The sequence below is a fragment of the Triturus cristatus genome, chromosome 8, assembly GCF_964204655.1.
Source record: "Triturus cristatus chromosome 8, aTriCri1.1, whole genome shotgun sequence".
Taxonomy (NCBI): Eukaryota; Metazoa; Chordata; class Amphibia; order Caudata; family Salamandridae; genus Triturus; species Triturus cristatus.
The window spans coordinates 1,669,936,943-1,670,081,121 of NC_140591.1; positions in this window are offsets into that span (position 1 = coordinate 1,669,936,943).

Here is a 144,179-nt window from a genome sequence, read left to right on the forward strand (position 1 = left end):
TCGCATTTCACCTTTTGAAGCTCTGAGGGGTAGAAGGGCTATCTCCAAACTAAGCCCTACTTGGTTGCCAGTCTGTTTAGATAATTGTATTTCTGTTGAGACTAAACGTGCCAGGATTTCTAGTTATCAACAGAAATATAAATCGAGTTTTGACTCAAGAATGTGTGTGAGACAGAAGAAATGGCAACTTGGGGATAAAGTTTTGGTCAAGAATCCCAATTATACCTTGAAAGGCAGATCTGCTTTCTTGGGTCCTTTCACCATAGTTGCCATAAAAAAAATGTAGTGAGAGTTAATTTGGGTTCTACCTGGAGTATGTCCAGACTTGTAAAGTTTACGGAGAAATCACTGGGTTCTTCGTCTTGTTTTAATTCCAAACCTCAAGTGCCTGAGGCTAATGTCAATACTAGGAGTCACAGGAATAGGCACATTCCTGCCAAGCTCAATGATTTTGTTCTACATTAATGTGTGATTTTAGTGGTAATTTGTATGGTGGTTAACATTCTAATTATTGCTGTGGGTGGGATTTTCTTTTCCTTCTTTTTCTCTCATTCATTTTTGGGTGGGATTATTATTGTCCTTACTGTTGTTTGGGCATGTTGTATTTTTATGTTTTGGTTTTTAGTTCTTTTGTGGGAAGGGGATGTGTTGTGATCTTGTGGTCTGCTCCTGACCGTTCACATTCAGAATGTGATGCGGTCATCTTTAGAATGTACGGGCGGTCGAGATTGTCTTCGTGGGCTGGGAGAGAGGCTGAAAACGTTGGTGCTGTCTTCGTCTTGCTTACTTCAATAAATGCTTGAGAAACCTTCTGGCTTTGGAGTATCTTGGATCTAACAAATAGTCATTGATATCCACTCTAATTTCCTCCTTAAAGGCCTCATCTAGTAGTGCTTCTGGCGGTAGCCATCACGTAAACATTCGTGGGACGTAGTTGGGAAGCGTTAATCGCAAAAGGCACGGCGCCTGGTCCGACAGGGACCTAGGGAGATGTGTGACCTCACTGGTCCATGTAGCCACATCTCCGGACACCAACCAGAAGTCTAATCGTGACCATGCTTTATGGTACTCAGATATGCACGTCCCCTCTGTAATGTGTGGGTGATGTTGTCACCAGACGTCTACAAGGTCGCCGTCTAAAAGAATGGCATTCAATACAGAGCTAGCTGAGGGATGAAATGTTCGAGATGTCCCTTTCGGATTCAACTCATCATTCAGGATGGCATTGAAGTCCCCACCCCAGATTACGGTCTCACAGTTTGACGCCCTCACTCTGGCCCATATATCTTGAAAGAAACTATGAGAGTCAACATTAGGGCCGTACACTGCCACCGACACAACAGGAATCACACCGAGAGTACCCATTAGTATGACGAATCTACCCCCTGAATATGTCTGCAAGTCACTTTCTTTCCAGTCAAGACCCCATCGGACCAACACACCCACTCCCTAGAGTAGTTTGAGTAAATAGAAGAGTAAACGGAGCTCCAGCTGCTGTGTTTCAGCCTGGGAGAGGGCGCAACACTTGAATGTGTTTCTTGTAACATACAAATATCTACGTGATGTCTTATCAAATATGAGTGGATAAGCCTGGATTGTCTTCCGTCATTAAGCCCACGGATGTTCCATGTTAAAAAATTAGGACTAGTCATATGTCAGCTAATGCAATATTGTGAAACATGACAGTAGGAGCAGAGCACAGTACCATGATCGGTGGCACCCAGTAAAGGCAGGCGAATCGGTATAGCAAGAATCTGGCGATAAACAGAACATCAAACCCCCCAACCCTCCTCCCACTCCAACCCCCCAATCAGGTTGTAGAATACCCATCCCAAACGTAATAGAGAAAAAAGAAACAGTCGTGAGCTCTCCCATGGGGCGTAGTACCACCAGCGTACTACCCTGCCTGCACAGGGTTGCCAACAAAACTGCGGAGAGCTGTGCCTGTCTCACTAAAATTTTAAATATCCCAGCACATCATACCCAGCAATTCCAAAACACATTAAGCCAGTGCAGTTCAAAAAACTGTTGGAGGCATTGGGTCCCAGCCCAACTCAGCCCCCCATGCGGTCCGCTAAATCTGGCCATTGAAAAATACTGAAGGAAGACAACCATATGTAACAGAGAACCCATCTCAGTCTATAGCAGCTCCAGCAAGGAGTGAAGCAGGGCTGGAGTCCCATCAGTCTTTGTCACTTAGCCGAGCTTCAACAGAGTCTGCAGAGTTGGAACTATGTTTGGACTTCTTCCCACCGATATGTTTAGCAAATTTGAGGGCGGATTTAGCATCCGTGAAGAAATTAGCAGATCCCTCGTGAGTAACTTTGAGCTTGGTGGAATACACCTGCGAGTAGGTAATCTGGGCCTCCAACAGGATTTGTTTAACAGGGAGAAACTCCCGCCTCGCTGACTGCATAGAAGGTGTGAAATCTGGATAAAATGAGATGTTGTTACCTTTGTGTGTGATAGTCCCTTTCTCTCTTGCCAGGCGCAGGATAAGGTCCCGGTCTTGATAGTTCAAAATTCTAGCCAGGATTGGTCTGAATGTAGCGCCGACCGGAGGTTTGGGTCCAAAAGGACGATGCGCTCGCTCCACTGTGAAAAACTGCGGAGAGATTTGGGTCAAATAGCTCCCGAAGTAAGTCTGCTACATAGGTCTACATCTTGGCGATGGCTGTTGTCTCCGGTATGCCAGTAATGCGCAGGTTATTGCAGCCTGACCTGGCTTCCAGGTCTTCATTCTTGGCCCAAATTATTCCCAGCAATCTATCCATATGCAGTAGCTGTTCCTTGGTTTCAACTTGGAACTCATGGAAGTCTGAGGCCCGATTCTCCAGCACATCAAGCCGGGCCTTGTGTGAGCTCATCTGCGTCTTGACAGCATCCAGTTGGGAGGTCATTGTATCCAACTTGGCGTCTATATTGCGAAGGCTAGACCTCATGTCGAGCATCAGAGTGCGCAGATCTTCCACTCTCTCCGCGCTGACATCTTGCTCCGACTCCATGAGTCTCATGGTCCTCCTCTGGTTCAAGGTCAGCTTCGGTTGTTTCGCATCTTGTTTGCCCATGATTCTCTCAGGTGCTCCCACGAGGCTCTGCGTTAGATATTGAGCAGTTAATCTGCGTGAAGGGGGACAACAGCGACACTGATGTGCCAATTGTTGGAACTAGGGGTCTCTAGTTGGCAGAGGTAGGTACCTTTGACAAATAGGGACCCTTGCGTTTAGTCAGTGTAAGGGGATACACTCCTAAAATAAGCCCTGCTCACCCCCTTGGTAGCTTGGCACGAGCAGACAGGCTTATCACAGAGGCAGTGTGTAAAGCATTTGTGAACACATACAGTAAAACAGTGACAACACTACAGATGGACACCACACAAGTTTTATATAAAAAATAAGTATTCTTTATATAGATTTAACACAAGACCATAAACAACAAAAATCCACAATGCTGTACTTATAATGGTAGAATTAGCTTAGTTCAATTTTGAGTTCAATGTACCTTTGGATGCGTAACACTATACAACTAAAGTGTTGCAGGTAAGGTGATGCGTCGGCGCCTTACACGCAGGAACGGTGATGCGTCAGTTTCTTACTGAGCTTCCGTGGCAATGCGGCCTGCAACGCCGTGACGCGATGAAGATTCGGTGCAATGAAACAAAGATGGCGTCTTCTTCTTGATGTGACACCATGCGTGCACGCCCGATGGCCGTGTGGCAACTCAACGATTCTTCTGAGCCGTGACAGGCCCTGCGACACGCTTCTCCGGTGATGCGAGACAATTCGGCGAGGCGATGCGACAACTGCTGCGGCGACACCCTTGTTCAGTGATGCGACAACAGCAGCTGCAGCAGCGACACTCTTCAACAGTGATGCAAGACGCTTCTGCGGTGCGATGCGACAGCTATAGCGGCGACACCCTTGTTCAGTGATGCGACAACAGCACTGGCGACACGCTTCTCCGGTGATGCGAGACGCTTCTGCGATGCGATGCGACAGCTACAGCGGCGACACCCTTCTTCAGTGATGCGACGACAGTGGCTGTGGCGGCAACACGCTTCTTCTTCGTGAGTCGTGCTTCCAGCTCCTTGCGACTCGCAGTCCCTCAGAAAGCCTCACACAACTGCAGGCACTTCCAAAGAACTCTTGGGGAGCTGGTGATTGAAGTCTGTTTCCCCTGAGACTTCAGCAGGAGACAAGCTCTTTCTCAAGCCCTTGGAGATCCTTCACAAGTTGATGAAAGTACACACAAAGTTCCTGTCTCCTCTCTTTGGCAGTTAAGCAACCACTGCAGGCCAATCCCTCAAGCTTAGGGATAGTCTCTGCTCAGTCTCTCTGGATCCTCTCCTCAGCAAGGGTTTCTTCTTGTTTCCCAAAAGTGATCTAAAGTTCTCGGGTCGGGTCCCCCTTTTCATACACAGTTTCTCTTTGTTCTCTGAAGGCAGAGAGGCCTTTGCCTAGTCCAAACCAGTTCTGGTCAGTCCTGGAGCACTTTGTTTACATGACTCCTTCTTTTCTTTCACCGTGCAGGGCAGAGACATCAGACGAACCACAGGAGGTGGGGCCAGCACAGCCCTATTCAGGTCCCAGGTGCAACTCCTCCCACCCATCTGCATGCAGATCTCTCTATTTAGCCCTGTGCTGACTAACCCTGTCTCCGGGAATCCCCTAGCCCCTGTCACTTAAATACACAATCTAGCAGAGGCAGGCTTGGATGGTTAGACAAGAAAATACCTACTTTCTAAAGTGGTATTTTAAAACACAGAATGTTAAAACCAACTTCACTAAAAGATGCATTTTATCATTCTGAGTTAAGGCATACTAAACTCGAATTTCTACCTAGTTCTCTGAGTTATTTAGGATTATAAGATGTACTAATCAAACTGCCCATTCTGGCCTACGGGGAACAGATAGCCTTGCAATAGTGAAAAACGAAAATGGCTGTAATTCACTATCAGGACATGCCACACACACCAGGGTATGTCCTACCTTATACTTACAATGCACCCTGCCCTTGGGGCTACCATAGGGGTGTCTGATCTGAAGAAAAGGGAAGGTTTAGGGACTGGCAAGTGGGTGCACTTGCACAGTAAGCATGCCAGTACCAGACTGCACATAGGCTCTGCAATGGCAGACCTGAGACACACTTTACAGGCTGCTTCTGTGGTTGGCACAACCAGTTCTGCAAGCCCACCAGCAGCATTTGGTTTACAAGCCCTGGGCAAACTCAGTGACTGTAATAGGGTCTGACAAGTAAACCAAATCAGCCAATCATGGAGTCACTAATCCATACATCAATTTACAATAGGGAGAGCATATGTACTTTAGCACTGATCAGCAGTGGTAAAGTGCCCAGAGTTATAAAACCAACAAAAACAGGTCAGAGAAAATACAGGAGGAAGGCAAAAAGTTCAGGGATAGCCCTGCATAAAGGGCCAAATCCAACACCAATGCTTCGTCTAATTTACACCGTAGTCATGAAAGGGTCCCACATGCAACCTATGTGCCCAGTTCTATTTTGGAAGCGAGCCGCTGTCCAGCTACCAGGTCCTGCCCAGCTCAGGGCAGCTGCCTCCAATCCAGCGCTTTGCGTTCTTCTACTTCACCTGGTAGGGACCCAAGATAGCGAGAGCTTCTACAAGCCGGGCATCCCCCCAGGCCCAGGCGATCAAAGCCAGTCCCCCTGTTGAAGTTAGTACCACGCCTCGCTCTCCTGCACGGCTCCACTACTGCATGCTGCTGCTTTATAGAATACTCACAATGCAGTCTCAGTGTTACGGTTTCTTTGTTGTCTGCCAGTATGCGTCACCGCAAGAGCTCAAAATGGCGTCAGGCTTTTATTGCAGGTCGTTTAGAGGCTACCTCCACCAAACCTCAACATCGCTCTCTGTCCCAATGCACAGGTTTGTGGTTTTGAGCTGCCCGCAATCAAATGCCCTTCATTAGACCCTCAATATTCGTGCTCTACTGCATGTACACATACGGGAGCACCAGAACAGCGCCTGCAGAGGTGTACACCGAGCCAATCCCAAACTCAAGGGCCGCTCACTTCTTGTCGTCTGATTGCCCAGGCCCTCCGTTTACCAGGGGCTCGCCTGCGTGTCTTTAAGATGGTGCCCAGGCTACACACCCAGAATCGACCTGGTCCGTCGGGGCCACCCCCGCCCAGGAAGCTGCCGGCAGGGATGGTAACACTTGGCCTGAGGTCGGTCCCCTGATCTGTCGATGTCGCCGCCGTGAGTCTGCCTGGATTCTTCCTGCCGTGGCTGCCGCAGTGCACCGGATAATGTGCGCACGTTCTGCTCTACATTCTTCGGCACACATCAACTCAGCTCCTCCTCCCCTCCGAGGCCCCAGCACCACACAGCAGTTTCTTACTGAGGTAACTAGGCTGTCCGGCCAATCACTTCATGGCTTGCGACCCGAACCACGGGTGGCCCCCGGGCTTGATTTTCACACCTTTCCGCTCTGCTCTCCAAGGGCGTAGGTAAGCCCCGCCTCACTCTTCCTCGCCGGAGTCACCCACTCCCTGCTGGGTCGAGTCCGAGTTCAGCGAACAGAGCGACTGGATCCTTGATTACCAGGCAACGTCTGGGGATGGTATTAGCACAGCAGTACCTCGCCAATCGCACGGATAAGTGTAGGATTTTGTCTCGGCCGGTGGAGCTCGCTTAGCCAGCGGACATTATGCAGCTCAGCAGGCCACGCCCCCGGCTGCTCGAACTTTGATGGGCAGCTGAGGGCCCAACAGCAGAAACAAGGGGGTGAATCCTCACCAGAGTAATATGTGGCATGTTCCCAACTTAGAGTGTTACAGACAGGAATTTCACAAACAATATAGGTGGTGGCCCATGTGCCACACACAAGATGAGTCAATGTTAGTGCAAGTGTGGTAATAGGTGAATGCTGCTGTGCTGTGCGATTGTATTTCTGACCTGAAAGACAGCAGAGTCCGGCCCACATCCAAATTTCTCCTTTCGAGCAGACACCTGGCTGAGTAAAGTGAGAAATCATCTCATGTGTGGGTCCCATATGTAAATTTATCATGCAATGCAGTAGCAGAGGGTCTCCCTATTCCAGCATCCTGGAAGGGCTCAGGAATAGTTCACATTCATAAAAATGGTAGCAGGGACAACCCCGCAAATTACAGGCCAATAAACCTGATAGATATTTTGCAAAAAGTCTATGCTAAGCAAATTTTGGCTAGGTTAAATGACTGGATAGGAGAGAATGATACACTTTTATCTTGCCAGGCTGGCTTCAGAAGGAAAAAAAGTACAATTGATCAAGTTTTTAGACTTGTACCCCTAGCCTGGAAGGATACAAAGTTAAAATGTGAACATTTATATGTTGATTGTATCCAAGAGACCTTTTATGGAAAACCTTACATGATCAGGGAGTGCTAGAGAAGATCTTACTTCAAACTATAAGGCTACATGAGGGCATCTTTGCCAAGGTACACTGCGGCACAGGAGGGGAGCTCACAGAAGAAATACCAGTTAGGAGGGATGTGCGCCAGGGATGCGTACTGGCGCCAACTTTGTTTTTATTATATGTGAATGATCTGGTTCACTACCTTCAAAAATACCGGCATGACTCACCTAAGCTTAGAGAGACCCATATCTGTGCATTAACATTTGCGGATTATACAATTCTTCGGTTCCAAACACCAAGGGGCCTACAAACTTTACTTGATAGCCTTAACAATTACTGCAAACACAAAGGTCTAGAGATAAATCCCACTAAGACCAAATACATGACTATGAGACCGCATAAAAGCTTTAAAAATAAAATAACTTTGTATGGGGTGACCTTGGAGCGTGTTTTCTAACTTTGTATACTTGGGGTCACCCTTGATTCAAAACTCTGATGGAAGCCAAAAATAAGAACATCTAGGGCTATTCCAATGCAAAACTACATCCCCATTGCAAAGAAACAATTTCTGACTATCTCAAAGTCTATCATCCCTGCCCTGGAAGTTCATAAATTTAGAGCTCAAACTGCCGCCCCCTATGGCTCAGAGTTATGGGGCGGTGAAATCCTCCATCCATTAAACACTGGGGAAAATAAAATCATGAGAATGATTATGTCTCCCCCAACATACCCCAGTGATCCCACTAACATTACATTTGCATAAAAAGACTGGAACATCTAGCTGCATGGAGAACTTTGTCATATTGGGTCAGAATTTGGATAACTCCAGAGTTAGAAACCTATAGACAGACTAGAGCTACTTGAATTGGGCGTCCATGTCACCTTCCCCTGGTTGGCCCACATTTGAAAATGGCTCCTTCATTTAGGTTTGAGCAGATTTTGGTCAAACCCTAGTATGTTGATGCCTGAATCGAAGTGCGAGATTAAACATATCTATTGGAACTTTATTTCGCACAAAGTCACTTTAAGTAGTACTTCAGGGAGGCTTACTACACAATTTTTATAGTTATAAATCATCCCAAGCTTTGAGCCATTTTTGGATGAAATTGAACCTCAACTAGCAAAGACATTATACCTGAAATTTAGATATGAAATACTTCAGATAAATGCCTTTACAGCCAAGTGGGCCATGACCCAAGCTAAGGATGGGGATTCTAGGTGCAATTTTTGCCATTTGAGTGTAAAGGAAGAAATCGCTCATGTTCTGTATTTTTTGCCCTGCCTATGTCCTGCCCAGAAGAAAATGGATAAAGCCACTGGGCAGAAGTCTGAACATCAGATATTACAAAGAGATATTGAGAATTGTAAAAACAGACAGCTCACAACTCGCATTTAGTGTTAGCAGATTTATATTGGCATCCAGCTATATGAGGAAAAAGAGAGGGCTAAGAATTTAGATCTCGATTTTTAGACTTAGATCTAATTTTTTTATCTATATTATAGATTATAAATTGTTTGATCTAATGTAGTCTGAGTATAGTCATTTTAGTAAGAAAGTATTTTATTGATTTCCAAAGAATGATTTTATCTTAATTGTAACAATAAAGAAGTCCCGCTCTGTGTCAGTTGTGCATGCACCTGCACATTATATATACCATCTGAGTACATCCTTATGCTTTCTGATAATTGTGAGTACTATGATAAATTGGAAATCATAAGTTGGTAGAATTACATTACATTTTACTCCTCAGTGGGGATAGCGCCTAACCTATGTATCTGTTGAGGTTTTATGAATGTTTTTAAAAGATTTTATGACATGCTTTGATGACTCTTTGAATCGAATAAAGATATTTTGATTTTTATTTGATCTCATGTTCTCAGTTAATCTAGGTGTAAAATGTACAACACAGGCAAGTGATCTTGCTTGTTTGAGGAGTTATGTTCCCTCAGTGCTATCTCTCATGTAATGGTGGGCCTATTGCATGTGACATCACATAGAGTTCACAGTGCATGCAGTTACTGCCCTACAGTTCCCATTGGTAAGTACTGGTTACACAGTGAAATGAGGGTGCAAACATCCCTGGTGCCATCAGCATTAATGCCTACATGTAGGCCAGTGTATTTGCCATTTGATGGTTCATTAACAATCATGTTTCAATATACACATTCACTGACTGTTGCCATGCATGAGGGAGTGAGATAAAAACTGTGGGGATCATATGTGAGTGTCTACACTGATCCTTACAAGGCAATGTGAGTTTGCAATACCAAGTGCTGTAAAGTGCCTGCCCATTACGACTCTAGTGATCCCACTTCTTTATGTCATAGGTATTCAGGGACACCCAAAACCTTCAAAGGTATATTGGCTTGTGGAGATACAATCTATCACTGATGTCAACACCTGAACCAAGCAGGATTGAGGATGTTCATATGGCTAAATAGAGTATTGTGCTGTGTGAATTCTGAGTATCTATCTCCATAATTTTTGAACCACAATGTTTTCATCAGTTAAATGTGATACAAAGCTAAACATCATCTGAGTCATTATCCAGTGGCCACCCCTGAGTGGTGGTGGATCCAACAGAATTAGTTCCACCTTCATCCTTGTCCGCCACCCGCAGTTCCATGACAACCCTCCCTGTTGTCCCACTGTGAATTGGCTGTTCTCGCTCAAATAAGAGTAGAGGGATCTCCTTTGCCCCAAACACCTCAGCTCCTTCCTCTGTTAGCCCCGGTGCCCTGATTGAGGAGGCTATCGATCTCCTGAGGAATATCTATGTGGTTCAGACTGCAGTCCTGAGTGCCATCCAGGGGCAAAGCAACCACCTGAGCCAGATGGTTTCCTACCTGGAAGGCATTCACACTGCCTTTTCTGGCCTACAGAGAACTTTTCAGGCTCTGGCCTTCTACCCCACCTCCTGCACCTGCCTCTTCCCCATCCACATTTCCCATTCCCTTTCCTGTCCCAAGCACACACACCTAAGCATGCACACACTTCATTAGACGCAAGCACTATACACAAACACAAAGCTTCAAAAAAACTCAAACATACATGCACACATGCACACAACAGACACTCCCTTCACTCACCACCATTATACCTCAGGCCTCACAGCAACACATACAGAGCTCTCCGCAGACACTCTCATAACTGCAAACAACAGAGCATTACTCACTGACCCCATCACAGATACAACCATACCCACAGACACCTCACACACATCCACAGAGCCCTCCATTACACCCAGCACATCCACATCACTTCCAACAAAAAAAAGACAAACACTTACAGTCACCCACACAACAGACACCAATACAACACATATTGCAGAAAGCAGGCCTACCTCCCTCTTCCTCCCAACGTGAACACTATCCAGAACACCCTACCGGTTTTCCCCTTGAGGATGTCATGTTTGCCCTTGCCCTTACCCCTGTTACACCTCCCCCCACAAAGTTCCAAAAACCTCTCCGATATGATACCCAAATGCATTTCATACGATACCCAAATGCATCTCTTCCACTTCCCACTCTACCTATGAAAAACGGCCTGCCACTGCCCTAAACCCAGCCCAGAAGATAAAAAGGCAACAAATAAACCTCCAAAAATTAAACCCGTCCTTTCCACCTCCCACTCCACCACCGAAAAACATCTCCCCCTGCACCCTAACACCACCCTAATACCAACCCAAAGACCCCAAACGTCCCAGGGACAAACCCACCCCTCCCTAACCCTTCTCAAGTACCATCTTCAAGGTGCCTGTTGTACCCAATGGATGCCCCTTTATGAGGATGTTCCCTGGTAGTGTCAGTGAAGGCAAGGATGGTGGCACAGAATTGTGCTGTGGCACATAAGAACTTAATGGACTGGCCATTGGGCTTTGTTACACTTCATGGGTTGTTCCAGTTGTAATAAAATATCTCTAATTTTTGAAGACATTGGTACTGCCATTACTATTCTACCTATTTGTTGTATCGTTAGTGATTTGTGACTAAAGTTGTGTTTTTTTATCTCTGATTGCTGAAGTGGTTAGTATGATGTGTCCTACACAGGGCAATGGGTAATGTTGGATGGATGTATATGTGGGATGAACTCAGAAAGGTGAAGACATTGTATTGGGTGTTATATGCAATGGTGCGTATTTCAGCTTGTCCTGGCTAATGCCCACATCATTTAGGATGCAGTTGATGTATGCCGGATATGTGTTAGGTGTATTCAAGTTAGATATTTGTTTATCCACTGGGTGTCAACTTGGCATATGATTGTGGAGTTCAGCATGTGCATACGTTCATTATTCAATCCATACCATGCGGCTAATTCATCTAGATGTGTGCCACATGTTGTTCGTGCTGTGTTTGCTTCCATAAGTTTCACTTACCCATTGCCTACACATGCATGCCACTTGGTAATGCTATTGTTTGGCCCTGATACTTCAGTACACATTGAGTTTTTCAGAAATGTAAAAAATTTACTGTGCACCTTTCAGTGGTTTTATAATACATTACATACAAAAGAACTTCAAGTAGGAGGTAAAAAGAAATCCTGAAATGAAAAACAATATGGAAAGTATTACTAAGCTATACCAAAGATTCAACACAACACAGTAGAGAAGAGAAATGTGACGGAACCCATTTCAAGGCCTAGCAGGCACAAATTCTGAGAACTACACAACTGAGGAGGATAATAGCATTGCCCATAGTATAAGCATTGCAGAGTACATTTATTAAAAAAATGTGTTTAAAAAAATCCAACTGATATTCGGTATACAAAATTCAATACCTTTACATTTGTAAGTCAGAAAACTTTGATTTGTGGAATAAATACCAAGGATAGGACAGCATACAACATTAAACACAAACACACTTAAACACTATGGGGCCGATTACGATATTTCAAAACAGGACAGCATCTTACAAGAAGGCTGTCGGTTTTGAAACCGGCTGGACATTTCAGCTGGCGTCGCAACCGGCACTTTTCCCTTATTTCCTTGTTTCCGGTTTCAGACAGGCTTTCTATGCTGGGCTTTCTGACATGGAAAGCCTGTAGAAAAGTGCGTTTTGGGGCCCCTAGCAGGGACCCCTTCTTCCTGGGGCCTCTGGTCAGGGGCACAAGGGGTACATATGGTACCCCCCTGTTTATCCCTGCACCGCGTGACAGGCATCTCAAGGTACCTGGCAGACAGTGCAGGGATGAACACAAACTCCCTTTTCTGTATGGGAACTTTGCTGCCGTGGTTTCTGACCGCAGCAACAGCTCCCATACAGAAAAGGGAGCTTGCAGCCGCACCATGCGCGGTCACATCAAAATGAAGCTGTCAGAACTGCCGACTGGAGGTCAGTCGGACCCGTATCCGCTGGCCGCCCGACACAGTAATAAGACCCATTGCATGAAATAGGGATAGGTAAACTACATACCACTTCAACATATGTGGGAATTTAAGAGAAAAGAGAAAAAGAGAAAAATTACATTGCAATAATATTTTCACAAAACAAAAACAAGTCATGATGGCAGTTGAAGTGATTTCAATTAAACATGCACACAACAGTGGCAACATTGTAAGTTAAACATACCTAATGTAAATATGCAGAAAGAACAAAATACTGTCATTTAGAATATAAAACACATATATGAAAAATGTTAATTTGTGTAAAAGCACTATTACATCATGTGAACTGTAATGGATAATGACACCTGCAATCTTAATAACAACAAAACACATTTAAATAAACAAACAAGGCAAAACATATTACACTAATATATATAGGTTTATATGTTATATGGCTAAGATGCACAACACTTAGCAACAGCTAAATTATATTGCAAAAGGAGACTTAGATTTAGAGACACATTCAAAAGTATAACTTACCGTCTCCACTCCTCCAGGGATTCCTGTTAAGCCTTCTGGATGTAGGATATGTAAGACCTTCTCCTCCTAGGGAAAAAGTTGTAAGGGGAGGCTACAAGAAGCAGCAGCATTTCCCCGGGCCTCCAGATGATGCTTGGAGACCACAGGAAGGCACTTTCCCCGCAGGTCATTCCTCCTCTTCTTAATTTCCTCCTGTGTGCACAAGTTGTTTGCTACAGCTTTCACTCTGGCCCACATTTGCCTTTTCTGTGTTATGGTTTTGGACATGGTCTCCAAACCATTGTGGTTCTACCATAATAATTTCATCTATCATCCCTAACAATTCTCTCTCTGTAAAAAGGAGATTTCTCCTCCCTACCATTATAAGGTAATTAGATTAAATGAATTTGTGACCAACAAGTAAAATAAAATAAAATTTAAAATACATAGGAAACATAGGGGACAAAATATAAACTCAGAATACTTGGAAAAAAAGTCTGCACTGGCAAAGGATTATGGTCTGAAATGGAGTGCTTTGTAGGGTGATACGCAGGTGCAAACAATTAAGTAAAACACATCAGATGTGTAATGCTAGCATCCATCCCACAGCCACAGAAATAGTCCTATGTTGGCCACATCCTGTGGCGGAATCACTCCATCGGCAACACTACGCAATAACACGGCCATCACAACTGTGAAATCTAAATAGGCTTGGTGCAATCCCACCACCCTGACGCCACTGAGTTATGTTTGCCAGCAGAGAAGTCCACCGCATTGACAGCAGCAAATCGTTTACTCGACGGGAAACACTCTGGCAGCCAGCACCGATCTAAAGACTGTGGGTGGGATTCCGCTGGCTTGGTGGAGTACTCGTAAACTCCACCACAGAGGGATAAGAGTAGTTCTCCCAAGATCTAAATTAGGCCCTTATTATGGAGTCAAAAACTTTGAATTCTTATTGGTTGTTTGTGTACATTTGTTACCATTTCAATTCTGGTGTAATTTATTGTCTTTAGAAGTGAGAGTGTGCCCAGATAAAGCATATTCTGCTCTGGGGTTTGTCACTACACATGTAATGCTTATGACTTCAAAATATTGATACCAATAAATATGAGGACTGCATGCACTATATTTATATTACATCACAAACTGTGTTATTAATAGTGTAATTCATAATGGTAATGGTAATGGTAAGGTAAAATGATGTGTCTAGTGAGATCAATAATTTCACTTCTGAAATCCTCTCTAATAAAGAAGGTGAGGTCCTGAGCACTCCATTTGGTGTTTAAGTTATGGTTTGGTTAACAGTGAAATTCAGGGAGGTTTGGGTTTTATTTTATAACCATAATTGTACTTTAACTGTTTTTTAAACATATGCTAATTTGCTACATACCACATGCACTACAAGAGAATTGAAATTGACCATTACATTATGTTACTCCCTGCCTGTGTAATGACAACCATGTTGGACAGGCCACATAAAGGGCTTGCTCCCTCCCCGCATGACAGGGCCCGAGCCCCGGCCCTCCAGGTGTTACCCACAGAAGCAACCCGCACCCCGTCTCATACGGGACTCCTGCCCCCGGACATCTCGGTATCATGGGGCCGATCCACTACCGGCTCCCTCGCCCGGCCCGGCCGCCATCTTGGACACTGCACCACGAGGCCGCGTGGCCTCAGCTCGACCCTAACCCTGGGCCTGGCCAGGCCCCGACATCCCGGCACCACCATCCACCCGGGAGGTGAACGGACCACTTGGCAGGTCAATGGGAGAAAGAAGTGTCGATGGCTCTCCCCCGCCAGGTGCCGATCGCCCCCCAGCTCCCCACGGGCGCTGGCTCCACCCCCCTGCTGGGTGTCTGGACTCCCTCATCCCGGACCTCCCGACCTCCAAGTGCGAGGGTCCGGACATCAAAGGGCGCCAGACCTATAACTGGGGCAGCTCCAAAGCAGGAGGGCAGTTGTATCCTGGAGTCGAGAGACACCGTGAAGAACTCATCCTTGACGGACTACTGGCGCTGCCGTAGCCCTGCCTTGCGAACTATCGTCCTGCCTGCTGGCGCTGCCGCAACCTTCTGCATCCTTCATCCTCGTCGGGACCTGCTGGCGCCGCCGCGGACCGTCGCTACCTACGATCATCTCGGGACCTGCCGGCGCTGCCTGTCCATCTAGAACGCCGAGCTCGAGGATTGTGAGCTATCCATCATACCATCGCACCTACCAGATTGGTAACAAGACTGTCCCGCTACCCCCTTTCCCAACCAAGAGACTAGAATTGAGGGGACCCCTGGGTCCTGACCTCCTTGTACCATTCTATCGTACCTAAAGATTGCTTATAAAGAACGTTAAACCTTATCTTCGTGTGGTGTACATCTGTGGGGGGGAAGTTACTCGTCTGTACGATCGCTGGAGACGGCTCTCCCCGGAGACCTCTCCCCTTGTCCTCGGCCGACCCTCCCGGTCCGTCTAACATTGGTGGCCAGCGGCGCGATCCGAATCAACGCGTAATCGTACAGAGAGTAGCTCACCCCACGACGAAACCACAATGACAACCAAAGAGAGCGGATCCACCGAGAAATTCCAGATGGAGAAATTGGAAGAGTACAGCCATCGTGAGTTGAAACAATTCTGCATTGAACTAGGCATTGCTACCACCGGTCTGAGTACCAAAGACGATTTCAAGCACGCCATTGAGTCGTGGGCAGAAACCGGGGCCGCCAGACCCCCGGACCAAAACATTGCAGCATCAGAGAGGAACACCACGGCTCCCGAGGAGTGAAGAACGGGTCTCTCGCAGGAAGAGATCCAAGAGAGAGAAAAAAGCAGACTACATGAGTTAGAAATGGCACGGCTCAAAATGGACGGTGAACTAAAATTAGCCGAACAAAAACTGAACCTAGAACATCTGCGGCTCCGAGAAGAACGGGAAGAAAAACAGAGGCAGAGAGAGCTCGAAGAAAAGAGATTAGCGTACGAACACGAGCGCAAACTGGCAGAAATAGACCTACGGAAGCAGAACAAAGAACTGGGGGTGCCCGAGCAACCGCGCACCCCAGGAGCGACAGAAAAGAAAGTCCACATCCCCAAGGATGTCGTTCGAGAGTATTTCCGAGATGACGACATACAACAGTGGTTCAAGGCCTACGAGATCGCCATGACCTCCCACCGGATCGATCGAAGTGACTGGGGAGCCGGTCTATGGGGGAGGTTCGTCAATGAAGGCCGCGATGCCCTGTTACAGCTCCCAGACCATCTGATGACATCCTATGACCACATGAAGGCTGCCCTCCTCACCCGATATGGGCTCACACCCGAAATGTACCGCCAGAGGTTCCGAGACTGCACCCGGATCCCGGGTACAACTTGGGTGGAATATGTAAACTATTTCAGCCGAGCCTTCGAGGGTTGGATCAAGGGAAGCCACGTAACGACCTACGAGCAACTTTTTAATCTCATGGTGTGGGAGCACCTCTCTAACAACTGCTTCGTCGAGCTCCGGCAGCACCTCCTCGACAGTAAATTGACTGACCCACGGCAGCTCGCCGCCGAAGCTGACCGGTGGGAAAGCACCCGAGTAGGCCGGAGGGGGCCGCAAGAACAGAACCGGAACAACCAAGGTCAGCACCGTCTCCGAGGAGGAGGAGGAGGCCAGGGACGAGGAAGAGACACAGTCCCGGCCGCTCCCGCTGCCAGCACCCCGCCCCCGGCCAGCCGGGGCAACCCCCCGATGCGCCCGGGGTTCCGAGCCAATGTCACGTGTCACCGATGCCAGCGAGTCGGCCACTACGCCAATGACCCGAACTGTCCACAGAACCAAACTCCGAGACCCCGCCAGGTAGCTGCCGCCGCCCTGGGGGGAGAACAAATCTCCGAAGAACAGGAAGAATGCGAACAAGAACAACAAGAGTGGGAACCGGCCGCCATGATTCTAGCGTGCCTAGGGGGAAGAGACATGGTCCCGCGGGCTCCCCTACCCGCCAACACCAGAAAATATAGTCAGTGGGTGAACATTAATGGACGCAGGGCCGAAGCACTACGTGACACGGGGGCCAGTGTGACGGCCGTCCGCTGTCACCTGGTGACCCCAGAACAGATCCTGCCGAACATTCTCTGCCCCGTCCGTTCAGCCGACAATTCGGAGAGTCTATGTCGGATGGCCTGCGTCCCCTTCGAATGGGGAGGAGTCTCCGGCATGTTGAAGGTGACGGTCCGAGATGATGCCCCCGTGGACTGTCTCCTGGGGAATGATCTTGAGAGTTCCCCGTGGGCCGCCGTAGAAAGAAGAGAGCACCTGGGGATGTTGGGCCTCCCGGACTGGGCGTGCGTAACCACCTGGTCCATGGCCGCCCGTGCCATCCCCCGACCAGAAGAACCAGAATGGCCAGCACCTCCTCCCCCGATCGCTCCAGTAGAGGACACCGACCATACCGACCCCCCAGAGCAAACCCCCGAAGGGCTCGCTCAGCCCCAGGACCTTCCCGACCTGGCTCAGTGGCGTCAAGAAGGGGGGCCCACCCACGAACAGTTCCGTCAAGAGCAGAAGACCTGTCCCTCCCTCGAGGGACTCCGCCAGCAAGCCCTCGCCCAGAGCGCAGGGGACACCACCGGAGCCCATTGGATCTATTGGGACAACGACCTGTTGTACAGTGAACAGAGAATCGCGGAGTTAGGGGCCAGTCGAGTGCTGGTGGTGCCCCTCCGTTTTAGAGACTTCTTGTTAAATTTGGCCCACGATGTCCCTCTGGCTGGACACCTGGGCCAGGAAAAAACCTACAGTCGCCTGGTGACCCACTTTTTCTGGCCAAAGATGAGAAATGACGTCCTCAACCACTGCCGGTCCTGCCCCACGTGCCAGGCCAGCGGGAAGAGCGGCCGCAAACTTAAAGCACCTCTGCAACCCTTCCCAGTTGTCACCACCCCGTTCGAGAGGGTGGGAATAGACATTGTGGGGCCCCTGGACCCCCGTTCAGCACAAGGACATCGGTTCATCCTGGTACTGGTGGACCACGCCACCCGCTACCCCGAGGCTGTTCCCCTGCGAACTGTAACAGCCCCGGTGGTCGGCCAGGCCTTAATGGGGATCTTCTCCCGGGTGGGCTTCCCCCGAGAAGTCGTCAGCGACAGAGGCACAAACTTTATTTCAAAATATATGAAGTCCCTCTGGCAACAGTGCGGGGTCACCTACCGATTCACGACCCCCTATCACCCTCAAGGAAACGGACTAGTCGAGCGGTTCAACCGCACGCTCAAGGGAATGATTGGGGGGTTGGAAGAGCCCCTCCGTCGCCAGTGGGATGTGCTACTTCCGTGCCTCCTCTTCGCATATCGAGAAGTCCCCCAGAAGTCCCTCGGCTTCAGCCCTTTCGAACTCTTGTACGGACACCCTGTGCGAGGGCCCCTCAGCCTAGTCAAAGAAGGTTGGGAGATGGCCCCCCTAAAGACCCCTCCAGACGTCTTCAAGTACCTCCTGACCCTACGCAATCAGACCAGGCGATTCAGAGAAATGGCGAAAGCAAACCTTGAGGCCAGTCAGGAGGACATGAAAAAATGGTACGATCAAAATGCCTCCTCCATCGAATTCGAACCTGGCCAACAAGTGTGGGTGATGTCCCCCACCGAACCATGTGCCTTGCACGACAAGTGGACGGGGCCCTTCAAAGTGGTCGAGCGCAAGAGCCCCGTCACCTATCTCATCGATATGGAATCTCCACGGAACCCCCTCCGGGTCCTCCACGCCAACAGACTCAAACCCCACTTTGTGCGCTCGGAGCTCAGCCTCCTGATGGCTACAGACAGTGGAGCGGAAGAAGACTCCGAGCCTCTCCCTGATCTCCTAAAGACTCGTGAGAAAGATGGTTCCGTGGACGGGGTCCGACTCTCAGATGCCCTCACCCCGGAACAGCGCCAAGGCTGCCGGGACCTCCTGCTGCAGTTTGCGACCCTGTTTTCCCTCACCCCAGGGGTCACCCCCTGGTGCTTGCACGACGTGGACACTGGGGACAGTCCCCCTATCAGACATCGGGCGTACCGCGTACCAGATCGGGTACGGGCCTGCATCCAAGAGGAGGTGTCAAAGATGCTCACGCTCGGGGTCATCGAGCCCTCGGACAGCCCCTGGGCCAGCCCGGGCGTGCTGGTCCCCAAAGCTGCTGCCCCCGGCACCACTCCTGAGCGTCGACTATCGGGGCTTGAATGCTGTCACCAGAACCGACGCTCATCCCATCCCCCGAGCGGATGAACTGATCGACCGCATGGGGGCTGCCCGCTACCTCAGCATCTTCGACCTGACAGCAGGCTACTGGCAGATCGGTCTCACACCCCGGGCTCAAGAACGATCCGCCTTTTCCACCCCCGATGGCCACTACCACTTCAAAGTCATGCCATTCGGCATGGAGAATGCCCCAGCTACTTTTCAGCGACTGGTGAACCAGGTCTTGGCGGGACTCGAGGAGTTCAGCGCCGCCTACCTGGACGATATCGCTGTGTACAGCCGCCACTGGTCCGACCACCTCCACCACATCCGAGAGGTCCTGCAGGCCCTCCAACGGGCCGGCCTCACAATCAAGGCCAGCAAGTGCCAAATTGGTCAAGGGTCCGTGACCTATCTCGGACACCAGGTGGGAAGCGGTCTGGTGGCCCCTCTACAACTCAAGATCGCTGCCATCCAGTCCTGGCAGCCTCCAGTCACGCAGACCGAGGTCCGAGCCTTCTTGGGGCTCACCGGCTACTACCGGCGGTTCGTGAGGGACTATGGCAGCATTGTGGGGCCCCTCACGGTACTCACATCCAAAAACCACCCGAAGAAGGTCAACTGGACCTCAGACTGTCAAGCGGCCTTCGAGAAGCTGAAGACCGCCATGTGCACTGCCCCTGTGCTCCAGGCCCCCGACTACAGTCGGGAATTCATCGTACAAACAGATGCCTCCGACCATGGCATCGGGGCGGTCCTCTCCCAGTTGAACTCCGAGGGACTTGACCAACCAGTGGCCTTCATCAGCAGACGCCTCCTGGCCCGAGAACAGCGCTGGAGCACCATCGAGAGGGAGGCCTTCGCAGTGGTGTGGGCCCTCAAAAAGCTCCGGCCCTATCTCTTCGGTACCCACTTCCGGGTGCAAACAGATCATCGGCCCCTGCAGTGGCTAATGCAGATGCGGGGGGAAAACCCCAAACTATTGCGTTGGTCCATCTCCCTGCAGGGGATGGACTTCACTGTGGAACATCGACCTGGCCAAGACCACGCCAACGCGGATGGCCTGTCACGCTTTTTCCGCCTCGACGAGGAGAGTCCCCACGAGGATGGGTGACTCTCCCCGCCTTCAGCTGGGGGGGACGCATGTTGGACAGGCCACATAAAGGGCTTGCTCCCTCCCCGCATGACAGGGCCCGAGCCCCGGCCCTCCAGGTGTTACCAACAGAAGCAACCCGCACCCCGTCTCATACGGGACTCCTGCCCCCGGACATCTCGGTATCATGGGGCCGATCCACTACCGGCTCCCTCGCCCGGCCGCCATCTTGGACACTGCACCACGAGGCCGCGTGGCCTCAGCTCGACCCTAACCCTGGGCCTGGCCAGGCCCCGACATCCCGGCACCACCATCCACCCGGGAGGTGAACGGACCACTTGGCAGGTCAATGGGAGAAAGAAGTGTCGATGGCTCTCCCCCGCCAGGTGCGATCGCCCCCCAGCTCCCCCGGGCGCTGGCTCCACCCCCCTGCTGGGTGTCTGGACTCCCTCATCCCGGACCTCCCGACCTCCAAGTGCGAGGGTCCGGACATCAAAGGGCGCCAGACCTATAACTGGGGCAGCTCCAGAGCAGGAGGGCAGTTGTATCCTGGAGTCGAGAGACACCGTGAAGAACTCATCCTTGACGGACTACTGGCGCTGCCGTAGCCCTGCCTTGCGAACTATCGTCCTGCCTGCTGGCGCTGCCGCAACCTTCTGCATCCTTCATCCTCGTCGGGACCTGCTGGCGCCGCCGCGGACCGTCGCTACCTACTATCATCTCGGGACCTGCCGGCGCTGCCGCGGCCCGTCCATCTAGAACGCCGAGCTCGAGGATTGTGAGCTATCCATCATACCATCGCACCTACCAGATTGGTAACAAGACTGTCCCGCTACCCCCTTTCCCAACCAAGAGGCTAGAATCGAGGGGACCCCTGGGTCCTGACCTCCTTGTACCATTCTATCGTACCTAAAGATTGCTTATAAAGAACGTTAAACCTTATCTTCGTGTGGTGTACATCTGTGGGGGGGAAGTTACTCGTCTGTACGATCGCTGGAGACGGCTCTCCCCGGAGACCTCTCCCCTTGTCCTCGGCCGACCCTCCCGGTCCGTCTAACAAACCACATATCTTTACTCATTAGGTATTAATACTGATGAAAATGAAGTGATATTTTTTCAGTGCGGTAATATTTTCAGAAAATGGAAATACAATCAGTAGACCCTATGCTCAGGACTATTTTACATATATGATTGCTCAAAGAACCAGTTCTTAAGCTCAAAAAGCCACACTATGTGCCTATTTTTTGTGCCAAATCAGTTGTAATCTTTAGGTTATCCAGGCATGCATGCTCAGGAATGAGATAATTAGTTATTACTCAGTTACCTGCCAGGGTTGAACGTTGCTGACATTGGCACAGGTTCTATTACTGAACGGTCCTTGTCCTGGCTTACAAAGCATCAAAGATGTCACAGCATGCGCCAAAGCATAAACTGCAAGGTAGGTGTGATAACTGGAACTCAGATCATTCAACTCAAACTCATTTAGAGGTATTTTGTCAAGTGTCTGCCTCTCAAAGCAGGATGTCACTGTTCCACCTTGTGCCACAGGGGTCAATGTCTCATTTCCATTGGATGCCAGCCATCTACAGTTAAATGCTTTCTCCCAGAAGAGTTCAATGAATCTATTATTGGGATCATGCATGGGATTGAGTCGAGTAAGGAAGTCCTCAAATCCTGGCAACTTGGTTATCCGGAGGACTAACCCTAATGATCCATTGAATAACCTCCAGGCCTGCCTGGAGAAGAGCCCAAGAGTCATTGTGAAGGATGTGGAGAAGATAAAGGTCTTATTGGTGACGTTCTCTGCAGAGAGGGCCTCCAAAAGATCCTTCACATGGACAACAGAACTGTAGACAATGATCACTTTCACAGTATGTCTCTGGATAACATTGGCGACAGTGAGTATCTTTGTTCTAGAATATGCCATATGAGTTCTTTCCATAAACGCCACGCATCCCTTGTTTTTTTCAATTGCCTCTTTCAGGTCTTGCCCACCTTGCAATCCCATTTCATCATCGGAGATGATCATCCCAATCCATGTCCAGCTGAAGTACCCCAATAATCGTGCCAGCACAGTGATCTGCACAGTGTTGCTTGGTACTGTGCGCAGGAAGGAAGGGAACTGAGACTTGTCACTTAACATGGGAAGCTCAGAGCCATAGCTGATCTGAACAGAAAGAAAAGGGAAGAAAAGATGATATAATTTCACACTGCAAGTATTCCAACTTTATTTTAAATGTCCATCAGACCTTCCTAATCACTTTGTGAAGATCTTTGGAACACCTATTACCCCTTCAGTTCTTTACATTGATTAGTGTAGCAAAAAATAGATGACATGCATACTTTATTTAGAATTACAACACTATGCACAGGGGCATCTTAAGGATCTTGGGACCCTAGGTCAAATGTGTTTTGGGGGCCCCTGTTCAGAGCAGGTCTAAATATATGATCCAATTTCAGCTCTTTCATGTCCTCTTTGGCCAGGTAACTGACAGTGCACAGACAGAGACGCACCAAGTTCTAAATGTGTTTTCACATAATATTCAGATAGTGATGTGTACTTTTAATATTGTAACACAGACGAAGTTCACTAATATTAATGCAATAATCTCTGTGACACTCTCCCATTTGTCAGATGTGAGGTCATACTGTGATCTAAAGGAAACCTTTTTTATGGATGTTGCATGAAACATAAACAGCATTTCTCTGCAAAATGTCTGTAGTAGACTCTCACACATCACCCACATTTAAAGCAACTTGTATATGAATTATTCAAGGTTATTAGGGCAAGACTCCTTGCAGAACAGAGCTGTCTCTCTGTGTGGAGGGGCTGAAAGTCTGGGGCCATGGGCCATGGGCCAGATCCCACCTTGGCCATGCCTTAAAAGTTCTCTGACTATGAACACCCACATGAGGGAAATAAGGGGAAGTAAGAAAGCATGTTACTTTTTTGGGGAGACCAGGGGCTTTCCTTGCCCCACTGGCAGCTTGAGACTTTGAGGCCTGATGTGTTGCTGAAACGACTGGACTGAGGGTGTCATATTCGCTGTGGCTCGAGTACCGGGTCAGCGGAGGTAGAGGCAGCACTAGGTGACATCTGGGGGAGCCTGCGGGAGACAGTGTCTCGGTGTGGCATTTAGGAAAGCCCGAAAAGCCTGAAAAGGTTGAAAGGGGCCAGCCAACTCCACGGAAGTCCAATGTGAGGTACTGGGGCGAGGGGCTCAGTGTGGAGTGTGGGGGAAAGCTGTCTGTCGAAGGTAAGAGGTGTGAGAGGCTGATGGCATTAACTTTCGTAGATGATGGCGAGGTGATTACTAACATTCGTGACATTGGCGACATTGGTATACCGGTGAGCAATTCCTCGCCTAGGGTGGAAGAGGGGGAGACCCCCATAGATTTACGTAAGGAAGTTGAAGGCATTTCTGAAGGGAACAGCTCTAGAAAAGGAGGTAGTGCTGGTAAACGCCTAGGCAAGAAAGAGCCAAAGTCACAAGGAGTTAGAGAAGCGCAAGGTAAAAATAGATACCTCTTACGCTCAGTTCCTGATTCTAATGGAGGCGATTGAGGGGGGGCACTAAAGGTAGAAGTGAGGTTCAGCTCTAGGCCCCACTTCCAGTCTCTCCGAGGAAGAAAAGGGGGAAATCTGGGGGTAAGTTAAGATGTTGTGGCCCTAAAGTGGCGATTGCGACACCGCAGGGTGGGAGGAATAAGAATATCCCTCCCTCAGATACAATAAGCTTAGAAAACAGGTTCTCAGTTTTAACTGAAGGAGACGCTTTGGAACCCATGGATGGAGCCGGTATAGGGCCCAGCACTGGAGTCAGCACTGGAGTTAGTTTTGGAGGAGTAGCCGGAGGACTAAGAGGGAATAAAGAGGCCGAGATAGAGGCTGAGATAGAGGCAGAGTCAGAGATGGAGGTAGATGGTGGATCAAGTATCGACTTATCCCCCTCCCTTCCCTCCTATCAGGCCTCCCATCAGGCCTCCCCCTTCAATTCTATTCCGCAAAGAGGTAGTCAAGGAAGTGGAGGGGGAAACGAGAATTCAGAGAGCTCAGAGAACCCAGAGGGCACATTAAAGTTGGTGATTCATCATGTTTGAGGTTCAGACACGCTGCCAAGTATGATTATAAATAACCCATCAGGCGCTGGAGAGGTTATTGGAGCCACAGGAGGGGTCGATAATCAGATATCAAATATGCTTCTGAGTTTAAGAAATGATATTTTGATTAAGTTTGAGATATCTGAAGGCAACCAAAGGGAAATCCAGGATAAATGCGAGATTTTAGAAGGGAAATTTGATGAAATAGCTAAAAGAACTGGGAACTTGGAACAGGAAGTGAAAGGTCTGTCAGAAGCTATGACGACAATACGAAGGAATTAGAGATGTTAAAAAAGCAGAATAGGTCATTAGAAGACGAAATTCGAACGATTGGAGATGCGTACGAGGCGTAATAATTTGAGAATTATCAAAGTTCCAGAGGGCGCCGAAAAGGGAGATATTAAAGCCTTCGTATGTAACTTACTAAGGAATGGTATTCTGAAAGACAGGCCGGATATTGATTTGGAAAAAGAAATCCAGAGGGTTCACAGGGATCCTTTTAAACTAAACCCTGCCAGGAAAGCGCCAAGAAAAATTCTAGTATGCTTTCATACATATGCAGTAAAGGAATCAGTTTTAGGAAGGGGTTACTAAAGTTTGAAGACTTTAGTTATCAAATTAGGTCTGATTTAGGTACAAGAACGGCGCAAAGGCAGTGGGAGCTGGGCTCGCGAATAAGTGAGCTTAGGAGCAAGGGAGCCCAGGCACAGATGAAATTTCCTGCAATGTTAAAGGTAATGTGGCGTAACAAGATGCACAATTTCCACAATCCAAAAGAGGTTGACATTTTCTTGGCTCAGATGGAGGTGTGAATTTCTTTTTTTTTTTTTTTTTTTTATTTTTTTATTATTGAAACTGAAGGTGTCATACAGCATTCATGTTAATACAGAAAGTATCGCATTGAAAGAACCAAAGCATCTCAAATACAATAAACCAAAATCTTTGTACAATAACAAAAACAAAAGCAAATTAAAAGTAACCAGAGTGAAAAGAGAGTCAAAAAAAGTTTTCCCAAATTTTGTCGAATTTTCTCCCCCCGCCAATCCTTGCTGCATAGTTACGCTCACTAATCTTAACTCTGTGCATTTTACGCAACCATTCATAAAAGGATGGAGTCTGAGTTGATCGCCAATTCTGAAGGAGCAATGATCTTGCCACTGCCATACAAATAAACAGAAGTTTAGCATATGAGACAGAGATATTTAGATTCTGATCCAGACCGTGCAGCATCAAATTGGAATTTAAAGATATCTGGATATGAAAAATAGAGGATAAAAAAGCTAGAATATCTCTCCAGAAATCTTTAATCATGCAACATTCAACTATAACGTGTGTCCAGTTAGCGGGGGCAAAACTTTGACAACGAAAGCAAATCGGAGCAGAATTACTAGACATTTTGGCAATTACCGCCGGGGTATAGTAGAGGAGCCATTTCCCAAAAAATATCATTCTACGCCAATTGGCTCCCCGTAAAATGGAAAAATTATATTTATTAATAGTCCGCCACGTCGTTGAAGATAGAACCTGCTTTTCGTGTTCCCACCATTTTTTAACTGCTTTCGATTCTAAATCGTCTTGTTTGATCTGAGCAAGATGACGTTTCCACTCACCAGGTTTCCTTATTAAAGTACTATTAAACAAGAGATCGTTGTTAAAAGGGGAAATCTGAGTAAAGGAGGTGGGAGCAAACGGCTGTAAAAGTTTATAGATTAAATGATAAGACCCGGCTAACAGAAAGTTGCCTGAAAGTAGTAAGCGCATCTCGGGCGGAGTTAACCACCTAGAATGATGTAAAAAGTCGCCTATTGTGCTAAAGCCGGCTTTAGACCAATAGCGCATTAACTGCGGGCTTACCCCCTGCCCTTTTGAGGAGAGTAAATTAATCAACGAGGAGGAGGTATTGAAAAGAGAGAGAGAGTATCGACTAATCAAAGCCTTACGCTTCATAAAAAACCAAGCAATTATTTTATACCTAACCAATTTTGGAGATTTGGGTATTTGAAGAGGGGAGGATATTTGACTCTCTGAAAAGATTAAATCGAAAAAAAAACTAACATAATCATTTGGAATCGAAGTAGGGACCTTGAAACGAGTTAAGTACTGAGCAAAATAGGCGTAATAATACTCTCTAATGTTTGGAAGTGCAAGACCGCCATTATCTAAACCCTCATAGAGGGTAGTCAACGCAATCCGGGGCTTTTTATGTGACCAGAGAAAGCTTGAGAATAAGGATTCTATTTTAGAAAAAAAAGACCCTGGGAGAGAACACGGAATTGTTGAAAACAGAAAATTAAACAGTGGTAAAATGGACATTTTAATCAGGGCGACTCTACCTAGTAATGATAAAGGTAATTTATTCCAGCGAGTTAACATCGAACGAACCCTTTGGAGAAGAGGGACAAAATTCAAACCGAAAAGATCTGTAACTGAAGAAGAAAAAATCACCCCCAAATATCTTTTAGGTTTATTATTTAAGCAACCGCGTAGATCCGGATATAGTTCTGGAACGTGATTGCCACAAATCAATATTTCGGTCTTTTTCTTATTAATCCTGTAACCCCCAAAAGATTCATATTGCTCAAAAATCTGAAATGCCTGAGCTTGAGACTGCAAATCGGATTTAATGAGCAACATGATGTCGTCAGCATAAAGTTTTATCTTAGACATAAATGGAATTGGGGGTGAGATCTCTGCAGACTTTCGAATAGCTATTGCGAGGGGTTCGATAAAAAAGGCAAAAAGAATCGGTGATAAGGGACACCCCTGACGAGTTCCACGATTAACTGCAACAGATCCAACCGAATGTGAATTAATAATAATATTGGCTTCAGCACCAGAATAAAGATTACGAATGAAGTTAATAATGATACCTGGAATATGGAAGTGCTGCAAAATAATAAAAAGTGTCTCCCAAACCACCAAATCGAAAGCTTTTTCGGCATCGAATAACAAAATAAGTGCAGGGATTCTCTGTGTCTCCAGGTAATCCAAAGCTTCTGCCAGATAGTGAGTGTTAGTCATAAGCTGTCTACCAGTAATAAAACCGTTTTGGTCTGTATGGATCAAATCCGACGAGATGCGGTTGAATCGAATAGCCAATAGTTTAGTGACGATCTTGTAGTCCGAATTTAGAAGAGTAATGGGGCGATATGAATTAGGATCAGTAGCATCTTTCCCCTTCTTCAAGAAACTGACCACAGTGCCCTCGCGAAAAGAGTCAGGGATTGAGGCGCCAGACAACATAGAGTTGAACAAAAGTAAGAACAAATTAGAGAAAGAAGGAAGAAAAACCTTAAAAAACTCTGCAGGCAGTCCATCCGGACCGGCAGCTTTCCCTGATGGAAGATTTTTCACCACCCCCTCTATCTCTTCCAAAGAAAATCCACTCATATTCCCTCTTCCAAACTAGATAGGTTCTCTATGCTTAAATCCTGGGCTTCGTTTCGGTGCTTTGCATCATGTGATGTATCTCAGCGTGGGGTGGCAATATTCTTGAATAAGAACCTATGTGCAGATATTATTCAATCACAACAGGGTGGTGCAGGACGTTGGTGCTGGGTCTTATGCAGAGTCAAAACCAGGCAGAGACCTTTTATCTTTGTATGCTGTTACGGACCTTTAACAGACGATGCTAGTTTGTATGAAGACTTGTTTCAGTCTCTATTGATGGTCTCAGGTGATATCGTGATTGGTGGTGACTTTAATTTGTTAATGGATCCGCATTTGGATACATCATCCCAATTATCCAAACAACTCAAACCGAAAGTCTTTCAAACCATCTCACATTATATTAAACTATTCGATCTCTCTGATCACTGGCGGGCTGATAATCCTTCTAAAAGAGATTATACTTGCTGGTCGGGCAGATTTAAATCTTCATCCCGCATTGATTTTTTTATAGCTTCACGTAACCTTAAACTCGGCTTTTGTAATACGGTGTTTAATGTATTCTCAGATCACGCTATGCTTATTCGGGAGTTCGTTTTTGGGGATATTAGAAGATCCCCTAAAAGATGGGTCTTCAATAGAGCTTATCTCAATGATGATAAATGGGTCTCTGAATTAAAAAACAAGATTCAAGACTTTATAACTCTTAATATGGGCACTGCCCGTATAAGTATAATTTGGGATGCCTTAAAGGCTTTTATTCGCGGATTCATTATAGCGAAAGATGCGGCTATGTTAAAGGTATCCAGGGCTCAAATCAAACTATTGGAATCTCGCATACAGACACTTAGCGTCCAAAGGCAACAAAATCCCTCACGATTGGTTAAAGAACAATTAATTGACGCTAAACATAAATATACTACTTTTTTATATGAGCAGGGCGAGGCATTCTTTCGTACCCATTATCAAAAAATATATGAAGAAAGTAATTTTACTGGGAGATTCTTGGCTTGGCAGGCCAAGGAACAAGCAGCATCTAATTTAATTCGGGAGTTAAAATGTCCGGTCTCACATCAATCAACAACAGACCCAGATAAAATAGGTTCGATAATGCATTGTCATTATCAAAATATATATTCACACCAGCTAAAAATCAACCAGTCTAAATTAAACTCCTTCTTACGGCAGGCTGAGATTCCTTCTCTCTCCCACCCCGAAGATTTAACCATGGCGGAGGTGTGAATTTCTGAGTATTTGTATATAGCATTACTGTATATAGTGCACCATGACATAGGGAAAGGTTTTTAGTACGTACCAGTTGACTATCCATGTAATTTTTTTTATGTGTTTTATTTTTTTATTTCTTTTTTTTTGGAATTCCTCCTTCCCGGGAAATAGGGGTCACGAATGGGCGGGTTATAGCACCCAGGGAGTAAAATGGGGGTTTCCTCTGGGGGGATGGGGGACACAGGGGGTGGGGAGCATAAGGGTAAAAAAGGAAAAAAAATGTTGTCCTCAGAACATTGCAGCTGAAGAGGAAGGAGTATGATAAGGTGAAGGGGGGAGAAAGTCAGGAGGTTCTTAGGTACATAAAATGGATAATGCCAAAAAAATAAGTTTCACAACCTGGAATGTTAATGGTCTTCGGGGGGGTAGAAAGACGCGTAGGGTGGTGGAATTCTTAAAAAAAAGTGAAGCACAAATTATTCTCCTACAAGAGACACATTTAGAGAAGCAGGAATGTAGAATTTGCTTCTCTAAGTTGAGTTGGGTTCAGGAGGTGATGTGTTCAGATCAAAGGGGGAGCACGAGAGGAGTGGCTACTATTATTATTAGAAACAACTCAGGAATTAGGGTGGTAAAATATGAAAGCGATGATACAGGAAGATGGATAGTAGCCACTATGTTGGTACAGAATAAGCCTCTCATATGTGCAGCGTATTATGGACCTAATGAGGATAATCAAGGGACCCTAGTGAAGCTTGAAGCGAGTCTATTAGAAACAGAAGCTCCCATAATCCTAGGAGGGGATTTTAATTTGGTCCTAAACAAAGATTTAGATAGAACATCAAGAGTAAAATATGTTGTCCCCCAAAAGATTTCGCTTAATTAAAAAACATGATAAAAGGGTTTAACCTGGTAGATATTTGGCGCTGTAAGAATGGAGAGATAAGAGAATTTACGTATTACAGCAAAAAATAGAGACATCATTCCCGCATTGATTACTTTCTCGCAGACCAGGCTCTCTTCGCAGATATAGAAACAGTATTGCATTCCCCCGCAATTTTATCTGATCATGCGCAGTGATAATGTCTCTAAATATTCATCAAAGCAAGGGGCAAAGGAGATGGACGTTAGATAGAATGGTTCTATTAGATGATGATGCTATAAGAGATCTCAAAGAGAAAACAGAAGAATATTTCCGGTTGAATATAGGTTCTACAAGTGAGCAAGTGGTCTGGGATGCTTTTAAAGCGTATTTGAAAGGAATTCTTAGGTCTATAATTGGGGGGAAAAGAAAGATGGCAAAACAGGATGAAGAAAGTAGAACCAGGGAGATTAAGATGAAAGAGAAAGCTTTGCAGAGAGCCTCCCTAGAAGGTACTGATAATATCCCTACCTTGGAAAAGGAGTTAGAGGATCTACAGGCTAAATTCCAGGCCCAGTTGGATCAAAAATTATTTGAGAAATGGAAAGTAAGCAAACTATGACACTTTGCCTATCGTGAAAAATGTAATTCTTCGTTGGCCTGGAAAAGTAAGGTAGACAGAGCAAGAAACTTAATAAAGAGTTTAAAAAGTAGGGAATCAGGTGAGGAGCTCTATGCGAATGTAGATATACTGAGGGAAGCTAGAGGGTTTATGAGTGATTTGTCCCAAGAAATGGTATTCCCAGACCCACAGAGTATTAATGATTAGTTAATGCAGGAAAATATTCCACAGCTAGTTGAAAACCAGAAAAGAACTCTTGGAAAGGAGATAACAGAGGAGGAGGTGAGGAAACAATGTAGAAAAATGGCCAGGGGGAAAGCTGCGGGCTAGATGGTCTACCAATGGAGATTTACATACCCCTCTTAGACATAGTAGTACCTATGTTTGTGTCATTATGTAATAGACTATTTATCTTGGGTGAAAACATCCCCAGCTCATGGTCTGAAGCCACGATTACTTTAATACTCAAACCCAATAAGGAGCCACAGAAGATCGATTCCTATAGACCGATATCTCTTTTAAACGTTGACTATAAGATTTATTCGGGTATTTTAGCAGTGCGTATGGCAAAGGTGATAAAAGAGGTGGTGCATTCTGATCAAAGGGGCTTTATCCCAGGTAGGCAATTAAATGAGCTAACATTCCAGATGATAGAAGCTATTGATTGTGCTGAAATGCAAAAAATATCCTTGACAGTAGTAGCAGTAGATGCTGTTAAAGCATTTGATCAAGTTAATTGGGGATATATGTGGGCAGTTCTTAAAGGGTTTAATATCTCAGTGAATTTGGTGCGGGCAGTGAAAAATCTATACCAGAGCCAAGGTATTGACCAATGGTGAACTTTCAAATTGGTTCAGCATAACAAGAGGTACAAGGCAGGGATGCCCATTGTCTCCACTTTTGTTTGATTTATACATAGAGCCCCGAGCTATTTCGATTAGAGCAGACACTATGATTTCCCCGTTTTCGTTCAATGGGTTTAATGTGAAATTAGGACTTTATGCTGATGATTTGATTTTATACACGACCAACCCAAAAGATGCAATACCTAATTTGATGAGGAAAGCTGAGGATTTTGGTTTAATTTCGGGATATAAAGTCAACATAGACAAAACCGAGATTATGTAGTGGAACCAGGATGCAGATATTCAGGGTGTAAAAACAAGAATGAGATATCTGGGGCTAATTATCACACAGAAACTGGAAGATATTTCAAGCGAGAATTGGAAGAAAGTAAGTCAGGAGGTATCTTCTACACTGTTGAGATGGGCAAATCTTCCGGTAAACATCTATGCAGGGTAAACCTTATAAAAATGGTCATACTTCCCAAAATTACGTTTCTTTTTAATTCAATCCCTTTGTCTTTTAAAAAAGAGGAGATAGCCAAACTACAGGGGAAAATCTGTAGTTTTATTTGGGCATCTAAGGGTTCAAGGATAGAGTGGAAGAAACTGCGGAGGAAACTGGGAGTAGGAGGGTTGGCATTGCCAGACCTGCTTGTTTACTGTTATGCTTTTCATTAAAAAAAAAATCGTATTCTAGCAAATAAGCCAGACAGGTCCTCCTTGGGGGTACTGTTCACAGCAATGCTTGGAGAGGTGGGTCCAGATAAACAACACTTTTTATTTAAGTATGGTGACCCAAAGTTTTTTTAAAAGGTCAGATTAAAGATATTGAGTACGGCTTTAAGAACCTGGTTGTATGTTCGGAAACATTTGAAAATTACTTACTATTCAATGAGGGCACCAATTTGGGAATCACCGGGGACCCCTGTATGTTTGAAAGATCAATTGAGTCAACCGCTAAAAGATGCAGGTATTTATTATTGGGCAGACCTCATGAAAGAGGGGAATCTAGTGAGTTGAGAGATGCTTAGTAGTCTGACCAAGGGAAAGCTCACAAGGTTCAAATACTATCAATTGGGTTCCTGGTGGGCAGCACAGGATTGGGCACAGGAGGAGGAAGATCCTAAGTCAGACCAGATTTCTAGAACAGAGCATTGGGAGAAGGAAATCTCCTACTGGTATTGGGCCGTTATAGATGCAGAAGATACAACTGAGGCTGATGTAAGGAAACTATGAAGTGAGGAGCTTAATGAGGAGGAAGTTGAAATCAGATGGGCAAAATCATTTGAAATGCTACAAGCAGTTGTGAAACCAGCTTCATTTAAGCGCAACCATTTATTTACTGCTCACAGAGTTTATTGGTCTCCGATGAAGTTAGCAAAGGATACAGGTAACAAATACCACTACCCAAGATGTAAGATAGAAGAAGCTGATGACAGACATATGTTTCTGGAATGCCCCAAAATTACGAACTTTTGGCTGGAGGTTTGCAAATTTCTGGGAGAGCTCGGAGGTAAACAAATTAAGGTAAGCCCTTGTTTGGTGTTCTTTGGGCTTTCGCCAGAGGAAGAGGTGGGCCAAGGTGCTGTTTCTAAACTTATTTTTTATGTGATGTTACTTGCAAGACGTGACATTTGTAAGAAGTGGAAGTCTGAGGACCCGCCATCCTTTGCTGAACCTTTAAAAAGCATTGTTATGATGAGTGAATCGGACATGGCCTGTGATATAGGGAGTAGAGATAAGGTCTGGACTTTATTGATGGATTGGAAAGAAAAAACAAGCGGGTCCAATGATAAAGCCAACGTGCCGGAGGCTCTGAAGTTCCCAGTGTTTACTCCCAAGGGCGGTACAGAGAAAGGGGACGGGTATCAGAAATAGCATTCTACATAAAGTAGTACTCCTTCCTCTCTCTGATGGTCATCACAATCAGTATAGAGAGATTGGAAGAGTCTTAACATGAGAACTGGCAATATGAGGACACAAACAAACAGTATCTTATGGTTGGGAAATCCACTTAGGCACTCCTTTTAAACTCTCTCTCAGATTATGAATTCCCGGAAGTAATAACTATGGGCACAATAATCAATAGTGCTTAATCAATATGTGTGAAGACCGAACATGTTGACCTACAACATCTATATCTCACACGGCGTGTACTTATTATTATTCCAAAAGCAACGCCATAAGACAAAGAGATGTTAAAGATATAAGGCCAAAACCAGCCTCTCAAATAACCCCATTCTTTCAATCATAATGTTATCGACATCGGTATTTCGTCATCTTCCTTTATTAATGAGACAGAAGCCAACAAATTATCCGTTATGGTATTCGTTCAAAAACAATCATCAGCAAAAGCTCCTTAGTAAATTATCGATCCATTTCCCAACATCTACAAAAAACAATTGCGGGAAATGTGGACATTGTTACTCTGCTTTTGACATACTGCTGTTAACATTTCGCAATGGGCCGCTCCGCACGTAGAGACCGAGCCTCTGGGAGTCCGTAAATATGCCAGAATGCCATTCAAATCTATCCCAAATAGGGATTTGGGGTCATCTTTGCCTTGAACAGTTTAATTTAATTCAAATACACAGTCCCCGTTACACTAGACGTTTAAAAGAAAGAAGCGTCAGGGACTCCTTGATGTGTTATTTGAGTTGCCCCGACATAAAGATTCATGTTAGTACAGGGAAAACACAAACAACAAAGTAGAAGTATCTCTCAACCCCTCTCCCATAGCCCATCCCAACTTTGAAACATAACCTTTGCCACCCCGTATTGTGACACTCACCTGTACTGTGTGCCAGACTGGTCCCGACGTGTAAAGAGACGGTGCAACCATTCGCTTGATCGACACTATCTATAAAACAAGCATTTGCAATGCAATAGGTCTCGCAGTTACGAGAGTTACAGCTATTGGCATTGTAAATAACAATGCCTTGTATTTATGTTTTTAAAACAAAAATAAAAGGCATTATTATTTGCAATGTCAATACAATAGCTCAAACAAGCCTAAATGCGAGACATATTGCATTGCAAATGCTTGTTGTTCAAAAGCCGTCCCTCCAGAGTCTGCATGGTAGTGGTATAGCCAGCAACCATTAATTCGATGTGCTGGTGATCGAAGTACATGCCCCAAAGAATGTGTCAGTGTGTGTCTGTTTAAGATTAGGGCTTGCCTTTTACGTGACATGGTGAGACCAGTGCTACTTCGGGTGTACAGTGGAGTGCATGCAGTCATGAAATCTTAGCTGGACCTGCAGAAATGTAAGAGTGGCACCTTCCTCCATATATACAGGGTGGTGTAGATGTCACTGGATCTCAGAGAGGCCAGTCATTGTGAGTTGTGCAGGCATGTGTTGCAGCGAGTGCAGTGCTGTCATCCTATGGCTATGAGAACAGGTCCTCGCGTGTGGTGTGCACGGCAGCCAGGCGGCACAGAACAGTGGTAAAAAACATCTATTGGAAACGTGCTGCTTTAAAAAATGAAAGTCAAAGGAGACACGCTGTGTTACGTTATTATATCTCCTTTGAAAGCACCATGGGGGAATACTTGTGAAATCACGTACGGCTCATGTTAGAGGGCAAAAGTATAATGTGCTCATATCGGGATTAGCAACATGCCTTGAACAGCAAACAAGACTAATTGCGTGCCGCATTTCAGCTGCATAAATAAACGTGACAGGGCTCGCATATTGACAACGCCCTAAATAAGCAATTTGGGTCATATTGATACTACTAACAGTCTCCAGTTCTGCAGGCCGGGACTACATGTCCCATAGTGCCTTAGTGGTGTTGTGAAAATATTGGAGGAGAACGCCTGCGCAGCCACTGACGTTCGTGCTTTTACTGATAAACACGGGTACTGCGCTTGAAACCAAGGGTGGGCTGGGTAGAGGAGGGGAGAGCAGCGAAGCAGAAGCGCACGAGGGCAGGGGGGGACAGGGAGTGCGGAAAGCATGGAGTACAGTGAGACCTCACAGAGGCAGCATACATTGCCAAAATCATATTTTTTGTAAAGCGGTTTATTGGTGTCAGAAGTTAACTTTAAAGTAGTCGCTCAATTACAGATCTGCAAGTGGCCCCAAGACAAGCAGTGTTAAGAAAAAAAACAAGACAAGCAGGATGTGGGATAAGGGACGGGGTGGCAAATGGCGTGTACATTTCACGGGCTCTTTGATGTTCGCAGTGGCCGCACGGCTCACTGAGAACATCAAAGCACCCGCAAAATGTACACGCAGGCTGCCAAATGGTGTGCACGTTGAAACCAAGGGTGGCTGGGTAGAGGAGGGGAGAGCAGCGAAGCAGAAGCGCGCGAGGGCAGGGGGGGACAGGGAGTGCGGAAAGCATGGAGTACAGTGAGACCTCACAGAGGCAGCATACATTGCCAAAATCATATTTTTTGTAAAGGGTTTTTTTGGTATTAGAAGTTAACTTTAAAGTAGTCGCTCAATTACAGTTCTGCAAGTGGCCCCAAGACAAGCAGTGTTAAGAAAAAAAACAAGACAAGCAGGAAGTGGGATAAGGGAGGGGGTGGCAAATGGCGTGTACATTTCGCGGGCGCTTTGATGTTCGCAGTGGCCGCGCGGCTCACTGAGAACATCAAAGCGCCCGCGAAATGTACACGCAGGCTGCCAAATGGTGCGCGCGCCCGGCGCACATGCACTGTGTGAAAGTGATCGCGACCACATCAAAGCGGCCATGCGGCCCGCGAAAGTGAAAGCAAACGGTGTGCAGGCTGCCAAATGGTGCGCGCGCCCGGCGCACAGGCCTGAAAGCACTCGTTTGCACTTCCAGATGCCCCATTTACAAAAGCTCTCGTGAGAGCAGCGCTAAAGCGCTGTCTCAGGCGAGACCTAAAAAGACGCATTGGACGTGCTTCGAAAAAACGGAGCAACGTAATTTGTGACGTCATATACGTAGAGTCACAGTACACGGCCATATTTGTAGTTCCAATCAAAACCCATCTCGCTGCGAAGAGTGGTAATTGTTGCTCTTTCTCTTAGCTGATTAAAGATTCGGTCTATTTAAAACATTTAGCATTGGGTGGTCTAATGTAGTTGAGCCGCCCTTGTTCAACCATTCATCACCATAATAATTGTCTCATCGACCAGCGGGCTATAACCCAACACGGTTTAATGTAATAAGTGGCAAAATTCAATAAGGGAACCCCCACTATAAATGTATATTTAAAAAAAATCAAATTCAATAAATCAAACAAAAAATCTAATTGGTGGCACACAATTAAGAAACAAATCTAAAGACATATACAAAAACAAACTGTTGTATTCTCTCACTTTCTATCCTTCCTGCCCTGTTGGTACATCACTTTCTCCCCTCTGTATTAGAACGTTCCTGGAGTTTGCTTTAGAACGTTGCCTGAGGACATGTCATACGGAGAGTGGATGACTGTTAATTAAGACACTTCTTCTTACCTGCTGCCTCAAGTGTCTTCATTACAACACTGGCATTCTTAGTGCACAGCTTGGCCCCGACTTCTTTGTGTGCCACCGTCGACTTCAAGGTGTCTACAACTTCCAGTGGTACGAAAAGTCAAGTCTCGAGAAATTGTGGCCAACAGCCTTCAGGTCGCAGGAATTTCTGCCAGTCCATTGCCGAAGCAGAAGTTTCTCTGGGAGCCTGTGCTGTCATGCAGCGTGAGCAGTGGACATCGGTGAGCAGCGACCATTCGCCCGATGGGTGCATGATGAGTACGTACCCCATCTGCTGCTGCGTCGACTTGGTACCTGTGACGTGGGAGGATTTCCTCAACACCAAATGGTAGTGCTGTTGACAAGGCTTTGTCGCGATCCAGGTGAACAGGCTTCTTTGTGGTGAGGTTGTCACCCTGAGAGAGCCAAACCCCATCTCTGGTGTTAGTTGGCTGCGTGTGGTGGAGGGGGAGTGTGGCACTCGCCGTAGATCTTTACGATCATGTGAGGTGCCAGAAAATCTGTCAGCGGAGCACTTCCTCATCCGGACTAGCTGGTATGTCCCTGAACCTGCGCATGAAGAGGAGCTGCCTTCTCCTCATTTCTTTCCTCTAAGCTTGAGGAGCCGCAAGTGTACCCTGTCAGCAGAGAACTTCACAGTTGTTTCTGGAACTGTCTTGGAGCCCACAAGCCAGGCACTGTGTTTCTTTATCCTCCTTGGGGGCCATCCTGCTTCGCCTGGTCGGAGAACGCTTTGCTGCCTACCCAGTCAAGGAATTGCGCATCAGTTTCCCTGGAGGCATATTGTGTGCACATGACACATGCGGTGACACACAGTTTGGCTATTTCTTCTACACAGCGGAAGCCTTCCCAAGTTGTATACTAAATTAGACACTGTGCTTGCACACGCTCTGCGCAGCGACACGCACACCTATAAGAAAATTCAGCATTTGCACCCTGTAGATGATACGGACTCCAGGAGAAGTCCTCCGTGATTAAGGTTGTATTGTACTCTGTCCCATTGTTAAACACCACCATGGCAGTACCACCAATGAGCCAACCTCCTACATTCCTCAATGAGATTGGAGAACCCGAAATTCACTGGAAAATTATTTGAGCCCTATTTGATTTCCATGGGGGGAGAGCGATTTTCTGCTGTTCGCAAACAACACAAGCAATTGCATAAATTAGGTACCCAAGGCAGGAAGATTTATGAGACGTTACCGGAACCTGAGGTAGAAGTAGAGGATGATGAGAAAGACGTCTGAGCTGGTTGTTGCTGGGGAGACGGTGGGGGGTTAAGCTGAGTAACCAAGCACTAATCCCCCAGTAACCCCTTCAGTAATTCCTCCAGTAGCTCTAGGGGTGGCAGTTCCAAAGCAGTCACAAGTTCTTACCCAGTCTAAGGCAATCACTGGCTCACCTGATGGGGATTGTTTTTTTTCCCTCAATGATGACACAGACTCCTTTCTCTCAAGTGAGGGAAATCTATCCAGTGACTCAGACTCTGTGGAGAGCTCATCGGTGCAGAGGGCGCTCGCTGCCCATAGGACTACTCACCAGAAGAACAGGCCCAAATCGAAATCTAAATCGACAATTAGTCCTTCAAATACAGATGCTGCCAGGAAACTTTTATGGGATTACTCAGCTATATCCGAGCTATATCAGGAAGATGGTGGAGCAAACGCACAGGCGGTACAGAATAATCCGAGCAGCCCACCTCAGACTCCCTCAATGGACCTCCTCTACACTACTTTGAAACAGATGCAGGAAGAAGCAAGGTCAGCGAGCCGGAGAGCAAAGCAGGCAACAAAGAAAATACAGGGCTCTCTTAGAAAGATGCATACATTTTTCGAGGATATGGTAGATAGGGTTACCCATTTGGAGGAAAAAATGGGAAGATTAGAGGATGATATTAGTAAGTGGCGGTCATTCAAGGAGACACAAGAGAAGGCGGTGGAGGATGTCCAATGGAAGCTTGAGGATTTCGAGAACTGCCAGAGGTGGAACAATATTAGGCTGCTGGGGGTGGCTGAAGGGGTTGAAGGCCAAGACGTCATGTCCTTTGTCATCACCTTGCTGAAAGGAGCTTTCACCAAGATGGATTCCTGGAACTGGGAGAATGAGGTGCAGAGAGCTCACCGGTTCCCTCTGACCCAAAGGAAAGCGCAAGGCGCATCTCAATCTGAAAGACCTAGGGCGATCCTCGTTTACTTTGGTAATTACCTTCTCAGGCAGGAAATCATGGACAAGGCAAAGCCTGATGCCAGACGGGCATTTGACGTCCAGACTTTTGCCAGGTTACTGTGGAAAGGAGGTGGAGGCTAAGGCAGCTGATTGCTCCATTTCAGGGACTTGGCTGTGAGGCCTATTTATTGTACCCAGCGCGGCTTAAGGTTATAGCCAAGGGGCAAGTTAGAATGTTTTTTTCCGAAGTTAAGGCCCAACTGTATTTAGCAGAACTGAAGGAGCAGAAGGGGAGACAAGGGTGGGGACTTTTCGGCAATAAGGCTCAGTCAGGAGTTTGCTACTTGAGATTTAGGGGGGCACAAAGGGGCACAAAGGGTGGATACAACGGGAAGAGGGGGGGTTGCGACTTGCTGCGGTCTCAAGCTGTCACACATAGGCCATTATTGACCTATTTGCCTGTAAGGGGGAGGGAGGGCTCTGGGGGGGAGAGATCTGAGGGGTGGGGGGCTCAGGGGACATTTGGGGGTTCACATGGTATAGCACAGCACGGCATCTGAGATTGGTGAGTAGACACACGAGGTGTGGCAAGACGATCAAAAATAATGTAGCAGGGAATCCAGAATGGAGGAAGAGGAATATGTGTATTGATTTGGTGGACAACTTGTTGGGACAGGTATTTGATGTGTTTTAATGAGTATACAGATTGCCTCAGTTTATGTGTGTGGGTTGAACGATCATCTTAAAAGGCAACGAGTCTCAGCCACTTTAAGATCAATGCGACTGGATTTTGTATGCCTGCAGGAGACGCATGTAGAGGGGACAAGGGGGTATCTATTGGAGCAGCTTGGGTTTCATTTGATTACACATTTGAAACAGGGGGCCAAGACTAGAGGTGTTGCTATACTTTCTAGAAGAAATGATGTTATAGTCAAAAGAAAACTGGAAGATCAATGGGGCAGATGGGTCTTGGTGGAATGTATAATAAACGACAAAACGGTTACTCTAGGGTCGGTGTATGGATCCATTGAAGATGATCCGGATATATTGGAGTTTTTAGATTTAGAGTTAGCTTCATGGCCCGTACCGGTTATCCTCTGCGGAGATTTCAATGTGAATGGGGTAGGGGGGTTGGGTACGGAAACAGGACATCTTTATGTGGGTCGTAAGAAAAGAACGTGTCGGGCAATTGTTAGTCTCGCTCGGAATAATTCCTTAACAGATGTATGGGCATGTTTGAAGCCCCATGATCCTGGTAGCACCTACTACTCCGCCCCACATAAGGTTTGTGTCAGGCTTGATTACTTTTTAATATCTAATTGCCTTCTGTTGAGAAGTCAGATCGAGAAATTGCCTCGGATTATTTCTGACCACAACCCGATAGTTTTAACATTAAAAGTTACGAGGGCAGCTAGGTGTGAGCGGATAAGGACCTTTGAGAGAGGATTACTTAAAGACGAAAGCTATCTCAAACACATGAAGGATTGGATAGTAGGCTATTGGGATATTAATAGAGGTAGTACTTCTTCAGGGGTTACTTGGGATGCTTTTAAGGTGGGTATCCGCGGGGAGACGCTGAGTTTTAGCTTATATAAACAAAAGCAGGATGAGTCAAGAGCGAAGAAGCTGTCTAAAGCAGTCACTGATGCAGAGGAGGAATTGAACTCAGCAACCCTCTCAGGGGCACCTCTGGAACAGGCGCTCCTTAAGGTTACATGGGCAAAGGCTGAAGCAGTGGAGAGCATAGCTAGTAAAGCGGCTGCTACTTATTTGACAAGAAAGGAGCATTGTCATGAATTAAGTGAGCGTGTTGGGCACACTCTGGCGGTGCGCACAAGACAGAAAGTGGCCTTAGGAGAAGTTAAGGGGATCTCGGATAGAAAGGGTGGAATAGTTATCAACCCTAATGGGATCCGAGAGGTTTTTAGGCAATTCTACGCTAGGTTGTATGGTGAGGATCAACCAAAGGATCTATCGGCTATCCAAGGGTACCTTAGGGTTATCTCTTCTTCTCTGCTTTCTGAAGGAGATAGGGAGGCTCTCAATGCACCCTTGGCTCCTGGAGAGATTTTTACAGCGCTGAACAGTCTCCCATCGGATAAAGCTGTGGGCCCCGATCAGATCCCCATCAAATTTTATAAAGCTTTCCAGGAGGTAATCAGTTTAAATCTGATAGATACAGTATTACAGGCACAAGTAGGAAATTCTGTTCCAAGTTCTTGGACAGGTGCCAATATAGTGGTTATTTAAAAAAAGGCAAATCACCTATAGAACCAGGGTCTTATAGACCAAAAACTCTCTCATGAACTCTGATGCAAAAAATTTCTCTAAGGCAATGGCCCTTAGGCTTTGTAAGGTTATAGGTGAATTAGTCAGCTCCACTCAGCATGGTTTTATCCCGGGGAGAGGTACCACACAGCACGTACGCAAAGTTATCACCCTTCTCGATGCCACGGAAGTCTCAGGAGATCCCATAGGGGTCATATTGTTGGATGCAGAAAAGGCATTTGATCGGGTCTCCTGGGACTACCTTTGGATGGCCTTGAGGCGGTGTGGTATCGGTGAGGGATTTAATAATGCAGTTTAGGCTCTTTAAAAAGCTCCTCAAGCCCAACTTAGAGTCAATGGAGGTCACACAGCGCCCCTGCAAATTAAGCGTGGCACTCGTCAAGGGTGCCCTTGTTCGCCGCTATTCTTTGCTGTATATATTGACCCATTAATTCGTAAACTGGAAGCAAATGACAGGATCCCCCCTATAATGGCTCATGGTCAAGATTTTAAAATGTTGGCATATGCAGATGACATTACTATAGTGACCCCATTACCCACTAGCGCTATAGCTGTTGTGGAATTAGAAGCCCTGGCATTTGGTCAGGTTTCCGCATATGCGCTAAATGGGCCTAAGATCCAGATAATTAAGAACAAGGGGGCAGTGTGTAATGATACACAAGTTGTTGACTCTGCTGTATACTTAGGGATTAGTATTTCGGCAGATTTGCATAAAACTGTTGATAGAAACATTGAGACTATAATATATCTAAAGCCAAAAAAGACCTTGATAGAATGCACAATCTCCACCTCTCTTTAGTAGGGCGGTGCAATATAATAAAAATGATTCTTTTGCCCAAGTTTCTTTATCTTTTTAGGGCAATACCACTGGTATTTGAGGCTAAATGGTTTTCGGCGCTGGAGCACTTAATTAATAGATTTATTTGGGCACATGGAAAAACCAGGAGGGCTCTTCGTTTTAGGTCTCTATCTAGGGCCAGGGGAGGTTGGGCTGTCCCAGATTTTAAGATGTACTATTGAGCGGCAGCCCTTCAGTGTATGTGTGGTCTGTTAGGGGGTGATGCATCTGATCCTCAGGTCAAACTAGGATCTATTGATTATATTCTATACTGATTGGTGGGGAGGCAAAGAACTGCTTCCGTAAATACACTGATCCTAGTTACTTTTAAAGAACCATGTTTACGACCTTGTTGGCTGCGTACAAAGTCTGGGCGTCATTCCGGAAAAAAAGTGGGCTTGGTAGGTTCAAAGCCTATACTCGGTTAGTTAGGAACCCAACCCTCCAGGTGGAAATATTCGCAGCCTCAGTAATGGTAGAATGGGGACAACGGGGAGTCCGGAAACTGGGTGATCTGATGGGTCCTAATGGAATCTTCCAGTTCTCTGATATGCAGGGTGCTTACGGTATTGACAGAAATAATTTTTTTAAGTGCTTACAAGTTCGGAGCTTCTTAGTGAACAAACAGGGTGGCCCTGCTGTGTTTGGTAAAAATAAGATATTGGATGGTATTGAGGGTGGTATAGACTGTACTATAGGAAGGTTCTTTTCTGAGCTCTCTGAAATGAAAGAGGATGATCTGGGAAAATATGGGAATAAGTGGGCAGATAAGCTTGGGGTAGATCAAGACTGTTTCCTTGACTCACTAGAGTTAGGACAGACTATCTTGTGTTCAGCAGGGCTACAGGCCCAGCAATATAAAACGATATACTCCTTGTATTATACACCCGCAAGGATAGCACAGTGGGGAGGAACCGCAGGCACTAGATCTCCGTGATGTGATAGTCTAGATGCAGAAATAGTTCACATTTTTGCATCTTGTCCTCAGTTGCAGCCTCTGTTGAGAGCTATAGAATTTTTTCTTGACAGAATTCTAAGAATTAAGATCTCTCTTACACCATCTTGGATGTTACTAGGGGTAAATGGTGATGATGAGCAATGTCTTTCGCAATATTTCCTATTTATGGCCATGTCGGTCTTGCGTATTTGTTTTACAACAGCATGGATAGATAAAGTACCTCCAACTTTTCAACAATGGCTTGCTAGGTTGCTCTCTGTGTATAATCTCGAGAAGGGGATTTATGCAAGGAAGGGCAAAAGGGGGAGAATACTCGGGAAACGTATTTGGGAACCTATCTTAAGCTGAAAGGAGAATTCGTAAAGTTTTAAGTTATACCTTTTTCTTTTTTGAGAATTAACTCCCATGATTAGTGGGGATGTTAACTTTATAGTTGGGAAGAAATAATATTTATTTCTTAGTTTATTTTCTTTTTTTGTCTCTAGCTCTCCCCTATTTTGCTTTTTATGATGGTTGTAATTTTTGTGATATCCGTTTTTCTGTGTAACTATGTATATTTCAGATGTTTGTTTGTTTTATGCATAATTATTTTGGTATGTTGCTGTGCTAAAAAAGATGAAAATCCAATAAAAATATTACAAAAAAAAAAAGAAAAGGAGTGCCTGCGTGGATTTCCCGACCATAAGATACTTCTAAAGGTCTGCTAGGTTGACTACAAAGCGAGGAAAATTAAGAATAGATTCTCTTTTTATCGTGGCATCTCTCTGTTTCCTCCCCATCCTTACTTCCTTTCTTTTTCGTTGTCAGGTCTTTATTTATACGGATTAGTAGAGACTGCCTAGTACTGTCAATAAAACTTGATCGCAACTAAATAGGTCACGTTGGTGGACTCTGCAATACATGTTTACTACCTTAAGGTATACATATTTGATGATTTTATACTTCTGTCTATTACTTTTTCTCTTTTCTTTTCCCTTATATATATTTTTTTCTTTGCACTTGCATGTTGCAGGATGTATAAATCCATCCTGGAGATAGGATATGATGATGGCTTCCTTCACATACTTATTGTGTGTAAGCACTCTTTTCGTGTGACAACAAAAACTCACAAAGCGTTCTTTTCCCTGCTCTTCCTTTTTTGATTTCACATTTATCTCGGGTGAAGGTTCTCTTCGGTTGTTTGATATCTTTCTATCAACACTGTTTGGAAGAATACTTTTGGTGCCTCACGGATTAGGTGATAGTGAGATGTCAATGTTGAAATTGTTAGAGATTTCCCTCTTTGAATCATCATGCTTCGATTGATAAATCAGACAATCAGATGTATTTGTTTTAGCAGCTGCCTTGATAAAGTCGTTCTTACGACGAAACACGTGTCGACTATGGATGTTCTACAACATCGTGTCAACTTGTTTAAACAAATATATGCTGTTTACTTTCTTGTCATTTGGAATGCATAATGCTATGATGTACCTGGGAAATTAAAATACAACACTGACCGGTGTTGGTCAGATAGTACTTATATTGGTGATGTGCTCTGTTGCTTGATTTTTTAGATTGTATGTGCATAGAGGGTTTTCTTTCCTTTGTCTAACATTGAGCACACCATGAGACAACATAGTTAATACATGTGCAATACGTCAACAGAAGTGCTGACTGTTCCCTTAGTTACCACTGCCATCATATTGATATTACAATATAATGTTGTATTACGCATTGTGTTCCGTAGCCTTCGACCACGTGAAAAACAATAGGGAGTGTCTTGTCCGGGTTGGTTATGTATAAAAGGATGGTGTCTGCATAGAGCGAGGTCCGCTCAGCTCCCAGCCGACCTTCAATGTCTTGGAACCCTGTCAAATCTGAATGTGCTTTAACCTAGCACGCCAACGGCTCCAGGACAAGCGCAACAAGTATAGGGGATAATGGGCAGCCTTGCCTAGTCCCCCACTGAATGGGCGGTTCAGCTGATTTGACTCCATTAACTCACACTCGTGCACTGGGGTTCGTGTAGAGAAGATCAATCAATGTTCGAAAGTTGTGCCCAAAACCCGATTTTACCAGGACCCACTTTAGGAAAGGCCAGTGTACTGTGTTGAATACCTTTTCGGCATCAAGTGATAGGAGCATGTGGGGAGCATCCCTCCATTTAATCGTGTCCAGCCAGTTTGCTACCCTACGGAGGTTGAGATGCGTGGCACGCTTAGGCATGAAGCCTGACTAGTCTTTATGCACTAGGAACGTAATGACCGTCAATCGCTGTGCAGCCAATATAGAGGCCAATATCTTAGGGCCCGATTCACAGAATGAATTTAAGACTAAATCCTAAACGTACTACTTTGTGGTATTCACAGAATGCACTAACTACTTTTGGTATTCACAGACTGCACTTACTACTTTTAGTATTCAAAGAATGGATTTACGACTACTAACTTTACGTCCGCACTCGGGCCGGAAATTCCGGCCCGGAGGCGGGGCTTCCAGGCCGGAGGCGGAGCTTCCGGCCCGGAGGTGGGGATTCCAGCCGGTGGCAGAGATTTAGCAATGGCCGAAATCTCCACCTCCGGCCCGGAAGCTCCGCCTCCGGCCCGGAATTTCCGGCCCGAGTGCAGACGTAAAGTTAGTAGTCGTAAATCCATTCTGTGAATACCAAAAGTAGTAAGTGCATTCTGTGAATACCACAAAGTAGTAAGTTTAGGATTTAGTCTTAAGTTCATTCTGTGAATCGGGCCCTTAGTCTCCACATTAAGGAGCGAGATTGGGCGATACAAGCCGCACTTTTCTGGAGGCTTACCCGGCTTCGGTATGATCACAACTGTGTCCTGACGGAGATCCGGGAGAAGCGTTCCCTCCTCTCTTGCCGCCAAGAACATGTTTAATAGACGTGGGGCTATGATATTAATAATTTGTTTATAGAACTCCCCTGGGTGTCCGTTCGGCCCCGGTGTTTCCCCTGACTTCTGTTTGGCAATTGCAACCTGCACTTCTTCTACAGTAATCTCCTCATCTAAGGCCGCCGTGTCGTCACTGTGCAAAATGGGCAAATCTATTGCTGCAGGATATTCATCTATGTCCTCCTCTGGTAAAGCCGGGCGTGCCGCGTATAGATTGGTGTAGTAATTAGCAAATGCTGCCACAATTGTGGGTGCTGTCCTATGCCATATTCCCTCCTCTTCTATTTGGTTTACCCAATTTGCTTCTCTTTCTTTTTGGCTTAACCAGGCGAGCAGCTTCCCCACCCTGTCTCCTGACTCGTATAATCTGTGGTGGGTGGTCAGAATTTGGGTACAAACCTTCCCTTCTACCAAGGCACGGAATTCTATCCACATAATCTCCAGTTGTCTAAGCGTCCTAGCTTCATTGTCCGGGCATATATTCTGTTCCAGTTCCAAAAATTTACTCTCGAGACTCTGAATATGGCTCGTTTCCTCTATATGCTTTTTGGGGATTACGTCCTGTACCTTCCCCCTAAGGACTGATTTGTATGCCTCCCAGAGGGTAACTTCTGAGGACACAGAGCCTTCGTTGTCTTGAGTTTAGTCTCAATGTCAATGGTATCAGCTACTGTTTTTTCGCAGAGGTCCCAAGGGTTCAGCCTCGAGTCTGATTTGGGTCTAAGTTCCCCCTATACCTTTAACTGTAGTGGTGAGTGAACAGAGATACCCCTTGCTAAATAATCTGTGTCCTCTATAACAGGGATTTCCCCCAATTGGGGCGAGTAGGTAGTGGATCCAGGAGAAGGGCTTATGAGCCCCTGAGAAGTAGGAGTAGGTGCAGTCAAATGGGTGGTGTTGGCGCCACAGATCAGTCAGTCTGAGGGATTTTATAAAGTCTGACAGTGGGGTAGGTGCCTGAGTGTTCACAGCAGCATGAGATCTCTCCAGGCATGGATTCATCACATCGTTAAAGTCACCCTATATTCTGTGAATTGAGGAATTTGAATCTAAAATCATCTTAGCCACTGCTTGCAGCGTCTGGGATTGCATTCGCAGTGGGACATACACGCTAAGCAGGGTAAATTCTCTCTGGCCCCATATCCCCCTAACCACTGCATATGTGTCCCCAGGGCCACCCAGGTATGGGCTACTTGGAAGGGTTGGGTTTTCCTGATGAGAACAGCCACCCCTCGGGCACCCGGGGAAAACCCAGCATGTACCAGTGTGACATGTGTTCCTCTCCCAATAAACGCACAACGGGTAACTCGGAGATGGGTCTCTTGTAAGAGGACTATATCCGGCTTAATCCGTTTGATATGTCTATTCACCAAACCCCTCTTAATCTTACTACCCAATCCGTTGACGTTCCACATCAACACGGTATAGGGCGGGTCATGCATTACGTCCGTGACTGATCTGGGTTGTGCAGAGAGTGGCACCCACCTTGCCAGTACCCACCTAATAACTTCCAGCTCTGTAAATCAAGGCAACCTGCTGTTAATAAAGAAAACGAAAAAACTTGAAATCGAGAACCCCCAAATTCCCCTCCCTTCCCCGCCCTGTGCCCCTCACCCCACATCCTCAAGTGCCCTATGCTGGACCCTTCAACCACCCACCCTTTCCCACCCCCTACCCCCTAACAATAACCAAAGTCGCAAAGGATATGAGTTTAGTTCAGGAAGGTGGTTCACCCAGTCTCTTCCTTGACACAAACAAGTCTAGGAGGGGTGGCCTCGTTGTCAATGCTGTACCTCCGGCAGATTCCTCCGTTGCACCCTTGGTTTACTTTTCTTCGACACTTTTGTCTTGCTGTGATTGATGCTCTGCTGCCACTTCTGGGCCTGTCATCGCGGACCCCTCTGCATTATGAATAGCCTTAAGCAGGGGGTGGTCAGCGTGAGTGCTGTCCCCATGGGTTGAGTCTCCATTGGCAGACCGGGCTCCCCTCGGCTCTTCCCCCAGTGTTCCCCCTCTCCGTCTATAAGAGGTCCAATGCTGTACTGTCCCTGAGTGCTTCAGGTTTCTTGCAGTGAAGCGCCGCCTCGGATTCCTTCTCTGTTGTCTGGGTTCCCATCTCGGTTGTAGAGGTCCCGGCTGCGATGAGGTGCCACTAATCTCCGGTCTAGGCTTCGGGCGTTCTTCAATCCACGACCAGACATTCTCAGGTGTCTGAAATAACTGGTTTGAGCCCTGGAAGATCACCTTAAAGTTGGCTGGGAAGAGAAGCATGTATTGGATTTTCAGGGCCCAGAGCTTGACTTTCACTGCGTCGAAGGACTTCTGCATCTTCAGCACCTCCCTAGAGTAGTCGGGGAAGATCATAACTCTAGTATTGGCCAATTTGAGGTCTCCCTGTTTCTGTGCTTCCCTCAAGATGACATCCCGGTCCTGATAATTTAGGAATCAGGCAATTAGGGGACGCGGTGGGGCACCAGGCGGGGGTCTCATAGCCTGCATCCTGTGCGCTCGTTCAATGAGAAAGCAAGTGGAGAATCTAGCCCTTGGGACTTCTCTCAGCCATGTCGCCAGAAAGGCTGCGGGATTAGCATTCTCCTGCCTTGCAGAATACCAATGAAATGGAGGTTATTTCTCCGAGCCCTGTTCTCCGCATCTTCGACCCTCCACATGAGCTCCCGCACGGTAGACTGCAGCTCCTTAATGTCGCCTCTGGAGGTGTGTGTCGCGTCCTCCACCTCCGATATGCTGGCCTCCATTTGAGTGACGCAGTCTGCAATATTGAGTACGTCCTGCCGTAGAAGGGTCACCTCCGTTCTGATCTCCACCATTTTGCCTTCAATGGCTTCTCTCAAGGCATGGATCTCTTGAAGGAGCGCTGCATTGTCTGGCACACATGCATTATCCCCATCTGGTTCAGTGTGCGCAGGAAGCACCTTAGTGTCGGGCGTCTTGGACTCCTTATCTTCAGCCATCATCGGAAATGGAGGGTTCCGTCACCACCGTCCATGCCGTCCAAGGGCCAAAGCACCACGAGGGAGAGATCACCAGTTCGTGTCCCCTAGGCCATCGCAGCGAGCCCCTCGCGAGAGATAGGCGTGCCGCATCCCCCTTGTGAAGAGAGTATATGAGAGGCCACCGGCTGACGTCTTCTTCCCAGATCACAACCTGGAAGGGATACCCAGCGGGCTAGTCCATGTTCAGGGGGGGGACCTTCCCAGCTCATATCATATATCCGTGGCACCAGAGATCGCACTCCCATGTGTGGCAATGTCTTATGCGTCGGTGCCTTAGTCCTCAGTGATGCTCCCACAAAGCCCCTCTTACAGTATCCTTCAAGGGTCTCTACTCGTGACAGAATGGGGAGCGCTAAGGGCTCCACTCCGTCTGCCCGGCACGCTGGGGCCCCACCGCAGTCCTTTAAAGTAAGTAAGTATCCTTCAGGCAGGTGCAGCTAAGCCTGGCTCCGTCACCCTGGGAGACCACACTCAACCAGCGGTGTCTTCACATAAGATTCAGCACATCTCTGGAGGCTGTCAACCCCTGCTCCAGTTCCCTCAACAGTAAGGTCAGGTAATTGGGGAGACCATGCAGGAGACCACTCAGCCGGCTCCACACGCCTCCCGTGACATTCCCTCCTTGTCTCACATCCCAGGTTCCCTCCGCTGCAGCACGCTTTCTCTGGGCAGTCTCTCCTGCGGCAGCCCGGCAGTCAGCTGCGCGGGCTCCACTCGTTTTTCCTTTCCTGTTGTTTTCCAGGCAGCAGGGCACGCCGTGATGTGGGTCTCCTCTCTGTGCCCAGCCCTACGGGGCCGTGACCGGCCTGGTGCCAAAGGGAAGATAACGCAAGGTCCCTTAGTGAGGAACCCTGCCTGGACAGTCTTGCCTCCTCTCTACGCCCTGTGCAGCAGCCACACAAGCACCAGCGGGAGACCGCATGGAGGCACGAAGTGTCCAGAAGGGTCCCGCGATGACCCATGCACCCACAGGATCCTGAAGTCCTCCCTGTCTCTGCTGCAGAGCGATTGAGAGGGAGAAAGGGAACCTCTCCCCGCTACGTCCCCAGCCGTACCTGTAGCACATCCCAGGGAGGGAGGGCGGCTGCTCCGGCTGCTTAGGTCCAGAGTTTTCATCCGTGGTCCGCCACTCGTCTGCCGATCGGCAATCAATGCCCGGTCCGTCCACAAGGCATGAACGTCCGCAGTCGTGCCCCAACGCGCCGACGGCTCCTCGGTCTCCCTCGGCAGTACTTCACCGCCATCAGGTCAGGGCAGCCATCTTGGCAGCCAGAACCCGTCTTCGTGGTTATCGTGTATCCGCGGACCTCCCCTCAGGGCCACACCAAGGGCTTCCCCCACGTAGTTGGGGGCTAAGTGACACTCAGCCGGCAGATCCGATTCATGTGCGTGGCGGGAAGACATGATTCAGGACAGGATCATTGTTGGGTGGCCGGAGCTCCATCAGATGCGACTATTCAGCCATGATACTGGTCATGCCCCCCTTTTCTGATATTTTTAAACATATATATATATTCACTGAAAAAACCATAGGTTTCAGACATGTTATAGTTAGGAATTAGCATTTAAAAAACCTTAGAAATTCAGTGAAAAAACCATAGGTTTCAGGGCTCTTATAGTTAGCTGGACATTTCACTCATACAAAACCATTGAAATTCCTCCGTTATAGTTAGTTCTGCTAACTATAATTTGCGCGCCCGCAATCCACTGCTGATGATGTCACATATTACATCATTCATGACATGGTCAGTGACTTCACGGAAGACATCACTGATGACATCTCAAATGACATCACTGATGACATCATCCAGTGAATGTGGTTTGGTTTGTTATTTAAATATGTATTATATATATAGCAATCTGCATTGAAGAATGAGTAGATATATAAATATCTGGATGGAGGATTTAGTAGCAGTGTGATTGACTGTTTACTTGACTAATTTATAGTGTCTCACTAAAAATATATGAGATATTGACTAAACTGTGTGAATATCTGTATCACTTTGTCGGTTGTTTTGTAAACTGCTGCACCAGTTGGTTACTAGCTACCTGAAAGTCTATATTAGTTATTGATTAGTTAACTGAGTATTTGTATGGGAGAGTGAATGTGTGTGTGGTTCTTTGGGGGGGTGTATGACTGCCCAAAGATGTGTGAATAGTTGATTCAGTAGGTATATGAGGTTAAGACTACATGTTATAACAGTTGTTTGGGTGAGTGAATATCTTTATGGGTGTGGTGATGAGCAAATATATCTCTAAATGGTACATGTCCAACAAACTAGAAAAATAAAAGGCAGTGTATGTGACAGTTGTTGTATATAAATAAGTATACATAAGACTCAGTGATTGTATGAGTGACTGTATGGATAACTGTATACTTGTAATAGTGATTTTATAACACACTAAGTATGAGTTACTATCTATATGAATAAATGAAGTGGTGTTTGTATAAGTGTGTAGCTGAGTAAATGTAAGTATGATCCATTGTTTGCATAAGTGAGTAGGATGACTGCATAAGTGAATAGGATGTGTGCTGGTGTGTAATGTCGATATAGGTGTATAAGTATATTTGATAGTGTTCTATTGATCATTGACAGCATGTATGAGTGAATCTATAGGTAAGTGATTAGATGTGTGTGTAGATCTAGGAATCACTGAGTGGGTTTTTAGAAATTTGTATTGGTGTGTCAATGGATTCAAATATGGTACTCTGTATTTTACAGTGAGTGATGAAAGGTTATACTACTGTCTGATGAGGTGTATCTGATTGTCACGTGGATGATGTCATCAGTGATGTCATTTGAGATATCATCAGTGATGTCATCAGTGATGTCACTGACCATGTCATGAATGATGTAATATGTGACATCATCAGCAGTGGATTGCGGGCGCGCGAGTTATAGTTAGCAGAACTAACTATAACGGAGGAATTTCAATGGTTTTGTATGAGTGAAATGTCCAGATAACTATAACAGCCCTGAAACCTATGGTTTTTTCAGTGAATTTCTAAGGTTTTTTAAATACTAATTCCTAACTTTAACATGTCTGAAACCTATGGTTTTTTCAGTGAATTTCGAAGGTTTTTTAAATGATTATTTTTAAATTTAATAATAGTTATATGTAATCTTTTGAGACTGATTTTCAATAGTTTTTTAACTGTTTATTTTTACATATTTTATTTTTTAAATTACAGTATATCTTTTTAATATAAATGGAAATAAAAATGTTTTTAAAAGTATTGAAACTGAAATATTGTTTTTTTGTTGTTGAACATATAAGTGTAGAACTATACGTGTGTTGGTTAGTTAGGGGACTGTATGCATAGTGGATAGGGGTTTGAAGCAGTCCACGTGCTAAGGCCTGGCTCAGTGCATGAGCACTTCAGTACTGACTGAATGATTAGAGTACTGCAAGGAGAGTACCTGGGTGAATTTATAAGTCGTTGGGTTTTGGCGCAGTGAATGGATTAGTACATGGTGCTGAATGGGTCACTAGAGGAGTGCAAGGGGAGTGACAGGGTGTTTGCTGGAAGTGTATGAATACTGACTGGGGAATTGAAGGTGTGACAGACAAATGTGTAGGTGGTTAGAGGACTGCATGCATAGTGGATAGGGGTTTGAGGCAGTCCATGTGCTAAGGCCTGGCTCACTGCATGAATACTTATACAGTGGTGAAGGGAGGGGATGGGGCCTGAGGTGACATGTGAAAACACGTCCTGTGGTGCATTTTAAGTTGGGGAAATAATTCCCCTTCAATCCTGAGAGCCCCAGGGGGCCAACTTGCCCACCAGGTGCTTCCAGTAAACGCCACTACTCTGTGTTTCAGAGAGGTGGCCCAAGCCGTTCCTCTTTTTACACCTCTCTGCAACGTAGCTCTCTGGCGCTTACTGGAGGTACCTAGTGGGCTAGTTTGCTAGTTGGACCCACGGGACACTCAGGATTCAAGGGGACTTAATCTCCCAAATTAAAACAGCCACAGGGCGCGTTTACACAGTGGTGAAGGGAGGGGATGGGGCTCGAGGTGAAGTGTGAAAACAAACCCTGTGGTGTGTTTTAAGTTGGGGAAATAATTCCCCTTCAATCCTGAGGGCCCCTGGGGGCCAACTAGCCCACCAGGTGCTTCCAATAAGCGCCACTGCACTGTGTTTCAGACAGGTGGCCCAGGTTGTGCCCCTTTTTACACCTCTCTGCAATGCAGCTCTGTGGCGCTTACTGGAGGTACCTAGTGGGCTACTTGGACCCTAGGGACACTCAGGATTCAAGGGGACTTAATCTCCCAAATTAAAATTGACACAGGGCGCGTTTACACAGTGGTGAAGGGATGGGATGGTGTAGGAAAGTGGCTCTATATATAATGGACCAAAGTAAGGTACATTGTGTATAGAGTCCCCAGTCCCCAGAGGCTTGGCAGAGATTAAAGTTAGATATAACCTTACTCTCTAAAGTGGTAGCTTGGTCGAGCAGTAAGGCAGTATCAGAGGACAGTGTAAAGCATTTGTTCTACACACTCAGTCAGCAAATGGTCTCACACACTCAAAAACTGAACTCTAGGCCAATTGTTTTGTATCAAAAGGTATTGGTGTTTTATTTTAGAACCACCAAGGTATCAAAATATACTTTCTCAGGATAAGTTACTTTAGTTAAATACTTTTCAAATAGGCAATAGACTGTTTGAATGCAATAGTTACAGTTTGTTGCAATAGACAACACAATTTCAAACACAATGCAACATTGAGCTCAATGGAAATTTCTGGTTAAATGCAATTAGTTACTTTGTAGATTACTTTTCTTACCACAGGACTGGATCCTAGATTCAGTCCCGGGACATGAACTGTAAACAGTTAAGTAAAAGTGTTTTGGTTACAGTAGGGATTTTTAAGGAATATTATTGTATTTTAAAAGTTGGCACTTGGAAACTTTTTCAGTTGGAATTACCAATGATATCCTATGGAAGGAAATTCAATTTGCAGGTAAAGTATGTTCACGTTACTTTTTTAATCCAGTGCTGGACTGCTAGGTTCAGCACTGGGACCTCTATCTAAAAAAGGCAAGTAGTTACGTTTTTAATCGTTGGCACGATTGTTAGAGAATATTTGTAAGTTTCAAAAATCGACACAGAAACTTTTTCAGCAAAAAGCAGGCAATGATATCTTATGGAAGGAAATTCAAGTTACTGGTAAGTACGGTTAGAATTACTTTTCAGGATCAGTACTGGGCTCAAAGATGCAGCACTGAGGTCTCTCCTGATAACAGGGGAGTAAATTGGAATTCGTAGTTTGGCTGATTTTTCTTTGGTCCAGTATATATAGAGCCACTTTCCTACACCATCCCCTCCCTTCACCATTGTGTAAACGCGCCCTGTGTCCGTTTTAATTTGAGAGATTAAGTCCCCTTGAATCCTGTGTGTCCCTAGGGTCCAAGTAGCCCACTAGGTACCTCCAGTAAGCGCCACAGAGCTGTGTTGCAGAGAGGTGTAAAAAGGGGCATGGCCTGGGCCACCTGTCTGAAACACAGCGCAATGGCGCTTACTGGAAGAACCTGGTGGGCTAGTTAGCCCCCAGGGGCCGTCAGGATTGAAGGGGAATTATTTCCCCAACTTAAAACGCGCCACAGGGTGTGTTTTCACACTTCACCTCGGGCCCCATCCCCTCCCTTCACCACTGTGTAAACGCGCCCTGTGGACATTTTAATTTGGGAGATTAAGTCTCCTTGAATCCTGAGTGTCGCTTGGGTCCAACTAGCAAACTAGGTACCTCCAGTAAGCGCCACAGAGCTGCGTTGCAGAGAGGTGTAAAAAGGGGCATGGCCTGGGCCACCTCTCTGAAACACAGCGCAGTGGCGATTACTGGAAGCACCTGGTGGGCTAGTTGGCCCCCTGGGGCTCTCAGAATTGAAGGGGAATTATTTCCCCAATTTAAAACACGCCATAGGGCGTGTTTGCACACGTCACCTCTGGCCCCGTCCCCTCCCTTCCCCACTGTGTAAACACGCCCTGTGTCCGTTTTAAGTTGGGAGATTAAGTCCCCTTGAATCCTGAAGGTCCCTAGGTTCAAAGTAGCCCACACGGTACCTCCAGTAAGCGCCGTTGCAGAGAGGTGTAAAAAGGGGTACGGCCTGGACCACCTCTCTGCAACGCAGCACAATGGCGCTATTGGAAGCACCTGGTGGGCTAGTTGGCCCCCAGGGGCTCTCAGGATTGAATGGGAATTATTTCCCCAACTTAAAACACGCCACAGGGCGTGATTGCACACGCCACCTCAGGCCCCGTCCCCTCCCTTCGCCCCTGTATAAACGTGCCCTGTGTCCGTTTTAAGTTGGGAGATTAAGTCCCCTTGAATCCTGAGGGTCCCTAGGGTCAAACTAGCCCACTAGGTACCTCCAGTAAGCGCTGCAGGGCTGTGTTGCAGAGAGGTGTAAAAAGGGGCGTGGCCTCTGAACACCTCTCTGCAACACAGCTCCCTGGCGCACACTGGAGGTACCTGGTATGCTAGTTGGCTCACAGGGACCCTCAAGATTGAAGAGGAATTAATTCCTCAACTTAAAACACACCATAGGGCGCATTTGCACAATGGTGAAGGAAGGGGGCGGGCCTAAGGTGACATGTCTGCAAACACGCCCTGTGGCGCGTTTTAAATTGGAGAATTAATTCCTCCTCAATCCCGAGGACAACTAGCCCACCAGGTACCTCCAGTATGCGCCAGAGAGCTGCGTTGCAGAGAGGTGTTCAGAGGCCACGCCCCTTTTTACAACACTCTGCAGCGCAGCTCCGTGGCACTTACCCGAGGTACCTGGTGGGCTAGTTGGCCTCCAGGGACCCTCAGGATTGAAGAGGAATTAATTCCTGAACTTACAATGCGCCACCGGGCGTGTTTGCACACATATCACCTCAGGCCCCGCCCCCTCCCTTCACCACTGTGCAAACGCGCCCGTGGCACATTTTAAGTTGGGGAATTACCTCCCCTTGAATCCTGAGGGTCCCTGGGGTGCAACTAGCCCACCAGCTACCTCCATTAAGCGCCACAGAGCTGCGTTGCAGAGAGGTGTAAAAAGGGGCGTGGCCTCAGAACACCTCTCTGCAACGCAGCCCCCTGACGCATACTGGAGGTTCCTGGTGGGCTAGTTGGTCCCCAGGGACCCCCAGTATTCAAGGGGAATTCGTACCCCCTCTGCAAATGCATCAGGGGGCGCGTTTGCAGAGTGCTGCAAGAAAGGGGCGTGGCCTCCGGTGCTATGCCGGTCTTTTTCTTTTTTTTTTTTTGAAGGGGGGGCTGTGTGGCCCCCCTTCTCTTCCTAATATTTTGTCCCTGGGGACCCCATCCCCCAGGGCCTGACACCTTTTTTTAAATCTTATTTTTGAAGGGGGTGGCGTGGCCCCCCTCCCGAGTCCATAATTGGCCCCGGGACCCCATCCCCGGGGGCTTGGCCTTTTTTTTTTTTCTTTTAATGTTAGGATGGGGGCTGCTTTGCCCCCCTCCTTAGGCCATTTATGGCCCCGGAGACCCCATCCCCCGGGCCCAGCCTTTGTTTATTTTTTTTAATTTTAATTTTAATTTTTTTAAATTTGAGGAGGGGGCTGTGTGGCCCCCCTCTTGGGCCACAAATAGCCCCGGGGACCCCATATTCCTGGGCTGGCCCTCTCCGTTGGGGGGTCCCCAATCCCCCCAAGGTCCAGCCGGCTCCCCACCTCCTGCGGGAGCCGGCATTGCTTTTCCACATGGGGAGCTGCGAAGATGCAGCTGCCCATGTGGAAAAGCAATCGTCTTTGGTATTTGGAAGAGAGAGCAGGTTTCCTGCTATCTCTTCCAAATACCAAAGCAGTTTGCTATGGCAGGGTGGGAGCCGCGAGGCTCCCACCCTGCCATAGCAAACAGCGGTGTCCTGGGGGTGGGCACCCCGGGACACTGCAGGTGCTGGCCCTGGGGGGTGGCGGTCCCCAGGGCCATGACAAGGCTCCAGGAGGGGCGCCGTGTGGCCACGCTCCCCACAATTTACAAAGCCCCGGGGACACGGACCCCCCAATTTGAATATTTAGAGCCCCGGGGAGGTGATGGTCCCTGGGGCGTGTGGGGGGGCTTGAGCCGCCCACACAGGTTTTCTATTTTTTTTTTAAAAGCCCCGGGGGTGGCGTTCCCCAGGGCTGGGGGGGCTGAGAACCCCCATCATAATTTTATAAAGCCTGGGGGTGGCGGTCCCCGGGGCTTGGAGGCCCCTCTGGGTCCTCATTAAATTATGCTAATTGCCCCGGGAGCTAATTAACAACGAAGCGCGGGAGCCCGCGCTTTGTTTTTAAAAAAAAAGAATTTGGCTGAAATTCGCGCTGGGTGCGCGAATCTCGCCGATTATTTTTTTATTTTTTTTTTACAAATGCTTTTTTGGGCCCTGAGCAGGCCTAGGGGGTCAGGGTGTTTCTACCCTGCCCCGTTTTTGTGTTTTGCGCATTTGTTTTAATGTTTTCTTGTGCCTCCGTTCTACCGAGGTACAAGATGGCTGCCAGCACTGGTTTGGAGTGTTGACAGCCAATTAACATACAGCTCATGCTCGGCAGGGTGCGGATAGGATGCGCAGATCCACCGTGGCCATAGATATATATGAGATTTTGATTTTCTCAGGAACTACTGAACGGATTTACACCATTTAACCAAAAGGAATGACTCTGTACTAAGGTCTACCTTTCTGTCAAATTTGGTGTAATTCCATTCCGCAGTTCAGGCTGTAGCTGCGATTAAAGGTTCCTATGGGAAATTGCAAGGTGGAAAACACGTTTGGGACCCCCTTTTTTCTCGGCCTGCGCTTGACGGATCGCCCCGAGACTTTAAATGATAGGAGCGGACTGGAGCGCCCCAACAGTTTTTAAAATTTCGCGAACATTTGTCAACCGGCGCCAAAGTTATTCCAAATAGAATGTTGCGAATATCATATGGATAATAGGTCCGAACTATAACTACCTACTGGCGTCTGCAAGTAGGTAATGGATTTGCTGGTTGATAGTGAGCAGGTTTGCAGGGTCTATATTGTACATGATGGACCTTTCAACTTCCCACCACATGGGAGTGTAATTTTCAGGTGTAGAGAACCAATGTGTTCCTGTTTGGCTAACAAGGCTGCCTGATCATTTCTGAGATTGGTGAGGTTAACTTTTTACCTTGCCAGATAAAGTTTGTGATCAGTTTATCTGACTTCAGTTGTAAGTCTTCAGAAACAGTAGGAGGAGCATACTAATTAAGTAAGTAATTATCGGGGAAGTCATCATATTTATGGCGTCAGTGCGGCTCCACCAAGTGATACATTTTGGTGTCCAACTTTCTAATAATTCCTTGCTTGTTAAAAGGATTATTTAATCATTGTAATTTAAATCAGATCAGAACCAAATTTGATGCCCAAGTACTTAATATATTCAAGTTGCCAAGCTAGGCCTGAGTCACCTAAGATGTCCTTTGTACTGGTGAGTTCAGAGGTTTAACTTCTGATTTGTCTCTATTTAGTTTACAACGCAAGACCTTGGACTACTGCTGAATTGTTTTCATGAGGGCTTGTTTGAATGATTTGGGGTTGTCTGTGACAAGTAAGATATTGTCTGTATGGCAGATAATGTCACTACTTTCCAGTAAAAGTGAAAGTAAATACAGTTGCTCTTTATATCTAGGAGGAGAGGCTTGAGTGCCAGCAGGAAGAGGGAGGGTGAAAGTGGGCATCCCCTCCTAGTTCCTTTTTCTAGATTTAGCGGTTGAGACAGGAAGACACTAGTGGACATACAGGCCCTTGGGTTAAAATGTAAGGCCATGAGCATTCGTATACACCCATTGTCAAGACTAAAGCTTCTGCGGGATGCCTCAAGAAAGGTCAGCGAAACCCTGTCAAATGCTTTCTGAGCATTAAAAGCTATCGCTACGGAACCCTATCTGGAGGTGTTTGCCCTTACTAGGACATAGCATAAGAGACTGGTGTTATCACTGGACGTTCGTATTTAAGGAATCCTACTTGTGTATTACTAATCAAATGCGACAAAAAGGCATTTAGGCGTTAGTCAAGTATTTTTGCATATAGCTTACAGTCCAGATTTATTAGTGAAATGGGTCTGAAGTTTTTTATGAGAAACATATCTTTTCCATCTTTTTTGAATCACAACGATGTTGGTTCCCGCTGTGATCCTGCTGATAATAGCAGAGAAAGCAATGAGAGAAAACACATCCAACATTGTAGCTTGGAGGGACTGGGCAAATGTTTTATCAAATTTGGCAGTGAAGCCATCAGGGCTAGGTGCTTTATTTTCTTTTTCTATATTAATTGCATCAGTAATTTCAAGTGAGAAAATTGGTTAGGTTAAGAATGTTTTATTATATTCTAATAATTGGAGGACTTGTAACTTGTTTAAATATTCAATACATTGAGCAGGAATTATCTTTTTACTGTCAGAATATAGCTCTTTGTAAAATTGTCTAAAAGCGTCCAGAATTTTCTGAGGGCTGGTGTGGTATACACTTCTACTGTCTTTTGTTGCGTTTATCTTTTTTCAATTCTCTTAATGCTTGAGGTACAAGGCCAACATTTTGCCCATTTTATTAGCTTCACAAAGTTTGAGGCCTTTAAACTGTTTAATCCACACACCAGCGTACATTTTTATTGTACTCATATTTCTTGGTTGTGAGTGAGGAAATAGTCTCTTCTAGAAGCTTCGGTAATAAAGTGTTGTTTGTTTTATTAATTTTCAGCTTCATGTCAATTAAGGTACATCTTAATGTTGTTTAAGAGCGCCCCAAAATGTCTGTATATTTCTGTCATGTGAAGTATTATCTATAATAAAATTTGAAATAAGTCCCTTCATTTTCTATCTGTTGTCCTGGTTAGCCAAAACATCATTATTATAATACCATATCTTAGTGGGGGCCTTAGGGTTGGTGCTAACAAGGTGTGTGTTAATAAAAGTGTGATCGGAGAGTAATCTCAGTGATATATTTGTTTGGACTTCTGTAGGAGTAGTGTGGTGGGGAATAAAACGTGTAATCTCTGCAATCTCCATGTATACTTAAGGCTATATTTGGTGTAGATTTTTTCCAGGGTTTTGAAGGCCTTGGGTGGATGATAGTTACGGGTGGATTGACAAGCGAGGATCCTGCCAAGTGGCAGGTTGAAATCCCCCCTACAATAGTAAGGCCATTGGATGGTAAACGACCAACATTATCAGGTATTTTTGTCCCGGAATGAAATGTCATTATTATTAGAGCCATATATATATTCACTATGTACATAAGTGAAACCCCCATCAGAAGAGCAAGATTCAAGGTTAATGTTAGATCATTTAGAGATCAGAGTAATAACCCCTTTTTTTGTGTCTTCAGAAATCTAAATATTCTTAAGCATATTGGCTTCTTCGTCAGTGATTGTGTCTCTAGTAGGAGAATGGTGTCTCCTGAGGATGTAAAGAGGTAGTCCTTAATTGTGGGTGTTTTATTGGGTGGTTTAGACCTTTTACATTAGGAGAGACAATGTTAAGATTGTCCAGAAGTGTTGGATCAGTCATGTCTGTGGTATGAATGACGACGACGCGGGGCAACATATAAAGTAATTTTGCACATTTTGGTCAAAATATATTTACCTCCTCTAGCTGATTGACGGATGTGCATATAACACCTAGTCGAAAATACATGGGCTATGAAGTGTAATGCACTACATAGGTGACTGACATGGTGAGATTGAGATAGTGAGTCTAGCGAAGTTATTATTACGACTGTCCACAAAAAATGGAAAAAAGTGTCATAAAACTGAAGGACAGAGAAACATTGGGTGGAGAAAACACATGAGCATCAAACATGGAAAAAGAAGAAGATAATAAAAAACCCACTCCTCTGTGCCCTAGTCCCACTCCTCGACCCTTTGACCCACTTCCCTACCCCCTTGTCACACCCCCATTTTCAAAGAAATTGGCAGTGAAGAAGCAGCAAAGAGCATCCATCCCCCAGCATGGACCATATAACATACATATAGGAACTAGGGGTGGGCGGAATTTGCGGAATTAACCTTCGCAAATTATCGCGAGAATGTTTAAAATTATCGCAAACAAGCAGAAATATCGCAAAGATGCGGAAGTTTTTTTCCGGCATGTTCGCGAGATTTTCTGCATGGTTGCGGGTCGCCAACTTACCCATGTGGTTGCTTGCGGGCGCGGCCATCTTGTTTTGAGTTGTTCTCGCGGTGCATGATCGCGAGAAGAAAGACGTGATCGCGCGACGCATGACGTCACTGCGGGCGCGAACTGTCGCGAGACAGCGCAAATGGCTAAAAACAATACAACATCTCATGGAGAACGCGACCGGATCAAGAAAACTTGTCGGCGAACGCAGGGATTCAGGTAAGGCGATCGCGCGCGCGCGAGAATGTATCATTTTACAGCGCGAGCAAGAAACAAATTATCGCCAAGCTGCGGAAACCGGAATTTTTGACATTTTCGCGCTCTCCGCGGAACGCAAAAATGTCAAATTATCGCAATTTCCGCGAACGGAACGAAATTTTTGCCCAGGCCTAATAGGAACCCGAACATCGCAAATCAGATACAACTTGATGAAAAGGACCATGTATTCACAAAAATGAGTATAAAGTATAGTCCATAGGAACGTGACATTTGTGGAAACAGGTTATACATGGTAGGGGAATTAAGCATCAACAGTTAACAGTGACAAAGTATGGAGAAAAACGCTCTGAATCAAAAGGATATTGAACATGGTCATAACAGTACAAGTAGACTGCATCCCAATAATGGGAGGGGGAAACATATGAGAGTCACACAGAGTAGAATTTGCAATCGCATCTAGGCGAAAGAATTATGAAGTGTAAAAGGCAATGTTTTGTGCCTAGATAAATAAAGCATGAATATAAAATCTACCCCTGATTTGAAAACCCTCACAAAGCAAGAATTCAGCTAAAAATTACCTGCATTACCCATAAAGCCCCTCTCTTTGAAACCCCAAGATACCTCGCTCAGAAGCTCAAACCTTCTGGCAGCGGCAGATCCTCCAGAATCTCTAACATCTTACCACTGAAACCTCAGGGATTCCTCAAAAAGAAATCTTACATCTGAGCTTCCTCTGGGATCGCTCCGAGAATTTGGAACGCCTTGCCCTCTGAAATCACACTAAATCCCTCAACTGCATCTTGCAAGATAGAAGTTAAAGTACTACTTATGAACACATTTCTGTCTTACATCCTAGGATCTCCACAACTTCGTAACTTTCCTGGTAGGTCGATTATCCCCATGCCTACTGCTCTCCTGCTGTGTTACTGTTTTTGATTTTTAGGTCCTGACATTGTGTCGTACCCTCCCTTATTTAGTTGCTGCCTCATCCTGATTTTTTTTTTTTACTTTGATATCATTAATGCTATTTGTCTCTTTGGACAGCTCTCTAATACACCCAAGGGTCAGTCCACGCTATATAAAACTTTCAAAATAAAATAAATACAACTAAAATATATACTCATCCAGACCATGTACATCATACTGATTACAGAGAATGGTTGAGGACAGAAAGACATCAAAGTCATCCATACAGTCTGTCACATAAATCCCTTCCTGGTCTCCACTTCTGTTTTGGATTAGTCTTGCGAAATGTCAATCTTGCATCCGTGTCAGTTGGTATAGTTGTTCTCACCCATTTATGCCAATACTGCTTTAGTGTATTGAAAACCTAGTGGCCTATAGACTATTGGTCTTGTTCTGTTCCTACAGGAGGGTTTGAAGGATAGGACCCTGTGAGACTTCTCCAATTCAAATTCTTCAAAGAATTGCAGGAAAGTGACCCATGAGAGCCAGATTTTGGGGAAAGAGATGTAGGACCTTGATGAATCTCTCAGGCCCTCTGGAATACTAACATTCTTAGCTTCCCTCTCTATTGAAGTCTTCTAGCACAACAATATCTTTTTTCATTGATGCCGTAGTGGTCTGGAGAGTTTGTAGGTATTTGGATGCACAGTTGTTTGTGCCTTCCACTGCACTGATCCTCTGTGTTGCACCCACTATCCTATTGTTTATAATGTTGATGTCTATCCTTATCATTGTCATTTCTAATTGTATAGAGTCTGTATTTTGTTTGGTGGATTTTACCAGATCATGTACTTCCGCTAGTTTTTTTTTTTAGAATCATGTCCATTGTACTATTAATATTCAATTTATTCCTCATAGGCGAGTTCAGAGAGGGAGGGTCTGTCTGCCTTTGAGTATTTGAAGAGTGGCTTGGATTCTGTTTCTGCTATATTGGATAGCTTGGTGGATAGTTTTTCACTAGGAATGTTGAAAATGGGTGTGATGTGGATTGTATCGGAATTGGTTGTGAGAACTTGATCATGACAAAATGTGTCCTCAATCTTATTTGTTTTCAAGAACTGTCTCATGATCCATCTGGGAATGGATTGTTGAGACCAATGTTCCGTAGGTCCCTAGTTGCCAGTATCGTAGTTGCAGTTTGCGTTGTCAATGCCTGGTAGATATTACCAGGGACTTCAGATATCACTGGTATGGTGACAGACCACAGCATTTAGTTTCCGCAGCTCAATGATAACTAGGTCTCACAGATTTCACAGCTGGTCCAGGAGGTAAAATAAGAGACAGCAGTAGTGACAGAGCAGTAGATACTATAAGATACACGGGGAGGCAAACCAAATGAAAGTCATGAAGTATTGCAAGACTTCCAGTCAAGTACACACCATTTGCAGTTTCATAATGCAGAGTTTCATTAGATGAAAGTGTATGAGTAGATCTTAGCAAACCTTAAGCACCAAAATGCAGCACTCAGCAAAAACAATTGTACTTCAGGGGAGTAAAACAGAGATAACAAGCAGTTTTGGAGAGAACTTTGATGCAGATAAGCCTCCTTGTGAGTTTGATATGCACATTTCACATATAAAGGAGGTGCCTCCCAGCTGCCATTTTAGGGTCAGGCAAACGCGTCAGAAACTTGATCCTAGGCACCAAATAAGGTTATAGAAGCATATGGAGCACTGGGCGAGCGGCCAACATCATGCCATTGGGTTGAAGTCATTTGACGAAGAGGGAGGCAGCCATTAGTTAAGCAGCAGACGAGATGTGTGCTGCTTGTCTTCAGGAGAAGACACCACCATTTTGTGATTGCGGGACACAGCTGAGTGAAAAGTCCAAAATAATGCTCTCTCAGGGGTCTTACCATCTTCTAGAACCTCATGAAGAAAGCAGTGCCCCTTCCAATGTCCGTAGATATTGTTGCTTTGGCGAGAGCAAGATTTTGGATGGCCAGAATCAACACATTACATTCTGCGCTCCAGAGAAAAATGGAGTCAGGCACCCATACACTCCCTCTTCTAACCCACACCCCAGAAGCTGTTGATTTTAATAATAACTTTAATTATTTCATGTGAAATCTTTTTTGGGTTTGAATAGATATTTCTGTTTTGTTATTCGGGTTGACAAGCTTTGTTCTGATCACTGAGGATAAGAAATTAAATATGTTCTGATTAAGGCACTTATACACACCAAAAGGAGTAGGGAGTGAAGATCGTGGTGTAGTGATCCAGTGGTGGCACGTGCTGTGTGTCGTAATACTATCCTCACACACACAGATGTGTGACATGCTTCATCATAGGGCTGCTTACAATACACCACGGCGTAGCCAATGCCTGGGGTGGAGCAATAGGGTAGGGGAAGACAAAAATAAAACAAAAGAAAGAAAACAATGCTTTCAATGGTGACTGGGAATGCCGGGAGTGAAAGTGCAATGTGATGTGAGTTTAAAACTAGCTCGGAGGTTTCTCTATACCTATACTTTATTCCTAGACCCTCAGGCCAGGATTAAAAACATGATGGATGGTGGTGATAGGGAGACATAATGTGCTCCTTACACCCCAGCTTACTGCCACGTAGTCAACATGTTTCGGCCGTGTGTATATGCCCATTACTCAGGGTCACGCTAGCCTTCTTCAGGACTCTACCGGTCCCAGTGTATTATGTAGTGCTCTAACCTCTGTTTGAGGTTGGTGGGTGTCTGAAACGAACCTTGAACGAACCTGACATCACTGATGACATCTCAAATGACATCACTGATGACATCTCAAATGACATCACTGATGACATCACTGCTGACATCATACACACAATAATCTGATGCATCTCCTCACACACTAATATAAACTTTGATACACCCACTCTAAAATACAGACTGCCATTCTTGAAACCACAGACACAACAATACCAGTTACTACATACCCACTTACTGATTCCTAGGTCTATACACACATCTACTCATTCACCCATACAACCACTCATACATGCAGTCACTCATCAATACAGCACTATCCTGTGCACCCATATACCTACACAGACACTCACACACCGCCACTCACCCATATAGTTACTCACACACCTAGTCAGTCAAGCAAAGAATCAATGACACTCCCATTTACTTACATCCATAATTATTCATACACCCCCTCACTTATTCATACAGATACTAACACATACTTACTCTCTTATAAAATCACTGCCACAAGCACACACTCATCCCTACAGCCACTCTCACAATCACTCACCCTCACATATAGTCATTTATATAGTCCAAACTTCACATATACTGCCTTTCACATTGTCGGAACAAAATGCCTAACGTGTGCCTTCACGGGAGCAGAAGGGTCGAAGTTATCTGTCAGACGATTTTTTTCCCCACTCTCCAACTCCAATGCGTACTAGCTGCCTATCTGCATGCAGTGGGGAGGGGGAAAGGGGAATGGGAAGAAAGAGAGTCTGCTACAGCGGTGTCTACTCTGGAGCTCTTCTTTTGGTCTCCTTACACCTGTAAAAGCAAACACAAATTACTCAAAAACATTACCTTCTATCAATATCTGGATATTTCTCTAAGAAGTAGTACACTATTCGTAAAATACCTGAACACACTGTTAGCATGCTTTTCTCTTAGTAACAGTAATTGTTTTTAATGTCTATTTTGTACTAGGTCTACTCCAGACCACTAACTGTCTTCCTTTTTATTCTTATCTAGACGGAGATTTGTTCCACTGTGCCAGTTAGAGATGGTAAGTAGAAATATATCTATGTATATATTTTTAATTGCTTGTAGGAATTTAGTAGAATGCTGCTCTCATAGTGTTGTTGGCTGGAGAGGCTAGAATATTTCCGTCTTCTGCACAATAGTCACTCAGCCTAGGTAGATAGAAGCACTGCGCATCATTCTAAATTAGCCTCAGTCCGGGTTCACAAAGTAATAGTCTGTTGTAAATCTGGAATTATGTACAAGGAGTAGTAATTTGCAGAACTTCACAACAATAGTATTCCAAATTGAATGCTCTACAGTCTTTTAGAAAAGCTCTCTTCAAACAAGAAAAAAGGCTTCACTTGATTTATGAAAATTATACTGGCATAACTGCTGAATCAAAAAATACTTTCAGCCTGTGAAATTTCAAGGATAAAGAACAGCTGTGAGAACCCCAGACACGAGGCTCTCTCACTGTTCAGGAAATACCTGGGATCGCCTGTGGCGGCCGTACTTGAACCTCGACAAACATCAAAGGCAAGGCACGCTTGAAAGCTCAGATAAATGCGGGCGGAAAGCCTCGCATTTACTGCAGACGAGATTAGGAGCGGAGACCTGGGGAAACGCTGCTCTACTCCCGCTATGACAGTTGAAGTGCGAAGCGCCACAGGTGCATGAGCACGATAACCGTCAATCAGAAGAGAATGGAGCAAACACTGAAACGCTAACCTCAATGTTGAAGACCGACATTTTGTATTAGAGCAAAACTCAGATTCAGCAGTCTTTGGCCAAAGAATGACATTTTCTGGCTAACAGCTAACTCCAACCTAGTCTGAAAATAGGCAAAGACCGTCGTGGTCTTGAAGAGAATTGCCCAAACCTGACATACATATATAGTTACTGACATGTACCAATGAGACATATATACACTCACCAACATACCCATACTCACAATCACCCACCCATACAGCCCTTCACAGACGCACTCTTGGTCTTGAACCCATACACCCAGTGAATCACCCACTCACACATCTATGCATAAAGTCACATACCCCCCACCCATCCACACAGACACTCATGCACTCATACAGATACTCAGGCAATAAATCCATAACCCATATAAACACTCATGTAGCTACTCACCAACCCATGAAGCCGCTTACATACCAACTGACCGACTGATACAGACATTCACACACTTTAGTCACTAACCCATGCATTCAGTAAGACACGTTTAATCACTCACGTATACAGTCAATCACGCACCTACTAAATCATCCATACAGACACTCATACACCCACTCGTTCTTCAATACACCTTGGCATATATATATATATAAAAAACATATTTATACTTTTTAGATACACTCAGTCATTGGATGATGTCATCAGTGATGTCATTTGAGATGTCTTCAGTCATGTCATCAGTGATGTCATTGACCATGTCATGAATGATGTAATATGTGACGTCATCAGCAGTGCATTGCGGGGGCGCGAGTTAGCTTAACTAACTATAATGGCTGAATTTCACTGGTTTTGTATGAGGGAATTGTCCAGCTAACTATAACATCCCTGAAACCTGTGGCTTTCTCAGTGAATTTCAATGGTTTTTAATTGCTAATTTCTAACTATAACATCCCTGAGACCTGTTTTTTTTTGGTGAATTTCAAAGGTTTTTTAAATGCTGATTTCTTATTATGCCTACAGAGGTAGGACATGTGCAGAAAGAGGAAGAAAGGCGCAGAAAGAAGCAAGAGATATGCAGAAAGAACCAACAGAGGTGCAGAAAGAGGCCTTGTTGCAAAGTCATCCTGTGCCCCAAAATTGTTGCTGACTAGTACTGGTGGTAACTGACTCTGACTTACCAGTCCCGGAGCTAGTGTTATGCTAAAAGACACTTATAATACAGTGAAAACACCTACATACACTAGGTTACATTATGGGTTGGGGTACCCCTGTGATTGACATGATCTCCCCTGTAAGTCCCTACTATATAATAAGGCAGGGGGATTAAAACAACCTCTAAGTCAGAGGTGCAGAAAAAATAAAGAGCAGTGCAGAAAGTACCAACAGAGGTACAGAAAGAGGCAAGAGGTGTACAGAAAGAGGCAAGAAAGGTACAGAAAGAAGCAAAAGAGGTGCAGAAAGAGGCAAGAAGACTTCATAAAAAGGCAAGAGAGCTGCAGGAAGAGGCAGGAGAGGTGCACAAAGAGGCAAAAGTGAATTAGCCCTGAAGGTGAATGGGAAGGGTGGAACTACTCACCAGCAACGTCAGCCCGGCAGCACAGTAGTGGATCTACTGAAGGGTTCTAAGAAGGGCATCGTGGTCAGTGAACTTAGAGGCACCCCCGCGGGGTCTTCAGTGGTAGAAAAACGGGCGAAGGAAAAGGAGGAAGTGATGTGAGGAATGCGGACAACTGGAGTGAGAAGGCCAACAGTAAAGGTACTCTGAAACTGGCATTTCCAGAGGGGGCAATTGAACTTGAAGAGGGGGATGGTATGGGTAAAGGGGATACGCTGATGGGTACATCGATAGACAGCACCCCTCCCTGCTAGTTTGCCATCAGCTAGGCCCGCAAACCGATATTCCCCAACAGCAAGAACATGACAAGCCAGGCATAATAACAACTGTGGACCCAGAAGAGGTGGAAAGAAAAAGCTTAAAGGAAAGAATGCAAATCCCTTGCAATATAGTGTTGGGCTGATTGATGGGTCAGATATGGATCTAGCGGTAAGCCGTGGTGATGCCATGGGAGGGAAAAAGGGGAATGACGCTGAAGCGGCGGATTGGTTTTACTCACAATCAGATGCTACATGCTCAGCGGATGACTCTATATCACTCTCTGGATCTAGTGGAAGCTGGACTAGCGAGATAGATTCAGTTGCAAATAAGCGTAAAGCATGCAGAAGGTCTAGTCGGGCAGAAAAGGTGGCAAAGAAAAAAGCTGCAGTACAAGAAGAGCTGAACTGGGATTTTTCCCAACCCCACAATTGGGTGGCCCTATAGCAGGCAAGGCAGGTGCAGAGGTCCAAGAGAATGCAACATCAACTCTGGAAGTCATACTGCAAGCAATCTGTGAAGAGGCAAGGCAAGACAGCAGATGCTCCCAGTCGGCCCTCCGGAAGATGCAAAGCTCTGTTCGCAAAGTGGTTAAAGTCTGTAACTCTATTAGTGAGCGATTAACTGAGCTGGAGACACGTACTAGAGTCCTTGAGGAGGATGTATCGGCTGTACAGACACAATCAGAGGCACATGAAGCTAGATTATCAGACATGCAGTGGAAGCTAGAAGAGCAAGAAAATCACTAGCGGCGCAATCATTTGCGCTTTTTTGACATTCCAGATGGGCACAAAGGTTCTGATACATGCCTCTATATGATAGATCTACTCAGTAAAGCATTTCCAGATCTGGAGGGTTGAAATTGGCAGCAGGAATTCCAGCGCACCCACAGAATCACCTTCAACCTAGAAAAAACAACATTACCACACACTAAACCCAGGGCTATCCTGGTATTTTTCAGGAAGTTCCTACTGCGGCAAAACATCTGGGAGAAAGCCAAACCAGAAGCTAAACGGAGGTTAGATGATGTTGCCTTCTTTGCAAGGCCAGATTTTTGCCACATCACTGTGGAAAGACGCTGGAGGCTGCGACAGATGATTTCCTCTTTCCAGGCTATGGGGGCGCAAGCCTATTTAATGAACCCTGCAAAACAAAAAATTATTATAGCAGGCCGCACATACTATTATAACTCTGAGATCAAATCGAAGGAAGCCTTGGCGGAGTTAAGGGGTTAGGTTTGTAAGGGCCTGTAACTGGAAAAGAAGGGGGGTACTCGGAGTATATCCTGGAAATGTATGGGAAATAAATTCGCTGGGCTGGAATAGAGGGTAACATGGGGTAGGGAGGTGCTTGGAGGAGGCCAGCAATGAAATACTAATGGGTTACGAATGGAGATGGGGCATGTAGTATGGGGAACAATAAGATGTAGGGTCAGTACATGTAAGAGGACCATTAAATCCTATTTTTTCCATCTTTTTCTTGGTGTTAAATTAATGTGGCATCTACTTAGCCATCATATCTGTATTTCTTCTTTTCTCTTTCTTTTTTTCATCGTTTAGGACAGTATTGGGGGTGCTGCTGATCATGTTGCTGCACTGCTTCATCGTACACACAGACCTAGGTCGGGAAGCTTCCACAGTGGAGAGTGAGCATGGGGCACGGGGACAGGGGGGTAAGGATGGGGTAGAGGGGGGCAGGGAGGGTTGGAGGGGGAAGTAAGGGGGGTCAGAAAAGCAGAAAAGGAACGGCAGGTATAAAATCTACAAACAATGTAAACATGAATGAGGAGGGCGCCAAACAGATAATGGTAAAAAGGACAAGTATAATTTAATATGAGTAGTATTAAAATTTGTACAATTAATGTGGGTAGACTAAACAATAAGAATAAACGTGGAAGAGCTTATGAGATACTTAGAACCATCAACCCAGATGTAATGTGTTTCCAGGAAACGCATCTTCCATGTAATAGTAAAGATGTTTTGGTGATCAGCGGCTACAATTTGGTGATTTGCTCCACTCAAACTTTCTTGATTAGAGGAGTAGCAATCTATACTAAACAATTTATGGGAAAATGGGAAAGGCCAAGAGGGTTGCAGCTGATAATTGGGAAAGCTGGACAATAGCAAGGTTGGCTATGGGGGTAACAGTGGTCAATATATATGAGGCAAACCAGGACGATCCAGAAATTTGGGAAAAGCTTGAAGTGGAACTCGCATCCTGGCCGGAGCCAGTGATAGTGTGTGGTAACTTAAATATACACTTAGAAACAACTAAATATCAGATCCATAAATATGTAGGAAGGAAGCCAAGGGTATACAGAGCATTGACTAACTTTCAAACTAGTCATGGGCTAATTGACATATAGAAAGAGAACAATTCTGAGGATCCTGGATATACATACTAATCGCACCCACACAGGAAGTATGTGCGCCTAGACTATTTTTTAGCTTCATGTAAAATAATAGATAGGGTTCAAATTAAGAAGCTCCCGCAATTATTCTCGGACCACAATCCGCTTATGTTAGAGCTAATAGGATTTAGCAAGGGAAGGTACTCGAGTGCTTGGTCCTTTGATAAAAAATGATTTGCTAGTGAAGACTTTTGTACTCACATCAAGCGTTGGTCCATTGAGTTTTTTGATTTGAATAGGTATAGCTCCTTGCGCAGGGTGGTAAATAACTCTTTCAAGGCTGGGTTGAGGGAGAAGAAATTAGCTACGTGGGACAAGCACGCAAGCAAAGAAAGACTGAGATTGACATATTAATGGGGAAACTAGCTGGGTTGGAGGCAGAACATGTGATAATGATTAGTAAGGGGAAGCAGGAATAGCAAATTAGGGAACATATGCTGAAATTAGCAGTACCAAAAGCAGAATTTAATAGCTTTTTTCAGGAAAGGTTGGCCCAGACATATCAAATTCATCGGGGGGAAATGTATGCAAGGCAGAAAAGTGTTAGAAATAACATAAACATACAGGAAATCATGAACAATCGGGCAAATTGTGAACGGGCCGGATACAATTACGGATGTTTTTGAAGAATTTTACAGGAAGCTATATCAGGCAGATACGCAAGGAATAAGCTTGGTAGATCAGGAGGATAGGTGGCCAACTTTAGCATGAATAGACAAAGCCACAGCGCAAGTCCTGGAAAGAGAAGTTACTTTGGAAGAGGTTCAGGAGGTTATTAGTGCTTTGTCCGCGGGGAAAGCAGCAGGCCCAGATAAGTATATAAAATACTGGTACATAAAAATTGCTCCAATTTTGCATGATCTGTTTCGGGGGGTCCAGTATAGTGGGATACCCCCTGTATCATGGCAGGGAACGGATGTGGTGATCTTTCCCAAGAAGGGGAAACTGGCAGAACTGCTGGCTTCATATCGGCCAACATCTCTTCTGAACTTGACGCTAAACTGTATTAAAAAATTATGGCCAAGAATCTTCAAGTGGTTATATTGACTTTGGCATCCCCTTGGCAGCACGGCTTTGTCCCGGGCAGGGGGACCACAGACCACATTAGAAGGGTTATTGCAGTTCTAGATATAGCAGAAGCAGAATCTAGTGCGGTTGCCGTGGTCCTCCTGGACGCTGAGAAAGCATTTGACCGGGTATCATGGCAATATCTATGGGACACTTTGGCAGAAAGGGGACTAGGTCCACGGATGGTTCGGGCTATACAAGCAATGTACTATCAACCCTATGCCCAGCTACAAATAATGGGTAATACCTCAAGGAGAATTGAGATAGCCAGAGGGACACAACAAGGCTGCCCGTGCTCTCCAATATTATTTGCCCTATATATGGATCCATTTATAATGCAAATTGTACAAAACCAAACAATTAAACCTGTAACTACCATGGGCTTTAAAACCAAGATTTTAGGATATGCTGATGACGTCACAATAATAACAAGTGAGCCAGCGAGTGCAGTTTGGGAGATAGATAGGATGGCAGAGGGATTTGGTAGGAGGGCATGTTACCTCTTGAATAAGGGAAAAACTAAAATTATTTACTCATCACAGTGTCAACTACAAGATCCCCAAAGAAATGAAGAGGCCACATATTTAGGAGTAAATATTACAAATCATGTAGACACTCTATGGGCGGTTAATATAGATCCGGTGATAGCTAAAATATATATGGAACTCAAGGGATTGGATAAATTGTACCTCACAATTGTTGGTAGAATTAATGTAATAAAAATGATAATGTTTCCAAAAGTATTATACCTTCTCCGAGTGATACCGCTAGATTTGGCAGAAGATAAGATAAAAAAAGTTAATGCCATGTTCTGCAGTTTTATATGGGGGTATCAAAAAACACGGCGAGAACTGAAATTTCCTGACTCTACCAAGAGAACGGGGAGGATGGGGGCACCAAATATGTTATTTTATTACTGGGCTATTGCCTTACAACAGATGGGAGGTCTAATGTTACCCGGGCAAAGTAGAGGTACTTCCACAGGATTACCCACACTATATCAATTGTCTCTAGGAAATGAAGCAGATGGGCTCTTTCTGAGGCAGATTGAACCAAGCTATTTCAAAAAAATATGGTGCAAGTGTATCTAAGGCTCTTGGAAGGTCTGGAGGAAGGTCAGTAAGATCTTGAAGATTCCCAGACAAAACAGATACTGCCCTTTGCGGTGATCAACAATTTTGCCGGAAGTCATATATGATTGTATGGCTAGGAGCTGGGAGAATGCGGGTATAATTAGTGTGGCAGATCTGCTTCAGAATAATGAATTTACGTCATTTGCAGAACTGGTACAGAAGTCCGGTGCTAAGAACAACACGCAGTATAAATACCTACAAGTGCAAAGGTGCCTAAAACAATTCCTCCAGGATCCTAATAATTTGGAGAAGATCCCATTGATTGAAATTTTTAAACTACATGATAGCAGAATTAGGGAATATTATCAGGACTTAATAAAGACTCTCCCAGATGATATGGAAAAAAAAGAAACTATGTGGGTAGAGAAACTGGGGGACAGGGATGTTGATTTGGATATGGCAATCGAACTAGGAGCAAAAATCTTCCTCCCCGCCAATTTAATTAATTAAAAGCCCAACAAAACAAAACCTTGTTTAATCTATGTTATACGCTGGTAATCTTCATGGATGGGGGAAGAGGGGAGATGATAAATGTCCAAGATTCCAGATAGGCCGTACTGACATAGTGCATCTGTTTTACTCCTGTGCCAAGCTGTTATTTTTTAGGGAAAGCATAGAGGAATTTTGGGTACAAACACTTAATAAGCAAATAATGATTACTCCAGCATTAATGGTATTAGGATATAATAGCCACACGAATCTGGATACCTCACAGAGGGATTTTGTGTTTATGACAATAGCTGTAGCCCCGCTGCTGATAGCGACAGCTTGGAAAGATTTAGAGCCACCCACTTACCAACTATGGCTGCATAGAATGTTGAGTATTAGTGTGCAGGAAATATCACTGTATAAATGTAAAGGGCGAAGAGCAAAGAAGAAGGGTATGAAATTATGGGAACCTTTATTACTATGGCAGAATAGTAAAAGTGTATAAAGTAAGCATGTAAGGTGTATAAATGTCTATATTTAGAGCTTTATGTACAGTGTGGACTGTGGGGGAACTCACAATACAATGTAGTAATGTACTATATGTGCTCTTTACCTGACCGTTTCAATAAAAAAGAGGCAAAAGGGATACAGAAAGAGACAAGAGGGGTCCAGAAAGAAGCAAGGGAAGTGCAGAGAGAAATAACAGAGGTGCAAAGGAGGCAAGAGGGTACAGAAAGAGGCAAGAGAAGTGCAGAAAGAAGCAACAGAGGTACAGAAAGATGCAAGAGAGGTGCAGAAACAGGCAGGAAAGGTTCGAAAAGAGTAAGCGAGGTGGATAAACAGGGAAGAGGGGTGCAGAAAGAGATAAGAGAGGTGCATGAAGGAGCTACAGAGGTGTAGAAAGAAGCAAGAGAAGTGCAGAAAGAGTCAAGTGTGGTTCAGAAAGAAGTAAGAGCAGTGCAGAAAGAACCAAAAGAGGTGCAAGAAGAGGCCAAAAGGGTTGCATAAAGAGGAAGGAGAGGTGCACAAAGAGGTAAGAAAGGTACAGAAGAGGCAGAAAGAAAGAAGGGAAGTGCAGAAAATGGTAAAACAATTGCTGAAAGAAGCAACAGAGGTATAGAAAGAAGCAAGAGAAGTACAGAAAGAGGCAAGTAAGGTGCAGAAAGAAGCAAGAGTGGTACAGAAAGAACCATCAGAGGAGAAAAAAGAGGCAAGAAGGTTGCAGAAAAAGTAGGAGAGGTGCACAAACAGGCAAGACAAGTACAGAAAGAGGCTGGAGGGGTGCAGAAAGATGGAATAGAAGTGCAGAAAGAAGCAACAGAGGTGCTGAAAGAGGCGTGAAGAGTGCAGAAAGAGCAAGAGAAGTACATAAAGAAGCAACAGAGGTGCTGAAAAGAGGCGCTAAGGGTGCAGAAAGAGCAAGAGAAGTGCACAAAGAAGCAATAGAGGTACTGTAAGAGGCAACAGAGGTGCAGAAACAGGCAGGAAAGGTACAGAAATAGGGAACAGGGGTGCAGAAAGACACAAGACTGGTGCAGAAAGTGGAAAAGTGGTTCATAAAGAGGCAAGAGATATGCAGAAAGAGGGAAGAGGGTGCAGAAAGAGTCAAGAGGGGTGCATAAAGAAGCAAGTGAGGTGCAAAAAGAGGCAACTGAGGTGTAGAAAGATGCATGAGAAGTACAGAAACAAGCAAGAGAAGTGCAAAAAGAGGCAAGGGAATTGCTGAAAGAAGCTACAGAGGTGTAAACAGAGGCAAAAGCAATGCAGAGGCAAGATGGGTGCCGAAAGAGGTAGGAGAGGTACAGAAAGAAGGTAGAAAAGTACAGAAAGAGGCAGGAGAATTGTAGAAAGAGGCTAGTGAGGTACAGAAAGAGGCAAGAGAGGTGCAGAAAATGGCAAGAGAACAGCAGAAATAGGGAAGAGGGATGCAAAAAAAGGGGAAAAGGATGCAGAAAGTAGCAAGAGAGGTGCAGAAAAAAGCAGGAAAAGTGCAGAAAGGAGCCAAGAGAACTATTGAAAGAGGCAAGAGAGTTGCAGAAACAGGGCAAAGGGGTGTAGAAATAATGGAACAGGTGTGCAGACAGAGGCAAGAGAGTTGCAGAAAGAGGGAAGGGGAACAGAACGAGGCAAAGGGATGCAGACATTTGCAAAAGAGGTACAGAAAGAAGCAAGAGCAGTGCAGAAAGAACCAACAGAGGTGCAAAACGAGGCAAGAGAGGTGTAGAAATAAGTAGGAGAGGTGTACTAAGAGGCAAAACAAGTACAGGAAGAGGCAGAAGGTGTGCAGAAAGAAGGAAGAGAAGTGCAGACAGAAGCAATAGAGGTGCTGAAAGAGGTGTGAAGGGTGCCGAAAGAGCAGGAGAAATATAGAAATGAGCAACACAGGTACAGATAGAGGCAAGAGAGGTACAGAAACAGGTAGGAAAGGTACAGAAAGAGGGAACAAGGGTGCACAAATAGGCAAGAAAGGTGCAGAAAGAGGGAACATGGGTGCATAAAGAGATAAGAAGGATACAAAAATTGAATAAAGGTGCAGAAAGAAGCAAGAGAAGTGCAGAAAGAAGCAGAAGAAGTGTAGAAAGAAGCAAGAGAGGTAGAGAAAAAGGGAAGAGTGTTCAGAAATAGGCATGAGGGATGCAGAAATTTGCAAAAGAGGTCTAGAAAGAAGCAGGTGCAGTGCAGAAAGAACTAACAGAGGTGCAACGATAGGCAAAAGGGTTGCAGAAAGAGGTAGGAGAGGTGCAGAAAGAGGCAAGAAAGGTACAGAAAGAGGCAGGAGGGGTACAGAAAGAAGGAAGAAAAGTACAGAAAGAGGCAAGACAATTGCTGAAAGAAGCAACACAGGTGCAAAAAGAGGCAAGAGGGGTGCAGAAATAAGTAGCAGAGGTGCACAAAGAGGCAAGACAAGTACAGAAAGAGGCAGGAGGGGTACAGAAAGAAGGAAGAGAAGAGCCGAAAGAAGCAAAACAGGTGCTGAAAGAGACGTGAAGGGTGCAGAAAGAGCAAGAGAATTACTGAAAGAAGCAACAGAGGTACAGAATAAGGCAAGAGAGGTGCAGAAACAGATAGGAAAGGTACAGAAAGAGGGAACAAGGGGGCAAAAAGAGGCAATAGAAGTATAGAAGGAAGCAAGTGAGGTGCAGAAGGAGGCAAGAGAACTGCAGAAAGAGACAAGAGAGTTGCAGAAAATAGCAGGAGAACAGCAAAAAGAGGGAAGAGGGATGCAAAAAAGAAGGGTGCAGAATGAAGTAAGAGAGGTGCAGAAAGAAGCAAGGGAAGTACCGAAAGAAGCAAGAGAGGTACAGAAAAATGGAAGACGAGTGTAGAAAGAGACAAAAGGGGTGCAGAAAAAAGCAACAGAGGTGCAGAAGGAGGCAAGAGGACTGCAGAAAGAGGCAAGAGAGTTGCAGAAACAGGAAAGAGTGTGCCGAAAGAGGGAACAGTTATGCAGCCAGAAGCAAGATATGTGCAGAAAGAGGGAAGAGGGGTACAGAAAGAGGGAAAAGTAATGTAGACATTTGCAAAAGAGGAGCAGAAAGAAGCAAGACCAGTGCATAAAGAACCAACAGAGGTGAATAAAGAGGCAATAGAAGTGCAGAAAGAGGCAAGTGAGGTGCATAAGGAGGCAAGAGAGCTGCAGAAAGAGGCAAAAGGGATACAGAAAGAGGGAACAGGTGTGCAGTCAGAGGCAAGAGAGGTGCAGAAAGAGGGAAGAGTGGTATATAAAGAGGCAAGAGGGATGCAGAAATTAGCAAAAGATTTGCAGAAAGAAGCAAGAGCAGTGCAGAAAGAACCAACAGAGATACAAAAAGAGGCAAGAGGGGTGTAGAAATAGGTAGGGGAGGTGCACAAAGAGGGAAGGAAGGTACAGAAAGAGGCAGGAGGGGTGCAGAAAGAAGGCAGAGAAGTACAGAAATAAGCAAGAGAATGGCTGAAAGAAGCAACAGAGGTATAAAAAGAAGCAAGAGAAGTGCAGACAGAGGCAAGTAAGGTGCAGAAAGAAACAAGAGCAGTGCAAAAAGTAGCAACAGAGGTACAAAAAGAGGCAGGAGGGGTGCAGAAAAAATGAGGAGAGGTGCACACAGAGGCAGGGGTGCAGTAAGAAGGAAGAGAAGTGCAGAAAGAGGCAACACAGGTGCAAAAAGAGGCAAGAGGGGTGCAGAAATAAGTAGCAGAGGTGCACAAAGAGGCAAGACAAGTACAAAAAGAGGCAGGAGGGGTACAGAAAGAAGGAAGAGAAGAGCTGAAAGAAGCAAAACAGGTCCTGAAAGAGACATGAAGGGTGCAGAAAGAGCAAGAGAATTACAGAAAGAAGCAACAGAGGTACAGAATGAGGCAAGAGAGGTTCAGAAACAGGTAGGAAAGGTGCAGAAAGAGAGAACAAGGGGGCAAAAAGAGGCAAGAGAAGTGCAGAGAGAGGGAAGAGAGGTGCAGAAAGAGGCAAGAGGGATGTATAAAGCAGCAAGTGAGGTACAGAAAAAGGCAACAGAGGTATAGAAAGACACTAGAGAAGTGCAGAAACAAGCAAGAGAAGTGCAGAAAGAGGGAAGAGGGATGCAGAAAGAAGGAAGAGAAGAGCAGAAAGAAGTAACACAGGTGCTGAAAGAGACAGGAAGGGTGCACAAAGAGCAAGAGAAGTACAGAAAGAAGCAACAGAGGTACAGAATGAGGCAAGAGAGGTGTGGAAACAGGTAGGAAAGGTACAGAAAGAGGGAACAAGTGGGGAAAAGATGCAATAGAAGTGCAAAGAGGCAAGAGGGGTGCAGAAAAAATTAGGAGAGGTGCACACAGAGTCAAGTCCCACTCCACATACTTCCTATACACTGAATACTACATTCTTTCTATTCACATAATTTCACTGCACAACATACCACATAATTACACTACACACAACGTACTTTCACTCTACACCAAAAAACAGTAGTGAAAAATTTTACATATACAAAGCCAATAGCTCCTACTTTCGCAAATGCAAAACCTATAACATTGCAAATGCTTCTTTAACTAGTAGTCACTTTTGCAGAGTGCTGGAGAAAGGGTGCTGGGCCTCCGACCAGCGCTCAGGAATTCCTCCAAGTAGAACTTGCAGGGGGTACCAGGAGGGCTTCTTGGCCCCCAAAGTCCCTCAGGAGTAAAGTGGACTTCATCACCCATACTGTAGTCTGCCAGGAGGTGCGTTTGCAGAGTGATGGAGAAAGGGGCTGGGGCCTCTGAAGATGTCTTAGCAATCCCACTGTGTGAGACTTACTGGACGTAACAAGAGGGACATCCTTGGGGGCCAACTATCCCTCCTATTACCTCCAGTAAGTCCAACACAGTAGGATTGCTAAGTTCTCATAGCAGGGGACGCCCCCTTGTCCACCAATCTGCAAACACGCTCCCTGGCATGTTCTTGGATGAGGATTGAAGTCACCTTAGCTGCTCGGGGTCCTGTGGGGCCAACTAGCCTACCTCTTACCTCCAGTAAGCCCCACACACTGGGATTCCTGAGAGGTGGACATAGGCTATGCCTTCTTTCCCCACCACTCTGCAAACGCACCTCCTGGTGCACTCTTGGTTGATCTTTTTTTCCAGTTTTTTATTTAATTTTTTAATTTTGGAGGGGGGCGCATGGCCCTCCTTCTCTTGGCCGCTTCTGTCCCCGGGGATCCCATTCCTAGGGCCTGGCCTCACGTTGGGAACCGTGGGTGGAGCCCCAATGGCCCCACAGTCCCTGCTGACTCCCCACCTCCTTCAGGAGCCGGCATTGCTTTTGTGCAAGGAGAGCTATTAATATGCAGCTCCCCTTGCCCAAAAGCAATTCTGCTCTGCTTCCTTAAAGCGGGAGCAGGATTTCAACAAAGCAAAGCAGGAGTTTGCTATGACAGGACGAGAGCCGTGCTCCTGCCCTGCCATAGCAAACAGCAATGTCCCAGGGGTGGGCACCCTGGGACATTGCAGGAGCCGGCCCTGGGGGTTGGCTGTCTCCAGGGCCCTGCATTTTCAAACCCACAGGGAGGTGTTGGTCCCCAGGGCAGGAGTCCCCCATGCCTTTATTTTTTTTAAAAAGCCCCGGAGAGATAGCGGTCCCCAGGGCTGTGGGGGGCCATGATGCCCCTGGCAACTTAATGATTAAAGCCTGGGGAGGTGGCAGTCCCCGGGGCTGCAGGGGGCCACGATGCCCTCGCAACTTAATGATTAAAGCCCCAGGGAGGTGGTAGTCCCCGGGGCTGCAGAGGGGCCATGAGCCCCCCGCAGTTGACAAAGGATCGCCCCGGGGTGGTGGCAGTTCCCGGGGCAGCGGGAGCCCGTGGGCCCCCACACCATTATTATATATTGCCCTCGGAACCTGGTCCAACCGGGGGCTTTAAGAAAACAAAGTCTGAGGGACCGCACTTCGTTTTTGAAAAAATGTTCTTCCGGATTCGCTCACCCAGCGTGACTCCGGCCGAATTTATTTTTACAAAATACTTTTTTGGGGCCTGGGGGTCCGTATATGACCCCCTGAGCAGGCCTAGGGGTTCTGGAGGTTTCTATCTGCCCTCTTTTCTTCATTTTTCACTTTTTTTCTCCCTTTTTCTTGTGACTCGGTTACCGAGTCACAAGGTGGCTGCCAACACTTCCTGGTTTGGAGTGTTGGCAGACAATCATAATGCAGCTCGTGCTTGGGAGGGTTTGCGAATTCTCCTCGGTCTTCAGATATATATACATTATTATTTTATTAATTTCTCAGCAACTACTGAAAAAAAGGTCGCTTTCTGGACCAAGAGCTACCATTTTACTAAATTTGGTGAATTCCGTTCAGCAGTTCGGGCTGTCACCATGTCTGAATTTCCTCTGGAAATCAACATGGGTAAAACACATTTTGGGACCCCCCCATTTTCTCAGCCCCTGCTTTAGGAATCACCCCGAAACTTTCAAGACAAGAGCTGACCTGAGTGAACCATTCTTTTTAAAAATGTTGCGAAGATTCGTCATACGGCAAAAGTAAAAACACTTTTTGAATTGAAACAAGGTCTTCAGTATAACTACCTACTGGCGACTGCCAGTAGGTAATATATATATACCTTCTGGCGGTCGCCAGTAGGTAGTTATAGTTAGGACCTATTGTCCATAGGAAATTTACAACATTCTATTCCCACTAACTTTGACGCCGATTGACAAATCTTCACGCTCGTGGGGCCTCTGGTCCACTCCTATCTTGAAAGTTTCGGGGTGATTCGGCAAGCGGGGGCCGAGAAAAAAGGGGGGTCCCAAAATGTATTTTCTCCATGCAATTTTCCATAGGAAACTTTAGACACGGCTACAGACCGAACTGCTGAACGGAATTACACCAAATTTGGCAAAAAGGTAGTCCTTGGTTCAGAAAGAGCACTTTTTGTTAAATAGTGTAAATCAGTTCAGTAGTTCTTGATAAATTAGAAAAAGAAAAAGTTTCAATATATAGCCGGAGCCTAACCACACATCTCATCGTGAGATCTGATTGGCTGTCAGAACTTCATCCAAGAAGTGTTGGCAGCCATCTTGGGACCAATATACATGATAGCACCTCATTAAAAAGCATTGCAGTTAATAGAAGGTTTTAAGACTTTAGTTACATTATAAATCATTTGTTGATGATACCATACTCATTTTAGGAATTGAGGTGTGTTCTAAGGTGATTTTACCATGGGAAAAAGCCCTCTGCTTGGATATCATGAATCATGTTTGAGAAAAATCTATTTTCTCCTGCTTTTCCCACAGAGGTTTGGAAGGCGATCTATAAGCTAAACTGAGAGCATATTATCTGTAAATTCACATTATCTTTCTCAGTCATGTGAGAATGAAGTCTGACATTCTCAGTAAAACATGAACATCCAACAAAGGCAGAGTCTGTCAGTTGATTCCTTTGTGTTCTACTGCAGCTTCCCAGAGTGTTCTAAAGAACAACTAGAGCACTAAAAATCTAACGTATGACAACATTATGGCACACCTGAAGCCATCTTGATTGGAATAAACTGATAACACTTAAAACATTTAATTTAAAAAGGAACAAAATGAGGGGGTTCATTTTGCCATAGAAAGTATGATTAGTGCTGCAGAAAGAAAAATTAGGGCACATTTTGAGTGACTTCTCAAATCCTCTTCTATTTCATTAAAACATTCTGACATGCAGACTGAAACATGCCCTTTCAATACCAGCAGCAGACTTCCCTGGTGAGCAGTTACTTTACTACAGTGATCTAATAAGCAACTAGAGTGCTAACATTAAGAATTTATGGCAAATGTGTGACATATCTGAATACCTTCTTGATGGAATCAAAGTAAAAAACTGAAAGCATTTCCTACTGAGGAGACTGCAGTAAATGAGGAAATTAGGAAACTTCATAACAAATAAATCTCCCAAGATGGCCACCAGAGACAAAAGAGCACAAATGTAGCACAAATATCACCCAGATGTAGCCCACATGTAGCCCAATGACAGAAGTGTGCAAAACACTTTTTATTGTTTATGTTTTTGCAGTTTTATATAGTACAGACTTGTCAGGTATTGGAGTGCTTTACATGAGCATTGGTTACATCACACAAGAACAAATTCATTTTGGTTTTAGACATGGGGAGATTAAGTGATTTGACCAGAATCACGGAATGTCGAGCTGAAGCAGAAACTCCAACCTGGTTCCCCAGTTGCAAAGTCTGCAGCTCTGGAAGTAACAGCACATCCTCTCCCCTAGGGGCAACATTTAATCAAGTGGTCAACTGGATAAAAAAACATAAAGATAACAAATAATTTAAAAGTGCTTTCTCGCTATTTGAAAACTCATAAAATATGTCCTCATTTTAGTTTTTTAGATCACTAACCATAATTTTGATGCAAATAAGATCCTCTCATATATTTCTAAAGGAAATGCTCTAGGTAGTACAGTTTTGATTACATCAAGATGTCGTCAGGCATTCCACACTTTTGTAATAAATATGGAATGTTAGCAATCTAGTTGTTCATTAGGATACTGTTGAGAGGCAGAGGCCAGGGGCACGGACTCTGAAAATTGAAGGCAGGTAGGAGGTTGCAGAGGCAACAATTTGACCACACTGGGCAGGCAGGAAGGGCAGTGGCAGCACAACAGACTATGGAGGGCAGTGGAAAGGGGGGCAGGGGCAACAAACCAACAATAGAGGACTGGCAAGAGAGGCTGTGGCTATATAATAGACCATTGTGGGCAGAAGGAAGAGGCAGTGGTAGTACAACCATACATGCCAAAAGACCCGATTCAGCCAGGAAACGCCCAATGTTTTTAAGCCCAAATGGGCTTTATTTGATCTGTCTCCTGTCTACAATCTCCTCTTTTTCAATGTAAGTCAAAGGGGAAAATCAATACCCCAGTTTTTTTTCAAAGTCTCCCTCTTACCAAGTTCAAAATGGTAGCAAGTATAGTATGTTGGATCATGGAAGGCAGGAGGAATTGGGGTATGGAAATGGACTTGGATAACAGAGGACAGGAGGGACATAGAGAGGTGCACCAAACTGACCCTACAGCAGCACAATACACCACAAAGGGCATGCGGGACAGGAGTGCAGCACAACAATCCATAGAAAGCAATAGGGAGGGGACAGGCCCATGCACATGGACAACAGAGAACAGAGGGGAAAGAGGCAATGTTAGCTAGCTGATCATAATGGACAGACAGGAGAGAAAGCTGCAGCATAACAGACCATAAAGGGCAGGAGGGATGGATCAGGGGCATTACAATGGAGCAAACAAGCCAGGAGGGAGGGAATAGGTGTCTGCACATGGAAACAGAGGCCTGGGGGCAAGGGGGCGGGGCAGTAGCAGCAAGATGACCATGGAGGTCAGGCAGGATGGGTACTAGAAGCAAGACACACCATGGAGGGCAATAGAGAGACTATAATGGCATACACACAGACCATGGAGGGAAGGAGGGAGGGGGTCATGGGCAGCTACCTGACCACACAGGGAAGGTGGGAGGGGTTGTGGCAGCACAGAAGACCATGCATGGCAAGGTGGAGGGTTAGTGGCAGCACAATGGCTAAGATGGGCAAGAAAGAGGGTGCAGGGGCATGCACAAAGGACCGTGGAGGATAGAAGCGACGGTCAGGACCTGGGCACAGACAAGAGATGTTCAGGGGAAGGGGCCTCACAACAGACCACACAGGGCAGGCAGGAGGAGCAGTTGCAGCACAACAGACCATGGAGGGCAGAAGGGTGTGGCAGTAAAATGGACCATGGGGGTCAGGAGGAAGGGTATAGGAGCATGGAATGTGGTCAGCTAGGGTGGAGGTGGCAGGGACATGTTACAGTCATCTGACAATGCTAGGCAGGTGGGAGGGGAGCAGCAGCTCAACAGAACACTCAGAGTAGATAGGAGTGGCAGGTCCATGGAACATGGTGGGCAAAAAGGATGGAGGAGGGGCATGCACACAGACATCAGAGGGCAGGGAGAACGAGAATAGGGGCAGCAAGCTAAGCACAGAGGCTAAGCAGGAGGTGAAAGATGGGCATAGAATTGGGCAATGGAGGGCAGGAGGAGTGGACCCGTACATCATGCTAAATGGAGGGAGGTGGCAGCACATCAGACCATGCATGGCAGGAGGGAAGAGATGGATTCAGACAACAGAGTATAGTGAGGAGGTAGATGCGGCAGCAAGCTAACTGTTCAGAGAAGGCGGGATGGCCAGTGGCAGAACAACGGCCACACAGGGCTGTAATAAGGGAGCAGGTACATGGACTTGGACAATGGATGGCTAAGAGGAGCAAAGCCAGGAGCAGCAAGCATTGGTGGGGGCAGCACAATGCCAACCCCCCACCATCCATTGTGATATGCATCTTACTTAACGTTAAAAAAATCCTAGAAATTTGCTGAAAAAATCAAAGATTACAGGGACGGGATAGTTAGACTCAGATTTCACTCATACACAACCAGTGAAATTCAGCAGTTATAGTTACCTGAGCTAACTAAAACTTACGTCCCCACAATGTACTACTAATGACCTCAGGCATTACATCATTCATGACATGGTCAGTTACATAACTGATGACATCACTCATGACATCTCAATTGAGCTGTGAATGGAATGGAGCTATAATCGCGAAAACTTTTTTTAGGGATAGTGTGTGTATATTAACATCCTTTTTTTTCTTTTTTTTCGTGTAAGAACCATTATAATACGCAACGTGCCCAGATTAATATGGCCGATAGCCTTTCACTTTAAAGTAATGTGTAGTCCATTGTTTATGTTGATGTTTGCAATCCTAAGAATGTTTATTATGAATAAGTCACGTTGACGAACATACAGGTATGGCGTCACTGGGCAAGATCTTCTGAAATGAGATCGTGTGCATATTAACACTTGTTTTCTTTTCTTTATTGTGTCAATTCCTGAATTTTCACATCGTGACCAGGCCAATATGGCTGGCAGCTTTTTGGATTAAAGTAATATGTAGTCCTTTGTTAATGTTGGCAACTTTAGGCATTTGTACATTTAAATAATGATGCAACAATGACGTCTTGTATCGTTAACAAGGTTCGGATGAGCCGAAACGTGTGGATCACATCCTTTACAGATTAAATGCTTCCAAACTACAACCTGAGTGCTGATTCCTTCCTTGTACGAGTGAGAGGAGATTAAATACATATATATAAAATGCACTGAAAAAAACACAAGTTTCAGGGACATTATAGTTAGAAAAAAGCATTTAAAAAAACCTCAGAAATTCACTGAAAAAAACACAGATTTCATGGACGTCAAAGTTAGTTGGTCATTTCACTCGTACAAAACAATAGAAATTCGGCCGTTATAGTTAGTTGTGCTAACTATAACTTGCTCCCGCAATGCACTGCTGATGACGTCACATATTACATCACTCATGACATGGTCAGTGACATCACTGATGACATCACTGATGACATCTCAAATGACATCACTGATGACATCATCCACGTGATCATCTGATGCACCTCCTCACACCCTAAAATACAGACTACCATTCTCAAAACCATAGACACACCAGTACTAGTACAGCTACAATATTCTGTGCACTATGCATGCAGACCTCTAACCAGCTACATACGATTGATACGCTCTTCTAAATACCCAGTTAGTACCTCTGCAGTCTAGGAATCCCTTTGTCTGTCCCATGCACTTCTCCATTCACCCATCCAGCACTATCTACGTTTCCTATCACTCCACCAATACCTAAGCACTTATAAATTCACTATACACTCTGTTTGTAATACTGTAATTATTCTAGTTACTAGTCATGAATTTATGGAATGGCCTAGCTACTAACACAAGTACAGCTATAATATTTTGTGCACTATCAAATCAGACCTCTAACTAGCTACATACTATTGATACACTTTTCTAAATACCCAGTTAGTACTCATGCAGTGTAGGAATCATCCAGTCTGTCCCATTCACTTCTTTAATCACTTATCTACCACTATCTACTTATCCTATCACTCCACCAATACGTAAGCACTTATAAATTAAGCGTTCACTCTGTTTGCAGAACTGTCATCATTCCAGTTACTAGTGGTACTCTTATAAAATGACATCGGAACCAACACAAGTACACATAAAATATTCTGTGCATAATCCCTACAAATCTCTAAGCAGATACATGCTATTGGTCCACTCCATTAAATACTGAAGTAGTACCCATGCAGCGTAGGATACCTCCTGTCAGTCTCATGCAATTCTTCAATCACCCATCCAGCTCTATGTTCTTATTGTATCAGTCAGTGCCAATACCTAAGCACTTATGGGGCAGATTTACAAGCACCCTGCACCACCAGTATGTCACTTTTTGTAACGTAGTGATGGCGCCAGGCACTCCTTCATATTTACACGGAGAGAAGAAACGACCCTGCTTGGTTTTTCCTCTCCTTGTAAATACAACCCCTTCATACACAGAACTTTGCGTTGAACGGGCGTTCCATAGGTGTTGCTGTGGGTGTTACCACGCAACACCCATAGAACAAGACACATCTCCAAAATGTATGAGAAATCGTAAATCTGGAGATGTGTGTGAATGCTGCGCCATCCTAGAGTTCGTGTAGCAAGGCGCAACGAGGAGAATTGTTTCATTTCTCCTCATTTGTTCCTCTTTTAAATGCATGCTGCATTCCACAGCACACATTGAAAGAGATTGTTTTTGTGCAGGAATGGGAATGTGTCCCTTCCTGCACAAAAACCATCTCTGCACAACACAGACATCCTTGCACCATGGTGCAAGAGTGCCTGTGTCACCACACGGCTGCAGTTTGTGCAGCAGAATAGAGGGAAGCACAGAGTTGCAACATATTCATGTACATATGTCACATCCCTGTGCTTCGAAAGTGCCACAATGCAGTGCAGCTAAAGAGCTTACAGTGTTACGCTGCAGTACTTCCTCATAAATCTTCACCTATAAATTCACGATACACTACTAATGCATTCTTTCAGTCAATCATGCTGTATACATATATTCAACCAAACTTTCACACATTACCTTGCAATTATAGTTCTTTCTTTAACCGATAAGGTAGTTCTGATAAGAACTTTTTTTTTCTTCTTTTGTATTTTTTTTTATTTTTTTGAACAATTTTGTATTTTTGGGGTGTTTTTTCAACAAATGAACAAAAAAAAGAATGAATAAAACAGGAAACTTTTGGAATTACTTGCTCCAACAAGAATGATTAAAATGGGTGGGGTCCTTCAATAGTTACAGTAGGAAATGTTATGAACCAATGAAATCTTTTTTTTTAGGTCACATGGGATCCACGCACTCTGCGCTCACGAAGCACGCACCCGTCGCGACTTTGTGAAAATATATTTAAAAATAATATACGTTTATTATAAGTATAAATATCTTATTTTTATGATATCTTAGATAATCTCTTGCTCTAATATGTATATTAAAGACACTTACACATAATTTGAGAACATCATTTTTTTTTGCTGGAGTCAGTCGCGCACCCAGTGTGCCCCAGCACGAATATGATGTCATGCGGGACCCGCCACTGCGTAAGCGTCGCGTTCCGTAATGCGCATGTGTCACGAATGCGCAGGGGCAGGAGTCGCGGACTGGTCGCATACCAATCGCGCACATCACGTAATATCAAATGTATGTGATGTAACTGAAAAACACGCAGCCGTCGCACACCGTACGCGGATCCTTCACAACTTTTCTGAAATGGTGGCTAGAATCCGCGCACCCACCGTGATGTGTACGCTTTGGGTGTGCGACTCCGAAACATTTTTAGAAAAAAAAGAAAATAATATAAATATATTAAAATAAAAAAATAAAACAAAAAAATTAAACAATATTTCAGTTTGATTTTTTTACTTTTTTTGTGCAATTTTCAGAAAAATATATAATGTTCTTTAATGAATACAATTTTTATAAATAAACAGTTAAAAAACTGTAGAAAATCAGTACAAAAAATAGGTATAACTACTATTACACTTAAAAATTAGCATTTAAAAAAGCTTAGAAATTCACAGAAAAAACCATAGGTTTCAGGGATGTTATAGTTAGCTATACATTTCACTTGTACAAAACCATAGAAATTCCTCTGTTATAGTTAGTTCTGCTAACTATAACTTGCGCACCCGCAATGCCCTGCTGATGATGTCACATATTACATCATTCATGACATGGTCAGTGACATCACTGATGACATCACTGATGACATCTCAAATGACATCACTGATGCCATCACTGATGACATCATCCACATGACAATCTGCTAAACCTCATCATACACAAGTATAACCTTTCATCACTCACTGTAAAATGCAGAGTACCATATTTGAAACCATTGACACACCAATACCAGTTACTACATACCCACTCACTGATTCCTAAGTATACACACATAACTACCCATTGAACAACAGAATCACTTCTACATGCAGTCACTAATTAATAGAACACTATCAAATGCACTTATACACATATATAGACATTGACACATCAGCAGTCATCTTAGTCGCTTATGCAGTCATCCTACTCACTCATGAAAATAATTAATCACACTTACATTTACTCACTTACACAATTATACACACAACACCTCATTTATTCAAACACATAGTAACTCATAGTTAATATGGTAAATATTCACCATTACAATTATACACTCATTCATATAAATACTATCACAATCACTGACTCTTACAAAAACTTATTATACTTATACGATGCCTTTTGTTTTTTACTTTGTTGAAGATGTACAACTAAAACATATATTTGCTCACCAACACACAAATAAATACACTCAGTCACCCAAACAACTGTTTCCACATACACTCTTAAACCTATAGACCTAGTCAATCAACCATTTACACATCTATCATAGAGTTACACATACTCCATCCAACCACACACAAACTCAGTGTCCCATGCAAATACTCACCCTGCTAATCAATAACTAATATACACACTCATATCGACGAGCGCTGTGAAGTTAGTGACCTATTCATTTTAGTCCTCATTTTTATGTAAATCTGCTCCGTTTTTAACAAAAGAAATGTATTTACTGTGTTTTTAACTCGCTTCGCTCTTTGACTCACTGCCTGTTTGCACTTACATATTAGACTGCTTGTACTCTGCTTTTATCTTTACATCCGCCTACTCCCCGTTCCACCACGGGTTTTCCCGTTTGATGTGGAGGGAGATTGCGGTAGAATCACTGTTTGGCTTCGTTGCTAGGAGGCGGGGTTTCCTCGCTCCTTCCGGGCACGTGATCCTTTCCAGGCCTTATTAGGAATGCCTGTTGACCCGCGCAGCAGACGCGCGCAGCGGGCGCGCCGGTGGCGTGCCGGAGGCGCGCCTAAGGCAAGCCCGTCTGCACCCGTTCACGGCCGTTTGGGGCCTGGGGCAAGAAACCTCTGTCCCTCGGTCATTGGTAGCTGACCCACGACTAGTATACTCCTCGTCTCAACTCCTTGCTCTACGGCTGATGGGCTTTACTGATTGTGCTCATTTTGCTGCTGCTGATGCTTGTACCTTCACCTGCCCTGCGGCTCATTGTTCCTTTTCTTTGACCCACTCTTTGGTGGTCAATGACCGTACGGCCGTGCTATCGGATAGCGCTGTTCCTAAGTTCTGTTTTCTAAGCCTAAATTGCTGCTCCCTTCCTCAGCATAAAAGCTTCATCTTTGACCTCCTTCTGGATGACTCACCTGATGCCTTCTTTCTGACCGAGACTTGGCTCCACAACAGTTCTGGCCCGGATATAGCTGTTGTCCTCCCGTCTAACTATGCCATCGCCAGACTAGACCGAACCACCGGGTTGGGTGGAGGAATCGCTGTTATTTATAAACAGTCTTTCCAATGCAATTTAGAACCTGTTAAACTTCCCAATTGTGAAGCCGCATTATTTCAACTTAGACTTACTCCTAACTTTTCTTTTTCGGGGCTTTTGCTTTATCGACCCCCTGGCCCCTCTTCATTGTGGTCGGCCTCGTTGTCTGGCTTGGTTTCTTCCCTCCTTCTGTCTTCCTCTAATTTCACACTTCTTGGCGATTTGAATCTCCATCTGGAAGACGCTACTAATGCTACATGCTCTAATCTTATTTCTGACCTCTTAGCTATGAATCTAATTCTTTGTAACTCTGGTCCCACTCACAAAGCTGGTCATCTTTTGGATCCCATTTTTTCCAATGTAACATCTATAGTGTGTGAACCTGCGTTACCCATTTCCTGGTCAGACCACTTTTTACTGAAATTTCAAATTCAGGCTCCTGACAGTTCTTTTTCTGTTTTCCCACAACCCATGTATTTTACTAGGATTGGAAAAAAGTAGACACTAATGCTTTGAACAACTTGCTTAAGGAAAATCCACCCTCTATTTCTACGATGGTGCCTGACTCCGCTAAAAGCATCCAAGACTGGCTGTCTCGAGCTGTTGATGTTTGCCTCCCCCCTGCCAAGAAAAAATCATCCTACCATCACCCTCCTGCACCTTGGTTTACTGACAGCCTTAGGGTTGAAAAATCCAAATGCAAAGCATTAGAAAGAAAATGGCGGCGATGTTATGCTCCTGATTTAAAAATAATATATAAAAACTCCCTAAAAATATACCACAATCTAATCAAATCCTCTCGTGCTGCTTATACCTGTAATACCATTAACACTGCCACTAACCGCCCTAAGACACTGTTTAGCTTGGTGAAAAATTTGGCTGGTGCCCAGACTATAGCTAAACCTTTGCCTCTTAACAAACAATCTTGTGATGATCTAGCTAAATTCTTCTTAGAAAAAATTGAACTCATCCATTTAGAAATAGCAAACTCACCACTTAGTTGCCTTGCGTCCCCTCCCACTCTGGCTGATGCTTCTCATCAAGAATACTCCAGCGTCCCTCCCAAATTGTCCTGCTGGCCCTCTTTGAAACTGGAAACTTTTACTTCCATCCTTGGTTCCATTAAATCCGGTTCTCCTAATGACCCCCTTCCTGCCTCCATTTTGAAACAACTTGACCCTGTCCACCTCCAGGTTATCATGGAAGTTCTCAACTCCTCTCTTACTTCTTCTATTGTTCCTCCAATCTGGAATCACTCTATGGTAGTCCCTCTGCTAAAAAAGCCAGCTGCTGACCCTAAAGTCCTGTCTAACTTTCGCCCCATATCTCTGATTCCCATCTTCTCTAAGCTTTTAGAAAAACACATTCACACCCACCTTGTTAAATTTGTGGATACCAATAATCTTCTTCACCCTTCTCAGTCCGGTTTTCGTGCAGGCTTCTCGACTGAAACCACACTATTAGGCGTGACCGAAAGATTACGCCTTCTTTTGGATTCTGGTGAGACAGTCGCGCTCATATTGTTAGACCTGAGCACGGCTTTTGACACCATTTCTCACCCCATTCTTATTAACACTCTTGAATCCTTTGGTATCTGCGGTTCAGCTTTGGATTGGCTTTCTTCCTTTCTCACTGATCGCACTTTTCAAGTGTTTTCTGCATCTGATAGTTCTAACATCTCCCCTTCTTCTTTTGGAGTCCCTCAGGGCTCCATTCTGAGTCCTTTACTCTTCAATCTGTATGTAAGGCCTCTTGCCGACATTGCTGTTAATGCAGGACTTTCCTTTTTCTCCTACGCCGATGATTCTCAGATCATCTTTTCCCTCTCCAAATCTGATCCTTCATCTTCTGTTTCTGTTCTCCAGTCGGGCCTACGTCAAATTGCAGCTTGGATGACTAAAAACTATCTCAAGCTAAATGCAAACAAAACAGAGGTCCTTATTCTGGGTAAACAAAGGGATCTTTGGGGTTCTCATCACTGGCCGAATGAGTTGGGTCCCCTCCCCCGTCCTGTTGATCATGTCCGAAACCTGGGATTCTTCATTGATGATTCTTTGAAAATGCACCATCAAGCTATCAAAGTTTCAGGCACATGCTTCACCATCTTGAAGTGGCTGCGCAAGATCATCTGGATGCTGCCTAAAGACACCCAAAAAACCGTAGTCCATGCTCTCATTACGTCACATTTGGACTACGGCAACGTTTTGTTTTTGGGCGCAAATAAGGCAGTATCCCGTCGGCTACAACTTGTGCAAAACTCCGCTGCTCGACTTCTATGCAGAGTCCCTCGATGCTCACCTATCTCCCCCCATCTACGGGATCTTCATTGGCTTCGTATCGACAAACGGATTGAGTTTAAAGCCCTTTCCTTCATGCACAAAATCAAATGGGGCCTAGCACCTGATTATTTGCAGAATCTTGTCTGTCAATATGTTCCAATCCGTCCTCTTCGCTCTGCCTCCCTTGAGAAGTTCCACGTTCCCAGGTTTAAGCTTTCAAGAATGGGAGGTAGATCCTTTTCTGTCCTGGGCCCCTCTCTCTGGAACCTCATCCCTCTTGCCCTACGCAGAGAGCCGTCCTATTCTCATTTCCGTTGGGCCCTCAAGACCTGGCTTTTTAATCAATAGGCTTTCTCCTTTTCAGTAGTTCCGTCCAGGCGCCGGGAAACCCTGTTGGGTAGCTGTTGCGCCATATAAGTTAAATAAATAAATAAATAGATAGTGACCAACTGATGCAGCATGTTATACAACAACAGAGACAGTGATGCACACATTCACATAGTTTAGTTACTAATCCATGTATTAAGTGAGATACTTTTAATTACTCACTTAAACAGACAGCCAGACAGCTACTTAATCCTCCATCCAGACAGTTATATATCCACTCAATCTTCAATACAGATTGGTATATATATAATACATATTTACATTTCTAACTAAACCACATTCACTGGATGATGTACTCAGTGATGTCATCAGTGATGTCATTTGAGATGTCATCAGTGATGTCATCAGTGATGTCACTGACCATGTCATGATAGATGTAATTTGTGACATCATCAGCAGTGCATTGCGGGTGCACAAGTTATAGTTAGCTGAACTAACTAGAACAGGGGAATTCCAATGGTTTTGTATGAGTGAAATGTCCAACTAACAATAAGACCCCTGAAACCTATGTTTTTTTCAGTGAATTTCTAAGGTTTTTTAAATGCTAATTCCTAACTATAACGTGCCTGAAACCTATGGTTTTTTCAGAGAATGTCAAAGGTGTTTTAAGTGCTAATTTCTAACTATGCCTACAGAGATAGGACATGTGAAGAAAGAAGAAAAAACGCACAGAAAAAAAAAAAGAAATGCAGAAAGAAGCAACAGAAGTCCTCAAAGACGAAGAAAAGTGCAGGAAGAAGGATAACGTGCAGAAAGAACAAACAGAAGAGCAGAAAGAAGCCTTGTTGCAAAATTATCCTGTACCCTCAACTTTTTCAGACGGATACTGGTGGTAACTGAGTCTGACTAACCAGTCCTAGAGCCAGTGCTATGTTAAAAGACACTCAGAATACAGTGAAAACACCTACATACACTAGGGAACACTATGCGTTGGGGTCCCCCTGTGATTAGCATGACCTCCTCTGTAAGCCCCTAGTATATAATAGGGCAGGGGATTAAAACTGGCGTGTTTGAACACGTCACCTCAGGCCCCGTCCCCTCTCTTCCCTACTGTGTAAACATGCCCTGTGGCCGTTTAAGTTGGGAGATTAAGTCCCATTGAATCCTGAGGGTCCCTAAGGTCCAACTAGACCACTAGGTACCTCCAGTAAGCGCCACAGAGCTGCATTGCAGAGAGATGTAAAAAGGGGCACGGCCTAGACCACCTCTCTGCAACGCAGCGCAGTGGCGCTTACTGGAAGCACCTGGTGGGCTAGTTGGCCCCCAGGGTCCCTCAGGATTGAAGGGGAATTATTTCCCTAACTTAAAACGCGCCACAGGGTTTGTTTGCACAGGTCACCTCAGGCACCGTCCCCTCCCTTCACCACTGTGTAAACGTGCCCTGTGGCGGTTCTAAGTTGAGAGATTAAGTCCCCTTGAATCCTAAGGGTCCCTAGGGTCAAACTAGCCCACTAGGTACCTCCAGTAAGCGCCACAGAGCTGCGTTGCATAGAGGTGTAAAAAGGGGCGTGGCCTCAGAACACCTGTCTGCAACGCAGCTTCCTGGTGCATACTGGAGATACCTGTTGGGCTAGTTGTCCCTCAGGGACCCTCAGTATTGAAGGGGAATTAATTCCCCAACTTACAACTGGCCAGGGGGCACGTTTGCAGAGTGCTGCAAGGAGGGGGCGTGGCCTCCGGCGCGATGTCGGTCTTTTATTTTTTTTATTTTTTTAAGAAAGAGGGCTGTGTGGTCCCCCTGCTTTTTCTAATTTATTGGCCCTGGGGACCCCATTCCCCAGGAAAACACACAAGATGAGGGATGGAATGTTGCACATTGGCAAAACATTCACCCCCAGTCACAGGTCTGGATTTAACCCATCGTTATTTTGCTCACCACGCCACCCCAGTTCAGACATGGCCATATGCAATTCAGTCTTGACTCTGTGCCTCATGGGAACAGTCCAGCCCGAACTGCCAAGCCATGTCTTCCCTGGGCTGGAATCAAGCATCCTAGGACTAGTTTCGGGGTTTCACCTGTCTTCAGCCAGGATAGCTTGACTCCGGTGGCGTAGTGAGCACGGGACCCACGTCTGGGCATACCCTTCCCACATAGGGTGAACAGCAAAACACACAAGATGATGGACGGAATGTTGCACATTGGCAAAACATTCACCCCCAGTCACAGATCTGGGTTTAATCCATCGATATATTGCTCACCACGCCACCCCAGTTCAGACATGGCCATATACTAATCAGTCTTGACCCTGTGCCTCATGGGAACAGTCCAGCCCGAACTGCCAAGCCATGTCATCCCTGGACTGGAATCAAGCATCCTAGGACCGGTTTTTGGGGTTTCACCCATCCCCCCAGGGCCTGCACCCTAATTTTCTTTGTTGAAAAAAATAAATTTTCCCCTCCCAAGGCCTTAATCGGCCCCGGGGACCCCAACCCCTGGGTCATGGCCTTTTTTTTTTTTATTCTTTAGGAGGGGGGCTGCGTTGCCCCCCTCCTCAGGTCACTTATGGCCCCGGGGACCCCATCCCCCGGGGCCGGCCTTTGTTTTTTATTATTTAAAAAAATATATATATTTATAGAAACACCTAGGACATGCTGGACAAACCGTATGTACCTATCACCATGACGATTTGTGTGATATTCATTAAAAGGCGACTATGCATACAATGAATCCACGTGGAATGTATTTACACCGCTAGTGAAGCTCTGACATGTCTGACGCCCTGCCGTGCCTAATCCCGGCGCCCCCGCTGGTGGGTACTCTCCAAGTAGACACCCTTGTCGTTTATTTATACAAACATGGGTAGCTATTGATGGGCACATTTAATACACACGCACACCAAGCCATTCAAAGGGGATTCGACAAAAATTCGACCAAACTATGCAAGTAACCCCCCTCACGGTTAATAAAAAACACATCCACCGCCGGATGTGTAATACTTTTTATTTTACTCTCTGGAAAGTAGACGAACCTTACCTGAGAGTCACAGCGTGCTCCTGGCTGAGCCCAATGCTGTGTTACACCCAACAGTGCCCGCCGATTGCCTCACACCTCTGTGTTGTACTCCACCAGCTAGTGCGTATGCTATGACACTCTCTAGCCCATGTGCACTGTAACACCACCCTGTGAATATGTCATGCCACACTGGCCTTCGCACGGGTTATATTGCCCCATCTAACGTGCCTTCCTCGATGCCTATGTTATAACGCACAGCGCTATGCCATACATATTACAAACTGGGATCCATATCTTTGTCACAGTGCATATGCAACGTTACACTCCCCAGCACATATTTTATATTACAACTTTAGAGACTAGTTAGGTCACACAACACTGCCCTGTGCATATTACACTCCAAGGCGCATATCGCATAGCACGCGCTAGTGCCTGTGCTATCTCGCGCTCTCCAATGAATCTGTCATTGCGCACAATGTATTGCATATTATATTTCACGGCCCGGTTCATGTTATATCACAACTTTTGGTGCATAGTTTATACCATATACTAGATCTAGTTTTCATTTTCAATCGTGCTTTTAGGACTATGTTCTATATAACACTGTGTCCACCTACCCTTTTCATGGGCATTACATTTTGCGATGGGGGTGGAGAGTCAGGGGGTGTTTCTGCCAAGTGAGCCCGGAGTCACAGTCACAAATGTCCTCTTCTTCCTGAATAAAAGTGAGATTATGCTGCATACTTGCTCATATTTTAAGTAGTTCGCACAGACACACATTGTAAAAACAATAAAGTTCCTAATACCCACCTTCTCTGAACAGTTAGCTTGCTGCCCCATCCACCTCCTCCCTATCCTCAGTTGTCTGAATCCATGGACCAGCCTCCTCCTTCCTGCCATGCATGGTCTGATGTGCTGCCACTGCCCTCCATTTAGCATGATGTACCAGTCCACTCCTCCTGCCCTCCATTGCCCAATTCTATGGCCCATCATTGACCTCCTGCTTAGCCTCTGTGCTTAGCTTGCTGCCCCTATTCTCCTTCCCCCTGCCCTCCGATGTCTTTATGCATGCCCCTGCTCCATCCTTTTTGCCCACCATGTTCCATGGACCTGCCACTCCTATCTACTCTGAGTGTTCTGTTGAGCTGCCACTCCCCTCCCACCTGCCTAACATTGTCAGATGACTGTAACCTGTCCCTGCCACCTCCAACCTGCCTGTCCACATGCCATGCCCCTATCCCCTTCCTCCAGTCCTCCACGGTCCATTCTACTGCCCCACCCTTCTGCTCTCCCTGGTCTGTTGTGCTGCAGCTGCTCCTCCTACCTGCCCTGCGCGGTCTGTTGTGAGGCACCTTCCCCTGAACTCTCTTGTCTGTGCCCAGGTCCTGACTCTCCCTTCTATCCTCCATGGTCCTTTGTGCATGCCCCTTCACCCTCCTTAATGCCCAACATAGCCATTGTGCTGCCACTAACCCTCACGCTTGCCAAGCATGGTCTTCTGTACTGCCATGGCCCCTCCCACCTTCCCTGTGTGGTCAGCTAGCTGCCCCTAACCCCCTCCCACCTTTCCTCCATGGTCTGTGTGTATGCCCTCATAGTCTCATTGGTGCTCTCCATGGTGTGTCTTGTTTCTAGTGCCCATTCTGCCTGATCTCCATGGTCATCTTGCTTCTCCTGCCCTGCCCTCTTGCCCCCAGCCCTCTGTTTCCATGTGCAGACCCCTATTCCCTCCCTTCTGGCTTGTCTGTTCCATTGTAATGCCCCTGATCCATCCCTCGTGCCCTTTATGGTCTGTTATGCTGCAGCTTTCTCTCCTGTCTGAGTCAGCTAGCTACCATTGCCTCTTTCCCCTCTGTTCTCTGTTGTCCATGTGCATGGTCCTGTCCCCTCCCTATTGCTTTCTATGGATTGTTGTGCTGCATTCCCGTCCCGCATGCGCTGTGTGGTGTATTGTGCTGCTGCAAACCCTGATGCCTGCCCTGTAGGCTCAGTTTGGTGCACCTCTCCATGTCCCTCCTGTCCTCTGTTATCCGAGTCCATGTCCCTACCCCAGTTCCTCCTGCCTACCATGATCCAATGTACCATACTTGTGAACATTTTGAACTTGGTAAGAGGGAGATTTTGAAAAAAAACTGGGGTATTGATTTTCCCCTTTGAGTTACATTGAAAAAGAGGAGATTGTAGACAGGAGACAGATCAAATAAAGCCCATTTGAGCTTAAAAACATTGGACGTTTCCTGGCTGAAACTGGTCTGTTGGCATGTATGGTTGTACTACCACTGCCTCTTCCTTCTGCCCACAATGGTCTATTATATTGCCACAGCCTCTCTTGCCAGTACTGTATTGTTGGTTTGATGCCCCTGCCCCCCTTTCCACTGCCCTTCATAGTCTGTTGTGCTGCCACTGCCCTTCCTGCCTGCCCAGTGTGGTCAAATTGTTGCCTCTGCACTCTCCTACCTGCCTTCAATTTTCAGAGTCCGTGCCCCTGGGCTCTGCCTCTCAACAGTATCCCAATGAACAACTAGATTGCTAACATTCTATATTTATTACAAAAGTGTGGAACGACTAACGTCATCTTGATGTAATCAAAACTGTAATACCTAGAGCATTTCCTTTAGAAATTACATATATGAGAGGGTCTTATTTGCATCAAAATTATGGTTTGTGCTCTAAAAAACTAAAATGAGGACATATTTTTTGAGTTTTCAAATAGCGACAAAGAACTTTTAAATTATTTGTAATCTTTATGTTTTTTTATCCTGTTGACCACTTGATTAAATGTTGCACCTAGGGGAGAGGATGTGGTGTTACTTCCAGAGCTGCAGACTTTGCAACTGGGGAACCAGGTTGGAGTTTCTGCTTCAGCTCAACATTCTGTGATTCTGGTCAAATCACTTAATCTCCCCATGTCTACAACCAAAATGAATTCGATCTTGTGTGATGTAACCAATGCTCATGTAAAGCACTCCAATACCTGACAAGTCTGCACTATATAAAACTGCAAATACACAAAAAATAAGTGTTTTGCACACTTCTGTCATTGGGCTACATGTGGGCTACATGTGGGTGATATTTGTGCTGCAATGTGCTCTTTTGTCTCTGGTGGCCATCTTGGGAGATTTATTTGTTATGAAGTTTTCTAATTTCGTCATTTACTGCAGTCTCCTCAGTAGGAAATGCTTTCAGTTTTTTACTTTGATTCCATCAAGAAGGTATTCAGATATGTCACACATTTGCCATAAATTCTGAATGTTAGCACTCTAGTTGCTCATTAGATCACTGTAGTAAAGCTACTGCTCACCACGGAAGTCTGCTGCTGGTATTAAAAGTGCATGTTTCAGTCTGCATATCAGAATGTTTGTAATGAAATAGAAGAGGATTTGAGAAGTCACTCAAAATGTGCCCTAATTTTTCTTTCTTCAGCACTAATCATAATTTCCATGGTAAAATTAACCCCCTCATTTTGTTCCTTTGTAAATTAAATGTTTTAAGTGTTATCAGTTTATTCCAATCAAGATGGCTTCAGTTGTGCCATACGTTTGTCATAGGTAAGACAGTAAGTGCTCTAGTTGTTTTTAAGAACACTCTGGGACATTCTGTCATTGGGCTATACTTGGGCTACACCTGAGTGATATTTGTGCTACATTTGGCCTCTTTTGTCTCTGGTGGCCATTTTGGGAGACTTATTTGTTATGAAGTTTCTTAATTTCCTCATTTACTACAGTCTCCTCAGTAGGAAATACTTTGAGTTTTTTACTTTGATTCCATCAAGAAGGCATTCAGATGTGTCACACATTTGCCATAAGTTCAGAATGTTAGCACTCTAGTTGCTCATTAGATCGCTGTAGTGAAGCTACTGCTCACCAGGGAAGTCTGCTGCTGGAATTGAAAGTGCATGTTTCAGTCTGCATGTCAGATTTTTTTAATTAATTAGAAGAGGATTTGAGAAGTCACTCAAAATGTGCCCAAATTTTTCTTTCTGCAGCACTAATCATACTTTCTATGGCAAAATGAACCACTTTATTCCAATCAAGATGGCTTCAGGTGTGCAATACGTTTATCATAAGTAGGACTGTTAGCGCTCTAGTTGTTCTTTAGAACACTCTGGGAAGCTGCAGTAGAACACAAAGGAATCAACTGAAAGTCTCTGCCCTTGTTGGATGTACATGTTTTACTGAGAATGTCAGACTTCATTCTCACATGACTGAGAAAGATAATGTGAATTTACAGAAAATATGTTCTCAGTTTAGCTTATAGATCACCTTCCAAACCTCTGTGGGAAAAGCATGAGAACATTGTTTTCTCTCAAACATGATTCATGATATCACAGCAGAATGCTTTTTCTCATGGTAAAATCACCTTAGAACACACCACAATTCCTAAAATGAGTATGGTACCATCAACAAATGATTTATAATGTAACTAAAGTCTTAAAACCTTCTATTAACTGCAATGCTTTTTAATGAGGTGCTATCATGTTTATTGGTCCCAAGATGGCTGCCAACACTTCTTGGATGAAGTACTGACAGCCAATCATATCTCACGATGAGATGTGTAGTTAGGCTCCGCCCAGATATATCTATCTTTTTAACTCTAATTTTCTCAGGAACTACTGAACGGATTTACACCATTTAAGCACAAAGCACAAGTCTGAACTGAGGACTACCTCTTTGCCAAATTTGGTGTAATTCCGTTCAGCAGTTCGGGCTGTAGCTGAGTCAACAGGTCCTATGGGAAAAGTCATTTCTCGGCCCCCGCTTGACGAATCACCGTGAAATTGTCAGGATAGGAGCGGACTAGAGCTGGCCAAAAGTTTGGAAAATTTCGCGAAGATTCATCAATCGGCGCCAATGTTATTCCGAATAGAAGGTTGCGGATTTCCAATGGAAAATAGGTCCTAACTATAACTACCTACTGGCGACGACTAGGTAATCTATATATATATATACATGTGATCAAGGCCGTTCGTCGGCCGAAACGCATCATGACATAAGGGAGACTTCAATACTTTTGAAAATAAACAACAGTATTTACCGACGAAGAGGAGTTTGTGTATTCTTTTTTCCCGGAGAATGCTCTGTGTCCATATATATATATATATTCACTGAAAAAATCATAGGTTTCACACATGTTATAGTTAGCGGAAATTTTACTGATAAAAAACCAGTGAAATTCCCCCGTTATAGTTAGTGCAGGCAACTATAACTCACGCGACCGCAATCCTCTGCTGATGCTAATACTGTATTTAGACACTTATTTGCCAATGTCTTCTTCCATACATTTTTAGCTATACATATATTACAAATATTTTTTTTTCATAAAGACACATATGTCATCAGCAGAAGATTGCGGTCGCGTGAGTTATAGTTGCCTGCACTAACTATAACGGGGGAATTTCACTGGTTTTTTATCAGTAAAATTTCCGCTAACTATAACATGTGTGAAACCTATGGTTTTTTCAGTGAATTTGCAAGGTTTTTTAAATGCTAATTCCTAACTATAACGTGTGTGAAACCTATGGTTTTTTCAGTGAATTTGTACGGTTTTTTAAATGCTAAGTTACTTTACGCCATTCGTGGTGTGCGCGCCCACTTAACGCAGTTCGTTCCGTGCGCGCACCGTGCGCTTCGCGCACCGTGCGTGCACAGTAAGCACGCGGTGCGCTTCGTGCACCGCGCGCCCACTTTACACAGTTAGTGCCGTGCACGCACGGTGGGCACGCGGTGCGCTACGTTACGCTAGATGGCCCATGTACGCACGATGCGCTTCGCGCACCGTGCGCACATGGAGGACATATGATGCACTTCGTTTTGAAAGGTAATATTTTAATTTTTCGTAATTTTTATAAGCCTTGCACAAATGGTGCCCTTCGGGCACCATTTGCACACGGGGTGGAGAGAGTGTGGATAATTTTTTCTTTTATTATTTTTGTTTAAAATATTCGAGTTTAGCCCGCCAGTAGGTAATATATATATATATATATCTTTGAGCCATCCATGTATGAGTTGCCTCCTCCTAAACGAGAGTTGCTTCGTTGTTACCGGACCCCACGGAAGCCGGTCTCTTTAAAATTGCCTTTGAAGTCTTCCCCAGTATTTTCGGAAGAAAAATGAAACCTTGTGTGGTTTGGGCAAATTTGTATTCCTCAATCAGCCGCTCGCCAGACGCGTTTCGAGTGCGTAGCACCCTTGTTCACTGACATAGAGATACATTATTAGCGGCCATTTCACTTACTGCACACGTGACTTCTAATCTACAAATTAAGTGTATGTGAAAACAGACTCGTAGTTTTTCATATCGGTACAGTTATATGCTGTTGGCAACAAATGGAAACGCTCATAATTATCGTCATATATTATTTCATTATACTTAAAAATAAAATAAAGACCTAAATGATTTTGCGTTTAAAATTGATTACTCGCGAATTTGCCTTCGTCAATTATTTGAAAATAGTAATGCCCAAGTGGGCCTTCTTATTGACCTTTTCATTCTAGCCCTAGTGGGCAATTGCCAATACAATGCATCAATTCATACGAAAAACAAGTCTCAAAGTTGTATAATAAAAACATTTCTTATAAAAGCAATTATAAGAACTGATTACTAAAGATGCGTGTACAAATCCTCTTCAATATTTAAACCATCTGGCTGTTTTGAATTCAATTCGATTATATAGCGTGACTCTAATCTCCTCAATTGCTTTTCTCTATTGCCTCCCCTTGGATTTTTTTCAATGGCATCAATCACATAGTACGATAGTCCCTCCACTCTTTTTTTATGGAATCTCTCAAAATGTCGAGCGACAGGGAATGACCTGTCGCCATTTTTTATTGCTCTCAAGTGTTGAAGGACTCTTTTATGTACCTCTAGGATTGTGCTGCCCACGTACCTCAAGCCACAAGGGCATTGAAGCACGTAGACAGCAAAATCCGTCTTGCAAGAAAATTTACCTTTTATCTTTTTCATTCTCTTACTTAAACCTGGTTCATACATTGCTGTATTATATATATATTATATATATCTATATATATCTCTGAACCACACAACCCCTCCAATACGAGAGATGTAAGCCCACACAGGTAGGTGAATCCAACGTCCTTTAATTGCAGTTAAAAGCGAGCGGCATAATGCATTTCAACACAAAGTGCCTTCCTCAGATGCCATTGCTCGTTCCAAAATTCACATGGAGCGTCTCACTGAAGTCAATATATATATATATATTATCTACTGGCGGTCGCCAGTAGATAGTTATAGTTAGGACCCTGTTTCCATAGGAAATCCGCAACATTCTATTTGGAATAACTTCGGCGCCGGTCGACGAATCCTCGCAAAATTTTCAAAATAGGTGGAGCGCTCCGCTCCGCTCCTACCCTGAAAGTCTCAGGGGGATTCGTTAAGCGGGGGCTGAGAAAAAAGGGGGGTCCCAAAACGCGTTTTTCCCATGCATTTTTCCATAGGACCTTTAGACACAGCTACAGCCCGAACGGCTGAACAGAGTTACTTGAAATTTGGCAGAGAGGTAGTCTACAGGTCAAGGAAGTGCCTTTTGTAGGTTTGGTGTAAATCTGTTCAGTAGATCCTGAGAAAATAGCATTTAAATCAATATATATATCTGTGGCAGCTTACGGTGCGCTTACCGTGCGCTTACGGTAAGCTTACCGTACGCGTACGGTGCCGTGCACGAGCGCGAATATGATTGGCTGTTAGATCTTAGTAAACATTCGAATCAGTCGAAACCAGGAAGCTGCGGCCGCCATTTTCTATCTCGCACTCTGAGGGGGGGAAGAAAAACAAAGGCAAAAAACATGTAAAGGGGCTATTTAGACAGCTCCTAACCACCTTGCCTTGATGAAGGTGTCCCCAAAGAACCCCTAATGCCAAAAATGCGATTTTAATTTTTTTCGAAAAATCGCCGATTACGCTTACCGTACGCGTACGGTAAAAATAATGTTAAAAACAAAAAATTATCCACACTCTCCACACCCCGTCTGCAAATTGTTCCCGAAGGGCACCATTTGTGCATGGCTAAATCTTTCGCAATGCAAATGTAAAAAATTACCTTTCACAACGAAGCGCATAATATGTCCTCCATGTGCGTACATGGCCCATCCAGCATAACGTGGGCACGCGGTGCGCGTAGCGCACCGGGTGCCCACCGTGCGTGCACGGCACTAACTGCGTAAAGTGGGCGCGCGGTGCGCGAAGCGCACCGCGTGCTCACTGTGCGCGCACGGTGCGCGAAGCACACCGTGCACGCACGGAACGAACTGCGTTAAGTGGGCGCGCACGCCACGAATGGCGTAAAGTAACTTAGCATTTAAAAAACCGTACAAATTCACTGAAAAAAACGTAGGTTTCACACACGTTATAGTTAGGAATTAGCATTTAAAAAAACCTTGCAAATTCACTGAAAAAACCATAGGTTTCACACATGTTATAGTTAGCTGGACATTTTACTGATAAAAAACCAATGAAATTCCCCCGTTATAGTTAGTGCAGGCAACTATAACTCACGCGACCGCAATCCTCTGCTGATGACATATGTGTCTTTATGAAAAAAAAATATTTGTAATATATGTATAGCTAAAATTTAATGGAAGAAGCCAAGGGCAAATAAGTGTCTAAATACAGTATTAGCATCAGCAGAGGATTGCGGTCGCGTGAGTTATAGTTGCCTGCACTAACTATAACAGGGGAATTTCATTGGTTTTTTATCAGTAAAATGTCCAGCTAACTATAACATGTGTGAAACCTATGGTTTTTTCAGTGAATATATATATATGTATATATATATATATATTATCTACTGGCGGTCGCCAGTAGATAGTTATAGTTAGAACCGAGTTCCCATAGGAAATCTGAAAATTCTATTTTAAATAACTTTGGCGCCGGTTGACTTACCTTCGTGAAATTTTCAAAACTAATGGGGCGCTCCGCTCAGCTCCTACCCTGAAAGTCTCGGGGTGATTCGTCAAGCGAGGGCTGAGAAAAAAGGGGGGTCCTAAAACGCGTTTTCCCCATGCATTTTCCCATAGGACCTTTAGTCGAAGGTACAGCCCGAACGGCTGAACAGAATTACTTGAAATTTGGCAAAGAGGTAGTCCTCAGGTCAGGCATGTGCCTTTTGCTTACATGGTGTAAATCCGTTCAGTAGTTCCTGAGAAAATCAAAAGTAAAATCACATATATATCTGGGCGGAGCCTACCACACATCTCATCGTGAGATCTGATTGGCTGTCAGCACTTTATCCAAGAAGTGTTGGCAGCCATCTTGGAACCAATACACATGATAGCACCTCATTAAAAAGCATTGCAGTTAATAGAAGGTTTTAAGACTGTAGTTACATTATAAATCATTTGTTGATGGTACTATACCTTATTTTTGGAATTGTGGTGTGTTCTAAGGTGATTTTACCATGTGAAAAAGACTTCTGCTGTGATATCTTGAATCATGTTTGAGAGAAAAGTATTTTCTCATGCTTTTCCCACAGAGGTTTGTAAGGTGATCTATAAGCTAACTGAGAGCATATTTTCTGTAAATTCACATTATCTTTCTCAGTCATGTGAGAATGAAGTCTGACATTCTCAATAAAACATGTACATCCAACAAGGGCAGAGACTGTTAGTTGATTCCTTTGTGTTCTACTGCAGCTTCCCAGAGTGTTCTAAAGAACAACTAGAGCGCTAACAGTCCTACTTATGACAAACGTATGGCACACCTGAAGCCATCTTGGTTGGAATAAAGTGATAATTCTTAAAACATTTAATTTACAAAGGAACAAAATGAGGGGATTCATGTTGCCATAGAAAGTATGATTAGTGCTGCAGAAAGAAAAATTAGGGCACATTTTGAGTGACTTCTCAAATCCTCTTCTATGTCATAAAAAGATTCTGACGTGCAGACTGAAATATGCACTTTGAATACCAGCAGCAGACTTCCCTGGTGAGCAGTAGCTTTACTACAGTGATCTAATGAGCAACTAGAGTGCTAACATTCAGAATTTATGGCAAATGTGTGACACATCTGAATGCCTTCTTGATGGAATCAAAGTAAAAAACTGAAAGTAGTTCCTACTGAGGAGACTGCAGTAAATGAGGAAATTAGGAAACTTCATAACAAATAAATCTCCCAAGATGGCCACCAGAGACAAAAGAGCCCAAATGTAGCCCAAATATCACCCAGATGTAGCCCAAGTATAGCCCAATGACAGAATGTCCCAGAGTTTTCTAACGAACAACTACAGCTCTAACAGTCTTACTTATGACAAAAGTATGGCACACCTGAAGCCATCTTGATTGGAATAAACTGGTAACACTTAAAACATTTAATTTCAAAAGGAACACAATGAGGGGGTTCATTTTGCCATAGAAATTATGATTAGTGCTGAAGAAAGAAAAATGAGGGCACATTTTGAGTGACTTCTCAAATCCTCTTCTATTTCATTAAAAAATTCTGATATGCAGACTGAAACATGCACTTTTAATACCAGCAGCAGACTCCCGTGGGGAGCAGTAGCTTTACTACAGTGATCTATTGAGCAACTAGAGTGCTAACATTCAGAATTTATGGCAAATGTGTGACATATCTGAATACCTTCTTGATGGAATCAAAGTAAAAAACTGAAAGCATTTCCTACTGAGGAGACTGCAGTAAATAAGGAAATTAGGAAACTTCATAACAAATAATTCTACCAAGATGGTCACCAGACACAAAAGAGCCTAAATGCAGCACAAATATCACCCAGATGTAGCCCACATGTAGCCCAATGACAGAAGTGTGCACAACACTTATTTTTTGTGTATTTGCAGTTTTATATAGTGCAGACTTGTCAGGTATTGGAATGCTTTACATGAGCATTGGTTACATCACACAAGATCAAATTCCTTTTGGTTGTAGACATGGGGAGATTAAGTGATTTGACCACAATCACAGAATGTTGAGCTGAAGTAGAAACTCCAACCTGGTTCCCCAGTTGCAAATTCTGCTGCTCTGGAAGTAACACCACATCCTCTCGCCAAGGTGCAACATTTAATCAAGTGGTCAACTGGATAAAAAAACATAAAGATTACAAATAATTTAAAAGTTCTATGTCGCTATTTGAAAACTCAGAAAATATGTCCTCATTTTTGTTTTTTAGAGCACTAACCATAATTTTGATGCAAATAAGACCCTCTCATATATGTACTTTCTAAAGGAAATACTCTAGGTATTACAGTTTTGATTACATCAAGATGACGTCAGGCGTTCCACACTTTTGTAATAAATATAGAATGTTAGCAATCTAGTTGTTCATTGGGATACTGTTGAGTGGCAGAGGCCAGGGGCACGGACTCTGAAAATTGAAGGCAGGTAGGAGAGTGCAGAGGCAACAATTTGACCACACTGGGCATACAGGAAGGGCAGTGGCAGCACGACAGACTATGGAGGCAGTGGAAAGGGGGGCAGGGACAACAAACCAACAATACAGGACTGGCAAGAGAGGCTGTGGTAATATAATAGACCATTGTGGGCAGAAGGAAGAGGCAGTGGTAGTACAACCATACATGCCAACAGACCCGTTTCAGCCAGGAAACGTCCAATGTTTTTAAGCTCAAATGGGCTTTATTTGATCTGTCTCCTGTCTACAATCTCCTCTTTTTCAATGTAACTCAAAGGGGAAAATCAATACCCCAGTTTTTTTTCAAAATCTCCCTCTTACCAAGTTCAAAATGTTCGCAAGTATGGTACATTGAATCATGGTAGGCAGGAGGAATTGGGGTAGGGACATGGACTCGGATAACAGAGGACAGGAGGGACATGGAGAGGTGCACCAAACTGACCCTACAGGGCAGGCATCAGGGTTTGCAGCAGCACAATACACCACACAGCGCATGCGGGACGGGAGTGCAGCACAACAATCCATAGAAAGCAATAGGGAGGGGACAGGACCATGCACATAGACAACAGAGAACAGATGGGAAAGAGGCAATGGTAGCTAGCTGACCATAATGGACAGACAGGAGAGAAAGCTGCAGCATAACAGACCATAAAGGGCAGGAGGGATGGATCAGGGGCATTACAATGGAACAGACAAGCCAGGAGGGAGGGAATAGGGGGTCTGCACATGGAAACAGAGGGCTGGGGGCAAGGTGGCAGGGCAGGAGCAGCAAAATGACCATGGAGGTCAGGCAGGATGGGCACTAGAAACAAGACTCACCATGGAGAGCAACAATGAGACTATGGTGGCATACACACAGACCATGGAGGGAAGGTGGGAGGGGGTCAGGGGCAGCTAGCTGACCACACAGGGAAGGTGGGAGGGGCCATGGCGGCACAGAAGACCATGCATGGCAAGCGGGAGGGTTAGTGGCAGCACAATGGCTATGATGGGCAAGAAGGAGGGTGCAGGGGCATGCACAAAGGACCATGGAGGATAGAAGGGAGGGTCAGGACCTGGGCACAGACAAGAGAGTTCAGGGGAAGGGGCCTCACCACAGACCGTGCGGGGCAGGCAGGAGGAGCAGTTGCAGCAGAACAGATCAGGGAGGGCAGAAGGGTGTAGCAGTAAAATGGACCATGGAGGACAGGAGGAAGGGGATAGGGGCATGGCATGTGGACAGGCAGGGTGGAGGTGGCAGGGACAGGTTACAGTCATCTGACAATGCTAGGCAGGTGGGAGGGGAGTGGCAGCTCAACAGAACACTCAGAGTAGATAGGAGTGGCAGGTCCATGGAACATAGTGGGCAAAAAGGATGGAGCAGGGGCATGCACAAAGACATCGGAGGGCAGGGGGAAGGAGAATAGGGGCAGCAAGCTAAGCACCGAGGCTAAGCAGGAGGTCAGTGATGGGCCATAGAATTGGGCAATGGAGGGCAGGAGGAGGGGACTGGTACATCATGCTAAATGGAGGGCAGTGGCAGCACACCAGACCATGCATGGCAGGAGGGAGGAGGCTAGTCCATGGATTCAGACAACACAGGATAGGGAGGAGGTGGATGGGGCAGCAAGCTAACTGTTCAGAGAAGGTGGGTATTAGGAACTTTATTGTTTTTAAAATGTGTGTCTGTGCGAACTACTTAAAATATGAACAAGTATGCAGCATAATCTCACTTTTATTCAGGAAGAAGAGGACGTTTGTGACTGTGACTCCGGGCTCACTTGGCAGAAACACCTCCTGACCCTCCACCCCCATCGCTAAATGTAATGCCCGTGAAAAGGGTAGTTGGACGCAGTGTTATATAGAACATAGTCCTGAGAGCACGATTGAAAATGAAAACTAGATGTAGTATATGGTATAAACTATGCTCCAAAAAGTGTGATATAAGATGAACCGGGGTGTGAAATATAATATGCAATACATTGTGCGCAATGACAGATTCATTGGAGAGCGCGAGATAGCACAGGCACTAGCGCGTGCTATGCGATATGCGCCTTGGAGTGTAATATGCACAGGGCAGTGTTGTGTAACATAACTAGTCTCTAAAGTTGTAATATAAAATATGTGCTGGGGAGTGTAACGTTGCATATGCACTCTGACAAACATATGGATCCCAGATTGTAATATGTATGGCATAGCGAGGAAGGCACGTTAGATGGGGCAATATAACCCGTGCGAAGGCAAGTGTGGCATGACATATTCACGGGGTGGTGTTACAGTGCACATGGGCTAGAGAGTGTCATAGCATACGCACTAGCTGGTGGAATACAACACAGAGGTGTGAGGCAATCGGCGGGCACTGTTGGGTGTAACACAGCATTGGGCTCAGCCAGGAGCACGCTGTGACTCTCAGGTAAGGTTCGTCTACTTTCCAGAGAGTAAAATAAAAAGTATTACACATCCGGCGGTGGATGTGTTTTTTATTAACCGTGAGGGGGGTTTCTTGCATAGTTTGGTCGAATTTTTGTCGAATCCCCTTTGAATGGCTTGGTGTGCGTGTATATTAAATGTGCCCGTCAATAGCTACCCATCTTTGTGTAAATAAACGACAAGGGTGTCTACTTGGAGAGTACCCACCGGCGGGGGCGCCGGGATTAGGCACGGTAGGGCGTCAGACACGTCAGAGCTTCACTAGCGGTGTAAATAGATTCCATGTGGATTCATTCTATGCATAGTCGCCTTTTAATGAATATCACGCAAATCGTCATGGTGATAGGTACATACGGTTTGTGCAGCATGTCCTAGGTGTTTCTATAAATATATATATTTTTAAAATAATAAAAAACAAAGGCCGGCCCTGGGGGATGGGGTCCCCGGAGCCATAAGTGGCCTGAGGAGGGGGGCAACGCAGCCCCCTCCTAAAGAATTTAAATTAAAAAAAGGCCATGACCCGGGGGTTGGGGTCCCCGGGGCCGATTAAGGCCTTGGGAAGGCCAAATTAGGGTGCAGGCCCTGGGGGATGGGGTCCCCAGGGCAAGTAAATTAGAAAAAGAAGGGGGGCCACACAGCCCTCCTTCTTAAAAAAATCAAATAAATAAAAGACCGGCATCGCGCTGGAGGCCACGCCCCCTCCTTGCAGCACTCTGCAAACACACCCCCTGGCCAGTTGTAAGTTGGGGAATTAATTCCCCTTCAATACTGAGGGTCCCTGAGGGCCAACTAGCCCAACAGGTATCTCCAGTGTGCGCCAGGGAGCTGCGTTGCAGAACGGTGGTCTAAGGCCACGCCCCTTTTTACACCTCTATGCAACGCAGCTCTGTGGCCCTTACTGGAGGTACCTAGTGGGGTAGTTTGACCCTAGGGATCCTCAGGATTCAAGGGGACTTAATCTCTCAACTTAAAAACGGCCACAGGGCATGTTTACACAGTGGGGAAGGAAGGGGACGGGGCCTGAGGTGACGTGTGCAAACACACCCTATGGCGCGTTTTAAGTTGGGGAAATAATTCCCCTTCAATCCTGAGGGCCCCTGGGGCTAACTAGCCCACCAGGTGCTTCCAGTAAGCGCCACTGAGCTGCGTTGAAGAGAGGTGGTCCAGGCCGTGCCACTTTTTACACCTCTCTGCAACGCAGCTCTGTGGCGCACACTGGAGGTACCTAGTGGGCTAGTTGGACCCTAGGGACCCTCAGGATTCAAATTAACGTAATCTCCCAACTAAAAACGGCCACAGGGCGTGTTTACACAGTGGTGAAGGGAGGGGACGGGGCTTGAGTTAACATGTGCAAACAAGCCCTGTGGCGCGTTTTAAGTTGGGGAAATAATTCCCCTTCAATCCTGAGGGCTCCTGGGGGCTAACTAGCTCACCAGGTGCTTCCAGTAAGCGCCACTGAGCTGCGTTGCAGAGAGGTGGTCTAGGCCATGCCCCTTTTTACATCTCTCTGCAACGCAGCTCTGTGGCGCTTACTGGAGGTACCTAGTGGTCTAGTTGGGTCCTAGGGACCCTCAGGATTCAAGGGTACTTAATCTCCCAACTTAAAACGGCCACAGGGCGTGTTTACACAGTGGGGAAGTGCTCTTAAGCTTGGCACTTTGAGCATTTCCAGAATCCCGGAGTGTTCAACCAGGATAAAGTTGTTTCTGGTTTGAGTTCAAAGTGACTGTGTGTCAGTAAATCGCCCAAAGATGCTGTTCTTCTGTAAGTAATCCTAGGTATTGAGGATAATACTTTATGAACAGTTTTGTCTAACATCAATATTCCCCAGTGTTTCTGTATGATTTTCTGGAGGTCATTGCTTTGATTGTTAAAGTCGACGATCAATCTTGTCGTTGTCTCAGTTGTTTTGTTGCTTGACCTGTGACTCTCTAAGTTGGTTTGTAAGAGGTCAGGTCTTTTCTTGGAGCTGACTCTGTTTTTAGCAGTGGCGATTACTTCCAAGGGATATCCTCGTTGTAGGAAACGTTCACTCATTTCTTGTATTTGTGAATTTAAATCAGAGAGTTCAGAGCAATTTCTTTTCGCCCGCAGCATTTCCCCGTAGGGAATGCTCCATTTGAGATTTTGTGGATGCCCGCTATTTGCCTGTAAGATGCTGTTGCTGGCAGTCGGCTTTCTGTGCATTCTGGTGCAGATTTTTCAATTTTTTATGAAGACTTCGACATCCAGAAAGATGATGTTTGTTGCACTTGTGGTAAAAGTGAAGGTCAGTTTATACTTGTTAATGTTGAGAGAATGTAGGAAGTTCATAAGATCATCATTGTTTCCCTCCCAAATGATAAAAAGGTCGTCGATATACCTAGACAAAAATCTTATGTTTCTTGATTTTTCTTCTTTCAAGACCTCTGTCTCCCATACAGCCATAAATAGGCTGGCATACGTTGGGGCAATATATATATTCACTGAAAAAACCATAGGTTTCAGGCACGTTATAGTTAGGAATTAGCATTTAAAAAATCTTAGAAATTCACTGAAAAAAACATAGGTTTCAGGGGCGTTATGGTCAGTGACATCACTCATGACATCACTGATGACATCTCAAATGACATCACTAATGACATCAATGATGACATCATCCTTGTGATAGAGTGGCAGACCTCCTCTTCTAATATAACCTTTGATACACACATTCAAAAATAGAAACTACAATGTTCAAAACAATGGACATACCAATACCAGTTACAACAACCTATTCAGCAATTCTGAGATCCACATACACATCCACTCATTCACCAACAGTCCTATACAGTCACTCATACATGTACTCACTCATCGTATGTACTCACACACCTATACATCCTGTTACACAACGCCACTCATCCATAGAGTTACTCACACACATAGTCACTCATGCTAATAAAGAATCAAACATCCATTTACTTGCATATACAGTTATACACCGGGCGATGAATTCCAGTTATACACACACCACCACACTTACTTCTACGGAAACTTACACATACTTAGTCTTTTAAACAATCACTTATAGAAACACATACTTATTCATACAGGAACTCTTTCAATCTCTCACTCTCACATATACTCACTTATATACACCAATAGTCACATATACTAGTTTAAAACATATGTAGTTACTCATAAAGACACGATTGAGACAGTCTATCACTCACTAACACACCCATGCACACACTCATCCACACAAACAGTCCTGCACACATGCTGTCTTCAACACATACAAACAGTGAGTCACTCATTCATGCACCTATGCACTGTGTAATACCCCCCACCGAACCATACAGACACTCATACTGATACTCAAAAAAACAACTAATAACCTATATAGACACTCATGTAGCTACTCACCAACCCATGCAGCCACTTATAGACAAATTGAGAGACTGATACAGATATTTACACATTTAAACATTACTCACTAAGCCATGTATTCACTTAGATACACTTAATTAGTCAGTTATACAATCAATTTTTCAAAAACAAATCATCCATTTAGACACTTATATACCCATTTATTCTTCCATCGACCTTGAGATATACATATATAAAACCTATGTAATTTTCAGAAAAACACACATTCACTGGATGATGTCATCAGTGATGTCATTTGAGATGTCATCAGTGATGTCATGAGTGATGTCACTGACCATGTTATGAGTGATGTAATATGTGACGTCATCAGCAGTGCATTGCGGGTGCGCGAGTTATAGTTAGCTGAACTAATGATAACGGGGGAATTTCAATGGTTTTGTACGAGTGAAAAGTCCAGCTAACTATAACACCCCTGTTCCTCATGGAAACAGTCCAGCCCGAACTACCAAGCCAGGTGCTCCCTGGACCGGAAACAAGCATCCTGGGACTGGTTTCAGGGAATCACCCCTTATTAGCCAGGCTAGCTTGAATCCAGTGGTGCAGTGAGCACAGGACCCACATCTGAGCATACCCTTCCCACTTAGGGTGACAAAAGCAAAAGAAACAAATGATGGACGGAATGCTGAACAATGCAAAAATTCACCTTCAATCAAAATGATCTGGGCTTAATCCATCGTTCCTTTGCTTACCACGCTAAAAGCAAAGAGCCTCTCTCTCTTTCAAGTTACAGAGTGACAGTGAGACTTATATACTCACTGACATACTCAGAATATACTACTGTATGCATGAGTATGAAACGCATTTGCACATATACCAACACATCTCTCTGTTATCTAACAAAGCTACTGAGATATCAGTGAGGTCACCAATATGAACATTTAGAGAGGCAGTGAGATTGTACAACAGACACCCACAAACTGCCATATTTACTTAAACATCTCATGGCTCACGTATACTTGGACTTCTACATCACTCATACATGTATCCAAGTAGTGGCACAGCCTCATTATCCATCTAGACAAATACTCCTTTAAAGACGCTTCACACCCTGTCTCTGCACTCTCACTGCCAACTTCACTCAGCATATAAACGCTGTTTGGCAACTAAGGGGCATGGATAGACGATACTAGAACACAGGTCAGACTTTGCTGCTGTTGTTGTTTTGATTGGGCACTTGAAGTTCTGCCCCTGTTATTCCATGGTTTGCTAACTGTCTATGGAGATACACTAGGGGAGAGTCGGTGGAGTGCTAACACTCTTCAATCGGGGTCATCTCTCTGTGATATGATACCAAAAGTGACTTTATGGTTACCGTCACAGTTGAGAGGCCTCCAATGTCGGCATAAGACAAGGAGGTGTACCCACTCCTCATCAATCAATGTACACTTGCCTGGGTAAGTTTCAACGGTACAAATACTAATGTAAGTTGTTCTGGCTTCATAATGTACTGTAAACTTTATTAAACTTCAATAAACAGATTTATAAATAAATAAAAGCTGTTTGGCAGTTCTTATGTCCTGAGATATGAGATATGCTGTAGGTATGTCATATAGTATGCAACTAAGGGGCATATTATCAAGGCGGTGCTATGAAATTAAATTATCACCGCTTTCCGCCCGAAAACGGACGCAAAAGCGGCGATAATTTAATCGCCTTATCAGCAAAGTCAGGCTATCGCGTGTTTTGCTGACTTCGCGCCCGTTTCCAGCACGCCTAACTTTGCATCGCTAATGAGATGCAAAGTAGGCGTGGCTGTGAAACCAATCAGGGAAAATATCACGAAGGCAGCTTCGCGATATTAACAAGGAAGGGTAGCGATTTTTTTAAGCTCGTTAAGTATGCCTTAACGTAGGAATTTAACGTCTGTTAAATTCCTGACTAAGGCATACTTAACATGGGGGGTGGATTCTGTGGCTGAGACCACTGGTCCTATTATCTAGGATATTGCTGTTTTCCAGCATGGAAAACGGCAATATCCACACTATCTCTGGAATTTTTATCGCTTCGGCGATGCGCGTTGTTGATAACGCGCTAACTGGGCGATGAATTCCAGAGATAGCTGGCAATAAATATGCAAGCGCTAAGCGCGCTTTGCGATATTTAGCACTGGCCCTAGTTAATATCCCCCTAAGTGTTTAAAATATTGAGAATTTTCCTTTTGAGATTAAAGAACTTACTCAGGCACTTGCACCCCCCTATATCAAGCACCACCTAGAGGATATCATCTATATTGTAACTGACATACATGTTTTCAAAACATAGAGACCCTCTCCCTTCACAGTTATACAGTGTCGGACACAGTAACTACTTATGTTCGAAGGAACATATCCCTGTATTGTTTTATACAGATTCTGAGGTATTTGTCAGGCCACTATATATATATACACATTGAGAGACCTATATTTGAACAAGACTACTGTTTATGTTAGTAGGTGAATAATTGATATGTGTAATGTCATACTACACAGTGAAAAGATAAATACTGTTGTTTGTTTATTTTCAGGCATCAATTTCTACTTAACAACAGACAGCAGCAATGCCATTAAAATGTCAGAGAAGAAAGAAACAAACACAAGGATACAATCTTCTCACAACTGAGGAACAATGCGGAAATAGTAGTAAAAGAGAAAGTAGCTGGTAAAAATACTGTGTAGAGAACTTGATAGACAGCAACATTCAGTAAATAAAAAACAAAGTTTGAGATCAACTAATATAGGACAAAAAGTACAAGATTTAGGGCCCTATGTAGATAATTTCTATTTACCGATTCATAAATACCGAATCGGTAATATTCGGTATTACTGATTCGGTATTTACCGAATCGGTAATAATGCATCCCTTCAAGTTCATTCCTATGGGCCTGGAGGCCCATAGGAATGGGAAGCCATTCACTATTACCGATTCGGTAAATTACCGAATCCTGAAATCCAGCCACCTACATCTCAATTGCCTAAATACCGGTCGGTAACGGGATATTTACCGATTTTCGGCCATTACCGACCGGTATTTAGGTACCTACATATGGCCCAAAATGAGATAAAAATCTAACAAGACACTTTAAAAAGAAGGGAGACACAGTTTAAGTAAATCAGAGTTAGAATGTTCCATTCTAGAGTGATTGACAATCTAAGAAAAAGTATGAGGAACCAAAACAGAAGAAAAGAAGCACTCAGACAAAAGGAATATGTTGAAGGGATAGTTCATAAGGCCTTTGCTCTCAAGATGAATTTTTTTTAAACAGAATGAGAACACTGGAAAAAATAATGTTGACTATGAGAAAAAGAACTCAACAAAAAATAGGGGAGAAAGAGGTAGAAGCTAGGTTAGCCCTCCTTGTAGATATTTATTCAAAAATCGAGAACAAAATACAGCCTTGGGAAGAGTGTACAACTAAGCATAAAATCTCCACCTTGATTGTTTTAGGAAACAATGGTGGCATGCTCTATCATTGGAGTTCATCCCAATCCACTAAAGATTGAGGCAGGCTACCACCAGATGGTAAGTGGGAGCACTTAGAGATGGAGTCGATGATAAAGATGGTGTAGGTGAAGGGAGTTGAAATTAAGTGCTGGTAGGTTAGAAATACCTGACTAGTAGGACTCTTGTTTTATACCTGCCTCTAGCCGGTAAGGTTAAAATCAGGGGTTGTGTTAAAAGGAGTGGACTATAATGAGTCTGTTCTCTTCAAAACTAATCAGGGAAAAAATGTTGAGCCTTTCCCCTAATGGCTCTTCTTCAGGACCTATTCCTATTAGTACCACTCCTCAAAATCCTCTAATAAGGACACAATCAATAGCATGCCATACGCATACCTCTAGTATACATACGGTAACCTGCAACAGTGGAGAGTTGAAAAACAAACAGGTTGACAATCTTTGAATTATATATACAATAAATGATGTGAAACACCCTGCTGTGAAGGTGCTTAATAAACCTGAAAATACATGATCAATCTGTATGGGAGAAAAGAAAAATTGCCCATCATCGTTGCTTTTACACAGCGGTTGTAAAAAAACACCTCTACTTGAATAGTAAGGTATCATGAGACAAAACAAACACACAGACAACATATTACATACATTTATGACGCCGTACTAGTGCATCATAGTTTTGTCAGGGTGGAGCAGGCCTGTAGGTAAACCCTACATGAAGGAAAAAATAGAGGAAAAAATGGGACATCTGTTCCTTCGGCAATAGTAAAAGGCATAAAGCGGTCAGTGTAAAATAGCTTGAAGGTAAGAAAATGAATACCTCCACTCGTGGCTAATAGGTGATATGCCACGTGAGACCACCCTGCTTACTTACTTCGTCAAGGCCGTCCTCGGCTTTTGTGCCTAATTCGAATCCCCGGAGACCACATCTTACTGATGTGTGTCTCGGGTTTCCCTTTTCAACTGACGTGTGGTGGCTCCTTTCGCACACGTGTCCTGCTTAAAAAAGCAACTAGACCGCTGACAAATGGCCACCCGCTGAGGGCCAAAGGGGGGTCCATTTTGGCATGCAATCAAGGGGCAACCCTGGTGGGTGAGGGTTCTCAAGGAAAAACTATTTTGGTGGAGATTTATTGCTATGAGAAAAAGAAGCCACAAGAAAAGACTTGTAAATATAATTAACTTTTACAAGATTTTCAGTGGAGAGTGGATTTTCAGTACGGAGCCTTTCTTTAACGAAGAAAGCTATCTTCGAGAGAACACATTAGTGCATGCAGTTGATGAATGTGGACTATGTTATGAGATGAGGGATGGTAGTTCTATTCCAAAAGAGGTCATGGTACCTAGAAATGTAGGGGAAGTGATAGCTGAAGAGGCACAGGGTAGGTGTAAACAGGCACCTGTTTCTAAATGGAACTACAGCAGTAAATGTTGTGTTCAACAGGAATCTATTGATATTTTGAGACATTTCCTACATGTGTTTCTCTGCAGAAGTCTGAAGCAGAAAATAGCTAAGTTGCAAGGATTAGATCCATGCAAAGTAAGGATGTATACTAATTTATATGGTCACTCACTTACATGTCTATCAAAGTAAGTGTGCCTAAGCACCTTTCATCATTTCAGATTGTTGACTGCACACCATTCTGAAATGCGAACATTAGTTACAAGACTTTGCTATGTCAAAACTCCTGCCCTACGTTTAGGAGAAATGAATAGAGCTCTTTTTCATGGTACAGTAGCAGAGGTACAAAAAGTTTGTGATGGTGTACATTTTTGTTTTTTTGGTCCTTGCAAGCAATACTAAAGTCTTTCCCAGAAATACAGTATCTCACCAAATTTGATTCTGAAAGTACAGACATTCTGCAAACTAACAGGAGTCTGCATCTTCAAAATATGTGTCTCTTTGAAGAATTTCATCAGTACACATATAGAAGTAATGTAACTGAATACATAGAAAAAGGAAGATATGGAGTACTTGAAGGTGATGGTTGTTTGTTCAAACACAACAAAAGCAACATAACCACCGAAAGCATAGTTGCCGAACCCCAGATAGAAGAGAGTTTTTCTTCCTGGCAGTTGTTCAAGCCATTGCATGTAGAATCAGAATTACTTTGACACTATGACCCTTTCAATGCTGTGAAAGAGACAATTGAGTGCTCAGTCTTTTAAACATGTAAATGCTGGTTACAGAAAGAACCCTCACTGCTAAGATAGCCAAGGAGAGTTCACAAAGCAGCCATCGCTCAGCACCAGCAACTCAAGCTCCTCTTGGGGAACAAATTATTCAAAATGAAGCAGCTATAGCTATGCATGAGGTGAAGACTGCAATGCAACATGCAAGAGAGTAAACTGTGGATGTCAAAAACTTAGTAGAGCAACTGTACAATGATTTTATAGAAAAATACAACACCGTTAAAGGTTAAATATAACATGGATTTCTCCACAAGAAACTGCAGCGTTTAACCATTGATGAGGTCTGCATGGTATCCACCTTAATGCTTGCTTTCATACACTTAGGAATGCAGTAGATTTTGAGAACAAACTATGATGCACTCTTTGGAGCAAAGCATGTAATTGTATTTGGTGACCTACTACAACTCATCCCCGTAAAAGGACAAACTGCTTTCAAAACACTTGTGTATAATGAAACAAGAAATTCTCTTGGGAGTATTGGTTTCCTAATATTTGGTTAAACTTCGCGGGGAAGAGGTGTGCGCAGTGGCCAGGGCTGTAGACACGACCAACCAAAAGGCCTGAAGGGTGGAGAGGTATTCACACACTGGAGAAGTGGGAAGGATACGTCCTCCCAAGTAATATTCAATATCAATAGGTCTCCTGCCCAAAAGGAACTGAAATATTAGATATAGGCAGATGATATTACTTCTACCAATACTTGGAGCATTACCTCTTTGTATAGTAACCCTCCCTCACTCTAATAGTGTCATGCATCATCGTCGAGTTCACCCCAACTTCTAAAGTCCAGGGTGGGCTTGACCATGTTTCAGGGAGCACTTTTGAGAAAAGACCGGGGGGGTTAAAGATTAAATATTTACTACACACTCCAGATATCCCTTTAATATGGAGAGATGGCAGACATTAAAATCACAAAAGTAGGGTATTTCCAGGATACAATGGTCCTATGACCCTAAAATCTTGCCAACATATTTCTGCCAGTGAATGGCCCCACGGGTCCACAGCTTTCTTCAGGGCAAAACTCAATGATAAAACCCTCCCTGGAAATATCAACACAGTACAAAAATTCTAATTTAAAAAATCGGTTTCATTTACAACAATGCCGTATGGATATACTTATCCTTGATGTGGTATTTGCTCTTAGGTTCGTCTAGCCCAAATTTGGTGGACAGCGCACGTACGACGAGTGCAGAGTAAACAGGGCAGTCCTGTAGTCAGACAGTCATTAAGGATCCTGGCCCCGTGTTATCACCTATTAGTTAGCAACTTTGCCTGACTCCAGAACCCGGTAGCCCATGGTTCGATCCCAGGCACTGGCGGCAGATCAGCCCAGCACCATGTGACTCTGGGCAATAGCTTGCTTACTCTTCCCGACAGCCCCAGTGCCTTGACACCCTCGGGTAATTGTTCATGCTTTACAAATACTGGACATTTACATTTACACTTACATACAAGGAACAAGTGAAAAATATGGGTCAAGCATGTGATGTAAATTATGCAGAAATACTGAAGGGCACTAGAATAGGAGTTTTAACAAAAGAGGGGAAAAGTCTACAGTTTGTTTCATGCCAACACTTAAAGGGTGCTCCAACTTTAATGAACAATTACTAAAACAGATGAAACAAGATATTTTGGAAATTACAACTAATGATAAAATTAAACATCAAGGAGTCACAGTATTACTGACAGATAAACTGCATGCAAAATTGGATGCTTTGGCGAAGTTGGTGTCAAAATATGCAGGATTAGAAAATATATTGCGTGTCAACTAAAACTATTGAGTAATCTTGCACCACAATTTAAATGTAGAGGAAGGGTTAGAAAATGATGCAATTGGTAAAATAGTTGATTTTATTATTTTCCAAAACAGAGATGAGGTTGAATTCTTTGACATACAATTTGATCAGATTAATGGCGTGAAGCAGATTGGCCTTTGTGTTGTATGTGTTTTGCTAGTGAACGTCCACAGCTCCCACAGTGTGGATGCAACTATTGTTAATATCGAAAGTACTGTATTTAAAAAAGGAATGTCATAGGTACATTGTCTTGAGTAAGAATATTGCCTGGTTTGTTTTTAATTGATTTTGATGAACATAAGGTTAGCGCTGGTGAAAGCTGTGTAATGGCGAAGAAGTGTATACATACCTCATTTAGGCCAATACCATATTTATTCGATAAGGATAATCAGTCCAAAACGGAAGATTACAAAAGAGTGAAGAGATGGCAAACAAAATAAAGAACTGAAGAACAAAGTAGAAGCTGTTAAGAAGAAAAAACTGGAAAATGAAGGAGTTAATTTAGATTACCAGTTGGAAAATAGTTCATGTGTCAACTGCTAAGCAAATGTTGTTCTGAATGTAATGCTTCCTTTACCACATCTAGTGAACTTAAACCATAAAAAAAACAGATAAAAGATTGTGTGCTGCCCTGTATCACTCACTACAATATTAAATGAGTGGCAAAACTGTGACAGATTCTGCTTTAGGTATTCAAGACCTTTTAAATATATTTAGTGTATGAGTAATGTTTACTCTCAATAGCTAACAAGACACACAATAATTTATTGTGGCGCATTTGGAGTTTTAAGAAAAGAAATGGAAATATAGTTGATTTATTTGGACTAAGTTACACATGGAACCATCACTGTGAATATTGGGATTATTCATCAATCACTCAAATAAGTTCTGAGCGTTTTCTCTATTTAACATTACAAGAGTCCAAAACTGTGCCTTTTGAGAATTTTTTAAGAATGCTAACCAAAATATGACCTGCCCAAACTGCAGATCAGATAATAGCTCTATGAGTAGACCAGCAAAGTATATGGATCGGCATGGGTTAGAATTAGATTTATCTAAAACAAAGGTAGTGCTGTTAGTGGATGCCAAATACAAAAAACATGTGTAGTTTTTGGATCGAAAAAAAGGTAAGGTTGTTGCCTCATATAAATATCTGGGGTTTAAAATCGAGAGAAAACTGAGTTATTAGCATCAGCTTCTCACAATGAGGACTAAAGCCCAAAATCGTATTCACGGCTTCAATGTATTAAAAAAGAAATTAAGCTGCCCATTTTACAGCCACCTACTGTCCGTTATGTCGGCACAGTTAATGCCTTCTGTCACATATAGCAGAAAAATCATATCCAAACGAAGGTTTATAAAAATGTCTTCCTCATTCTGCAAGCAGCATCACCGGCTCAAGTCTGACGATAGTTTGGTTTGACCAATTAAATGTACCAGAGTAAAAGTTCTTGTTTAAAACTATGTGGAAGGCTTAGAGCAGCAACAATCGACTCTATTGAGAATCTGTGCTGTGAAGAAATAGAAGCTCAAAGAGAGAAGAAAATACAAGGTTCCTGGGGCTGCTACTTAGCACAGGTTATTGAGGATCCTTGCGCATCTAGAAATTTGGAATTCAGGCATGGAGAAACAGGCTCTTAACAAAGTAATAAATCTGTCAACAAAAATCCTGTCTAATATATCAGATGAAAACAGCCTATTACAAAGACTGGACAGTGATTAACTCATATGGCACCAGGATCCCTCCGGTTTCTTTATCAGCATATTTCTCAACAATTTTAAAGAACAAATTCATGAATTTATGCTTAGGCATGTGGGAAACAAAGGATCTTATTCCCTCCTGGAAAGGCCAGCACCAAAGTCAAGACTTCAGATTGCGCAACTAAAAACATGAATCCCTATCACATATTCTCTGTGCATGTCCGAAGTTATTAAAATTAAAAGAAAGAAATGTACTTTTGAAATAAATATTGCAGAGAAGCTGTAAAAACCTGGTTAGTTGGGTCTTTGATCCCGCTAGTCTGCAGGGGGGACAAATTAATACATTTGTACCTAAATGAATGAGGAAGAATTGCAGAAGAAACTCAAATAATTTACTATACAGTTTTATGATGATGATTAAGGTCTTTAAGATGAGGACGATGTTAGGGTTGAAGCACTCTATGGACAAAATAATCGAGTCTTGAGTTTATGAAGTGTAGAACAATGAACGAAGATTTTATCCTTTTTATTAATGCTCTTTTTTTTACATATAGGATGCTTTAAGTAATGTAAATGAAATTACACAGTGTAATGTTTATAAAAGCCTGAACATTTGAAAAAACTTGACTTTGACTTTGACAGCTCTATGTTAATCCTAATAATTACCTTTTAGTAATGCTACTACTATGTATAGCAAATGGTTCCAAATTGGAAACTCAAATTATAAACTTCAAAGCTGTAAAAATATCAATTTCAGGCTGAACTTTTACTACATCAGCTATCATCTTTTTTGAAGGAATCAATACAACCTCTGGACACAACACTGTCGTTTAACCATGTTTAAATACAATATTACAGTATAGGATATGTTGGTAGGATTATATAATAACAAAGATAAAATACTAACATATCTTTATGCTCTTTTTCTTTTTCCATACCAAGTGATGCTGAGTGTTATTAGATGGTGCATGACTAGGAGGGGTAATGGATCCAGTTTTTTGCCCCACCTGTATGTCAATGAGGATAATTCCGCTATCACTTGTCCTTGGCAATGGGAAACCCCTTACCCATTGGTTCAGTAACAGTCGAAAGTGTAGCAGGGCAAGTAGTGGTATTTATGAGAATTCGGTAGGGTCCATGTTTAGTGTCTACTTTTATTTTAGAACTGGCAAGAAAGAGGTTGGAATCTCCTAGCTTTTCCAAATTTATTTGGGGTCACAAACATGCCCTGTTTGTGACCCCAGAGAACTCTGTCAACCTAAGCTCATCTAAAAGTGTGTCCGCTAAGGAATGTCTCCTATGACCTCAACTCTTCAACATATACATGGAGCCCCTCACCACCCTACTCAAAAATGCCAACATACCTTTCAACCTCTATGCGGATGACACTCACGGACTAAATGTCGCTCTTAAAGAAATCCAACATTGGTTGTCGCTTAACCACATAAAACTCAACCAAGACAAAACTGAAATACTCCTCATCTCCAACAAAGAAGAGAACCCTCATATTGCAGAACGGCTAAAAGCTTTGGATGCTATTAAGGGGAATCCCACTCTGACCCACTCTGTTAAATCATTAGGAATCACCCTAGACTCAAACCTTGACATGGCCAAACACATCAAGAACTCCGCAAAGAGTGCCTTCCTCAACCTGAAGCTACTCAACAAAGTAAAACCATTCATCCCAATCAATGACCTCAAACAAGCCACCCAATCACTGGTGCTATCCAGACTCAACTATGGGAATGCCACCCTCACTGGTACAACAAAATCTCACCTTGCTCCCCTAAAAACTAATCTCAACGCAGCAGCTAGAATGGTCACTGGAATCAGGAAATACGACCACATTGCACCAGCACTCAGAGAACTAAAATGGCTCCCAATCGAACTGCGTGCCAATTTCAGGACTGCCTGCCTCAAACACAATGCCCTGCACAGAGGAAAACCTGAGTATTTGGCTGCTAAACTCAAGAGGGCTGGTCAGACAAGGAACCTCAGGAGCTCCAGAACCCTCCTTCTCAACCCTATGAAAACACGTAAACAAAAACCTGCTGCACAGTCCTTCGCTGGAAACGTGCCCAAAATCTGGAACGCCATCCCAGTCGATATCAGGACTATCTCGGCTTTCACAAAATTAAAAAAACATCTAAAAGTCCTTTTCCTCCACTGCTCCCTCCCAAATGGATAGCAGCCATCTAAATGCAAATACCTGCTCGTCTTCTCTCCCAGTCATTGTAGCTCTAACACTTTCCTCCTCCCTGCTATTTGACTCCTATCTGCTCCTCCCCCCAAAGTGGTTCTACCCCAAGACAACATGCTCTCTATGAGGTTATCTCAGGACTCAAGGACTACCTCAATGCTGCTCAACACACATGGCCTTCCGAACCTATGTAGAATACTGCTTTATTGGATCAGCCCCAAGAAAACGTGCACTCTATCAGGTTATCTCAGGACTCACACACTACCTCAATGCTGCTCAGCACACTTGGACTTTCCGTTCCTATATGTAGAATACTGCTTTGTTGTATGAATCTTGCTCAAAAACTGTTGTGAAGCGCTCCGATACCCTCGGGTCAGGCTAGCATTATAGAGAACTCCTTAATAAATAATAAATAAATAAACGAAAGACCTAGGAAATATAGGATGCCTTATTGTTTAACTATTTCTGGAGAGGGGATGGGCAGGCTGCAGCCCTTCTGCATCCTCTCAAATACACTTTAAATATATTGGTGGTGCCCAGGCCCCTTCTTGGAGTAGAACAAAAAGAAGATATGCAAATTGTATTCCCCTCGTGAGGGATTATAAGATGCTCAATTCACCAGGATGATGAATAATTAATTAATTTCTTGCCCACTCTTTGTCTTTGTGATGCATACATGTTTCTTCATCACAGGTACACTGTGACCACCAGGGGTACCCACATGCCTTTGTCTTCTATCTTTGTCAGGACAGTGCAGGAATCCCACTCCCAGGCTTCCCAGCAGCCTCTCACCGTGCCAACAGCATCCATAGCTGGCACCGGAACTGGCATGATGATTCCCCCAATCAAGGGTTACTGCCAGGCTGTGCCTCACTGCTCCTAGAGTAATGAGTATTGGAAGTAGAAGGGAGCACAGCCATAGGATACCAGAGCAACCTGAATGCCTCCCTTGTCCTCTTCTGTCCCAAAGGTAAGGGGTATCACAGGACAATTCCTTCTAGTATCAGACCTCAGGTGATGGGGTCTCTTGGGCCATATGTGAGCTCAGGAAAGAGGCCTCATATACACCCCCTCCCAAAGCCAAGTTAAATAAAATAAGGATGAAGTGACCCTTAGGAGAGTGGCTCTTTCTGCAGGAATATATTGAAATTAGATGTTTCATTCTGTACCTGGTACCCCTATCTGGCCTCTTAAAGGGTACATTTCACAAGTAGCTAGATTTCAGAGTTCCTTGCACCAGACATATCCTTAGCCTGTGTTCCGGGGGTTCTCTCCAGCCTCAGGGGCATCTTCCACAGCTCCTCTCATGTCACCAAGCAGAACATTCTCATTGCTGCACTACCCAAGCCCCAAGGCCTCATGGCCATCTCACAGGACATCTCTGTGTTGGCAGTGGAGTCAAAGCCTCATTCGTGGAAGGTCCATGAGAACCATCCAGGGTCTATTCAAACAACGGTTCTTCTGAGGACCTAAGGGGGTTTCCATCACTGACCATGGAGAGACACATTCTAGTCCTGGGGGCCAGCTGAAGACAAAGCCACAAAGTCAATCCTTGCAGGTCGTCAATGTCATCAAGTGACATCTAATTCCAGCTGGGCATACTTTTACCATTGTTGCTCCCAGGACCATTGTGGTCTCATCAGTCTCTCCCTTGGGCAGATGGGGTTAGGTGGTACTTCTGAAGTTAGAAACCCATGGTCATTTTTAGGATACCAAATCATCACTTCCACACTGTCCCGACCCTCCTGCACAGCATTCTGGGACAATCTAATATAGTGACTTCAGATTTTCCAGGGAAAGAGCTATCCTGAAATGCACTGGGCATTCCATAGGTGACACAGCTGCCTGATGCCTTCCCCCCTAAATTTCAAAGGTGAACTGCTCCTGTGTTGGTTTTTGAGGTCTGCATTGTTTCTGTCAGCCTGGACTCTCCCAGCCAAGGCACAGTGTGGTAAGCTAATTAGCAGATTAATATTTCCACCCCACTCCTTCATGTCCAAGGAAATAGGTCAAGAACTGTTAATTACTCTACTGTTTGGGGAGGCCTTTGATCCTTCCGCTAGACAGCAGAGTAATTATCTTGGCCCAGTAGGTGTGGACAGAGGCTTGGAATCTGGTTATGAGCTTAGCCAGGGAAGTATGAAAAATCTTGCCATAGTTATGCTGATGATAGCAACTGTATACTTGACTTTGCATGTTTGCATGTTTATCTCTAGAGCGGTGCCACGCTGCACTCTGTCGGCCTAAGTGAGGCAAAACTGTACCTTAGTGTAGATTTTGCCCACAAAGTGTTACTGTAAGCAAACAAAACCTTCACTAAGGGCTAGAGACTTCCACTATGAATGCCCTATCACATCATCAGGCCGGCCCCAGAAAATAACCAATCCTTGAAGAGTCCCTGTACGACAGACTACCCGTGCGCAGATACTGAGCTGCGCAACACAGTAGGTCCCACATGTGCAGTGGGCACACATGCCCTCATGCGTGTGCTCATGTGTAACCAGCCCAGCACCTATTACAGTAGCTGTGCAACAGCGTCCTTATCTGAAATGGTGCACACTGGCAGTTAGCACTCTCAGTCTATTTACCATGAATTTACAGTGATTGTGACTCAGGTAGTGAGATTCACTCACAGTAAACCAAAACCTGGGTAGTCAAACACAAATATTCCTGGGGGGTTATAAAGGACCCTTTTACTACACGTTTAAATGCATCTCAGATATTGTTAGCTCTTAAGAGTAAAGCATCAAGAAATATTTCTTTATTACCTTCTATACTTTTAAATCTCTTAATTATTAGAGGTAGCAGTTCCATGTAGTGTAATCATGCAGAATTACCCGAACGTTCAGCGCGATTACACAGAAATATAGTAGGAGAATAATTTTGCATTTAGCTCTATTTTCTTAGAGTAAAAATTCCCCCTCGTGAGGATGCATTTCGCTCTAGAAAATAATGCTAAATGCACAATTATTATCCTCGTAAAATTGTTACCCTCAACTTGCTGCGATCATTTACCACTAGTTTCATAGAGCAAAATGCACCCCCATCTCCAAAATGGAAAATAGTGCTAAATGCAACACAGCCTCATGCTGGTTAAATGTGCTCTCGCAGGAGGATTTCTTTTCTTCAAATTATGTGAGCAAGTTACCATAGGTAACTATGTGTCAAAAGGTAATGCAGTATTACCAAGGTTACTCTGATTACTATGGTGTAATTAAAATTCCAACAATGCCTATTAACCATGTTATTAACAATTCTTCAAGAATCAAATCCAATTAAAGATAGCCTATTTAACATACTCACTTATGGGTTGTATTGAATGGTTTGTGAACTGTTATCACCTTAAATAAAAAATAAACAGTTGAACGGATATGGGTAAATGATATTTTTACATTGGAATTTTCAGAAGACCAGTAATTGAACAGTAATAATTTGACAATTTGCATTGGACCCCTTGGGGCTATCTTATGGGACTGTAACGCAGCGCAGCAAGTCACTTTGCTGGACTGTGCTGTGTTACAAGGAAAGGGCAGGAATGCACCATATCTAAAAGAATACGATGCGTTCCTGTCCATGTCCCTGTGCTGGCACTGTTTTGGCAAGGGTGTATGTGTTACATGAAGGACTGTTTCTTTGCAGCAAGTGGCACCTTGCGGCACAAAAACAATGCTGAGAGGCATATTCCACTTTCTCTGTGTGCAGCAGAATGCAGCACACATAGAAAGAGGAAGTAATAAAGAGAAACTAAGCTAATTCTCCTCCTTATTCCTCATCTGGGAGGCATATCTTTTTGGTGCATTCTCATGGTTTACCAGTTTGTGTAAATCTGGGAATGAGCCATTGGGGTTGCATAAGCACACCCACTTAATGCCCATGGAACCCCTCACTGGCGCAGAGTAAGGCAACACACTGATTCGCGCTGTGTTGCTTTACTTGAGATGTATGAAGCCACCCAGGGCCAGGCAAGGTGCCATTGCATGGCTACATACATCTAATTTTTGAGTTGCATTGCTCTTGCACCATGTTGTCTCTTAAATATGCCCCTTTGTCTTTTTAATTTATTGGGAAAAATGACAAGTAGTACACAAAAAAGCTATTGCATTTCACTTCTATGCCAAAAAGTATTCAGGTCATCACTCATATATTAAGCGTGTCTTCACTTGAAGGAGTATTGTCAAATATTTAAATAGATACTAAAAGTTAACCTGCTGACAATGTTTGGATTGTTCTATTAGACAGACAGAAGAGTATATTTGGATTCTTAAGTAGTGTATTTAAAACTGTTATGTATTTTGTGATTGTGTGTGTGTGTCAGGGACATAATATTTGTAATGATTGTACAAAATGTAAAAATGATACATAGCTCGAGGAATTGTACAAAATGTAAAAATGAAACATAGCTTGAGGAATTGTACAAAATGTAAAAATGATACATAACTCGAGGAATTGTACAAAATGTAAAAATGATACATAGCTCGAGGAATAGTTTTGGATAGTGTTAGTTCTTAGACAAATACGTTGTATGTCTCATGTAAATGTTAGTTGTGGCTGCCGTGGCGTAAACACTGATGCTGGCCCTCCCAGTCTCCTTGTCGCCTGTTTCCGCCCATAGAAGCTGATCATTGAAAGCAAAGACAGACAACAGGGAGAAAGGAGGATTGATCAGATCAACACACTGCTTTGTAGTTGTACCTTCTTTCTGCTTGAGAGACCTAGTGCACACATGAGAAAAAGTATTTTATAGTTATCAGAAGATTGTAAAATCAGGTACATGATCCAACCACCATTGACATCCTCCATCTACTTTTTGAACATGAGAGGAATGAGATTCTTTGGTCAATCACTATCTGGTGCCACTGCCGGCATCCTTACATTCATACGATTTCAGATGATTCGTGAACCTTCAGATAGCCTCCAGCTAATGGTAACTGAGTGGATTGCAAAACCTACTATAATGTCTTTTGAGCTTGGTGATCATTTGAGAACTTGCTCAGATGACACTAATGCAGGTGTACTCCCATGAGACACTCTAGCTACATGAATGGCTTTTGGGGTTATTTAGCGGAACACAAGAGTAAGCAAATGGCGCCTTTTGGGCTAGTGCACACTATTGTCTTTTGTTGAACTGGCCCTCTAACAATCATTCTGGAGTTCCTGATATTCTTACAGTACAAAATTCTGAGTCCTGAAGTGTATGTATCCTACCTGCTTCTGTGGTTTGAAGGTGTTGCTGGTTCTAAGTAAAATCTCAGGTTGATGTGAACTGAATAAGGTGATGTTTCAGGCTTGTAAAGCCATGTGTGAAGAGGGTATGCTTAGAATCCCTAATGGTACAAGATGGTGGCACTTTAGGGATTTGTACTCCCACACGTTCTGTTCCTGCCATTGCAATCCACACCTTCTTTTTGGCAGTCCACCCAATGGGTCTTGTATCTTTAGCAGACAACAGCAGCTGCAGTCAAATGACCATTGGTTGCTCTGACAATGGCTTTTACTTTGTTCTTTTGTAGTGACTTGGGCCCAGGCAATGCTGGCTTGCAGGACAGTAGGGGAAACCTCTCAACTGGTTTTCATCAACAAAGATAAGTTCAACAATCTGTTTCTAAATGTAAAATTGAGTCATCATTGTTGTTTGGGGACAATACTGGAACATGATAAGCATGATAAGATTGTTGACCTATGTTTGTGTGAGAAAATAGAATCTTGAGAGTATTTTCTGCACAGTTAGATTTAATACTAAACATTATAACACAAAATTACATTGCAAAGCCAACACCTACATTTTACATTTCCGCAGCTACTTCAGATGAGCATCCCCTTGTCAGCCCTGCAATTTGGGAAACATATGTGTCCTTTCAGTCAAATTAACCTACACAGTGTGGCCCACAGGAAAATATTACTTTAGGATATAGGGACAATTTAATTTTGTTGGAAATGCTAAATCTGAAAGGGGATCCACAAGTAGAATTTCATCAACTACTTGGACTTTATGTTGAAAGACATTTGAATGGTGGACCAGGCCTGCAGACAACAGAGAACCTTTTACTATATAAGCCAGCTACAAGCACATTTTCTCCTCATCTGAAGGCCATACTTAATGTTTCCCACTCCTATCCTACAATCAGCCTTGAGCCAAGGTCTACATTAGTGAGGGAAACGCCGTCCATAGCAACATTAGTAGTTTCACTCACTTGAAGTCTGGCAAAATCTAATCCTTCGCCATCACACATGGCCCATGCTGCAAAGGTGGAATCTAGTGGGGCATGCATCCACCCCTCCACTGGCCTGAAACATGATCCTCTTGCCTGAGGTAAGGAACACAAGAAATGTGCAGGACAGAGACATAGACACATGCAAATCAGGAATTTAAATGTATCCTAGTAAATTCCGATATCAAGTAAATTATTGATGAATTGGTACATTAGTTCAATAATTCTAGGATGGTTTCAAAACAAGTTATCTGGTTTTATTGATGAGACTGTGCTTTATTTTTCACCACTTTTATGGGCCATGCAAGCATTTTCAAAGGACACAACATCTGCTGCCTCGGCCTGAATTCTAATGGTGCTGTTGCGTAGAAGTGGAAGTGAGCGATTAGCAAGATTGTTGTGTTGGAGGTTGAAATGTATAAACAATGATATGAGTGGACTTTGTATAAAATCAACTTGAAGAAACTATGAAACGTCAGAGGCCATCAATCCAGCAATCAATCAAGATTTATAAAGCGAGACTATTCACCCAATAGGGTGTAAGCAGTTTGGTCAGTACAATGAAGTGCAATCCATTTGGGGAGCTGTAAAGCTTTTGAGGAAAATGCCTTCTAAGCATGCATTGTCACTAGTGTGTTTCTTGATGGCTTCCATTCTTCTCCTTGAAGAACCTGGTAATCCTGCTGCATTTGATTGAGAAGTGCCTAAAAAGGATGGTTTTGAGGGTGTTCCTTCTTATGTTGGAACAAAGGTTTATGCAGTCGATACAGTATGTTGATTAGACTTCAGTACTATGTCTTCTTCATATATTGCTGTGTGCTCATGGGGCCCAAGGTCTTCTTCAAGCTGTAAACTGTGAACGATTCAGTCAGAAACAAGGGCTCTGGATCACTGTAGGCAAAGCCGAATTCGGTTCGGAGCCATTCTGACCGACATCGGAATTGACCCCTAAGACTGCTAGGTCTGATGTTATGCTATGACCTTACTTTGCTTTTTGATCCTGGGATTCAAATCCAGTCCTGTTATTTCATTTCAATAAAACTGTTTGTGTTTCTGTGAAAATATATTTTTTTCATCTTTATGACCTTTTCCCAACATGAAGTTTCATTTCTTTAATTTGGGAAAGCATTATAGTAATTAAATTCTTTGCTACAAAACGAATGATAAATTGAAATCATCCAATATACTTCAGGAAATAGAGGGATAAGGTAATTTTAAAAAGATGTCTTTAATCATTTGAGGAAGTGATGTGTTTTGCAGACTTTTTCTGTCAAAAGCACCTTGCTTTAACTGACTTTGAAAGGCCTGCCCTCAGTGCCTGTGGGGCCCCCGGGTCATGCTGAATACACAAGACTCTGAAGACAGTCATGGGCTCACATATATAAGTCTGTCATCATCATATGTGCACAATATAACTGGCGGTGCTGGCTGACACTCAACATCCTCTCAACAGTAGATAAAACTGAATTATTAAACAATAAAGTTCTTGAATCTCTGCAGTTGTGGTGGCGATTATCACAGGCCTAAACACAATATATCACTTTGGGATACCTCAATCTGTGAGGGCAAGGAGGGGTGACGAGGCTCCTTTGTTCTTGGCTAGATACAGACTTGACTGGTGTTTGGATCCTTTGCTGCCATGTAGAATCATCTGCTGGCAGCAAGCTCCGTATAGTGCGCTTTCATCAGTTCCAGAAGGCAGTTCCATAAGATACCTGCTCACAGACCCTCATTGCAGAGATCCTGGTCTCTTTTATTGCTGTTATTGGTCAATGAGCAATTTCAAATAGGGTTTGCAATTTTCCTCCAGGATTCTTGAGTCCGATTCACTGAGCTAACTTAAGACAAAATCCTAAACTTACTACTTTTGGTATTCACAGAAGGCATTTAGTAGTAGTAAAGTTAGGATTTTGTTTTACGTCTGTCTTAAGTCTGTCTTAAGTCTGTCTTAAGTCTGTCTTAAGTCTGTCCTAAGTTTGTCTTAAGTCTGTCTTAAGTTTGTCATTGAAGAGTAGCTCTGTGCTTATAGTCACTGGTATAAGCGTGACGCTCCAACATTACAATGTGTCTCTTCATGTTTCTACCATTTTTTAAACATTCTACCTATAGTGGTGAAATGCTGTAATAGCCTTATAGCACTTCTGCCTCAGGCTATACCTGTTGCTAAAGGACCTTAACCTCAGCTCAACCTCAGCTCAGGCCTATAACTTGGTTTCGGGGCTTTACAAACCTCAGCACTGGACTATAAGGCTATATTAGTCATCTATTGCTGCCTATGTCACTGACTCTCATATCATAGAGGTTAAAACTTTATAGCCTTCCCACCATACTTACACATAATGTTGTGGAGCCTTTATAGCTTTAGCTTAAAGGAATTGAAGAAGAGGGACGGGAATGTGGGAATCAGAAAGAGAAGGAGCCACAAACAGAAGACAAGGGAGCGGCCAAAGGAGAGCGATGATAGTGGGTAGTAAGAAGTGATGGATTAAGAAGGGGAATAACATGGGACAGCATTAGAGAAGGGTGTTAAAGAAAATTGTGACTGAGTTATAGAAGTGGGGAGACAGGTAAAGGAATGGAGAAAACAGGGACAAGAGTAGCCGATGAGGAAAGAGCAGCGTTAACAAAAAGAAAGTGAACAGTAAAGGGATTCAGGTAAGCACCCCAAGTCTTATCAGGGTGAACCCAAAAGTGGCTAAAATACCCTGGGCCTTATTTATGAGCCCCTGCATCACGTTTGCACCACTGTTGCATCACTTTTTGTGACGCGGCGTCAGCGTAAATAATGCACCATGTTGCACCATATTTGCGAAGTGATGCACCTACGCAGATGCGTCACTTCATAACTCCTGCTCTACATTATACCTGCATCAGGTATTAAGTATGCAGGGTGGGCATTCCCACACAAAATAGGGTCATAGGAGCGGCGCAGAAAAATCTAAAAGATTTCACTGCACCACTTATAGGACGCCAATGCGTCAAAACCACGCATGCCCTTTGAAATGGGGCTTCCCCCATGTGAAAGGATGTATTGCTGCAGTTGCGTCTGTTGTCAGACACAACCCGGCAATGCACCACATTTGCTCCAACAAATACGTCAGTAATACTAACGTATCTGTCATTCCTTGTGACATTATGTGTCATACAGTAAATATGACGCAGTGGCAGGCTTGAGACATGATCTACTTCAGTGGATGGCATAAAGAGTGCTGCAGGCCCACCAGTAGCATTTAAGTGTCTTGTTTAATTGCTGGGATATTTTAAACCATCAAAACAATACAATAAATAACAGTTTATTTGTTGCTTTAAAATCGGCTGAAATTAGGTGCAAAATCTTGTTTGGCATTGCCAAGTTACAACGTAAAAGCTTTAGTAAAATCAATAGTAAGAACAATTGTAGAAGGACATACAGATTGAAGATTGACATTAATAACTAATATAAGATCCCACGGTCCACATCAGTGTCATTGGCCCCACATGAAGATCAGTATTTCCTAGGTAGTACAGTGTGGTAAGGTGCAAGTGCAAGGGGCACACCAGCAATATATTAAGTTGCATTGGTCCAGAGTTTTAAAAGGTGAGCTCAGTTCTAATCCTTCAGTTGTGATTGTCTCAGCCAGCCTGACGTGTTACAATGCAGCCTCTATTCCACTTTCAACAGAAATTTGACAAAAAGGCAGTTCAACTCTGTCTCCCACAGGTTAAAACAGGCCAGCACTGCCCGCCTTCTTATGCGTTTTCCACTTTCGTTGAAGACTCTTTTCAGTAGCTAACTCCTCTCACCTTGTACTGTTTTGCAAGTGCTGACTAGGTGGAGGAGGTCTTCTTTCCCAACCCCGCATAGACGGCAGGTGACAGGTAAACTGCCACGTTGCCAGGGGGGAGGGGATCTCTAGTAAGTAGTAAGCCCAGCAAGTTGACAGTTGCTGGGTAGCAAAAGTATTTTTGGGGGGTCTAGGTTTTTGTGGCTGTTTAGCGTCATCCAGCCATGAGCTCTGTTTGATAACAAGGCCTTATCATCTAGAAACAAGCAGATTTCCTTTCAGCCCATCTTCTTTTATACTTGGTGGCTGGAGGAGTATCCTAAAGTTGTGTAAACCCTGAGAGTTCCAGTGATTCTTTTAGGTAGGCCCTTGCAGGTGAGGAGTTATGCGTCTCTAGCTCCTTCCATAGAATGTGACTCAGGGTGCTGGTTTCTGCTTTTCTGACCTTGTTCCTACATGTTATGAATGCCCCACATCTGGCCAGTGACTGTTTAAGCTGACCGAATTCCAGCCAAATCTGTGCAGGTAAAGTAAAGTATGGCAATGAAAAGATAATTCTGCATGTGAAGACTATTATATTATCTAAAATGCTGGTGTCATGAACCTTTAGAGATTTACTCCAATATGTAGTTGTCAACATGAGTTTTGCTCATGCTACTTCCAGTAGGGGTCTCATAAAAGGCCCAGCTACATTTTTCTTCAAGTTTTTGGGAGTAATAGCCAGTACCAACCTTTTCATTTGGGTCGCCTCCTTCTGGGCTGAAAAGCAGCCTTTCCTGTCTGTTCTTTCAATCAGGGTCCCACCCCAAAACCATGACTGTAACTTCTTATAGTTAAATGCCATGGTCTTAGTTTTGCCAATATTGATAGCGAAGTCGTTGGCCTGGGAGTAGGTCCTCGTGGTGTCCAATAGACAAGGCTTCCCCACCTGTGTGCGGCTAACCAGGGCCACATCGTCAGCATAAAGGAAACTTGATATTTCCTTGATGCCTAGTTTTGGAGCATAGGTTTTGCATGACTGTAGTTGCTCTGTCAGGTCAGCCTGGAAAGATTTAAAAGCGTTGGAGCTAGAACACACCCCTGCTTCAATCTACGGGTGGTTAAGATTTTCCTTGAGAGGTGTGTTCCAACCCCTATCTTCACCTGCACCCACGTGTCTTTATGGAGCATGACAAGCATGTTCAGCAGGCTTTGGTGTAGTTTCTAGACTGACAACTTGCCCCACAGTCTTCCCTGATCGACATTGTTAAAGTCAATAAAGCAGAAAATAGAGGTGTTTTTGGGAGCCTTGGGCAGTGTCTGTTAGAAGAGATATTGCCAGTATGTTAGAGGTTGTGCCTGACATTTTTAAGAACCCCATCCGGTTGAAAGGTATGATGATGTTGCTGTTGGCCCATGATGACAACTCCTCAAGCAAGGTTCTGGCAATATATTTGGCCTCATTTTCCATTAGGGCGATTAATCTACAGTTATCTTAAAGTGATCTCTTGCTGCCCTTATTTGAGCTATGACCAAGACTCTCCAAGATGCTCGCAAATTGCAGTGCTTCTAATCTCTGTAAGTACTGGAGCTAGGGTTTCTGCCCAGAGGGATGTATTATATTTGAACACTGCCCGGGGGATGCCATTGGGGTCAGGTGCTCTTTCCCATCACTCTTTTAGCTATTTGCTTTTTGATGACTTTCAAATGTCCAACCCAATTGACTGTTCGGCTGGCTTCAGAACTACATCTTCACTGAAGCCCTGCTAAGGGTTGTTAATTGTTGGATGGGTAGAATGTTCTTTAAGATACTGTGCCCATGTGGCTTCGAGGATGTAGGAGTCAACACCCTGGTGGGCGGGTCAGAGGAGATTGACGGAGGTCCAGAACCAGGCACTGTTGTTGTATTTTAAATCCGTATGTAGGTTGACCCAAAGTTCATCTTCCTTGGCTCTTTGTATGGCCCATTTTGATTTTTTAGTCTGAGTTTTGATTTGTCTTAGGGTCGCATGGGTGGTTGGGTCACCAGGACTTTTTGCAGATTACGCAACACCTTATTTAGTGCAGTTTTAGGCTGCCTCAGGCTGTCGTGGGCAGGCATTGTTTTGATTGCTTTTGCTTACATATCCTGCAGTGTTTTGTTGAAGGACTCTCACTTGGGAACCACATTGATGTATGTGCCTCTGAGTATCTTAAAACTGTCCTCCATGATCACTGGTAGTAGCGTGAGTAGAGACAGAGAGACCTTAATTCTTTTGTAATTGATGATATAAGTGTTAGCCATTGTCTCCACAATCTGTTGTGGGGAAGTATGTTCAGAGATGAGAATACCTCCTGCAGGGGTTGAGCGCTACCCGTTCGGTCTCTGATTTTATTTATTTATTTATAAAGTTTTATGTAGCATGAACAAGATCCCGAGGGATATCAGAGCGCTTTACAATATGATGGAAGGAAGGACATAAATGCAATATCCACATCAAGTAAGAAACAAAAAAAAAAAAAAAAACACAAAAGTATTCGCAGATTACAGGACAATTGTGCCCAGGAGGGTAACACAATCAACAGGTGTAGGCGGGCGACAAGTGGGGGTCAACAGTATGCAGTAAAGAAGAGCCGCAACAAATGGTGGTACAATGGTAGTAAAAACAATGACAATGGGCAAGGGAAGCCTATCCCTCTTAGGGTAAGAATTTGTTCATTAGGAATCTTTTGGCTTCCAATTTGAACACTGTCACTGAGGAGATTCTACGTACTTCCGGTGGAAGAGAGTTCCATAATTTTGGGGCAGCCCCGGAAAAAGCTCTGTGACAAGTTCTCTTTTTGTTAAGAATGATAGGTTTCAAGAGGAAGGTGAGGCGCTCCTTGAGGCTCTTACCCCACAGGATAGTTCAAGTTTTTGTGCCAGGTTCATGGGAGTGTTGAAGTGAAGGGCTTTGTGCATCAGAACAGCAATCTTCAACTGAATTCATGCTTCGTAGGGCAGCCATTTGAGAGATTTTAGTACTAGGGATATATGCTCGTTTCGTTTGGTATCTGTAACCAGTCTCGCCTCAGCGTTTAGGCATGCCCTTAGTTGAGCCAGGGCATATTTGGGAAGGCCACAGAGGGTAGTACTGCTGTAGTCTAGCCTCAGCAAGACACGCGCTTGGACCACCTGCTTGAAATCATTTAGTGGAAGGAAAGGTTTGATATTTCTGAGAGTTCTCATCAAGTGATTTGCTCCCTTACATACATTGCTGATATGATTTTTCATATTCAGGTGCTTGTCCACGGTGATTCCAAGTGACTTGGCTGAGTCTATGATGAGAGGAGTGCAGTTGAAAGCAGTGAGGTGAGTTAGCCAGAGGTCTAGTTTGGGGATGTGGTTCGGAGGGGAGATGAGCAGGAATTCTGTTTTGGAAGTATTGAGCAGGAGGTGGTTCTCAGTTAACCAATTTTGAGTAGATGTTAGGGTAGTGTTAGGTGAGATGATGTTTTCCAGAGATTATTTTTTCAGATAGATTCAGATTTAATATGAATGGACGTGTTGAAATAATGATAAGGTTATAAATGTGTAATCTAATATTGTGCTGGCTCTGATGGAGTGATATGTAGCTACCGGTTGGTTATCGCCTACATAACTGCCATTCAGGGCCCTGAGACTTAGGTGTTCTAGGTCATCCAGCAAGCGGCATCCTATTTTTCTTTGATACCCGAGTATGTTTTTTCCATGAACTGGTATCTCCCAAAGTGCAGTTTTGGCTACTGCTAGGTCTCTAGTGGAGGCACCTAGTAAGTGCAGGTTGAAGTCTCCTGATATTACATAGTTCATGTCTTTATTATTTTCCACTAGCCTCATTAGTTCCGGCACTTTTTTCCTGAGTTCTTTAGCCTTGCTCTTTGGATGTTAATAAAATTACGTCAACTTCTGTGTTGTTGATAAGTCGACTTGCTATTGAAATATAAGTAGCGAGTCCCCCGTATTTGCCCATTTCGCAGCTGAGGATGAAAAGTTTGTGTAACCTTGGATGTGAACAGTGCCAGTCAACCGAGTGTCCTGCTGGAGGATGACATTGAAGGTTCTCAGGTAGTCATGTACATCTGAGTAGGTTTAATATCCAGTAAGGCAGTTTATGTTCCAGAAACACATCCAAAGTTGACTTTATTAGCTCCATCCCGTAGCTTCTGGGCCATTTGCAGTCACATTGCCCTTGGAGATTGCTTGATTGTTCTCACTAAGCCCCTCCCGAAGTTGCTTGGAAGCTCAAATGCTCGAATTCGGGTTCGGTAACCCCTGTTTTCTAGTGGTTTCCGCATGCAAAGGCCTTTCTATCTGGTGGACCCCTTGCTCCCTTGAGCACAGAGGGGGTTTTCCTCTGCACTCGGGCAGACCCTGTTGTGTGTCCAGGTGGGAGGAGTGGCAAAGGATATCCTGGATCGTACGTGGGCTAACAATTATTCCCCACCTTCCAAAGGTAGGCCCTTCTATGAGCACTCTATTTGCTATGCCAGATGAAATCCATGTCGTTTTGGTTACTTCTCCACCTGTGGATTCTTCAGAGCGTTCAAACTGAATTGTCTCAAGGCCCTTGGAGCTCAGGTCCAGTAACCTTGTAATAACCATTAGTATTCTGATGATATTGCCCCTATTTAAGACATTGTGGCTCCCCCTGGAGACATATTCTGGGGTAAAAATGAGTACTGTGGTGCTGTCTTGACGATACTCTGCAGTGCTCTGTGCGGTTACCTGTTCCTGTTGGTCGTGATTTAGGTTCACTGCAGTTTCTGGTGAGATTTTACCAGCAGCAGCTGTTTCCGAGTCTCCTCTAGGGACATTGTTTTGAAGAGTATGAGTGGAGATCAAGGAATCATGACCAGTATTTAGCTGGTAATTCAATCCAGTACACGTAGGGGGCAGGCACTCAATGGTGCCTGCAATGCCCATCATAGGTGTAGATTCTTTTATGATTGTTTGAGTTATCAGCAGTCGGTTTGCAGAGCATCCTGTGAGGGTGGTACAATAAGACATGCTTCCAGCCCCATTGGCAATGGCAGTGAAGCCCTGGGGTTGATTCCTGGCTCGGTTGGCTCTCCAAATTGTGTCTTTGATGAGCCTTGAGAAGGGGCTACGGTTTGGTGCGCTTAGCTGGTTTCCCCACTGGTGTTGGTATGTGGCAGAATAGGCACTGCCCTAGTTCGGCTAATCCTCAATTTGTTCATCATAAAGGCTTAATCAGCCGTTCTTACTGATCTTACTGTAGGGCTAAAGAGAGGGAACAAACTGATGTGGTCAGCACCTTTTTTGTTCCTGCCCTTCCTTCCTTGTGTTTGACTGTATTTAGTGTTATTCCTATCCGGCACCATTTGTTCTGCTTGACAGGGTGCAGGGTGTTGCTGCTGCTCTGGCGTCCAGAGGTCTTGGATTATCATGAGGTCATCCCCTCCGTATTCTAATACTGCCTTTTTTTAGGTCCCCTGCAGGCCCTATGTCCAATGCTGCCTCTTAGAATTTTTTTTTGCTCCTATCTGTTCCTTCGCTGGCCCTACAGAGGCCTCCGTTTTATGATACCACCTTTTTTGGGTCCCCTGATGTCCCCGTGTCCGTTGCTGCCTGCTGGATTTGGTTTGTGCTCTTATCCGCGCCTTTCCTGGTCAATGAGAGGCCTGTATGGTCAAGGGAGGTTTTGCTTTGATCTGTTAGGTCTGCCCTGGATAATTTGTCCCTTTGTATCATTTATGAGATTGTTCAGCATTGTAGGGAGGGTTGACAATTAATTAACAATGTTAGTGTAGGGACAGGCGATTTGGGAGACTGAGGTGTCGGCCTGAACCTGTTGGATCATGGAGTTCAAGTCTCCCCATTTTTCATCAATCCCACCTATGTAGACCGCCAGGGTGTTTAGAAGTATGAGAGGGATGTCTATCTCATTTGTTTGGCTTTGCAGAGCTTCTGCAGATATCTGTGCTGTGTTCAGGAGGTACAACCATATCTTATTTGGAGATACATGTTGTTCCCTCCTTTTTTTGATCTTGTTGCCTTCATGACTGGGTAGGAGACTTGGTCGCCGAGGGGACCAAGATGGTTGTCCAAGATCGTATGAGAAGGTTGCCAGTATTTCTTCCCATTCTGGTGTTTCTTCTTTAAATGTGAGAGGTCCTGTAAGAGGTGCTCCTTGGTATTCTGTTAAGGAAAGGGAATTAGGGGTGCTGTTAAAGTTGCTTACGATGGTGGAGGCAGTTGGGCTACCCTCCTGGGCCATATTCATCCAGTGGGGCCCTCGGGTTTCATTGTTTGCGTGTATTCATGGGGTACTTCCACTGTATTCTTCATACCTGTCATGTGAACTACCTGGTTTCACCTCTTCCATCCTTAGGACGGTTATCATTCCAGTCAGTCTCCAGCTTTCCATGTTGCTGCCCTGTGAGGGCTCATTTAAGGCATCTAGATGTTGGTCAAAGGTCAGAGTGGTTACTTGGTCTAGGGTCGAGAGAAGGGAGTAACCTAAGGCTGTTTATTTATTGGTGTCCAATGCAGATGGAGGGTGAGATATTGGGGGGGTTGCAACCTCATAAGCTTTTTGTTACTGACAATAACACTGTACTGACATCCTTTTAAGTTGAATTTGGTATAAATTGTTGGCTGTTTTGAACATACAACAGACTTTGTGGTGATTGTGTTGCTTTGGCGGGAAAGCTTTTCCCTGTGCCCTGCTTCCTACTTGTGGCAGATGACTGGACCTCCCCGCTGACCTTACCGGACCTCATGTCTAGAATCGAGGCCTAGCTGCCAGTGTCTTCAAGTATGTGACGCTGGTGCCAGATACCTGGGGGTTGGTCAAAGTGTGGCAGTTAGTGGAGTGTGAGGTAGGCTATAAGCTACTTCTGTACTGCTTGCAGGCAGGTCCATGGCAGGTAAAGGCCTTTTTCAGTGGGGGCTTAGAGGTTTGATCGATCTGAGAATTGTGGTCATTATGGATGAGCTGCACCCAACAAATTATGCTGCTTCCGTGACCTGGGACCGAGCTGTGCCTTGCTGTTACTGCCTTGTTACTCTTCCATAAGTGTCCACACTGGGGATCACAGACACGCCCCCTCTGTGTGATTCCTTGTATTGTGACTGAGGGGAGGCATCAGCGCACTTGTAGGATTGCCCGTCCAGTAGGGTTCATTCGGGGAGCAGATTGCCTGATTCCTGTAACCGAAAAACAGTGCTACCACACCCCCTTCATTAGCTACCATGAGCCTGCGTAGTAGCTGAGTGGGGTACAGGAGCACACTGGTTCTTTGTATTGGTCCCCGTTGGTCCTCAGTCCTGCTATTTTGACTCTCAGTTTGCTTGACTTTAGCTGATTTCTGATGTAAGTTGCTTCCCCATTGGCACTGGTGGTAATGCTGCTTTCTTAGTGCTTGTTTGGTGCTCAATGCTTTGTTTAAAGTGGTCCTATTATGGGAAAAGCTCCTTCCAGAGTTAGGGGCTCAGGAAGAGATACTAAATGGTCTGGAGGGGGGGACAGCAGGCAAGAACAAGCCAGGGGAAGCAACAAGCCAAGGGAAAGTGGGGGAGCAAGCCCCTGACTTCCTCCTCAGCTGAACCCCACAACAGTCTCAGTCCAAGCTCCCAAGCTTCCTAGAGTTCGGTTGGAGCGGACACAGTTTTTCCCTATAGGCTCTGTGGATTTTCTCTCCAACCCTCACTGGCAGCCACTGACTCCCCTTCACCCACCCACCATTATCCGGTTTTCTACTATTGCCTTGTCATAGGCAGGTGTATTGATGAGGGTCCACGGGGATAGTGGCCAAGGTAATTGCTAGGCAGGGGTAGCCAAGCAGGAGCAGAATCCCAGAGGGGATGCACCCCCTGTCTACATGGCGGCATGATTGGGCTTCCGGATGCACCAGACTTGTTGTTTTGGGCCACTGGAGAAAAGGATAGCAAGCAAGAGGGAGGGAGGACAGACCCCGTGCAATGTGGTGCGGTGCAGGGGGAGCACCAACCAACAACCAGGTGATCCCTCTAGGTCCTAGAACTGAGTCCAGGGACAGGGTCAGCCGCGAGCCGCAGCTTCAGTGTTTCGATGTCTTCAGAAGCCGGTGTCTCAATATCCAGCTTCTGGCAAACGTGTGTGGCTTAACAGTGTCAATGCTTCCAATGCAGGTACATTTAATGATAGCAGCTAGAGAGTCTGGCAGCAATAACAGGTCATTAGCAGGTCGGCATCAAGATATGCAACCGATATAGCTGACCTCACCATTACCAATGAACCAGAAATACTAATTTTGAAAGAAACATGGCTAAATGAATCGTCTACGCCCATTTTAGACATACTGGTACCCCCAAACAATGGCATCACTTGACTAGACAGAACGGACAGGCCAGGTGGTGGTGTCGCTTGCATACATCGAAGCAATCTAACAGTGAACCGATCCCACTCTCCATCATTTTTATTTTCCTGTGAATACCTATACCTAAGTATCACTAGTAATAACAAGCCTATTTGCTCACTACATACATTCTACCACCCTCCAAGAGATAACCTCACCTTCATCGAACACCTAATGGATATTATAGGTACAAATGTTGAACTTTAGAATACTCAAATATTCCTGGGTGACTTTAATCTCCATTGGGATGATCTGAATGACCCAGGGGTCAATAGCCTCAAAGCTTTTCTCACAGACCTCAAACTCACCCAAATCTGCACCAGTCCCACACATGATAAAGGCTCAATCCTCGATCTGGTAATTGCCAAAGATGACTCTACTGTGCTAGAATCGATCCTCCCGTGTGACTGCTCTGACCACTACATCATTACATTCAACATCAATGAATCAACCAAAGTACCCGCTACACAACCCACGAGAACGAAAATTTGGAAGCGGGATATGAAAAATATCAGATCCAACGTACTCTCAAGCTCCATCCCTAACAGCTTGCTGCACCCTGAAGGATCATCCGATGTTCATAGTCTGACCAATCACTACTTCCACTCCATGAACACATTTCTAGACAAAGTAGCTCCCCTTCAACAGGAAAGAATCACCAAAAAAGACTCAAAACCATGGTATGATGGCAGGTTAAAAGAAGACAGAAGATCCCTCAGATTAATCGAACGACGGTGGAGATCTATTCCATCCACTGACCACCACAAGGCTCTAAGAACCACGAGAAACGCCTATTTTAGAAAGGTCAGATGATCTAAAGGTGACCTCTTCAGCACTGCATTAAATCTAGCTAAGAACCGACCAAAAAATCTATTTGAATTAATCAAGGCGCAAACTAAGGATGCACCCTCTCTCCACCAGGATAATACAGACATAAGACCGCATTGCCGCATTCTTTACTAGGAAGACGGAAAGCATAAAGACGAACCTGCTCAACGACTTAATAACCCTCACGGACACTCAAACAGTCCCTCCAATTACCATACCACTAGCCCCAGCCCTCAGTTCTTCAAAATTTGACCTCAAACACATCGCGTCATGGTCCTCCTTCAACTTTTACAGTGAAGAATCTATACAAAAAATTCTGATGGCCTTGAATCCCTCGAACCACTTCACAGACACTCTGCCTGCAAACTACCTAAAAGACTTAGGGGCATATTCACAATGATTTATCTTCGAATTAACCCCACTTTAATGCATCAAAGGTGGTGATAGAATTAACACCCCATTCACAAGCTGGTGCAAACTGCAGACAACCCCAGTATTTCCATGATAACTGCCGTCAAATTTATCTCCACAGTGGACACCACCAACTAACACTAATGAGATGCAGAGAAGGCGTTCCCGTGCAAAAACACACGAAAAAACCACAACACCACATTCACAATGAACAGCCAGATCTGCAAAGCGAAGGAAAAACAGGTGATAACCCGCGTTAGCACCAGGGATTTTAACCTGCCTTTTGCTGGTGTTAAGCAGGACGACTACCTGCAGCATGGAAGGGAACACAGCCGGGAGCCTTTTAAGATGCAGGTATTCCAGATGGAAGGTGTCTGCCTAAATTAACACCACTAAAATTGCAGCATTTTTGGGTAAAACAAATGGTCAGACTTCGAGGAAGCTGATTGTCGTGGTCACCATGCTGCCAG